This window comes from Phlebotomus papatasi, chromosome 1, assembly GCF_024763615.1.
Source record: "Phlebotomus papatasi isolate M1 chromosome 1, Ppap_2.1, whole genome shotgun sequence".
Classification (NCBI taxonomy): Eukaryota; Metazoa; Arthropoda; class Insecta; order Diptera; family Psychodidae; genus Phlebotomus; species Phlebotomus papatasi.
The window spans coordinates 70,618,296-70,762,474 of NC_077222.1; the positions used below are offsets into that span (position 1 = coordinate 70,618,296).

Consider the following 144,179-nt stretch of genomic DNA (forward strand, 5'->3'; position numbering starts at 1 on the left):
CTGAAATAATCCTATATCAATCTCTTATTTAAAAGTAATTTGTTCCGTATGCCACAAAAATTATCCAATCTTTCAGGAATTTTGGGTTGTGAACTAAGCAAAAACTGTGAACTCAGTAAAATATAAATTCGTCTCTTACATATATTCTGAGGGTACGAGTGATACTATAAAAGTAATGCAGGAGATGGCCTAGGGGAGGAAACACACCAAAAATTTTCTCATTTTTCAATACTCCACTGCCTCTCACTTTTTTTTTGTGTCTCCGCAAACTTTCGGATGTTTTAGTCAGTGCGGAAAGGTCATCCGCTTTGGTATAAACTTTATGACCCATTTGGGAGCTTTCTCACAATATATGGGGTTTGTTGTTTTTGTGCCTCAGCAAAAACCACTGAGTAAGCATAAAGCAGTCTGGAAACCCTTTCGATGGCTAAACTTTTTGATTTACTACTAATGGAAATCAATTTAATAAATTAAATCCGTCTCTAATAGACCACATCGTGGAAAAAATGTGACTCACCTCAGATCAGGTATTTTTCGATCAGATATACCTTCGACAACAGAGGGATAATTTCTAATTTGGCCGAAGAATTTTTCTTAAGGGTATGAGGAAGGAGCGAAATCAGCAAAAAGCATTTTTTGACCTTCATTTTCTTTCACTTTTTCTCCTTTCTTCCCCTCTTAAATCTGTTATCCTTACAAGGAACCATGAAAGGATATTACTCTCTGTCACGATATCGGATATTGGTTTTCATTAGATTTTCCACAAAATTAGGAATTGAGATAAATTTTTTCCCCAAATTGAATTATCATTTCGGAAAGACGTCGAATTTCTTTTTCTGGTTCTCGTTCTCTGTTTCTTTTTTGTTTGCATGACCACAAACCCTCATCAAAATACTTTGAATATTTTCACACTTTTTCTACCATCGCGGAAATTTTTTGTCATCCGTCACTTGATATGGTGCTTATGGTGTTGAAAGTCAGTGAAACCATTGGAAGGAGAGATTATGTTCATAGTGATATAAGTATTAAAAAAGTATTTTAGTCTTATCATTTTTCCATTTCTCGTTTTTTTCCCTAAATTTATTTACGCCTTTTTCACATCCAGAGCAGACTGGCTGAGAAAAGAGAAAATGGAAAATTGTGTAAATGGGCGAAATATCACGAATTCCCATTTGCCACCGTTAAGATTTATTTGAAAGTCGTGTTAGACTCGAAAAATATGGCTATGTTTCGAAAATCCTTTTATAATGGTTTTATTTGGTATAGGTACAAGCTGATTGAAAATTTTTAAGAGTGACTTTTATAAAAAAAAATGCTAGACTCATAAATTAGAGTTTGTTTGTGATTTGCGAAACTCTTAATTCAAAAGTATGTATCAAGCAATAAATGATTTGGCAAAAATTATTTTGGCGAAGACGAATAAAGTTCAGTTACCATTTGGCATTCCTCCATCACAGATTATTTAGAATTACTGTTCATTATCAAGCAAGGTTTCATTTATCATCATATCTTTGCACACGTGTTCTAGAAACATTTTCCCTTGCATGTTCATTTGATCTATCTACCCCTCTATAAGTTACCAGAGACTAAACTCTTAGAGATTGCGACTTGGAGTCTTCTGCGACCCCAGCAAATTTGTGTCATTTTATAATTTTTAATTCGTCTTCATTGCTTTTCTATAACTTTAAGGGCAGAATCACATTGACAGTAAAATGCTCGCCGTAGCCTCACCGTATTTCGTTAATTTACACATTTTCATTGCAATTCTTACGCAAATTTTCCATTACCGTATTACCTTATCTCATACTCGGTGGCACTAGGTGAAAATAATATAAGAAAATTGAAAAAAATAAAACGAAAATTCGATAAACAGTGAGCAAAAAAACTGTAAGAGAAATTAATCGTAGGGTCGAATGAACACCTCTTCGACAGGGAACCTTTTGTCAAAATGTTGAAATTTACGTTTTTAGATAAGGATAAGTGTTCAAATTTCGTATTCCAAATGGTACAGAGTGGGTTGTCAATAGGCCCTGACACGAGTTCTTAAAGTGTCAATAGGTGTTCCTTTCACCCTACAGTTTTTTTGATCACTGTTTATCGCATTTTCGTTTTATTTCTTCCATTTTCTTATATTATTTTAACCTAGTGCCACCGAGTATGAGATAAGGTAATACGGTAATAGATCATTTGCGTAAGAATTGGAATGAAAATGTATAAATTAACGAAATACGGTGAGAATTTTACTGTCAATGTGATTCTGCCCTAAAACTATGCTTTCTAAGAATATCACGAAAATACATCGTACCACAAAAAAAATTTTAGTAAGCGGATAAATGGATCTTGTTAAATTTTTGTCAAAAGGATGTTGTTTACCAATTTGACAAAACTTTTTTGTTGCATTTTGAATGGATAAACATTCCCTTAACAAACTTTGAACAAGATCCAGTTAGCTGCTAAGTTGATAAAAGTTTTTCTTACATTTTATGAAAGAAAATCCTTTTGACAAACTTTTCTTGTCAATTTGAGGAAAACTTTTTTCTTCGGCGTAGAATTTTTTTCTCAGAATAGAATAATGGAAAGGACAAGTAAAGCATTATTCTAAGGAGCTAGTGACATGACCACGAAAATTGAAATCAAATATTTTTCGTTGTTTCATTTACTTTTTCATTGTGCTTCAGTCTGTAAATGAAATTTCGTTGAAAGTTCTTCAGGTCAAATATTAAAGAATGACTACACTGAGAAGAAAACGGGGTGCGATTAACATTTTTTCCACATAACTTTAACACTTTTTAAGTGTAAAAATATATCAACATTTTTTAATGTTAATTTTACACCTTTTTAAGGCTAAAACTAACATCAAAATGGGTAGCTTTAACCCCTAATACACCTAAAAAGCATAATATTTACACCGATTTCGGTTCAATACTGCAGGGTAAAATTAACATTTCTGGAATGTTATTTTAACTTTTTCGGATTTCTCTCAGTGTAGAAATGTTCAGCAATAATGCGAAACTACTTTACACGTAAAATTGTTTGTAAATGTTTGTGAATTCCTAATGGGGACTTAAGAAATGTTCGTGAACCGTATAACCCACTTATGAGTTTGTAAAGCCTTAGTTTTTTTTTCACAAGAAATATTCGTAAAATGATCACCTGACGAGCATTTTTTGTTCTTTTACAATTTTTGTCGGTCTAGCAAAAGTTTACGAACACGTTTTGTGTGTATACGAACATTTACGAACACATGTTTGTAAAAGAATAAAATATGGTCGTAACGTTATCATATTGCGAACAATGTTTGTAAAAATAATTCAAACTTTTACGGACTTTTTTGTGTGTTATACGATCAACGAGCATTTCGTAAGTTTTCATTAGGAATTTACAAACGTTTTCGAACAATTTTATAAAATATTTTTGTTTTGTGTAAGAGAATTCCATAATACAAAAATCTTATAACGAAAGCATTTGTCATCCACTTTAGTTATGTCGAAATAGATAAATGATTTTGGCAAAACTTAGGGAAATACGTCAATCGAACTTACAAACTTCGCATTATTTACGTTATTTTACTTTTCGAAGTCACTTGTATTTTATGAAATTTTATTTAATCGTGTGTACTGTACATTCTTCTTCAAATTTTCTTTACAATATGTAAATAACATGAAAGTTAGAAAGTCTCTTAAACAATTTTCGTGATGAATAGGAACATTGTTTTAATCACGGAAAAAAAATTAATAAATCAAAATAATACAATTATTCATAAGGGAATTAAATCAGTGACATTAAAGAACTTTTTATTAAAGGAAATCTTATAACGAAAGCATTTGTCATCCACTTTTTCTTTCTCAGTCTTGAAATTTTTCAGTCAACCTGGTGTAGTTGAGGTGCTTGGGCTTACGGGAATCTATCGAAATCTGGAACGGCTGTTTTACAATGATAATAATAAACGCGAGGAAAAGTGTGAAGGAAATCATATTGCTTCTAAAGCATACGCAATTTTCGTTCTGGTCGACCCAAAAGATTATGTATAGTGGTACCAAAGTGAGTTTAGGGTGTTGAGAAAATGATGGTCTGAGAGGGAAATGTGCTAGAATCTAAATCGATTGTGTATTTATCCGAGTGTGGTAAGGCCTATAAAAAATACATAAAAATTTATTCAAGTTCCCATCTGTCGTCAATAGAGTCATATATCTTTTTTGGCTATTTATCTGAGTACTTGTGAGGTAAATGAGTAGAAGAGATTTTTTTTTCCTTTTTTCAAAAAAAAAAAAAAAGAAAAAGAAAAAAAAACAATCTTACGGATAATTTCTTCTATAGAGGTGCTAAGAATAAATTAGATTCTCTCGAATATTTGCTGGCGAGATCTAACATGCTTTCAACTAAATTGCATTAAAATTCACGTAATTCATTTCATTCCCTAACGTGTAATTTCACTAAATTCAAGTCAATTTCCCAACTTTTGTAGATTTCGTTCTGCTATTTGCACATCCTTCGAAGTCTTCCACTTTCTCACTTTTCCAGATAAAATGGCATAAAGTTTTCGAGTAAAATATATTATTTGTTGTACATTAAGTAGCCCAACTTTGCTGTGAAAATCTAAAATATTCAGGAAATCAGCACCTTAAAAAGAAAGAGAAGTCAATTCCTTAGTGTTTCAACTTCGAAATATAAGATTTTATTTCACATTGTCGTATATTTGAAATTCTGTCTGACGTCTGATGAATAAGGAATGTAAGAGAAAGATTTACAAATTTGGTGAATGCGTTAGAAATGATAATATTGCAAAGGAAAACTTTTTGACAGAATTTACCATGATATGAAAACTTTACTTAATGGCCTGATAAATTTGACAAAATTTCACTCAATGCATAAAGAAACTTTTACATTCCAGAAAATGTATATAGGTACTAGAAAGCTCCATAAGTAGTATCATAATTTTGAATTATATTTTCTTTTGCAAAGCACTGAGAAAATGCTTAAAAGATAGATAGATTTTTACAAAGAAAATATTACGAGAAAATGTTGAGTCGTTGTATAATATATCTGTACTTTTTTATACTAGAACTAGAGTGCCATTATATAATATGTACATTTTTACAGCTGACGAGTCATGTTTTGTCAGAATTCCGCAAAATTCAGATTTTGAAAAAAGAAACAAAAAATGGTTCGATGAAGTGAGATCAAACGGTGAGAGATAGCATCTAGTTGAATTATTTAGAAATCCTCTAACAAAGCAATTCTAATTGGCTTTGTCTACGTTTTCTTTTCCGTTTAGTATTTTAGTATATTTTTTGTTATTTTAAAAATGGCTCGACATTTGTTTTATTCTTCCTTTATTTTATGCTACGGTTTTGGAATGAGTTTTATTTAATAAAAAAATTACCCTCCATATTAATAAAATTAGATGAGAAGAGAATAGTGCTATGATTATTTACTATTTTTATTTATATTCAGATAACGACACCCCTGAATATTTCATATTTGTGGAGATGACTAGCGAACTAAACATGCTTGTGGGAAGTATTTTGTATTTTAATTGTCTCCTACAATATATTCAACCAGCTGTTCCCTAGTCATACTTTGGAATTCTTCCAAGTCTACGGAGCGCAAGATGGCTTTAGGAGTGGTAAGTATAGTAGTATTTTTTAAATAAGTATAAGTATAAGTCTGAGTATAAGTAAAGTAGTATTTTGTAAATGACTAGGCTCTCAGGTAATCAGTTTATTTACTGACAGGCCATAACATTGTACTTGATAATTTATTTTTCCATAAATCAAGACTAACTCTTCTCTCTTCTCCTAATGAATACCCTCTAGGGTAAGTGTGCCAAATTCCGGCCTGCTTGCAATTCCAGCCAGCTTGCAATTCCGGCCATATTTTTTGTTCCTCGAATTTTCATGAATTTTTGCTTTTTACATACTCTAGAGATTATACAGTGCAAAAGAATAACAAAAAATGAAGATTCCATAAACAAGATGATGTAAAAAGACATTTGAAGAATTCTCGATGTGCAAAGAATTATGAGAATGAAGGTGGCCGAAATAAGGCACCAAAGCTATGTCAACATTTTTTTTTATTTTAAAATGTATTAAGAATAATTTTAGAGTAAATAAAGACGATAAACTGTCTACAAAGTTCCAAGCAACACTCCTTAAAAAGAAGTAATAAAAATATTTTGTTTGTATTAATAATATTGCATTTAAAACTTGAGACCTTGGCGCTTGCATGCAACTATGCCGAAATTTGGCACACTTACCCTATATAGCCTTAATTTACCGAGGAAAAATCGCTCGGGACTTTTGTAATATCGCTATAATTTACATTTAAAAATTCATTAATACATTAAACATAACTAAAGTTCTTCATCCCTTTCAAATAACAAGACTGAAAAATTAAAATTATAAATTAATTTTTTAAGGGAAATATTTTTTCTGCATTAACGACTGGATCTAGTTTTGATTAATTTGTAAAGCCTTAATTTTTATACTAATTTTTAATACTTTCAAAATAGAATGAACTAGTTCTAGTAAGACGATATTTTATTCGAAATTCGAATGACTCAAAACTGCTATTAGATATACTACAAAATGATTTAAATCTTATTGAAAACTACGCTGTGATCAGTGGTTTGGTGTCTCTATCTGTTATACTTGTGCAATTATCGATGATTTTTTCTTATCCTCAAGTAAAATCACACATTTCAAGCTTCTAAACTTGCAAGGCCTTATAATAGTTTCAGAAACTCTAAATTGATTGAAGTCTCCAATGTTCAAATACCCAGCGAGCACAGTTAGCTGAAAAGAGCAGCGTTTTCAGCATATTTTTGTTGAGTATATCAGCGAAAAAATGCTGACCGGTCAGCAGTTCTACTTTAAAAAGTGCTAACCAAATATAATGAAATGGCACTGCCTCGCGAGTGTCACTTTAAAGATAGCAGAATTCAGCTAAAAATACATATGTTTTCTGCTAAATTGAAATAAGTTAGCGCATCCCAAACAGCACAAAATAACTTAACCAGAAATTATCGTTCTTCCAACGTTAAAATACGGTTATTTCAACCAATCAAGTTATAAAAACATTATCCAACGATTAAATAACCAAGATGTGCTGCTTGGGATGGTACTCACTGGGTATTTCCACTTGAACTTTAAAAAACAAATGAAACTGTCTGATTCAGATTATGGTTTAATAATTATAAGACAAAATTTGCATTTTTTTATGAAAGACCTTTAAGTTGATCACAGAGATGGGGAAAGTACTCTCCCTTAGAACGTTCATGCTTTCGAATAACGTTATTTTTTCCTTATTTTTCCTAAGAAACTTACATCTATTAAATATTAGCCAGCTTTATCAATTATTGATAATTATGTAATAATTTATGTAAGTCTCTTATAGGAAAAATAAAAGAAAATTCACATTATTCGAAGGCATGAACGTTCGAAGGGAGAGTACTTTCCCCTACATTTTCAATGAAAGTATCACACCTATCATAAGTTAACCCTTTAAGGGCGAGAGGGTCAAAAATCGGGGGTCAGAAAAAATCACTTTTTCTGACTTTTTAGAGCAATACACAACTTTAGATGACCGTAGGAAAAATTTCATTTTTGGGTCACCGGTGACCCAATCGTCCTTACAGGGTTAATATAGGCTTGCCATTGCCTTTTAAATATTATTTCAATATCAAGGTATAAGAGAAGTCCAGAGTGTTTACGAAAAATATTTTAATGATACCCTTGAAAGCAGTATACTTTATAATCCTACAACACGATGAATTTTCACCTTGCTCAATGTTATACACGTTTATTGTGTAATTTGAAATTGCTTCGGTAATTTGTGGTGACACCTACTCACAATGCGACGTCATCAGGTTAAACAACAATTAATGTCATAAAACGTAAGGAGTGAAGAACTATACGATAATATGTGCTAAAGGACCGTATTGACATTAGGAGTGTTTAATATGTGCCTTGTTTAATATTGCAGAATGCTCAAAAAGGGTGGCACCCAGGGAGTTGTTTGGGATATAGCCTGAAAGAAAGTTGGAATGGGAGGAAATCAAATACACTGTTATATACGTATATTGCCGTAATTACCATTGCTTTCCAGAAAGCAATTTTGCCATTTAAGATGATATGTCGTTCAAGTTTGGAAATTCTCTAAATGGGATGTGCTCTTTTGAAATGAACATACACAACATGAGATTGAAGTATTTTAATTTTCGATTGACAAACTTTCCCTCAAAGTCTTCAAGTGGAACTCCAACAAGATTGTTTCATCGCTTTGATTGGATTTCAATGCTTCAGTCACCATCAAATTGAGTGTTTCTTGTCATTCTTGCATCAACTTGGATATCCAATACAATATTGTATAGATATGGGTCCACCTACAATATGCCGAATCAACACATTCTATGAAATTGAAAGTGTTTTATCATTCATCTTTGATGTTGTGCAAGTGTTCTCATATTGCACATGCGATGTAAAGCTTTTTGGAAGCTCTCTTGTTCCTTTTCAGGCGAACATTTATTGTTTCGAATTAAAGCAAGATATCATGAAAGAGGAGACAGCAAAACTTTTCATTTGTTATCACTTTTCAGATTATATTGAAAAGGCATTCTTATTCTGAAATGTTTTGTGAAATTTGAGAGAAATTACGTTAAAAGTTGAGACAAAGTATTTACAAAGCCATATCGGACACCTTCTGCTTAACAATGACTGAATGCTATAATTTGCTTGGTAATTTGAAAACTTATTTGAAAGACCTTTCAAATAAGATAGAAGATATAGAAGACATAGGTTGACTCATATTTTAGTGAAATATTCATGACTTTGCCATTTTGAGTTATGTCGAAATAGATAAACGATTTTGGCAAAACTTAGGGAAATACGTCAATCGAACTTACAAACTTCGCATTATTTACGATATTTTTCTTTTCGAAGTCACTTGTATTTTATGAAATTTTATTTAATCCTATACATTCTTCTTCAAATTTTCTTTACAATATGTAAATAATATGAAAGTTAGGAAGTCTCTTAAACAATTTTCGTGATGAATAGGAACATTGTTTTATTCACGGAAAAAGGATTAATAAATCAAAATAATACAATTATTCATAAGGGAATTAAATCAGTGACATTGAAGGACTTTTTAGGTTCTGATAGAGTCGAGTGGTTGCACGTATAAATTACGAATTTAATTTTAAGGCCGTTTTACACAGGTGATAAAAAATGACCAAAGCTTAGTATATTCTATACCTATGTTACAGTTGAGTTTACGAGTAATAAAAGTAGTAGGGGGAAGTGGGGCATCTTTGAATTGGGTCTCCTTTAAAATCGGGCATTTTTGACCTATTTTTTAAATAGAACTGAGCTTTATCATGACGTAATTTAGCTTCATAATTGGTTTGTGGAGCTAAATTACATCATTGTAAGGCAACAGTTCCATTTAAAAATAGGAGAATAAAATCCTTCCCAGCGAGTACAGTTAGCTGAAAAAGCAGTGTTTTCAGCATACTTTTGCTGAATCGATGAGTAAATATATGCAAACCGGTCAGCAGTTCTCGAACACAAAGTGACAACCAAATATATGAACACGGCACTGCCTAGCGAGTATCGTTTTAAGGTTAGCAAATTTGAAAATGATTTCAAACGATTTCATGCAAAAAAGGATAATTCTCCAGAATTACATTTTTTTTTAAATTTTAAATGCTAAAATGGGTTTTAACTATAAAGGCTTTCACAAAATGAATGAGAGCAATTTTTGTCAGAAAGGGACAATATCAAATTGCGTCAAAAAGAAAATTTTTGATAAATTTTTTCTCAATTCTCAATGTGTAGTAGACACATTGAAGAATCTCATCTAACAGTACTTGCGAATCCATTAAATTATAGAGAATTTGTCCTTTTTGAACAATACTTTCAATATAAAATTTTAAAATTTAGAATAATGAAATACTGAATAAAATTCAAATTTACTTATAATACTCGAAATCTTTAAAAAATATATGAAGAGGACGTTACATATGAGTGGACAAGAAAATTATGAGAAAAGTCCTCTCAAGTGGGGTAAAGGCTCATAATTTTGGACAGTCTGCTTATAAGCATCGATGTTCCAAGTTTGAAGTGCGATATTTTCAATACTAATTAATTTTTTTTGTTACTCTCTTTTCAGAAGGGTTGTTTAGAAACTTGGCAAGCTATTTATCGTCTTATTTTTACTAAAATTAGTTTTAATACGTTTATAAATTAATTGATATATAGAGGTGAATTTGGCTCTTATTTTGGACAACTTGGCTGTAAATTTGGACAGTTAATCCACCTCAACAGGATGCCCATTGTTCTCCATTTCAAAAATCAATCTTACCAAGTCCTCTTCCTGTTCATGTAAGGGAAACGTAGAATGTCACAAGAAGCCTGGAAACTTTTCATATCATTCATTAAAGTGAGTTGACTTCGGTACTCCAAGTACGTGCGGATTCGCTCATTCCCTGGCCTTTACGGGAGCCTTTCAAGGCATTTCTCGCTACATCTTTTTCGTAGAGATGATGCTCCTTTGTTTCTTCAGGCATTTGTCCAACCTAGTCATCACAAAATCTAAAACTTCACGAAATTTCGTGAGAAAAACACCTGTCCAAAATAAGGAGTATCACCTCACTGGTAAATGCCTTAAAAAATTTCCCATTTTTCACACGAAAAATCTAATTCACAAGGCAAATCTCACTTCAGGTCAAATTTATAAATGACCACTAACGTGAATCAATACAATTTTCAATGAATATTCAATAATATCACTCAAAAAAAGCGAAAAAAACATTGTTAGTACTTCAGCACAGCTAAATAAGACTGAAGTAAGCCACGAAGTTCTGTTATATTTCTCGTAAGCAATTGCTCACACTAAATTTTCAACAAAGCAATTTTAACTCAAATCATATTCAAAATTTAACGTTTTTAGTGTTAAAATCTTCAAAAAGAACAAATATTTATATGGAATTCATTATTCATCAAATATTGGAATAAAAATCCATAATTTTAATCAATTTATTTTTAGTTTCCAATTTTATCCTCAAAGTGTCCAAAATAAGAAACTAGTCAAAATTATGAGCCTTTCCCCTACCTTAACTATTAGGCAATTTAGTGGGAAATATATCTGTGATTAAATAAGATAGAAATTAATATCTATCCAATATGAGCAACTCAGAAGATGAGAAAAATAACAGTAAAAACAAACCATATTGAAAATTAGCAAGATGTACGTTATCCCGGCAATATTTTTTATCGATATTCGATTAATCGATGTCAATTTTGAATTTAGTAATATTAAAGAATGAAGTGTTCTGAATTTGTATATTTTATATAATTATATTAATTTGAGAAAACTACCTCATGGATCTCCATTATAAGGTTACATTCAAGGATTGATCCATCTACATCTACAGTTTAAGTGGAAATTCCAATTTTATTTTGAGACTTGCTTTCTGAACCATAAAACATATCAACATTTTTGCTGCCGTTTTTTCTCTTTTTTATTGACCAATATCCGTTGAAATTATAAAATATAGTTCTTATTTACACAAATATTCCCAATAGTTATTCTATTTTTCACTGGTTTCAAATCGTAGAGTCGCTAATCTGCATTTTGAAATGCCAATATCATACTTTTGTTGCAATATTCAATTATAGAACATAGTATATAAGCTAAATATTGTAGAGCGGGTTGTGAAAAGCTTATTGTAGAATTCAACAATTGCTTTTATTTATATTTAATAAAAATGTATTTTTACTATTTTAATGAAGTCATAACATATGCAATATGTGTCGTATTTTTTATGAATATTCAATTGCTTTGAATGAAACTAATATATCGAACGAATAAGGAAAAGCAATTATAAGACTATTGCAAATATTTATTTATTTTGGACCTTTTAAATTATCCTAAATAGTGGACTGTATTACTTACCTTCAATACGTAGAGCGTGCGACTTATTTGCCATCTCTTAACCCAGGTTAACGGACATACTTATTTACTTTGGAGTATGTTATTCCAATCTATTGTGCCTGTTCTTAGTCGCAGTTTAATGAGACTTAAGATTTGTAACAACACTGGATATTATCCAGTAGCTTATCATTATATACGAAATACAATTACAGTATCAGTGATTGAGGTGGGTCACAACTGAAGAATTATTACCTGGATTGGTTGTTTGTTGAGAGGCAACAAATCTCAGCAGAAAACCAATAAATGGGTGAGAAAAGGGGAGAATATCAATATCAATTAGTATGAGAATGGATATACAATAGAAATTGCTTTATATAACCTAGGGGTCATTTTGTGCCTCAATTGGTCACCTCTGACATACATTGTATAGTAACGTTCCAATAAAAATAACATGGACATCCTCTCTGTGATGATGTTCACCTGTTAAGTGAATAAGGAAGGCAAATAGAATTCAATGGATAGACGTCACGGTGATATGATGAGGGTTTCTCACTCATCTTCCTCACACTCTTGCAGCTATTTCATCCATTCTTGCGTTATGGAGGCGATGGCATCAATAGAAATAAATTGCACAATAATTTCTTTGTTGCCTCGAGGGACAAATTTACACCGTGGTACGGTTATTGTTGTTGTCACGCACACTCAATGGGCAACCTTCAAATTTGACGTAACTTCCTGGGTCAATGGATGAAAAGCTTAGTCTATTGCGCAAATGGGCATGTGGGTGGTTTTGTGTAAACTGAGAATGTCACATGAGGATCACATGAGAAAAGCATATTTATGCTTTTAGCACCATACTCATTCTTTAGCTCCCTTGGCGCACCCAAAGAGGATAATTCCGGATACTTGATGAGAGAAACACATCTTAAGTACATATGCGAAAGTTTTCCACCAAATCCAGATTGAGTTTTCCACTCTGACAACGGATATTGTAGAGAGAGAATTCAAATGTGGGGAGTGGAAATAAACATTTGCCGCATAAGAGCTTGATGAAAAGAAAAAAAAAGAGATTCTCATCCGCATGAAATTAATACGATTTAAGCGCATTTATTGAGAATGTGAGGCTCAATGGATGTTTCAATTTTAACCAAATATATCGAATGTGTAAAGTCATCTCGAATTCTGGGATACGGAAGTAAATATGGATGAGAAAGGGAAAAAAAAACAACTAAAAGATTTTCTTTTACACAGATTTTCCCATACACATTTCATGTACCATAGAATATATATAGCAATTTCTGCTTCCGTCTACGTGTACAAAATAAATTTGATGATCAAGCTCTTGGTGTACTTTTCGTAGAAGACTTGTGTGTTTTTTTTGATGTCTTTATTTCACGTGTTAGAGGGAAAATTTGTGAATATCTGCAGTGAAGTTTTATCAGGACACCATCGAATGAAGAAGGGGATGCCACAAAGCTGGGAGAAGGATGTAAGATTGTGGCTTGCAAAGTGTGAGATATTTTCCGTGATGGTAAATTTACTTTCTGTCTAGTGCATACCGCGAGGAAAATGTGTGTTGAATTTTTAATTTCTTTCCCAGGGCTATTTTGTATCTGGTGGATAAAAATGGCAAAGGAGGACTTTGGGTATTGCAATATCATTCCTAAAATTCTACCTTCTCCACATGGACACTATGGATATCCATATAGTTGTGGGGGACTTTCTGGGCGTCCACTTAACTACTTGGAAAGCAACTTCCGTATGGAAAATACAGAACGACATCTTTTACCCTCTCTTTGGTTAGAGATTAAACAAGAAGTTGGCAGTCTCGCAAGTCCTTCCTCCAATTTCCTCGCTGTCTCTTTCCAGACAAATTAAACTAAAGTCGACCTAAGAGGAAATCAGAGAGCGCACAATCTAATCCCCATATAATCTCTTTTGTACTCATAAGAATATAAGAGGCTTTCCCTCTGCAATCATATCATTTAGACAAGGCGAACATTTACAGTCAATTCAATATTGGCACAAAGAAAAGTTATCTTTCTTTTCAACTCCTCCACATCTCTGCTTTGAATTTTAATTATTTCCTGAATTCTGGAAACTTTCTCTGTTTCTTTCTTTTTTTTTAATTCTTTGTGTAAACTCGTAAGACAATTAATTTCTTTTGACCTCTCACACTTTTCTTCCTATTGCTGAAATAGATTTGGCAAAATATTACAGAAAGAAAAATTAGCTTTTCTTTCTCCCATATTTGTGCAAGTATTTTTGCTATTACGAAATTTCCTCTTTTGAAAAATTTCATGTGAAATTGCTAGTTTGAGATTTGCCCAAGAGCGAGTTTTTAACTTTTACTCAAATGGCTTTATATAGCTTTTTTGATTATGTGTAAAATTGATAGCTTTTATTAGTAAAAACTGCTTTAATCTTGAAAGCTCGTATATAAATATCCTCTGGGCATCCCTTTCTATGATTCAAATTTCATACGAAATCCCAAAACGAGAAATCACGATAAAATATCACTAGCACGAAACAGTTCTTAGTTCCATATCACGACTTGCAATCAAGCGGAAATTTCATTTTATTTTTCAGATTGAAAGGAGGTATAGTACTGTCAATTCCACAAATTTTTTTAGAATTGTGTAGCCATTTCATTTTCGCAGTATAAAATCCAGTGAGTTAACTTGTTTCATTTTGTAGGATTTGAGATTGTTTTCTTGGAAACTCAGCGTTGATAAACAAAATTGAATTTTAGATAATGTTCCTATTAGTTTCAATAAAAGGTCCTGCAGATTTTCGGAATTAACAAAAAAAATATAATAACTGAAGTATCATATAGATCTTTTAGGAGAAGCAGGTACTTGGACCATATTAATGAATTGAAGTGATGTCGTAAAGATATGAAGTGATAAATTGAAAATCATGAATAATTCACTTCCTCTCTGGTTCAGTTGCCATTCTGAAATTCAATCTCCCACATAATGAATTACTTGACCCACTCATCGTCTTGACAAATACAAGTATCATCTGTTTTTCAAATACTTAAATTATATAAATAGGGTGCAGAAAAATTATGAAATTATTCTTATCAAAGGGTAAAATACTAAATTATGATCTATCAGCATTGTTTATTGCTTTTAATGGAATTTTCTAATCATCTTTTACCTGTTAACCACAGTAGATTTTTACTGACCAAACTGCTTATTTACCGACTGAAGATATTTGTTCCATTTATTGATTCAAAATTAGTATTAGTGCAATAGAGATATTCATTTAAAAAATAGCTGTTTCGAATGGTGTTTTTGGTTTTAGTAAAAATGATTAGTAAAAATGAAAATTGAGAGCACTGAACTATTATTGGTAAAAGGAAAATGTAATAGTCTACCATTTTTATTTTTTACTTACCAAAGTAGATCTTTTTATTGACCATTTTAAATTATTAACTGGCCAAAAATACTTCTCTCTTTTTGATTTCAAAAGAAGGACGAAAAAATGTAATGACTGTGATGATTGGGAAAACTGCGCTAAAGTATGAAAATCAAAAAGTATTATGTGTTGGATAGATCTACGGCTTAAGCCGGGAGGCGGTTTAACTTGAAGTCAAAATATTGTTTGGAATAGATTTTCATCAGTTTCACATTAATCCGGCTCTTAGCTTAAGCCATAAGTCTGTCTACGGCATAAGTTTGAGTGAGAGGATTTACGGAGAATAGGGAACTAAAGATACCATTCATCTTTAGTTTTCTTGAAAAGGGGATTCTGTAACAGTATGACAATGTCATATGAAAAATTTAATTTGCTTTGTGTGGCAAATTTGGAATAAATATTGGAAAATGCGACTCATATTAATTACGAAGAGCTTCATAAAACTGGCTACAATGACCATTCGGAACTCAACGGTGTATAATTCTTGTGTCGAATTTACAGAGAAAATTTGTCATATGACATTGTCATTGTATTGGAATGCAGTTTTGTCAGAGACTGATGTTTATTCACTGACGTAAGGGTATTAGATGCTATAAAATCAAGAGCACCATAAAAAACATCAGCAATTTAAGCGTGTCTTACGGCGTTATCACACTTGCACATTGAAATTTTAATATTTTTCTATTTATTGATAAAGAAATGGACTTGGCCTGCAAAAATAAGTTTAAATTTACCTAAAGCATAAATATTTTTCACATTAAAAAATTAAAGAGAAAATTGCATTAATTTTTCGTATTAATGCTATAAATCAATTTATATCAAATTTTGCGGGCCAAGTGTACCTTTTTATCAACAAATAGATCAAATTTTGAATATAAAATGATTCAAACACACAAATTACACATTTGGACTCACACCAGCGACAATTAATTTGAATCATATTAAAATTTTAATGTGCAAGTGTGATAACACAGTTAGGAAAAAAGAAGTACGATTGGTGTGTTTTGTCGTCGATTGTATCAACAGTTGTCGAATTGTTAACCCAATTGCCTTGTTAATCCTCTAAAAAAGTATATATATTAGACCACAGAGCTACAGAAGGTTCTGGATGGTAAACAAAGAACTTTGAACAGAAGACTGGAAAAATTGAAGATGAAATTATTTCTGACGCAAAGTTGATGATCCTACCAGCCAGAAACACAAAGAAATACTCCCTTTATTCCCCGTTAGCGTTCCACTGTGCCCCAGATCGGGGGTGTTGCAGGATATCAGGGGTGCAATTGCGAAGTATTTTCTAGGCATGACTATAATAGCTCTACTCTTACAACTATAGTTATAAAACTTCAAGAGAAATGGGAATAACATTTCTTCAAAGTTAATTTCTTAATTAAAATCGTATTTGATGTCCTGAGATTATTCAAATATTGCTTTTTCTCCTAAATATGTATAGCTACTATTCAGATAAGACATAGTCATAACTTAAAGCACTTAAGAATTGCACCCCTTATTGAATATTTAAAGAAAAAAGCCCGAATGGTGAAAAACAGGACACTATTCGTAATAATAATGAAGTTTTAGAATGTAATTTTCATAGAAAAAAATTGGGTTATCATAATTAAGATTATACTCAGAAATTCAATCATGCACTGAGAAAAAAACAGGGGTGCGATTAAAATTTTTTCCTTATAATTTTTACACTTTTTAGGTGTAAAAATATATCAACATTTTTTAATGTTAATTTTAAACCTTTTTAAGTGTAAAATTAACATGAAAAAGGGTAACTTTAACCCCTAATATACCTAAAAAGCATAATATTTACACCGATTTCGGATCAATACTGTAGGGTAAAATAAAAAATTTCCAGAATGTTATTTTAACTTTTTCGGATTTCTCTCAGTGTGGGCGACACCCATCAGCTGGTACAAGATATTTTTTTTAGCACGTACAACATACCAGTCAACACGCTTTTCGTCAGCAATAGGTCAAAATTTTATTTTATCATGCACCTGAATTTATAGCTCCAGTCGGCCGGCCTCTACACATTTTTGAACAGTTTTCGTCTTACTTACCAAAAGGCGTTTTTCGTGAAACTCTGAATATGTATACTGAATTGCATGATTACATAAGCTGTGATTCAAAAAGAATCACAGCTTATAGTTGAAATGCGGAGAAAGGCGATTTCATGAATATTTTGATAATGTAGTTAAGGTTCTGTGCACTAAAATGTTTGCCCATGGAAAAAGGTAGCAGTAATTTACTTTTGAAATCTCATTTGTGCTTTTCACAATAGGATTCCCATTTGGGATAGAATTTAGGTGTGTTTTGCACACCAAATGCTTTGTGCTATAAAATGTTTACTTTATTTGATCGCAATTCTCATGCAAATATTCTTCATGAGCCAGCATCTATCACTTGCAGTCCCTCTTTTCTCCTATTTTTGTTTTGTTCATGAAATAAATTTTGCGAAAAAGGGGTTTATATTTATGTGGGAAATTGTTGGAAAAAAAAAATTAGTGATTCCACCTGGGAAATGCAAATATTTAAAATCTGAAAAGCAAATATAGCAAAGTACAATACGTGAAGTATACTACATCATTTTTGTAGAAACATTTTTAAATTCCTTTTATTTCAGCAAATATAACTCTTTTTTTCATTCGTTTTTGCTCATATTGCGCCTCTCAATAGTTTAATATATGGTACATTACACAATTAAAAGTTCTTGCTCAAGTTTGATATTACAATTTTGATATGATACAGAGGGTGATATAAGCAAATCAATATTAGTACACGATAATTGCATTATTAAGGTTGTCACGCTTTTAGTTGTTGATTCATAATGCAATCAGCATAGACTTTGGTAAAATGTTCCAGAGGAAGATTGATGATGTCTGAGAAAAGGGAACATCCTATACAGCCTGAGGTGGTGGATCCTTAGCCAATTCTGAAATATCTAGAGCACCAGACAGTTCACCATTTGCCGGTATGTCCGTCACGGGTGGATCTTTTGATTCGCATCGTTCCGTAAATAGGTCTTCCTTGTATGACATCTTAATGAGTGTACCACTGTCTTCTAGTTCACTGTCTGTACCTCCGAGTCCATGGGCCTCATCATAATTCGGATTTGTGACGGAGAGTACACCATATCTGCCACCATCGCCATCACGAAGACTTCTATACTGTCCTTTGCGATTTCTATGACTACGCGGTGCGGTGTACAATTTCAAAACACGGCAATTGCACGTCACCAGGACGGAAGTCACAATTCCCTAGATATAAAATGATAATTTGATTTTAAGCATTCATTCAAAGTAACAAAGAGTGTATCTAATTTTAGCAGAGAATTTCTATTATGATATATGAAGCAATGCAGAGTCTCGTGTAAAAAAAAAAACGAAGGAAGATTAATTGAGCTTCTGGGTGCTTTTTACACGCACTTTCCATTTGAGTGTTTCACACCCCAATGTAAAAGAGAATCTCAAAAAATTGTTCCCAGAAGCAAAACTCTGTTTTGAAATCCCTCAAGAGACACGAAGGTATGTGATATTCCCGTGTGAAGCATACAATACTTTTCTCACCTGAGCACCTTGGGCAATGCTGTATAGAGTCCATAACTCTGGTATTGCCCAGAGGGAGGCAAGGGCACCCAAAATGATAACAAATGACAACAAAATCAGCAGCTTCAGAAACAGTCCAATCTGCAATCCACGGCGCTTTATCATTTTATTGCGTGCACGTGAGTCAATTTGTAGGCTAGCGGTCAGTTTAACCGTGCCACCACCTTGAATGGCCAGCCAAAAGCCACACAGGAGGAGAATTACGGCAGGTGCCAGGAAGCCCCACTTGTAGGCTGAGCCCTCCATGAGCCAGCAGTGTGAAGATGAATTATGCTCGTGCGATTGTCTCATTGATCCACCAGTTAGTCGAGCATCGCGCTCCTTGTACTTAAAGGCCGCTGCTACTGCCACCATTGCCAAGGGGAATCCCCATGCGAGTAAACTAAATATTATTAGTAGTAGAACAATAAGAACATAAATTAATAATAATGTCTGTGCTGATAAATCTTCATTTGGATTTAGGGTACAATGGGGTAATTTGGAATTGGACCTGAATTGGAATTTTGAGATTCCCTCGTTATTTCAGAACGGTAAAGAGAAAAAAGAACACCACGAAATGTACTCTTGAGTGTAGGGCTTGCACTTTTTTCAAGGCCTTCATTTTCCTTTCCCTTTGTATAAGACAGTGAAGAAGTCCCAAAAATTCAATTTAGATTTGATTCTAATTTACCCCGTTGTACCCTACATAAAATACAGTCACAGATTGGGAACGAGGAGGATTACTTGTGATTTAGGATGGTAATGGAAGAGTGAATTTGTAGCTTTTTGTATCAATTTGTATTTACCACAAGCAAACCCTATCTAGAGGAGATGTGAAGTAAAGATGGTTTGGTTTGAACCAAAAAAGATTATTTAACACTAAATCTACCAAGACGGGCAAAATTGATCAGTTTGAAAACTTTATAAAATTAACACATATTTAATCGGTACACTGTCGGTATCAGACTTTAAGAATTTCCTAAAATAAATATATGCATGTAAATATATTTTTCAACGTTTGATTCTACTTTTTTCCTCTTTTAAAGGAAAAAATTGTTGAGTATCCCACCTATCGCGGTCTGTTATTTGACCGAGCACGCTAGGAAAAACGACTAAAACGTTCGGTAGGTTTAGTGTTAACTCTTTCCGGACCGCAGCATATGCTGCAAGCCAATTTCAAAATTTTTAATCAAAAATATCTAAGCTCAAGAATTAATTGAAGTCCTACAAAAAATATCTTACATTTGGACATCCTTATAGTTTTTAATCATCGACAAGAATAGAATATTTATCAGTTCTGAATAATCAAAAACATTGTTTTTCACAGAATATTCATATGCTGCTTTGGGTACTCACTCAGAGTCCCAAAAGAGACGAAAGAGTTAATGGAAACATGAATGCAGTTTTTATTACGTAATCCAGAAACGATCCTAAATGCTCTGTATTAATGAAGAAGAACGTATCAAATTTGATACAGCGTGCACATGGGAATATAATTTAAATTCTATTGAATACGAAATGGCAAATTAGGAATTTTGGATTTTATTTTCTCTCTAACTGTGTGTAACAAATGCATATAATAGGGTGGAGACATCACTTATAGATTTTATACACTTACAAATAGCGTGCAAAAATTTTAAGTTTTTATCTAAGAAGGATTACAAAAATTCAGAAAATTATCAGCTTTATGACGTGATTAACGATTTTGTGAGGTTTCGAAATTTGTTTTAGGTAGGAACTTAACATTTTTTTCAAGTTGTCCATAACTGTGTTATCACACTTGCACATTAAAATTTTGATATGATTCACATTAATTGTCGCTGGTGAGAGTCCAAATGTGTAATTTGCGTGTTTGAATCACTTTATATTCAAAATTTGATCTATTTGTTGATAAAAAGGTAGACTTGGCCCGCAAAATTTGATATAAATTGATTTATAGCATTAATGCGAAAAAATAATGTGATTTTCTCTTTAATTTTTTAATGTGATAAATATTTATGCCATTTCCATATGACATTTCCACCGTTTAGTCCTGGAGGTTGGAATCAACGCTAAGACGGCGGTGTCCGCATGGGGGGTGGGAAAGATCAAGAATGAGATGAAATAAATTCAATTCAATTCAATTCAAATTTATGCTTTAGGTAAATTAAAACTTATTTTTGCAGGCCAAGTCCACTTCTTCATCAATATATAGAAAAACCGCAAATATGAAGTGACTCAAAGACACAAATAACATATTTGGACACTCACAAGCGACAATTAATGTAAATCACATTAAAATTTTAATGTGTGATAACGCCGTAAGTGTATACCGTTTATAAGTGATGACTCCACCCTAAATAGGAAATTCAATTAGTGTGGTTGTTAATCCAAGTGACGATTTGTCATACCGATTTAACCCTTTAAGGAAGACAGGATCAAAAATTGGGAGTTAGAATTTTTTCTGACTTTTTAAAGCAAAACATAATTTTAGATGACCGTAAGAAAAAAATTAGGTCACCGGTGGTAATCCAATCATTCCTAAAGGGTAATTTATGGTTTGTTTCATTTTAAATTATCATCATCATCATCATTTTCAACCACTTATCCCTAATAGGGTCGCGGGTTCATGACATCCAAATTAGTAGCCCACGCTTGTCGATTCTCCACCACTTCAGAAAAACGTTCAGGTTCGATCGCAAAGCGTTCCAAGGCAAGATTCTGAATTTGATTCAGTCACTTTGTCCTAGGTCTCTTTCGAGGTCGACGCCTCATCACAATATGGCTTGCATAGCTTTTCTGGAGAATCTTTTTCTAGTCCATTGTAAATATACATATAAATATTATAATAATAAATGTTTGAACCGGTGGCAGCCAAAATCCCGAAAGCCAAAATCGTGAAAACGAAAATCCCGAAAGACAAAATCCCAGATGTTCGAAATCCTGAAAGGGATGAAATTATGTGGAGGAAAATGTTCAAAATAATTTCCCAAAATACAGAAGATTTCCCTTTGTCTCCAGCAGGCGCGGATGCAATCGTGATGGGAGTAGCTATGATACTTTTAAGAATTCGGGATTTTGGCTTTCGGGATTTTGGCTTTCGGGATTTTGTTTTTCGGGATTTTGGCTTTCGGGATTTTGGTTTTCGGGATTTTGACCGGGACCCGTTTGAACATTATATACGTAAAGCTTTTCCTTAATTCAAAATTGTGTAAGAAACCATACGTATTTTACATATTCATATTTTATTTGTACTAGCAGCTAATTGAAAGGTTCTATGTACAAAATACATCAGATATATAGATTTTTTCTGGTGTACCAAGCTGTTGCGGACCCTTTGTTTCTTAAAATATCACGTCACAGACTTTTACACATCTAGTCATGTTAGTGAATCATTTTAACCTCTTCTTCCCTATTACACATGGAGCATACGAACAAGTTTTCTCGCGAAAAGCAATCTCCAGGCCAAAGCTCGTTTGAGCTCTAAATTGTTGAAATTACCTTAGTACATATATGTATACTATGAAGAGTGAAGAAAAATAATTGAAAAGCATAAGTAGAACATTGTATGTTAGGGTTGGTAACTTCTAACAAGTTTAGTATATTATGGCTTTGCTTGAACAATCAGAAAATTTGGTTAATTATTTCTCTCTACTCTGATTTATTTAAAGTTCGAGACGTCTTGAAATATATTACTGAATTAATTTATTCATACAGGATGTATTTCACATACGTTATGTTTAAAAAATTAAAATAAATTTGTGATTTTATTACTTATAGGAAGACTGCACTCAGGAATTCCCCTGGTATTCAATGAAGGGATGAATTCCAGTTATGTGAACTTCACAAATATAACAACTTTCACAAATCTCACTTATTTCTAAACAAGGAATTAGTGCAATGGAATTTAAGAGGCTTACAGGAACAATTGCACTAACTTTTCCGACTTTACTAATACATTTTAAAATATTGCAGCTGTTGTCATGAAATTGTGATGAGATTTTATCTCGTAGACATTTTTCGTTAATTGAATTTGACATATTTAACCCTTATAAAAATTATAAGTATCCAAGTTGAAATTAATGTTACATTATTATTATGAATATGACCTGTAATTTTAAAAGTTCCTATAGTTTCTATACAAGTTTTAATCCGTATTTTTATAATTTTGTAGTAATTAATTTAATTTAATTTTGTAATTGTCTCTAATTTAGAGAAAATTACTTTGATAATCGACATTGTAAATTAGTTAAATTTGCAATGAATTGAAGCTAATAAAAATTCTATTCGAGAAAAGTTCATGTGCATTGGCTTATACAGTTTATTTTAGATAAAAACAAAAAAATAATATTCTTTCGAAAACTGCATTGTATAATTTCAATAATTTAAATTTATTTTGCCTTTTTATTCTCATGTTAATCTTGCATGTAATTGAATATTATACCGATTTCATGAAATATTTTTATTTTGTTTCGTTATCTAATTGGATAATTGGAGCTCGAAAACAGTCAACAGTTTAGCCATTCAGTAATCACGCTGTGATTCAATATTTAGAGGATCAAATATTTTATTATATCAATTTTTTACTCATCTTTTTTTATTTAAAAAAAAATTGACACATCGTGTCTTTTGTTTCATATATATTGAAAATGTTATTATATTTATTAAAAAGGGTTGGCAAAGCGTTCTAGGCTTTGCAGAATGCTCGAACTCGTGACTTAGAGGCTATACCACTAAAGTACTTTCGCATCATTTACCATGTACCGGTTTTCAACCGATTTGAACTGATTCATAAATCACTCAAAAGAATCCCCAAAATTGTTTTAAATGTAATAGAATTGATTTTCAGATAAAAATTAGTTATCTATTATGAATTGGTTCATTACAGGTTCAAAACCGATTGGAACCAAATCAGTTTTGTCGGAAATTCCAAGACCTTTCCAACGAGTCAAAGCATGGCCACATTCGCTTGATATATGCGCTCTATAGGGACTTTTTAACCTTTGATCTTGAAAAACCGTTATTAGGAATGATTCAACGGTATTTTTGTATAAGGACGAAATATCCGCCTGTGTAATCTCTAAAACATATCCAAAAATGAAACAAAAATCGCACGACGCGTTTTCGAGCAATCCTAAAAAAAACATGGTTTTGGAGGGGAAGGGAATGGGTGGGGAGAAAATGAGGGGCATGTTAACGATCCTTGGGTCGACTTATGGGGGGGTCCTCCGAAGGTCCCAAGTCGCTATCTCTTACCGTTTGGCCTCAAGAGCTGGCGGCAGTCGGACAGACACACGGACAGACGGAGAAACAGCGTGACGACATTTCTCAGAAATCGTCTGAAAGACGATTTGTTGATAAAATTGGTCTTCGTGGGGGGAGGGAAGGTGGAAATTTTGGGGGGATGAAAAAACCGAGGGAATACTCTTCTCTCCGTGGAGTTCGAGCAGTAAAATAACTATTAATTTCACACACATATTCACACTCTTAGATAAATTTAGTCCCAACTACCTCATATACAGTTATGGAAACTATAAAATATAGTAAGCATAGGCCCATCCATATATTTAGCTCCAGTATCTTTTTCATTTAGTTATCATAACTAAATTAGATTAGTAACGGGTACTATAACATATTATTTTCAATAACGAAATAAATGTGGTTGATACCCATCTTATTGGCTGTAATAACTATATCATATTAGTTGTGGTTACTATATAGCTCGAAAAAGCTTCAACACATAAGTAAAAACCCACTCTTTACTATTGAAAAAGTTGTCAGAACTTTATGAAAATATAGGCACATTTATTTGCATTAGTTGTGAGACCTAAAAGGAATTAGTGACCAATATTAGTTGGGCTATCGTTTTCATTTAATTAACACAAGCAAATATAATTCTATGAAACCATTAAGAAATAATTGCCGCAACGTATCCACGTAAATATTGCCTTATGTTCTCACTACTATTAAATTTATTATGAGTAAAATGTTTTAAGATTATAAGAACTATTTTAAATAGATTTGATAATGATCACTCGATCAACTAATTTTGCAGTGGCATTTTAAAATAACGACGCTTTCATTTTGTGAATTGTGCTATTTCCCTAAGAATTATTCTATTATCAAAACGTAATGAATTAATTCAAACTAAGAATGGGGTCAAGGAAATGTTATTTCATGTTGAAGTTTAATTAAACTGTAGGGTGGAGATATAGAAGATGCACGTGACACATTTCCCATTGGCTAAATTTATTGCATATTCCACACGACTAATATATATGTATATATGTTTTTGGCCCACAAGATCAGAATATTTTTTAGTGGGAAAGGAAGTCTGGTGCTTGTTCTGAGATTTCTCATGGTACCAATTGTATAGGAAGATGTGAATGGTGCGGTGCGGAGGAAAAACATAAAATAAATCACCTAAGAATAAATAATACAGAGCTAGTAGATTATGGAGGAGTGTTCGTGTTATTACAATACAATAATCAAGATTGCGATAAACTTGCCTGTAATGTGCTAAAGCTTTTCCCATCTGGGGTTCCGGTCGTGGTATTAAATTCGCATTTTGGCGAAAAACGTTAAGTGCGTGATGACAACAGCAGCACAGCCAGCACAGGGAGGCCAGTTTCATATATAGCAGTGCCAGGGAGAGAGACAAGCACAGCTCAGCGTCCTGTTGAAAGAATAACGTATGCTCTTGATCCCATTTGGAGGAACAAAAAAAATAACTCTCACACAATTAATGCTAAAACGAGCATGCACAGAAAACGTGCCTTCTGCACTCAACTGTTTTATATGGATACTCATCCACAAATAGTGGATGATGAGTTCTCAGTTCTCATTGGAGATGAGATAGTATAAAAATTGATGTGTTACCATTGGGAGGGAAAATTGAATGTGAAGGAGCAACTGAAGAAAACATCATTATCATCCGTACAATTTCCAGGATATTCCCGGCCAATAAAAGATGAGAATCATGCAAGGAAATGAGTTCTTCAAATAGACTTGAGTGAACTTTTGCTCATTCACATTCTCTCTCTCTCTCTGAGGCATTTTATCACCCCCAGACACATCAATCACCACTGGGATTGTGGAAAAGAATTGTAAAAATCCAACCATCAGACAAAATCAATTCTTCGTAGAGGCGCTAGAAAAAAAATCACTGTGAAATTTTTCCGATAATTTGGTGAGATTGAAATTCTGCCCAAGCATGTCTTTCAATAGGGACATTAACCCCACGGTTGAAAACATGAATTGTATAGAAAAAAAAGTCCTCTCTAATACTGCTTGATTGATGACTTTTAAGTGTATTAGTACGACATTGATCTGAAAGAGGTGAAATAACTATAGAGGACGTTGGGGCAGATCTACAATATTTGGAAATGTGCAAGTTTGATTTGGTTTTCAAGAATTTCGACTCAGTTCTTTGAGTTTTTCGAGTCCAATTTGTGTCTATGTGATTTTTAAAAGTCGCCAAATATCTGGGAGAGATCCACATACTTCCTGGGGCAGATCTGTACACCTCTCGTTTACACGTTGAAAATAATGTTAGACGTTTTTAATTGTTCAATTTATATTTAAAGTGTGTACTTATACAAAACAATTTAATATTAGCAATAAATGATCATAAAAGAACAAATAAAATGAAAATATGCAAACCGAACATAATTTTTTAAAAATAATTGTAAAAGAAGTTAATTTGGAAAATCATCTGAACGATTCTTTTATTTCAATTCAAGTAAATTTATTTGCACACAAAACATGGGGTAGTTCCATCCAACAATTTTGTGGCATGATAAAAATAAAAAGTAAATGAAAAAAGAATAGTAAAACAAAGTAAGACGAAATAAAATTAAAGAACATTTCGCTCCCTGGAAATTACAAGGGGTCAACTCACTTTTTTGCAATTTTGAGATTCTGATGCACTTAGAAAAACAATTTAATATATTTGCAGATGATATGTCATTAAATTTCGTTATTAGAAAAGTTTTACAAAATTTTAATCTTTTTGATTACTTGCATAATTTTGTTTGAAGTAAAGGGGCACAAAATATATTCATCATACAAATTTTTGTGAAACAGGGTACTAACTCAAGCAAGTTGGTCCCTTGTCATTCTAATTTCAGCAAAATTTGCATATAATTTAGAACGACAAGGTAAAAATATAAAAGTTTCGATGTTTATATTAGTGTTCATACAAATAGAAAAGAAATAAATTGTTTTTGTTCAGTCATTAAATTGAGATACTTATTAGGTGAGATTCTTAACAATCTCACCTACTATAATCCTAACAAAATTTCATGTCGTCCGATCGACCTCAAATTTGGGCAAAATGTGTTTCAGCACTTCCTGATTCCGAATATATATGTGGCTAAGTTACGTTCCCGGCCGGCCGCTCTTTGGAGCTTAATAGCTCCTAAACTAAAAAAGATATCGACTTGCGGTTTTCGGCAAAGGTTATATATCGGGTGAAAATTGCAACTTGGTGCATAGACCCCCCACCCCCCACCCCTCCTTCCGCCATTTTGAAGACCACCCTTTTTTTGTTTTCTCAATAGCTCCGCCCCTATGGCATTCAGCGGACTCAAATTTTAGTATGTTATAGCTGGGCCTTAGAGATTTCCATCAATACCAAACTTAAGGTCCCCCGACCCCCCTGACCCGAGCTATAAGGGTCCAAAAAAAATTTCTTAAAATGGCCATAACTCCGGTTCTAATTGTCAGAATTTAAAAAGTGAGGGCTTTTTGGAAAGCTCTCGTAAAATGCCACTTCCTCTTCTAACATCGCAAGTTCATAAAACCACCGCTAGGGGCGCTTTTTATAAAAAGAAAATTTTTAAATCTTAAAAGTTAAATAACTCAAAAATTCCATTGTGCATCGGGCTGAAAATTTAGTATGTTGTAGCCGTTGATTATACCTATCAAACAAAAAAAACCTTAAGTCGATCCATAAACCCTGACCCGAGCTATAAGGGGTCAAAGTTCGAACATTGACCGGCCTCTATCTCCGGTTCTAATTAACATATTGACCTAAATTTTACCTTTTTGGTTTCGTCTCAATGAGCACTTTCAGATGGAAGTTCAAAAAGTCACCACAGGTGGCGCTGTGATAGCGTCAAAATTCATCGAAATTCAAAGTCACTTTTCTCAAAAACGGCATTGTGCAAGTTAATGAAATTTTAGTATGTTGTAGTCCAGTCTAGGACGTTTCCAAAATGGTGCGTATGTGCGCTGTGGTTAAAACAGAACCGGAGATATGAGGGGTCAAAGTTCACGAAATTCAAAAAATCATATCTCCGGTTCTATGTGACCGATTTTGATGAATGAGGGCTTAAACGAAAGATCTCACCAAATGCTACAACTTTCTAGAATATTTGAACTTCGTGGGACCAACACCAGGGGCGCCACAGTCGAAAAACCAATTTCAATATCACATAACCTCAATTATCTCGACTGTCGCTAAACCGATTTTGATGATTACTTCGACACAATTGTAGAACACATTTGTCTCTACATTTCGTCCATACATCATTTTCCGCTCAGACTACGCTATCACTCCGATTTTGCCGTTTAAGTGTGAAAAAAATGATTTTTCCCATAATAACGCTTTGAAATCACTCAGATGCCAATTTGACTGCCTCTACTCCACCAAGACACTTAAAATAGGGGTTTAAATGGAAAGTCCCACAAAATACAACAATTCTTTGAAATAGTTGAAGTTCAACAAATGACTACTTGGGGCACTCTGGATGAAAAAACGAGTTAAGAAACAAAAAACCTCGCTTATCTTGGCTTCTGAGTAATCGATGAGATCATGTTCTATGGGAAAATTATAGAGAACATTCTGGTCTACATTTCACCCATATATCACTTTTCTGCCAGTTCATCCAAATCCTTGATATTTTGGTTTAAATACAAAATTTGCATAATTTCACGAATTTGATTCAAGATAACTGAATGGCGTCTCCCAACTTCAGCTCTAAATCGAATTTGCATGCACTCCGAGCTAGCTCACGTTAAGAATCTCACCTACATAAGCCGGTTAGGATTATCTGTCCCTTTACACTAAGTTGAATCTTTCATGCTGTCTCCTGAAAAATGACCGAAACTTAATTGGCCCCTTGTAATTTCCAAGGAGCGATTTAAATTTATTAAAAAATATACAAAGTAATTGAAAAACAAGTTTGCTAGGCCCACTCTGGAAGTGTTTTTGGATAATATTTGGCGACCTCGACTTTGAGAAGTTTGTCTGTGTGGTATTGCGCCAAATTCTATTTTCTGATCAATTATGGAATCTTAAAAACTGTGAATCTTATTTCTGTAATAACTGAATTAATATTTTTTTGATTATTTAAAAAATGGAATAGGCAAATTGTTGGTAAATTTCGGATAACTTTAAATATCGTACACTTCTTGCGTTCCTTATTAAGTTCCATAATTTTTTAGTTTTTTATTCCATTTTTTTATAGGGTGTACCATGTCAAAAAAAGAAGAAAGTCACCTCTACAAACGAAATATTGTAGAAAAATCCTTGAAATCCTCCCGGAGAGGAAAGAAACTTTGGGAAACCTACTGTTCTATATAGCGCACAAAGCAAAATTGATCTTTATTAAATTTTAAATGCACTTAGAATAATTTTAAGGAAGACAAATATGATAATTTGCTTTTAAGATTACAAAGAACACTTCTAAAAAAGAGAAGTACCAAAAAATTGGAATTTGTATTAAAAATATTACATTTAAAACTTAGATCTTTGGGGTTTATATGCAAAATATGCTAAATTTAACATAAATTCCCATAATAACATTTAATGACCAATTTTATTTGGTAATACGCTTAATTTAAAGAAAAAAAATAATTTTCATTTATAAACTAATTGGTCTATGTTGACCAATTCTCATATTATTTGGGATCCTATATCCAATGAAAAAACCGCATTATTGTTCGAAATTGTTCATATGTGGGTGTTCCCGAGTTTCCCCTATTCAACCCCATGGTATTTCGGACACTCGTCAAAATTGGTTAGAAATTCTGTGGTTCTAAAATAGAACTAACAGCCAAAAAAGGTTAAATTTAGCCTGAAAAGTTTCTCATAAACAAAATTCTAAAATAAGATAATCCATTCGAATAGAATTGTTGGATGATTTAAAAGCTAACCATATTTTTGGGGGCGGATAGAGGACTTTTTGAGATCAATTAAATCCACTTTACATATATCATCGCATCCTGAAAGTGACATCAAAATCAATAAATTATTCATGACCAAAAATGATTTGCCATTGAAAATGGGGGGGTGTGTGAAATTTATAAAGGACAATATCAATCATCTTTTCCACCCAAAAGTTTTATAAACTATTTGGATAATTTTCGATGGAATTTTCATGAGAATTCGTGCAAATTTAGCCGTGAAAAGATGTCATAAGGACATGAATGTCTTACCTGAACACCACCTACACCAATTACGAACAAAAGTTGTCCCATAAATAGAGATGACAGAAAACTCAGTAGAGATGTTCCCGCCAGCGAACTGAGATCGGAGAATAGGCTGCAAATAAAATTTAATTAATTCACCAAAAGTCACTCTATAGTCATGCTATGGGTACTTTTTATTCCACCCTTATACTGCAAATTGGCCAAAGTTGGGTGTAATAAAAGTTGTGTATGTACAATGAGAAGTGTATTATATACATAGAGTTAGGACAGAAGGAATAAATTTGTTGATTTAGCTCTTTTTGGAGTGGGAAGTAAACACTGCGAAAATGATAGTTGTAAGTTGTATGTGTGCAAGAAGGTGAATATTTTAGGAGAGTTGTTCTGGGCTCCTTAGAAAAGGTACTAAATTCCCTTGAGACTCGAAATATATAACCCTTTAATACACATTCTCACATACACCAATTTTCCATCAGCAAAAGAGAATGAGAAATTTTGTCTATGTTGTTTGAGCTTTTACCCAGTAATGGAGAACTTTTATCCTGTTTTAAACCATCTCTTAAGCTCCTAGAAGCCGACAGGTGCTAAAACAGTTTGAACAGTGTGAGACCAATATATCGTCTGAAGGTGTCATATATACAATTTAATACGTGCTTTACCTTTGCTCACTCAGCACAAATTAACCAAAGGATCGGCCTCTGGAACCCCAATAAATGTACATAAATCCTACAAGGAATTCTAATTAATTTTTAAGTACTAATTTCAGGTCTGCCCCAATTACTCAAAACTTCTTTATGTTTCATTTATACCCATGTCCTTTATCTACATTGTAAAAATAGTAGATATTTGCAATTTGTGTAAAATGTCTGGAAAAACTTACAACTTGCGATTATATCAATAGTTTCGTTCTATATAGTGTACTACTTATATTCTTTCTAAATAACTTATCTGAAGAGTCATTTGAGGTTTGAAAAACCAGATGCAGTGTATGTATTTTTAATTGCAAATGTACTTATTTTTGCGCAGTAACATGTTCCACTTTGACTTTTTAATAAATAAGTTAAAATTAATCGAGTATCATTTAAAACCACGCTTGAGACACCAAATGGCTCATAAATTTTTAATTTCTACATTCAGAAGAATATTTCATCATTTAATTTTGATTTTGGTCAGAGGGAAAGAGAAAATTTCGTCAATATTTGAAATATTTGCAAGATGTGATATGAATGAAAATCGCCTACGAATTACTGAAATAGGGCAACGTGTGGTATTTTGGGACACTTTTTAGCACTTTTAAGTTTCAAACAGCTTAACGACTTCTCAAATTTTTTTTTCTTTGTTGATACAAATATTTATATTCCTTATGCTATGCAGAAAAAGATTCTTATCGAAAAATATTGAAAAATGCATAATTTTTATATAAAATAGCAAAAAATGAAATAAAGTAAAAGTGGTATATTTCGGGACAGTCGGGTATTTCGGGACAGAGAAAAGTCGCTAGTATGCAAATAAATTTCGCCGAGCCTGATTATTTACCTTAAAGCAGAAGTTCTAAACTTCACTCTTTCATAAAAATTTTGTTTAAATTTCACTTTTAAAGTGACTTAAATAAAAAAAAAACTAAGCACTGTTTGTGTTGACATCTGCAAAATCGACCACACTGAAGGTCTTGTAAAAAGTGAAATGTGGCACTCACAATTTACGTGTATTTCATGCTTTAAATTAAATAAAATTTCAGAAGTTTTATGTTTATCTGATACGTAAATAGCTTATTATTTCTTAATATATTTATAGGGTTTTTGATGTGTCCTAAAATACCCATATTATGTCCCGAAAAGCACCTTGTCCAGAAATACCACACGTTAACCTATATGGAAATAAATTGAGATTAAATGCTAATGTGCAGCCGGCTTTATTGAAAAAAGAAAAACTAAAAATTGATAAAAATGTTGCACTGTTGTTGTGTAATTTTTCAAATTTATTTGTTACGATAATCGAGTGGTATTTTTTTCAGGGTGTACGGAAAATTATTTTTTAATTGCTTTTTTTCGAAGAGGAACTGAAGTGTCTTGTGATCCTTGCCATATAATTCGTAAAAATCCCGGCTTTTTGGCGGTGAGATCCCTGTCTCGATACCCCAGATTGTGAGATTGAGTCCTTCCGGTGCGAAAGATCAGAGGTGTTGAAAAGAGGACTTTCTCATATGTACTAAAAATGCTTTGAGATAAATAAACACTTGCAAATCAGAAATGTGCAATTATAGTTAATATGGCTCAGTACATAAATAAAATACAGTATATTATAAAAGTGATATTCTCGTGTCTTTAAGGTGTTACGTAAGTCAAAAAGACTGGAAAACAGCATATCGATCGCTCAGAATAAGAAAAGATTAACTCACAGTAGGAAAATTTTACAGGAGAGCAATTTGAAGCTGAGATTTTACATGCTGAGTATAGGATTCTTGAGATTTAAAAATAATTATTTTTCAAGTATAATATTCACAGGGAAGGTATTGAGGGTATATAGAAGTATCCAAAAAGCGAATAAAACGACTTTTGTAAAAAATCGAGTTATTCGACTTATATTCTGAGTCGCCGATATTTTCTTCAATTTGTTTTTCACTATAACAAATTTTAATTTTAATTGAACTTCTTAAAGTACAACACTTAAACTATATTTCTGAAATTTTCAAGATCTCTCAGAGTATATATCTGAAATCAAAAAAAAAACTAAAGATTTCCTGTTAGCTGATAAGTTAAACTCGTACTTCAATGGTCCGTAAAAAAATTGTCAGTAAAATGAAAATTGGGGTATAGTGAAATATTATTGGTAAGGAGAAAATTAAGAAAATAATTTTAATTTTTTACTGGCGAAAATTATTTTTTTATCTTATTTCATTGGTTTATTTTCAACTGAAAGCAAAAATTTTCAACAATTATCGTTTGAAATTTTAACTAAATGAATACACTCAATTCAATTCAACTACGCCATATCCTCAACATATTTTTACTGTGTATTCTTCTTAAATTCCACATAATTTGTCTAAATATATTAATAAAATTGTTGAGCAGTCCCACTCGTGAGGAAAAATCTCTTGCTCACGATTTAAAAAAATTTACAAAGTTTTTCTTTGACTCATTTGTATGCTGTTTGCTTTCAAGAAGTATTTTAAAAGTTTTTATATTATTATAAATTTTAGGAAGAATGTTACCAGAATATATCATGTCACGTGTTTGATGAATTTTTCTAAAGATTTAGATCTCGGAAATGAAAATTAAAAAAAAAAATCTTCCATTTTTGTAGTTGGTATTTTAGATTAAAATTTTAATATACAGCTTGCCTCTGGAGGATAGTCAGCAACGCTAAGACGGCGGTGGATGCAAGAGAAAGAAAAACAATCACCGTTTCTGTAAATTATTGAGTCTTAAAATTTATTAAAATTATTATTTATGAAAGTTAAATCATTGAAAATTTCCTTAGTCTTTAAGGTTGACCTTAAAATGTTTTTTTTTGTGTTTTCAATTTGGAATATTTAACAACTGCATAGCAGTGTCGGACTTCTTATGGGTGAATAAATCACTGAGGAAGATGAAGCTTTCCCATTTAAACAGAAATCCCTAATATGGTCTGCAATCTTAGCTAAATTGAGTAATCAATCGTTTATGTCTTGTGTTTCGCTATGAGCGTGTTAATGTTAATTAATCAGTGAGTGAAACACATGGTGCAGATAGTGGATTAAGTTTATTATTATGTGCTCTTACGAGGGGAAAAGCCTCAATTTACGATTGATCTTGAGTTTCAAATCAACCCCAAGGGGTTTGGGTACATATACTTCTCACAGATAGAACATCAACAAAATTCCAATGGATTTCGTTTGTTATGCAATATCAGTCTTGTGAACCATTCGATAAGCGAATTATGTCTAAATCTGACATAATTGCCATATATACTTGCGTTCTGGGAAATATATGAGAGATGGAGAAGAGAAACTGCCATTGTATGAGAAATACGATGTTTTGAGAGACTTTTGTAGACGTGACAAGAGCCTTGATTCAAGAATGAGATTGAGCACGCTGATGAAGCTCTTGAATTTGATAGTATTCAAATATTTATACGGGACATTGAGAATTACAATCGAAGTTCAATATCGTTAGAGATTGTGATGCTCATTTCGCCACAATAGGATATATATTAAGGAAAAAAAAACAAAAATGAAGATTTTATGTTGTGCTACTACACATATTGCAGATGTTAATACCTCCACAAGAGCCTATATTCGCAACACTCTAACACACCATTGGAGCCCTAATAACCTTCATGACTTTCAATTTATGGAAATACTGCTATGCATGTGAACACATATGTGTACACATTACCTCTATAATTTTTTTCTACCTTGGAGGAGCTTTTACGGGCACTACCCCCTATACTACACGCATTTATAGCACTCAGTGAAGCTTTTACACGAATTTTTCCATAGTCTTCGAAGATGTTTGCAAAGAGGGTGAAGGGGAGAGTTCAGTAATATTTATGTGAGACACAGTATCACATTACAACCAACTCTGTGTTCTCAACATACTTTTTTTTTCTTCTAACTTAGTTCTTTATATTTATAACAAATCGATAGAATTTCCGTATAGCAAAACAAGGAGGAGGAGAATGCAAAGTAAAGCCAAACAATGTCGTGGATACATTGAGTGCTACATGAAATTTTGCCACAGAGCAAGTTCATATGATGAAAATTTTTTACCAAGAGTAAAAAAGTACATTAAAAGTTATACTTTGTAACTTTGAAAAATTTACAGGAAATTATTTAGGGAACATTAACAGCAGAGAAAGAAAGTCTCACTTTTCTCATTTCTAATTTTTTTTTTACTGGCGAGACTGATATCGAATAAGGTAAGGGTAGTATGTATCGGCCAGTTAAGAAAAATACTCCATAATTCGCTTAAAATAAATGATCTAAACCAGTTTTTGACATTCTAAAATATGCCAATTGGAACTTCAGTATTACATTTATCTATATATCAACATTTGATTTCTTACTATTTAGAGAAATTAGTTAAAAAAATGGTAAAATTGCAATCATGCACTGCGCATATTGCATCGGCCATATAAAAGCAGATGAGGAAGATATCGGCCAGGAGTGTAGCAGGCATCGGCCGGAAAATAAAACCCAAAAAAAATATCATAAATTTGAATATTTTTCTAATTGATTATGTTGTACTCGAAGAAACACTCTCTGACATCCACCTCTTACCAGAACCCAACCATCAGGACCACTTTTTAGCACTTTCCAGGGAGATTTTTAGTGAAGGTTGTCTGCATCTTCTCATTTTCACCATATTTTTGATCCAATCCTGGAGCTCGGACTTAAGGATAAGAAATCCAGTTTCGGCTTGATTCACGATCCTCCGGTTCATAAGTTTACGTAGTACAAGCTTACCAGTGATTTCCCTTTTGAATGCCTTGTGGAAAGTTTATCATTCAGGATCATTCTGGACACTCCATACTATGCAGTCATTTTCAAGAAGATTCTCTTGCCGTCATGACATCCAGCACATTTTTCAATCTTTTCTCTGATATTGCAGTTTCTAAAAGACCTCCTTGAAGATGTTTAACATTGATAAAATGCGAAATTCACACTGAGGAAATCCTTTTTCACAACAAAAACATTACCGATATAACCTCAACTGCTCGCGAACATGACATCGAAATGCGATGAAAAATGGCCGGTGAGCTCTGTACTTGGAACAAAACGTACTTCCTCTCAATTAACAAATTAATTCTAATTATGCGTAGCGAGACAATTAAAAAGTGTTCTGATACTAAAAGTAGAATAATTGAGTAGTATTTTTTTTATTCAGACATTTTCGTAAATAATTTAAATAAGGTATAATTCCTTATTTTGTGTCACTGAAATTCTAGTATAAAATCATAAGAATTTGAGAAATGGCTACTTTTTGATTAAGACTCTGACACAGTGATTCAATTAATTAGATGAATAATTATATTTTGTTAAAAAGTCGACGAAAAACTTAATTCAGAAGATCATATATGAACAAACGTAATATATTTTGTATTAGATAATTGGTAAAACGTAGTTAGTAATTTTTAAATATTCATTTTTAACGTGGTGGCCGATATCTTCTGCAAGCTGGCCGATACAAGGTACATGGCCGATATATACTTCTCTTACCTTACATGATACATGGATAAATGACAGTGAAGAAAGTTAAAACTTTTGTCATTTGAAATGTTCCGCGGTGATTTTCTCGTGGGCGCAATGCAGAAGTTTAGAAAAGAGGAAACCTTTTTTTTTTTAAAAAAAGATATTTTAGTCGTTCGATTTTCCTTCAGTGCACTTTTTTCGATTTACTTTTCAAGTTTCTGATAAATGTGTGACCCTTGAAAACTTTTAAATTTGTTGTACCAAAAGCATATCTAAAACTTGGAAAGTGTTAAGAGGTTACATGGGTTTCGAAGGCAGAAATGCATATATTCTCAGAGGTATAAAACTCGAGTGAAAAATTATGTCAAAATGATAATCGGATTGATCGTCGGATGGAGAGCAATCAGCCCCGAATAAAAGTCTTCCCTGCAAGTTTTCGATTGCCTGTGCATCTATCTCAGTGGTCAAAAACTCTGGGAAGGAAACACTTTGATTCCGATCTGAATAAAAATTATAAAACATAATATTTTTATAGAATAAAATAAATATTCGAGACGCAATATGTCTCCTTTCTAGGCCAGCGCCTCTGGTGATGGTGGAGACGACTTAAATGAGATTATGATGATTAAATGATTAAAAATGAGCAGTAAAATATATAATTATGGTCAGTAAAAAACTTAAATCTTTACAAAAATGGGCCTAATTTATATAATTAACATTTAAAATAGTTCTACATAGAGGGAAAAGCCCTTTATTTTCCCTTTGCCAAAATTTGGACGATAATATCACTGTTTCAAATTTTTTTGTTACTGATCAATTTTAACTTTTTACTGCTCATTTATTCAATGCCATAGTTTAGTCGATCGTACGATTTCATTAAGTACGGACGTGAGATCGTCATGAGTCGTACAAATGATAGGACATAGTGCAGAGAGCTCGCGACAGTCTGGAGCCCACACCAGTCGATTGCATAAGCAGGTCACCTCCTAAGTATATTAGATTTAAGAGTAGATATTGCTTGCCCCCTATAATATTAAATGTATAATCTTATGAGCTTAGGCATAAAATAATATAGCATAAAATATTTTTAGTATAACTGCGAATTTGTTTGTAAATTCGGAAATTTGCGAAAGAAAGCGATGTATTGAAAATAAGAGCTATGATTTGATGGTTATTGTGATTCTGCTTGTGTATAAAATTAAAAAAAAAACGAGAATTTGTACATGATTAAAAAAGGCAAAAAAGACCGGCTGCTAAGAAAAACATGTTGTGAATAAGTAAAAAGGTAAAGAAGTTGTGTATATTTGGGGCTCAAAAATCATTTAAGGGTAATGCATGAAGTGAAATAATTCCTGTAAATGTTTTTAAGCTTTTTCACTTGGCGAAAGCAATATTTTATTTACAAATTTGTGTTTTATAACTGGCGATTTTTAAATATTACCTACCAAAAAAGATTTTTTTCTTACGGAATTTTGATTTGTATTAAACAAAATTTAATCATTAGCTTAATAGAAGTTTACTTTATATTAATAATAATAATAATAATAATAATAATAATGCTGGCACAACAACATTCCATGAAGGAACAAGGCCTTCCCGCAAGGGGATTTCTAGACATGCATTATTATTTTTTCTTATACAGGGATGGGGTTGTCAGCCCCTTTCCCGTGGAATCAAGTGCAATGAAGCTCAGTGGATGCAATCCGAACACCTTTAACGCCAGAAAAATTTCTGCTGACCTAAAGGGGATTCGAACCCGGGACACTTGCATCACAGAGCGAGTGCTCTACCACTTGACCCATTGAGTGCCCAAAAGTGGAATTTTGATTTGTATTAAACCAAATCTAATCATCAGCTTATAGAAGTTTACTTTATATTAGAGTATTAAAATGGGTTGGTTCTTGTGCTACAACTTTCTTGGTGCAAAAAAAAACTATCTTTGCATTATGTTTTCAGGGAATTGGCCCAAGCAAGTATGAAAATTCATGCAAGACCTCTGGGTGCAATAAACATTATGTACTTATGCAGCAACAGCACTGTGACGCATAAAATTATAAATGAACAGAACGTATTCCAGTAATATACACAAAACTGTAATGTCCGCAATCATAAATCTTCACTAGACGGGACAGAGTGGTTTTCCCCGTTTTTGTCATTTTTTTTTCAACCGAGATAGTTGTTCAACCTAAGTGGTCTTCTAGCAAAAGTGGTGGAAAGTGCTGAGAAATTCTACATGGGAGCGGAGCAATTGAAGAATATGTTTTAATAATATTGCTTTCTTTGAATTCAGAATTTTTCCTATGAAAATAAATGTCTGCGTTAGAACTGGGAATACATTTTTATTAAAGTTAAAGTGAATATAATAACCAAAAGAAAATTAATGGGTATTTGGGAAATAGAAGACAAGCTTTCATGCAAAATATACATTAACGTTTCTCTCCTTCTGTTCTAGTAATTATATTTCAGAATATTTCTTCTACATCCCTGCGTATACTGTGACAGAAGCTTTATAGGTAAAATCATTCATTCTATAAATAAATCCTAGAACAAATTTACTCCGGTTAGAATGCTCAAATTCATCAATTTTCGTCTGTGCGTTCTTTCACTTTTGCTACATTGTAAAGGTCATTTTCTCCACACTGCTTACATCTTACAAGAATATACACTTTTTAGATTATTTTCATAAATTAGATTAAAAAACAGACACTCATTAGGATGTAATTTTTAGATTAAAATAAATTAGTTGATAAGAGTTTTATAGAGTAGTTCACGTTATAAATGACTCTATAAATGGGACTTCATATCCATTATTAGAGTATTTAATTTTTTACTGAATATACTTTCCTAAACATTTAAAATAATCCTTTTTTTCTGAAAATCGGATGCAGAAACTTTTTTAGATATTTAAGAAGAATAAATTATTCAACTATGGTACTCAAGGGCCAAGTACTCAATCTATAATGCAAGTGGCGGGGTTCGAAACCGTTTCAGGTCATTAGAAATTTTTCTGGCGTAAAAGGTGTCAAATGACATCCAGTGAGGTTCCATAAAGTTGATTCAACATGGCACGTGACTAACAACATTTTCCCACATAAGAAAACATAACGCTCGTCCATTCTGCTTTCAGGAAGGCATTCCACTATGGAATGTTGTATAAAAGAAATGAAGATTTTAAAGTCGTTAAATTTGAATTAAAGGAATAGGTACGTGAAGTTTCTGAAATAAAATAATAAATCATAAAACCGGGGGACAAGCGTCATAGGTTTTGCGAAATGCTCGAACTCGTGACTTAAATGTTATCTCAAAAATACTTTCGCATCATTTAGGGGAAAATGCTCTCCTTTCGAACGTTCATGCCTTCGAATAATGTGAATTTCTTTTGTTTTTCATGGAATTATGAATCAATTGATGATAAGTCAACTAATATTTAATAGAAATGTGTAAGTCTCTTTAGAAAAACTAAAAAAAAATTCACATTATTCAAAGGCATTAACGTTCGAAGGGGGAGTACTTTCTCCTACTGTTTACTGGTTCTCAGCCGATTTGAACCGATTCATAAATTACTCAAAAGATCCCCAAAAATAGTTTAATAAGTAATAGAATTGATTTTCGGACAAAAATCACTTAGGGGGAAGTGGGGCATATTTGAAAGTGAGGCATCTTTGAAATTGGGATTTTTCACCTATTTTTAAATAAACTTGAACCTTATCGTGCCATAATTTAGCTGCACAAACAGATTGAGAAACTAAATTACATTATGATATGGCTCAGTTCCACTTGACATAGAAGAAAAATCCCAATTTCAAAGGTGCTCCACTTTCAAAGCTGCCCCATTTCCTCCTATCAGTTCATTACCGGTTTATAACTGGTTAACAAGCGATTTGAATCGATTTACAAATCAGTTAAAAAATTGCCCAAAATAACTTAGGAGTAAAAAATTGGTTTTCGGTTATAAACAGAATCATTATCGGTTTATAGGGTTCATAACTGATTAGGATCGATTCAGGCTTGTCAGGAATTCCAGGACCGTTCCGAGTTAAAACATGATACCATTCGGTAAAGAAATGCGCTCTCTATAGTTTATTTAACATTTAACATTGAAAAACTGTTATTAGGATTTATTCAACGACATGTCCGCTTATGTAAGGAAGACTATGGCAAAATTAGTTAGCAAATGAAATTTTTCATTACGTATAATTTACAAAAAATAGTATCAGGCTAATAAGTATATTTTAAAGAATATGAAGGGAGGTGTTTTTTTCGCTAAAATTATGGTTTCCTCAATATTCCTTATAAGGCAAACTATAACATCACAATATCTAATAACATCTGTGACTAATTTTGCCCCAGTCTCGCCTAATCTCTAATATTACGGAGAAATCCCAAAAACATGGTTTTGGTGAGAAGAGAAGAAATGGGAAAAAATGGGGGGCATGTTAATAACCCTAGCGTCGACTTATGGAGTTTCAAGCCTCTATCTCGAAGCATTTGGACTCTAGACGAGGTAACGACCGGCCGAACAGACAGACGAACGGACAAACAGCCTGATAGGTGAGACTGGGGCACATGTAAACATTTTCGATAGATGCGAATTTGAGGTGATTTTCTAAGGACACAGTGACTTTTTGGAAAATCTTTCTTAGCTAATGTTTTACCCTTGGGTATAGGCAATACATCGAGGGTAATGCGAATGCAAGAAAACAATTGAGTTTTCCATAAAAATAAAATTTGTGTCACTGTGCATTTTTCTCTTTTCACAAAATATCTGGGGTAGAAGTAAACACTTTCTGGGGAGGATGTAAACACCCTTTTTTCCACCCTTGAAATTAACTTTGCACCACTTTCAATTATTTTAATTACTTAAGAGATATATAAAGACTGTATATTATTAAAAAAAATCACTAACGTTTTTACAAAGAATATTTAAAATAGCAAAAAAACTAAAAGCGTGCAAATCAAAGGGATTTTTCAATGGATTTTCCCCATATTTTGACATTATGTGACTTCTTATTGAACACAGCCAACGAAAAATTTCCCACCATGAGATGCAATACCAAAAAAAAATATTTTGCCATTCATTCTACACTCGCGACATCTACAATTACGGGGAAATTCCCTGTTTACATCTACCCCAAGTGCTGTTTTCTGACTAATTATTAATCCTTTTAAAATAATGAAAATCTCAATTTCTCTAGTAAATGCATTAATATACTCCTAAAAGATGAAGGAAAGAACTGGTATTGCTACATTTCGATTATTTTACACAGTTTTTAATTTCCAGGTGGAAATCCAAATGATCAAAATAATCGAAATATCAACATTTTCAGGAAAAATGATTTTTATTTTTAAAGTATAAGGATTTTATTGACCAATTCATTTGTGGACATACATCCCCATGGTATCTATGAATGCTTATGGGTTTTATCCTCTGGAGTCTTAAAACTAATGAAAAAAATAACAGTGTTTACAACTACCCCAGTTCCCCCTATATATATTTTTTTAAAGTCATCTGAAATGCGATGATGCATTATGTTGAGAAAAGTGGTTCCCTGGGTATGGAAGGTGGAATTTTTGGGGAGTGAAAAAATCGAGAAATTATTATCTGTGAAGTTCGAGCAATAAAAAACAAACACTATATAATTTATTCAAAAATATTTCAACGAATATATGTGACTTAATGATAATTTGCAAAATACCGAAGCTTACACAAAATTCGCTGTATTTCAAATGAAAATTTAATCATCGTTTTATACTGATTAATAGCCGATTTGTACTAATTCCGAGCTTTTGGAAATTTCAAAACATTTTGTGTCTTTTAATTTTCGGATGGATCTTGCGTGAGGATTACACCATCCGTAAAGCTTGAATACGTATACACTTCCATACACAGTGTATTTGCCCAGTCATGAGTGTAGGCTGGGATCTGAAAATTGAATACTTTAGAGTAATTTTCGAGATATTGAAAATGCATTTAATGAGGAAGAAGAAAATTGGTAGAAGAAAAGGAAATGACTAAATTATATTTCTCAATCAAATTTCCTCTAGTAGGGGTAAGCATACTGGAAAATTAAAATCCAATGTCTTAAATTTAAACTCTCTGGTCTCTGGGGTCTCTGGTTGAAAACGAACAAACATAGACGAAACTATAAATTTTTCTCAATGTATATAAACTCACATAGTTTGAAAAAATTTAAGGGATACAATGTGTGTGAATAATATTCGAATATCTACTACAAAGATGTATAAGTATGACTGTTTCACAAGTTCTAGTGCAATTGATTTTAATTACATTAGTCTAATGTTAATTATATGACCAAGATATGACTCATGTCTATCATAAAGCTATTAGAACTTCCGAAATTATCCTCCCAAGCCCATAAAATCTGTAAAGAAGGGATCAAATGTTGATGAATATATAGAATCCGCTCAACATAAAATGCATGAACCACCCCCAGGTAAACATAAAATGTAACGCTGCTGCTGCGTCTATTCGTATATTCACGACATTTACTACAAGTGATGTATGATGACTATATGTGACGATGTTGAGAAAGATTTAAATAATATATGCAAAATAGTGGTTGGAAATTGGGAGAAGCGCATGAAGAAGATTTGGCGCCACACGGTGATCTTGCATGTATTTCGTGCTCAGAATATTGAAGGTATTAATGGAAAAAATGTGCTGCCATCGCAATAAAAATGATTAAATTATTTTTCAGGCTTCGAAAAATTTAGACATAACATATAATTCTTTTTTCATTATATAGAGCCACTTGTTTGTACGTCCCTCGAATATGATTTAATGCATGAAATTCAGGGAAATTTTTTTCAATTGACCTTGCAAATGGCTAAAAATCACTACCTATTGCATGGTGGTATATATGCAAAGCTTTCTACATAAATTGGCCAGAGGGAAAGTGTAAAAAAAATGCATTTGCAAGTGTGATTTATGAAGGATACTTCTTACTTTATGCTGTGTACAGAGTGTGATATTTCCGTGACTTCTAGCAATTCTGCAGTATTTAGAAGGTTACGATATAATAGGCAGTCATTTCAGAACGAGGACATTTTCATCACTATTTTCCACTCGCATAGATACCTAAACACTAATCAATCTGTAATTAACAATTTTCGTTCTGTTTCTCTTGATTAGGGATTCCTTTATTAGACACTTTCTTTCTTAATTCTAAGAGAATGTTGAAGATATAAATCAATAACAACACACAGAATGTTTGAGAGCTTTTGTAAGGTCAGGGAGAAAAGAACTGAAAAGCATCAGTATATACTTGGGGAAATATTGAACTAATGATCTTTGCATGCTAAAATTAATTAATTCACAGCACTTTGTTATACGCAATAAAAAATTATTTAATTGGAATTTTAAACAATTTGTTGACTGGATTTATTTTGTGCCATACGTTTTAAATAGGTATCAATTTGTTTATTTTTGGTTGTCTAGAAAATTATTCAATCAATTTTATTCATGTTTTATGGATTAGTTCAAGTGAATATTTTGTCTTCTATATATATATAAATTACAAAATTAGTTATAGTTTTTTTTAAGTACAAAATTAATTCATCTCATTGATTTTACTTTTCAAATCGATTTGACATAGATTAGATTTAATTAAAATTTCTAAAAAATTTCAACCCAGCTACATTGGATCACAAATGGTAATTTTCATTTTTGAGATTAATTTCTTAACTGTATTCTAATTTATATTAATAAATGATATTAACTTAGAAAAATGGGAGCAAGGAAGGAACCTTCACGCGTATTTAGGGATTTAATCGGAACTAAATCGGTGCTCCTGGACAGTCCCCGGGGACTGACTGATCCTTCCACCACGAGGCTTAAATTGAGTATCAAAAGAACACGCGAATACCTCAACCAGAGTCCGCTTGCCATTGATGTGGCCCGTTTTTAGGCAAGATAAACTTAATTTTAGGCCTCGACACGATTAATAATAACTTAGAAAAATTTTATATTTTCGAAAATCATGCGTGAAACTGCTGAACAAAGCTGGGGAGCATTGATACACAATTTTTTTGTATTAAAACCGAAAAATATGTGATTTTGAATGGATTAACATTAAACATGGTATACATTACATAAATATTCAGTTTAATAAATCTTATTATTATTATCAAATATAGGTTTGGTAAAGCAAAATTATAAACACATAAATTGATAGTAAAACGGTATTAATTATTAATTTAATTTGGTATAGACAAATGCAAAGTAATTGAAATATGGAGGGCGAACTTTAAATGTACCTTCTATTCTAAAAAAGAAAGTTTGTCGCTTCTGTCTGAAAAAAAGAAAGTCTGTCACTTCTGTCGAAGAGGTAATCTTTCATAAAATGAACAACACGTTTTCTCAAATTTCGAACCTTTTGAAAAAATTTTAACAAGATCCGATTGGTAATCTTAAACATCTTCTTTAAGACTGACCATAAGTACAGATAAAAACTCTCAATATTACAATCGAGTATGTATTAAAATATTTAATGTTCTAATACAAAACTTGATAAAAACTCTCAATTATTCTTATTTTTATTTTAAAATTTCATTGTAATAAGACACATGCCAGAGTCAGAACAAATTGTCATTTGATAGTCATATATGCATGACTTGTTCAAGAGAATAAAATAAAAAAAAACATCTAAAAATATGTAATAAAATGGTAACACCAAGAGAAGGATATTATATTCTGAATAACAATAAAAATATTTGATCACACATTCATGTTTATCTTGTGCTTTTCGCCTCCCAGCTCAGTTTCTCTTTATAAAGAAAAAAAATTCCACATAGCAAATACTCTATTAAAATTCATATTTGAGTGCTACACACTCGTTTTTAAACAGCACATATTTATATAGCGAGTATAGATATTAATTTCTCAGAGGAGGATCAAATATGTTAAAGTAAAATGAAACTCTGAATATATGGTGACATATGGGTTTATTGAAAGGACAAAAAGTAATTGGATGATCCATAACCCATGGTATATGAATTAGTACGAGTATATTAGTGTATACAAAATAAATTGTTCAATGACATTTTTAAAGAAATTTAATCCTATTTCTAGGAAACGGAAAATGCCGGGGAAAAATATGTTAGGGAAGTAGAATTGATAAGTTTCCTTTCAAAACATACACCTCAGCAGGTCTATCAATTGAGTTTCCTGATGGAAAATCGCTCATAAAATTTGATTTACTTTTTATTACATCAGTTGAATTCCGTAAGGAGAAAGGTTGTATAAACACCTCGAGTTAAACAGTTTCAACGGGAAGGTGATACTGCAAGGGACAAATTGAATATTCTTTCACAAAACAGATAGCAACTGGTGAGAGGACTTTCCACTTAAACCTTTGTAAAGCAGAATTCTACATATGAAAGGAAAGAACGACGTAGTTCAAATATGCAAAATGTTGGATTTTTTTTTCTGAGAAAATCTATTCAAGAAAAAGAATTTAGCACAGCAAAACATTTTTATTTACAGCCGTAACTTTTAAAATTTGTCAGCAAAAAATAGATAGGTAAATAATCTATAATAAAAGTAGTTTTGTCAGCAAAATATATACCTAATAATATACAGTACGACTCCAATAATGTCAACGTGTTCGGGATTTTGACCGAGACCCCTTTTGGCTACAGAAGCAATAATAGCCTCGTAAACTTAGAAATTATTTTCAGATTAAAATGAATTGCTGTAGAGATACATTGAAACAATATCTAAAGAGAATAAAATATCATGATACAAGTTTTACTAAGAGAACTGGTGACCATAAAAATTAATAATTCAGAAAATTGAAGAAATGGGGTCCCGGTCAAAATCCCGAAAGCCAAAATCTCTAATTCTTAAAAGGGTCATAGCTACTCTCACGATTGCACGATTGCACCCTGCACTCGTGCTTTCTGGAGGCAAAGAGAAATTTTCTGTGTCTTGGGAAATTATTCTATACACATAATTTCATCCTTTTCAGGATTTTGAACATTCAGGATTTTAACGTTCGGGATTTTGGATTTCTGAATTTTGGCTTTCGGGATTTTGGCTGCCTCCGGCCAAAAGTACTTACTTTACCCTGCATATCCTGCATGTTCAGAAATCTCACTTAAAGAAAGGCCTAGTTCTTTTATGAAATTTTGTGCCAGCATTCTTAATTATTAATTCAACATGTAATTACTTTCTTCTTTCAAAGTCTCAAAAAAGTTCATAATTTTTAATTCTGGCATATTTTATATGTTAAATACCGTCGGCTCAAAAGAAGACTATTGTAAGTCTACTTACAGTAGCATAAAAAGAATGGTATCATTAAATGCAAATACAGTGGAACCTCGATAGAGTAAACTAATTATTTCCAGGCTTGTTCACTCCATTGAATTCGGTGACTCTATCGGAGTCCGAAAAAAAATCAATTAAAATGTGAAATTTTGATATAAAAAGGTATTATTTTATGTTTGCACTGGATAAGGATTTAAGATAAGGAAATGGTGTCTTAAAGATTTTTTTTTTCACTTTTTTTTAGAAGAGCTTTGGTAGATATTGAATTGTTGAAAATTTTGATGCAATTAACGTTATTAAATAGAATTTATTTCAATATTGAGTCAATATATTTCATTGTATGAAAGAACGGATTGATAGTTGTTCTTTTTGTTAAGTCATAAACTATGGCTCTAAACTTCAAAAAAAGAGCAATAAAAACCAATTTTTCTCATTTTCTTCTCGTTCGTAAAAATGGGCGCTAAATGGTTACAGATATCTACTTGGAGTCTTCAGATGACCCCTTAATAAGTCAACCTGGGGATTATTATTATGACTCTCATTTCCTCCCTACCACTTCCCTTCACCACCAAAATCGTTTTTTTTTGTGACTACAGGAAAACACGTCATACGGGATTATAGGGCTTAATAAAAAAAATCTTATGACAAGTGAGGAAAGGTAAGAGAACTTTCAATGGGTCAAAACGCTTAAAATCACTAAAAAAAATTATTTTGTCGAAATTTGATTACACAGTTAATATACGAATTTTATCATAATATTGCTTTTCTTGTGTTAAAAACACTACATTGGTATACCAAAACACTGCTTTAAATTTCGAAAAAGTCATACAATATTATTAGTTCAATAAATAAATGGAAAAGTTGACTATATCAGAGTCAATTTGGATTAAAGTTGACTCTATCGGAGTCCAGCTGTTGACTCTATTGGAGATTGACTCTATCAGGGGTTGACTCAATTGAGGTTCCACTGTACCTTAAATCTACATTTCCACAAAATTTTAGGTTGATTAAGTTATTCATCGAATATTTAGTTATTTTTATTATAAGAAAATCACCGTGCCCAATTATCGATTTTTTGGCCCACAATTTTACTGTAAATAGTTTAAAAATAGTGTTAACTGGAAGATATCCTATACCTAAGTATAATAAAATAATTTCAGAAGCTGAAAGTATACTAAATATTTGTAGTGAAATTAATAAAAATAAATATAAGCTGTAAAACTTTAAACCTCTCTTCTGAAAAATTTACATTTTAGACTTACAATAGTCTTCTTTGGAGCCGACGATATGTGTATTAATTGTTTATTTTGTATAAAATTTTATCTAAAAATCAAAAAATATCACTTTTTCCTAGTAACCCCAAGCATTACATTTTTTGTTACTGCCTAAAAAAATACTTCAATTTTCATGCAGTAAATATTAAAGATAAGATAATATGTTTAAATTCAAAACTATTATAAAATATCGTAAAAACTTTTAAAATCTGAATCGTTCGTTTCCTATTACAATGCAGATAGGGTTGTAAATTACCATCCTTTCGTCACTTTCAGCACATTCATCAATTGATATTATCATACATTCATTCATATATACCCTATTTATGTATTTATTATATACTGCATTGTATATAATGGCTTAAACCTCCGTATAGTTGCAGCTGCCACAAATCGGATTCTATAGTGTGACATGGCAGTGCAATTCACCGAGAAAAGAGAAACATTCTAAGCACATGATTGCCACAAATATGTGAGTTTTCTTTCGTCAATTGCTCTCGAGATGGGTTGTGATTGTGACAGTATGTGATGGGAGTTTATGCTGTGACATGTGAACTATAATACCCTGTCTTGAAAAGTGCAAGATTTTATACTACTCTGGTTCTGGTATATCGTGTTCCATTTCATCAAATCACAGTCACATGCCGTCGGTGTAAGTGGTAACAACATTTCTTTTCACTTCCATGACCTTTTCTGCCTTTTCTCGAAGGATGAAAATTTCAGGAAAATTCACACTACCAAATTTCAAAATTGTTTCTCGTATTTCTTCACACTTTTCGAATAAAAGCTTCCGAACTGAAACTTTAGAATAGTTAACAGCGCCATTCGTGGGAGAAGACAGTGCCCTCTTGCGACGAAAATGCTTGTTAGTATCAATGCAGTACTAGGTAATTTGCTCGATTTATTTTAGATATAATAATAAATAAAAATAGTGACAATTAAATAGGAAATATTGAAAATGTTTGAGGTAGACTGTTTCCCAATTATTTATTATTGCAAAAAAAAAACAGTAAAGGCAAGTGCTCATGCTTCATACATTCGCAAGCTTTTCTATGTTTCTTAATAAATGTGACTCATCGCACAACTACTTTAAAAACCATGAGAAAGTGCCCAGTTTTTAAAATATATTTCGGTGTCACATTTATTTAGAAGCATAGGAAAAATTTAGTAATTACCAAGCTTGGGATCGTACGAAGCATGGGCACTTTCACTATTTAAATTTGAGATCTATTAATGTTAGAATTTAATCTTCTAACACAAATAGATTATATGGTATACAATTTTGATTTATGTGTTTTTATTCTCAGGATCCAATTGCAAGTTCTAAGATTCTATTTGAGGTTAAGATTAAGATTGCGATTAAGATTAAGTACACAAGTCATAAAAAATTCAAGGCATTTTCTGAACACATTCAAACAAGTTCACAAGTATACTTCTTTAATTTTGTTAGGAATTCGTCATTCTAAAATCGTATATTAATAAATTAATTTTGAAAAATATATTAATTTCTCGTTTAACTGTTACGGGTCTGCAATAAAAACGGAAAAACATATCAAAGGTAAAAACTTTTTACTACATGAATTCCACCGAGAGACAATTACATAATTATTTATTTATTTATTTTGATGTACCGAGCGAGATAATTCCTACATTTTTGTTCAGCCAAAGAAATGTGTATCAAAGTTTACAGTCACACATTGTTTTTATTTAATTAAACTAAAAGTCTTTAAATAATTCAACCTCAATAGGATTTGAGACACATTTTACATCAAAATATTAATTGTATATTATTATACAATGGAAAAGTATCATAAATTTCTAAAATTTCTTTGAGCTTTAATATTCTTTGCTGTCTCATAAATTCAATGATAGAGGGCTTAGAAAGGGTGATACTTTTACCATTGACTGAGGCGTGGCACAAAGTGGATTACGCCATTAATAGTGTGAAGAAATATGGTTTTAATAGGATGAAATGGAGTAGTTGAGGTAGTGGGAAGTATTAAAGAAAAGATTTCGCAGTGACTTTTCAAGAGTTGAAAACATCTGAAGTGAAAAATGATCTGTCTAAGGTGAAAATGCTATTTCTATGTTATTAAGATGAAAGTGAAAATTGATGAAAGTGAAGTCAGTAAAGTCACCAGCAATGTGTAACATATATTGCTTACCTATATGTGATGAAGGCAAATGCCAGTCCAACAAGACTTATGGAACTTCCAAGAACAACACCAAGTGCCATCAAACCACCTTGGGCGCCCCATGAAGTTCCCATTGCTCCAACGGACAAATTCGTAGTTGTCGGTGGAAAGCCATGCATGTGACCCGTGAAAAGTGTTTCCACTGCAAGTGATAGCAAAGTGTTCCCTCATTAAACTTTCTCTTACTAAATCACACACTTTAATTGAACACTTCCAATTTCAATTTATGCCTCTTTCCTCAAAGATGTTATTGAATGAATTAATATTAAACGATAAAATTGTAAAATCGTTTATGCTTACGTTCAATTAATAAATGAAGAGAAATATAATTAAGATTATGCACTAAATGAAAATTAAATTTTAACTTTTCAGGCGGTCTTTATATGGCATCAACTCGTGAATCATTGAAGAATGTCACCACAAAGTAGCTCGTAAATGTAATTAATATTCGAGCGTGAAAAAGCTTCAGGCGATATTATCATTCGCTTGAAAAGTCTCTATTTATATGTATATTATGACACATCGAACAGAGAACAAAAAGATGGAAAAGATAAAAAGAACTCTTCTGGGCTGGAAATGATTTTTCCTTCACATGTCTTTCACAAAAGCATAGAACTCCTAGTAGTGTCAGTATATAAAATCGGAAATGTCACGAAGAATTCAACTTATTTGTTTTTCCATTGGAGTTGTTGTCAACTTTTCTAAAAAGAGAGTGAAAGAAGAATTCCTCGAGATATCTTCCTTATTTTCTAAACATAATATTCATCAGATTAATAATGTTAGTTATATTTAATAAACTTTTCTCGAAATTAATTTAAAGTCACACCTTATTCAGAAAATTAAACCAACTAACTTCGCTACATTTAAATTTTCAATGTATAATAAGTGAGTACTTAAAATAGTCTTAAACTTTCACTTAAAGAACTCCGCACTTTAATAAAGAAACCACTCTTCCCGTAACGCTTGTATTGAAAATGAATTTGATAAAATTTTTTAAAGTGTCTTATAGGAAAAAACTAGAAAAACAAAGTTTCTTTTAACAAACATAACAGATTTGACACATGGTCTTTCTATTTATTCGATTTGTTACCTCGAAAAGAGAGAGTAAAGTATCCCATATTTTGTAAAATGCTCGAATTCGTGGCTTAAATGCTATATTTCAAAAGTAATTTGGCATGATTTATCAGTTTACTACCGATTTGAACCAACTAAAACCTCAAAAAGTCGACGAAAAAGCTAAAGAGAAATACAATTGGATTTTGAATAAAAATTAGATATCGGTTCATAACCGATTGGAATTATTACTGATCTATTAGAATTTTAACAACCTTTCCAAAAAAAAACATGGCATAATTTGTTTGAAAAATATACGCTATATGGAGTCTTTTTATCCGTTGAACTTGAAAATCCATTATTAAAAATGATTCAATGGTATTTTCGTATATAGCCAAAATGTCCGCCTAGCTTTTAAACATATCCGAAAATGGAAAAAATCGTACAACGCGATTTTGAGGGAGATACGGGACTCCCGAAGGTTCAAAGTTCTTATCTCTATTGATTTACCTTGTAGAAGTGGTAACATACCGATGGACGGTTAAACAGCATGACATAATTTTTCAGAAATAATCTGAAACGCTAAGATATTACTCTGTCGAGTTCGAGCAGTAAAAGTCAGGAGTGATGCTCAACACTGATACTGCTTGAACTTGTAGTTTGTTTAAACATTAGAAGTCTTAGCTTAATAAGTCAATATATTAAATTTAGTTGGACATAACTCCTAAAGTATCTGAAATATCAAAAACAAAGTCTTTACAAAGAAAATATAAATAAAATAGAGAATAAATAAAAAATAAAAGAAAGTAAATAAAAGAAAATGTATAAAACAAGGAAAAATAGTTTTGGTAAATAATTCTAAATGGTCAATAAAAAATTTAAATGGTTCATACACTCAAAGAAATCCGAAAAAGTTAAAATAACATTCCGGAAATGTTAATTTTACCTTGCAGTATTGATCCGAAAACGGTGTAAATATTACCCTTTTTTGGTGTATTATGGGTTAAAGTTACCCTTCTTTCATGTTGATTTTACCCTTAAAAGGTGTAAAATTAACATTAAAAAATGTTGATATATTTTTACACACAAAAAGTGTTAAAGTTATGAGGAAAAAAAGTTAATCGCACCCTCTTTTTTTCTCAGTGTAACATCTTAATTTTCCTTCTGTCCAATTTTCTTTTCTACTGACCATTTTTAAGAAAATACTGCCCAATCTTCGGTATAAGGTAAAGTGCCCTCACTTAACCGGTTCTTCGACTTGGCCGTTAGACTTATTTATTCAATTTTTGTATTTTTGCTATAATATTTAACGTATGATCTAACATTAATAGGTCAATTATTCAGTCACAATCAGTGATTATTTAATAGAAATTGACAATCAAACATTCAAAAATTTCGGCCACCGGTCGAGTTGAGGAAACCGTTCGAGTGAAGTCATTTTTGCCTTAGATAAATTCTAGTAGATCTGACGTATTGACAAAAATCATGTAATGTACTACATGTAATATGATTAAAAGTGTGGAATCCTCGATGAAATATTATGTGTGTCTTTTTAACCGCGGACCTCTTCCATGGCTACCGATTCTGAGCAGAGTAATGGCAATATTAGAAATTGGTAATGTTGTGCTTGGCGTGACAAGTTAGTCAATTGTGAAAAAGATAATGTCAAATAGAGGGTCTAACTAAGAGAACAATGGTGTTATATCTCACATAAAATTTATTTTGAACGTTAATATTTTTTATATAAAATTATTTATAAATGTTCCAAAGCACACGTGTCTAATTTCAATGCAATTTAGTTTTAAGTATTTTATACTCGAATTGTTAGTCAATGCACGTAAAGTGTGGAAAAATACCGTATGTGATAAGGGTAACCATACAGGATTTAATCTGTTAAAGAAATACAGTTTTTCTTATGAATAAATAATTATTCTCTAACTTTATTACATGTATTGTAGTGGTATATCTAATGTACTGCACGGAATGACAATTGGTCTAGATATTCTCATATATATAGTGTGTGCAAAATCAATTATTCGCAGACGAGTTAATCACCCTCTGTGAGGTTCAATAAATTGATTACAGGGAATTTTTCCTAATTACCCTGTTATCCCATGTTACACAAGGCAGTTTCCAATTGAGTGACTTTTGCCTGGTTATCCTTCATCGTGGGTATAGTTGGTATCTAAATCCGGACACGGGGGAGCTTTGAAATGCCGGATGGAGCTTAATACGATCAACTGTGTCACCTATTTACTGATTTACCATCCCCACCCGCATTCATCGTGATGAAGGAACCCATTGAGATTGTTTGTCCACACAACTGACGTGGTTATTCGCCAGTGAGCTACATGTAATATAATCCCTGTCACGGTCTTTTGTGGATTTGGCCAGTATACCTCAAGTTCCCACTGTGAGTGTTTCATGGTGACAGACCTCGTCTGAAACACAATTTAGCGGAAGGGGGTGACGTATAAATTAAATTAAGGTACCACTCTTTGGGTTCCCTTACTGCATAAATGGTGATAATTATAAAAAAAAATCTAACACCCCGTCGCGGACAACCAGTAAAGGAACACCATCAGACCGTATGAAGGAGTGAATTTCAATGTAAATGAGTCGGGGAAAGTGGTGAGAAAAAGTCTTCCTATTCATTACATCCATTGAACCTTCTGCTCACTGAGAACTTTTCGTGCAATTTCCGAATTGATTTTCTATTCATATCAAAGAATATTCATTCATGCGTCTTTTAATTAAAAAACTTTACTTATACCACCATAGCCGGTGTTCCTTTCTCAAAAACTAAGAATTATAATAAAAGAATCTTGACAAACTGTGATTTAAATTTTTTTTTTGTTCAAAATACATTAATATGCCGTACCTACAGTATAGGTATAATATAAAGAGAATACTCAAAATATCATAGTCAAATTTAATTAAAAAATTATACATTTGAATAATATTTCAAATCATGTGTGTATGACGATGGTAATTTTTAGAAGTCTGTTTTTCTATTAAAATTACAACGGTTTTTATTTAAAAGTTGCCAATAATTTTCCCTCCGTGAGAACAGGACCGCAAAATTATATTGGTGGACAGTCAGTCTGGTCCGGTCGAGGAATCGGGAGCATGTAGTAGCTCCATGTTCTGGACCTTAACTCTTCAAGAACGAAAGGGTTAAAAATTAGGGGTCAGCAAAAATCACTTTTTTTAGTGTTCAGGGCAAAACATAACTAAGGCCGTAGGAAGAATGCTTTTGGGACATCGGTGTCTTTATCGTCCTTAAAGGGTTAAAGAGTGGATAATTGGTTGTCCCAGAGTCCAGGACAATAATACATGAAAATCAGCAAAATTTTTAAATTTTAAGCATAAATTTTAGTATATGGGTGTCTTGAATTAGAAGGTCAAGAACTAGATGTTTTTTCGCAATTTTTTTCTGAAGATAAAGAAACGACTAAGCTTTTTTTTTTAAATTTTGGAAAACTTACATATTTAAATTACTAATAAATTACTATTAATAAATTTGCAGCTCGTAATTCATGTATGATAAAAAAATTAAAAAAATGATTATTTTTAATATTTCATACACAGAAAAAAATGTTTTGTAAAAATGTTCGTAGAAGAAAGTGCCCATGTTTGATACCATTGGAAGCTTCGTAATGACTAAATTTTTCCTATGTTCTCGACAAACGTGACTTAGCAATTTATTTTAAAAACTGGCAACTTTTCATATTTTTTAAAATATGGTTGCGATGAGTCACATATATGTTATATACATAGAAAATTTAGTCATTACGAAGCTTCTAATGGTATCAAGCATGGGCAATTTCCCCTAAATGTTTGTGAATTCCTATGGGGGAGTTTCGAAATGCTCGTGAATCGTATAACCCACAAACAAGTTCGTAAAAGTTTGTACTTTTTTCACAAACATTGTTCGTAATATAATCACTTTATGAGCATTTTTTGTACTTTTACAAACATTTGTTCGTAAATGTTCGTAAACACACAAAAATGTTTGTAAAATTTTGTCATTTGTTCGTAAATGTTTGTTTTCCTGTCGAACATTTTACGAACATTTACGAACAAATGACAAAATTTTACGAACATTTAGGCGTGAAAGATAAATAAACTTATTGATCCAATCCTAATGAAACAATTTTATATTTATTCTTTCCACTATACTATCTTCTCCTTTGGTTAAACTAAAAAAATGTTGTGTTTAAAATCTGTTTTTTATATATATTTTTTAAATCATGTAAAAAATGCAACACGTTAAACCCGTTAAACTCTGAAAAAATTACAATTTAACGATTTTCTTTCAGTTCATTTTTTACATGCTTTAAAAAATATATATAAAAACAGGTTTTAAACACAACATTTTTTTAGTTTAACCAAAGGAGAAGATAGTATAGTGGAAAGAATAAAGATAAAATTGTTTCATTAGGATTGGATCAATAAGTTTATTTATCTTTCACGCCAATTCGACAAAATTGGAAAAATGAGAAGCGGAGAAAATGCACTTCAGAGTTTTTGATGTTCGTCCAAGCGCTTGAAAATCTGCTCTTCGCTCCTTTTGTTTTTATTTCTAGATATACATATACATATCTTTGGAAATACTTCAATAGGACTTTTGAAATTTTTGTGCTTGCATAATTTATCTATCGATTTTAGCAAAAATAAAGATGATCGATTTTTGTAATTTAAGAAACCGTTTTAAGCATAATTTTATTTAATTGCTCAAATTCAAAATTACTATTATTATTTATTTATTTTGATATAAGGTAAAGTGCCCTCAAGTCGACCGGTTCCTCAATTCGACCGGTAGAGTCATTTTATTCAATTTATTTATATTTGCACTAAAATTTGGCGTATGATCTAACATTAATAGGTCCATTATTCCATAAATAAATACAAATCAGTGACAATTTTATAGAAATTCACCATTAAAACACTCAAATACTGACTACCGGTCTAGTTGAGAAACCGGCCGACTCGAGAGAACTTTACCTTACCGGGCTGTTTTTGAATTTTGTACATAGTTCAGTATACAAAATTTTATTTGGTTTACAATATGTATGAGTAATATGTCCCTTCTGACGGCTCCTACCAATTGCACCACGGACTCTCTATGCATTCGAATTTTTTTTCAAATTTATTATGTTTTGGCATAATTTTGAACATTGATTAATTTGCTGGGAGTTATAAAGAAAAAATCTTTTCATGTTTTATTCCAGATTTTGTGAGCTTGCACCAGATCCAAAATTAAAACGATTAGAAATATTAATATTGGATTATAGGCAGTTGACCAACGCCCAATGAAAAATTCCGTAATCTTTAATCTAAAGAATAAATTATGTACTTTTTTAAACTGTCTTTGTTGAATTCCTTGAACACTGTGTATTTCAATCCAGTTCGTTCGCCAGATGCAATTCTAATATCTTCAATTGCACTTTTTTTGGTATCATAAAGAGGATTAGAACCCAGGACACTTGTATAATAGAGCGATGGCTATTTAATCTTAAAGAATTAAGCATATTTTGTTCACTCAAACGTATGAACCCTTAACAATTCTCGAGTAGAATTAAAACCTTTTAGAGGGATTATTCTGGGAAAGTCATTCATCGAACCAAAGGCTCAGTAAAGAGTCGATAATTGGATTTTACCGGAAATTTAAATGTTTGCTTGTTTTCCATTTTGGTCCAGTTTGTGGGAATTTATGTGCTATTTTCCACAATACACATTGAATGTTCTTCCAAAAAGCTAAGATTATAAATCATCAATACCAAATGCTCTTTTCTGAACATAAATATTCAAACTGCATTTATGCTATTTGGTAAATTAATGATTGTTCTATAAAGAAGATGGTATTTTTCGACAAGTTTATGTAACAGTAGTGATTATTTAAATGAATTTAAAAAAAAATGACTTTAATCTGCATAATAGAACAGTTTGAGTGTAGTTTATATTTATGGGCATAATAAAAAAAAACATATAAATAAAATCAAATAGAAAATTCATGATGATTTGCACATTATTCACATTGCTGCATATTACACACATCGTGGCACATTCAGATAATATGTATCATTTATTGAATATAAAAATACATCAATAATACCGATATATGTGTTTGAGAGGGCTGGTGACAAATATGATGTCAATAAAGGAAAGAAACATAGAATATAGGAATTATGCTGTTCATGTGATAAATGACCTCATAGAAATGACGAAAGCGTGAAAGATTTGAGTGTACAAATCGCTTCCACATGGTATGTGCTGAGCTTTTAATATTGAATTCCAAGTGGCATTGCGACACGTCTATGAGCTTACAGCCAGAATATATATTGAGAAGGCCTCTATAAAATTGTGCGTATAATATTTCTGGTGTGAAGTGAGGACATGATAAAAAGGCGAACATTAAGGAGCGACATCATGGAAGGAAATCAGAGAGTAGCGTATCATCATCGATTCTTCCATGATTGATGGGGCTATAATAAGTGAAATATAATGCGTACAGTAGTGGGGAAAATTGTATGTATGGGATCTATAAAAAGGATTAAATGCCTCACTGAGATATTTTCCTATGAAGAGGGAGAATATCAGAATACTTATCATAATTTCAGTCCTTTGCCGATTGAATGGACTGATAGTGTCCACTTGGGCAAAAAGCATTGTGAAATTTATGGAAAGTCATCATATCCGTTTACATCCATAAAAACTTATGTTGACTTCATCATGATTGTTCGCTGTGCCACGTGTAATTGATGATTTAATTTAGGAGCAGTAATCCCTCCGTGAATGTAGGAGGAAAAAAAAACAATGTTAAACTTCGAGATGATGAAAAATCTAAAGAAGTATTTTATGAGAACAAGCAAGAGATGGAGGCGCCTGGTGTGGGCTATATAACATTTTGCAAGAATATTTCTTCCAATCTTTCGCGAACCGCAAAAAGTCATGCCATTTTTCTCGCCAATAGTCGTGTGTGCGTGAACTTTTGCACTTTGTGTACTTGTTAATTATGATTCTCATAATGTTTCTCACCAAATAACATTTATCATCACACCCTCAGACTCTCCTTGCACCACACTCTGTCGAATATAAATAGCCCGGAAGTATTCTTCAGTCTACGGAAAAAAAAGATCTATTCACATCCTCTACGTTCTCTGTTGCTTTTCATCCTGTTATACAGAACATTTGGCCCAAATAGCTAGATGTTTGGATATATGGACGCATAAAAGTGTGACATTCATCCGAATAATCAAAGAAGAAGGAACGATATAAAGTTTGTGTTTGTGATAAAGTTGTGAGATGAATGAATACGATGAGGGATAACACAGGATATTAAATGCTAAAGAAACACCCCTTCTTAAGATTTCTATAAAACATCTTATATGGAGTAAAAAAAAGATGTATTATGCAAAGGGTGAATAATATACATTATTTACAATAAAATTTTATTTTTTCACGCATTTATGTCATAATTCCACATGTAATAAATTCTATATGCTTGACTGTTTTAAAATTGAATAAAGCTCAGGGCATTCAAGAAGTCACGAACTTTGAGAAACTTGGTTAATTTTAAGTGTTGAACTTTATGTGACTATTTTACTAACGTTATTCAGATAATGAGTTTACCAAACTCAGAAATAACCTACAGTATATTAATTCACTCAACTTCAATTTACTATTTTAGTGAGGTATAATAAATTAGTATCCTCGTGACATTCATGCTTTTCTAATGTGAATTTAATTTTACAGGAAATATCACGAAAAAAAATCCAAAAATTTTTCTTTTTTTCGTAAACTCAATAAATCTTGGAGCTTTACTTATTTTAGTTTCAGAAATCTCATAAATATTAATTACCCAGGAAAAAGTGTTATCATAAAGTATATTTAAAGATAATTTTGTAACTTACTAGAAAAAGGGAAAGTAAAGATGATTATAGTTTCATAAATCAAATTCAAACTCGATATACTTTTTTTTTAACTAGGTTCAATCGGGTACAAAGTGTTAATTAGTTAACTATTTACATCTTTCCAAAATACTTTAATAAAAAGAATTAATATTTTTTATTTCAAATTTTAATTGTTATTATTATGAAATAGATAATTTGAATTGATTTCTATATTGTATTTTTTGTGTAGTTTTTTTTAATTGACAAACAAATATAAATTAAATATTCAATAAGGTGGTAGGATGTAAGCTTACTTTTTTTTAAATATAAATATATCAATAGAAATTTCACAGAAGAACTCTTATACACATAATTCACTTATCCATTGCTCTTCAGAATGATAAATTTTGTTGTGTACCAAATGAAGAGACAAAGTTCAGGACAGGTGGTGTCCGCACAAATCATTTTTACATAAAAAATCCACCAAAGTCACTTAACACTTTCACATGTGCACTCGAAAATCTGGTCCTTTACTATATACTAGCGGAATGTCCAAGTCTGAGACCAGTACCGTGTGCCGGATGGGTTAGAACTGAACGGAAATCGTGCTGAACAACAAGTTTATACCACACATCCTTCAGGAATGTGCTTCAAGCAACCAGACCATGTGAGAGAGAATCGCGGCTAAGAGAAATGTCTCTCACGCATGCGAATTTGAATTCACTAACAACTTTCTACAGGGTGTACTGTAAATTGAAATGTTGATTATGCTGATAACTTTCATTCAATCAAATTTAAATCGTTCTTTTTTTGTAATTAATAATTCTCCACTTTATGTATTTATGATGATTAATTAAAACTGTAATACGATTTTGTGGTTTTATCACTGATTCTCCAGTTAGTATTTGGGAAACACAGAAATTCAATTAACTGACCGCATGATTAAAATGTATTAGTATTTACTTATTTGAGCCACAATATGTTTAAAAATATATGTGTGTATATTTCCACAAAATGTCAATGATTTACTATTTATTTCAATAGCTATTTTATTCAAAAAAAAGTCTCATATGGAACATTTCACACAGTGGCTCCAATTTTATTGCTTTCTATTGCGTTTAATTGGTTTGTCAGTAAATTTGATATACGAAATTGTATTTAGTAAATATTGACTGAGAAGTATTCTACTGGAACAAACATTACATAATGTATTAAAAACTTGGTTCTATGTATTCAAGTGACATCTATATTGTTAAGAAGTGTAATGAGCAAATAGACAAACAGGACTTGAATTTTTATTCACATAAACTTATTTACGTATATTTGCTTGTTCTTATCTCACCTCTATCGACCCTTTCCTTGCACGTGGTCTATATGTTCAAGAAGGTCATATTGCTCCAAGAATTGTACACATTTCCAAGTATAACATTAATATCTATCACAGAGATCCTTCCAATTTTCAATTTTACTAGGTTTTTGCCCTATTGCTAGGTGAAGCAACATTACATTTCTCTTTTTGTAAATGTAAGAGTATGTACGATGCTATATCACCGGAAAGGATGAACTATCTACTAATACCTTATATCCCCTTGAGCTTACCTCCAATCTTGCGAAGACTCAGAAGAAGAAATTTCTCATACTCTGCAGAAAAAAAACATTGTTAAATTCAGTCCTTAAGATATTTTCTTATCAAAGATTATTAAAGTCGAAAAATTTCAGAATATTGATACTTAAAGGAAAGCTTTGTATTTAGACTAACAAATTATAGTAAAATCATTTAAACAATGATTTTCGTCTCAATGACTTTTAACATGAACTTTGAACATAAATTTGTATGCGGTCCATTGAATGCAATTTTCAATCTTAAACTGAGCGTATTTGGATAATCGTTGGGGTACAAAGTGATTTAAAGTTTAGATACTCTATTTTGATTGCGGCCACAATACCAATTCACATTAACATTTATTTGATTTATCTATTTCAATAGATACCCTCTACAAATTCACCCCTTTCTTGCCACAAATTTCTCTCCATGTTGAATACTGTTTGATTTGGATTCTTGTAATTGCCTATTCGCAAGTAATCGAGAGGAAATTTGTGGGCTGGCATCCAATTGATGTCCACATTCTCCACAGGGGTTGGATTTCTAAAAAGAAAAAGATATCCAAAATTGAAAATATATATTCCATTAACAGAGGGTGAAACTTAGGTGGAATCTTACCCTGAAGTAGCGAAATTCACCCACAATTTCACCAATGTTTCCTGCATGAAAATATCCTCTTTACTTGGGGCAGCCCTAAAGACGGGTTTATCCAACAGAGGAAATAAATAGATGAGATCATCACCATGGGAAACACCTATAGAAAATGGGAACCGGCAAGGTATTTTTTTTCTTTTGAGAGTAAATAGAAGTATTATAATTAAATGCAACATTACCATAATCCATACTATCAGGTCCTGCTATTACATCACTGTAGCTTCCTTCGCCACGATGGGAAAAAAGGTAGACAAATGTATCGGCGGATTCTATACCTTCTTGGAATCGCCTCTCTAGAAACTTATTCAGTCCTTTGAGAATGATAAAATCTGTAAAAAGCTTTTCCAAGCGAATTAAATGATATTAAAGATAATCAGTATAGAAAGGAGTCTTACATTTGTAAAATTTTGTCTCATTTCAATCGCTGACCTTCCCTTTTTACCCTCAAAATAGAAATCATTTATTGCTGCTGTAATTTCCTCCTTTTTTGTATTGTTAAAAGTATCATAGAAAAGTAAATGTGAAAGGATTTGATCCCATCTTTCATGTAGTTCCTGCACAATTCGCGGTTTACCTAAAATAGCTGAAATAATACCCCACATTTACAACAGACATTTCCTAAATTAAAATTTAGGTTTAATAATTACGCGCTGATACGAAAGCACCCTCATCACTTGTTAATCCAATTAATAGAGGAATCTTTGAGCCATGATTCTCTCGTAAACTCTCAGAATGTTGTGTTAAGAAGGCTCCTTCGCGATCCTTCTCCACAGATGGTGGAAATACTACTAAGGGCATTCCCATCCATTTGGACAATGTTGAAGACACCTCTAAAATATTTTCAACTGTTTTGTGTCGTAAACATTCAACTAATCTACTCCAATTGTGATGACGGCCTCTTTCACACCTCAAGCCATGTGCTAGTCGCAAAGTTACCGCAAGAGATTCACTCGTATTTGCAAAAGCCCATGGTGCATATAGTGTTCCACTCTGGGCAATGGCTTTATGAAATAATCCTTTGGATGCAGGATATGACATCAGATATGTCACTGAAGCCGATCCAGCACTTTCTCCAAAAATCGTCACTTGATCTCGATTTCCACCAAAAACACCAATATTCTCTTGAACCCATTTAAGTATTTCTACTTGATCTTTCAAGCCAAAGTTCCCGGGACTGTCACTCGTGTTTGTAGATAAGAAGCCTAGAGCACCTAAGCGATAGTTTCCCACAAGCAATATGACATCGTGATCCAATAAAAAATCAGGAGAATAATAAAACGATGAGCCGTGCTTAAAAGCTCCGCCGTGGAAAAAAATCATCACTGGTAAAAGGTCGGTTCTGTTTGGAAACTGCGTGACGCAAAGGTTAGCATTTAATTAAACTAATTACGTCTCTAGCGTCTCTAGGCATACTTACTTGAGGAACATAGACGTTTAAATACAAACAGTCCTCTTTTCCAACATGTGCGTTGTGTCTCATGGTATCAAATTGAGGACACATTACTTCATTGGATACAGTCTCTAAATAGCCACTCCAGGGACTTTTGGGAACCGGATTGCTGAACCTCAAATTTCCAACTGGTGGTTCAGCATATGGAATTCCCATAAAGGCGCGAATTCCATGTCCCCGAAAGGATCTCAAATATCGTCCAATAATTCCTCCTCCATGAGGCAACGTTATTTTGAGTGAATCCGAAATTCTACCTTCACAAATACGATGGATGTAGAATATCAAAAGGAATAGAAGAACTTCACTACTGAAACTTTTCGTTTTGTAAAGGCGCATCTTTCCCTTTTGCAACTATTAGACAGACTGACTGCTTCTTATTAATGTAGCACAAGATTCATGGAAATGTGATTACATTTTCAGTTATCTTTGGAGGTCACTTGACGTCAGTTGAATTGAGACTATTACACTATTATACATTATATATGGAAAATCAAAACAATTTTCTGTTCCATAACTCTTTAGATTTATCAACAATTTTTCATTCAGTAAATTCACAAAAAAAGAACAGTTTTAAATAGATTGTCTAGGTTTAGTAAGTCAAATTTTAACATTTCTTTATCTCGAGAATACAACCCGTCTCAACTACAAAAACGCTATTACATAATCTTTATCATAATTTAAAGAAAAAAAGACAAATAAACATAAACATGCCAATCAATGAAATATTGTTATCAGAAAAACCTAATGATTGTTTTCAAATAGCTTTTTTAGAAAGTCACTTCTCTCTGGCCAAAAGTCTTTCTCCATAGCAAATAGCGGCTCATTGGGATTTCCATAATTTCCTATTCGTAAATAATCGAGCGGAAATTTATCAGCTGGGATCCAATCAACATCTGCATTCTCAACAGGGGTAGGATTTCTGGAAAATAAGAGCTATTGAATTTAAAAAAAAAAACACAACTTTAATTTTGTGCATAGCATTAATAAATATGGTTATGTGAATTAAATAAAAAGGAAAACACTCACCCAGATGTGGCAAAATTTACCCACAATTTTACCATAGTTTCACTCATTAAAATGTCTATTTTCCTTGGAGCAGATTTAAAGTTAGGCCTCTTAAGCGAAGGGAATAAATATTTAATATCATCAGAATGGCTGACACCTGCAAAAACATATACTATAGTAGGTTTTTTTTTAAATCCAGTATTAAGATATTCTACCAAAGTCTTCATTAGATAGTTCATTCAAAAGGTTTTTATATGTTCCCTCTCCGCTATGCGCAAATTTATAAACAAAAGTTGCTGCGGTATTTTCAAATAGCTCCAAGCGTTGTTGCAGATATTTCTTAAATCCCCTCAAAAATTGTAAATCTGTACACATCTGGAAAAATAGTTAGTTTAAAGGATTGTTAAAAAAAACACAATATGGTACTTAAAATGTTTGCAAATATTTCCTAATATCGTTTTGTTTTATAAATCACAATTTGAAAAATATTTGTAGTTTTCATGGACTTATAAAGGACAACTTTAAGCCCATGTCTCAGTACTTTGATTGTTTTCTAAACTGTAAATAATTACATTTGTAAAATTTTGGGTCATTTCAATTGCAGCTCGTCCTTTGTTTCCTTTGAAGTAGAAATCAGTAATTGCTTTCGTAACTTCCATTTTAGTTCGCTGCTCTAACCTGTTGTAGGATAGTATAATTGGGAGGAGCTCTTCCCATCTATTCTCCAGATCATCAATAAGACTTGGTGTGCTTTTAATAACTTGCAATAAAGAATGATTTTGTAATGGAGTTTTTCAAGTGGAAAAGTATCCTTACCAGCAGATACGGTTGCACCTTCATCACGTGTTAATCCAATTAACAAAGGAATTTTCAAGCCATGATTCTCTTTTAAGTTTCTCGGGTTTTCAAATATAACACCACCTTTTATATCATACTCAATTGTTGGTGGAAATTTTACAAGAGGTGATAGAAACCATTCACTTAGCTCATTTGTAAATTTCACTAAATCATCAACAGATTTTCCACGCAGACATACCACCAACTCATTCCAATTCTCATCTTTTAGTGTACATCCCAAAACATTTGCATATTTCTTAGTTCTCTCCAGGACAAGTGAATTATCCAAGAAAGCCCATGGGTCAAAATAATTTCCACTTTGGGCTATAGCTCTGTGAAACAATCCTTTGGTACACTGAGAAGCAAGTAAATATGTTACAGATACAGCTCCAGCACTTTGCCCAAATATTGTTACTTGATCTCGATTTCCACCAAAAACACCAATATTTTCCTGAACCCATTTGAGTATTTCTACTTGATCCTTAATTCCAAAATTTCCTGGGCTATCACTCGTATTGGTTGATAAGAAACCCAAAGCACCTAAGCGGTAATTTCCAATCACTAAGATGACATCATGATCCAAGAAAAAATCTGGCCTGTAGAGTGAACCAGAACCTATAGACCAGGCTCCTCCATGGAAGTACACCATTACGGGCAACGGTTCAGAAGTATTTGGAAACTATGGATATTTTGTTAGATACACAAAGAACAAAAAAATTAATATTTTTTATACCTGTGGTGCATAAACATTTAAATATAAACAATCTTCCTTTCCACTGATTCTTAATTCTTTCATCAAAAATCTGAGTTGAGGGCATATCACATCATTAGACACTGTTTCCATATAGCCACTCCAGGGACTTTTGGGAACCGGGTTGCTGAACCTCAAATTTCCAACTGGTGGCTCAGCATAGGGGATTCCCATAAAAGCCCGAATTCCATGTCCACGAAAGGATGTCAAATATCGTCCAATAATTCCTCCTCCATGAGGCAATGTAACTTTTAGTGATTCTGATATTTTAGCATCACTATCACATAAATTTAAAAAAAGGATTACTAAAGGAAAAATCACCTTCATTGTTAACGATTATATAGCGTTCCAAATCCGACTGAGTGTTCTATGATAATTTTTTAAAATTTATACCGTGTTTGGACACCAAATAAAAACATCTAATTTATTTCTTTGAAGCGAAAAATAACACAATTAATTTGGATAATTCACATGACAAAAAATCTGTACTTTTTCTCTTGATCATGATGGCTGATTATATAAAAATCTTCGCTTGCGGAAACCTCGAATCTTCAACCGTATTAGTATTGCTGTGTCCGATGGATCATACTTGAGTTCTATACTCAAGACTTCTTAACGAATTGGATTACTAAATGCCTCAAATCCTGATAGACACACACAACACAAACACCTTGCCAGTTTGTCCCACTATGTGGGGTTGGCACTCCCTGTACATCTTCGCCAGGTTGCGCGATCCTGGGTCGCTTCACTTTCGAGTCCTTTAGACCTCATGTCCTTTTTTACAGTGGAGAGCCAAGTGGTAGGGGGACGGCCAGGACCTCTTTTTTTGTGGGGTTCATCGAGAACTCTCTTTATTAGATGATCCTCCGGGCGACGCATCACATGACCGTACCATCTCAATCGCGCTTCAAATCCTGATAGTTTCTCCTTTTTCCTTGTTGGATTGGAAGTATAGAGGAGGATCAAATTGTTTGCTTTGTGCCGACTGTCCTTGCCAGTCACATATACAATCCTGTGTAATCAGCCTTTGCACTAAGCTCAAAGAGTTCCTTAACATTTTTTTTCTGAATCTCAACAACATCCGTACAAGTTCTTTCAACTAAGTCTAATTTTACTCAGCACTCTTCTGAAAAGTTTAAGTGCAGAACTCATGCTATTGCGTTAAAAATATTTATATGACCATATAGTTTTAGCTGTTGTAAGATAATGATTATCATTCTACGAGTACTGGTACTTGGTTTGATTATCTGCCACATTTTTTAGTTTAGTCGTTGAATTTCAGTGTGTGATGATTAACATTTTTCCTTTATTTTATCATTACAGCACAATGATCTTTCACTATTCAAAATCTGTCTAGCATTATAAAAGACCTTTTAGTCGCATATAAAAGTTATTCATTCTAGTATTGCAAATCGTAAATAAACATAAATTATGTAAATTTTTCTTTCTTCAAAATTGTTCTATTTTAATTATAAAGAATATTGAATTTTAGAGAATATTCTATTTAGATTTCACGCATATATCGTTTTCTGTCAGTTTTTTATATTCTCTAGATTTTAGTTAAAATACAAAATTTTCATTTAGTTCATAAATTTAATTCAAAATTACTGCATAATGACCCCCAACCCCCCCAACCCCAACCTCCGCACCAAATTATATTACATGGATTCTGAATTGGCTTACTTTAAGAATCTCATTTACAATCAGCTGGTCTAGGTTCACTAGCTTTTATTTAATAGATTAATAAAGAAAAACAGTTATAAATAGACTGCTAGTAAGAATAATTTAACTGTTCTTATCTCAATAATATAGCAATTTCATTGGAATATCATTTTGTTACATAATCTTTATCATAATGAAAAAAAAAACAAATATGCCATATTAAATGAATAAAAGCTTTAATCAGCAAAACCTAATGATTTTTTTCAAACAGATGTTTTAGAAAGTCACTTCTCTCAGGCCAAAAGTCTTTCTCCATAGCAAATAGCGGCTCATTGGGATTTCCATAATTTCCTATTCGTAAATAATCGAGCGGAAATTTATTAGCTGGGGTCCAATCAACATCCACATTCTCCACAGGAGTAGGATTCCTGTAAAAAAAATGTAATGAAAAATTCATTATTTACTAAAATAACTTTTTAATTTTGTGCATAGCATTAATATTATATGAGAATTAAATGAAAAAAAAAACAAACACTCACCCAGATGTGGCGAAATTAACCCACAACTTCACCATAGTTTCCTGCATAAAAATATCCGTTTTGCTTGGTGCAGATTGAAAGATAGGCTTGTGGAGCAATGGGAATAAATATAAAAGATCATCGACGTGGCTAACACCTGCATTCAAAGTAAATTTTAGTTTGTTTTTCTTCTTATGCTTCACAAAGAGATCTTACCAAAGTTTTCATCAGATGGTCCATACCATAAGTCTGTAAAGGTTCCTTCTCCGCTATGCGCAAATTTATAAACAAAAGTTGGTGCCGCATTTTCAAATAGTTCTAAGCGTTGTTGCAGATATTCGTTAAATCCCTTGAAGAACATAAAATCTGTGCACATCTGGAAGAATAATAATCTTACGATTGTTAAAAACACAGAAAGGTACTTATTCACTGATAAAAATTTTAAAACGCAGTTGTTCGTAACAACTTTAAGTGGATCTCTAAGTACTAATGATTGTCTTTTAATCAAATAATTACATTAGTAAAATTTTGGGTCATTTCAATTGCGGCTCGTCCTTTGTTTCCTTTGAAGTAGAAATCAGTAATTGCCTTTGTAAATTCCACTTGCTTTTGTTGATCTAATATATTGTACGATAGTATAATTGGAAGAATGTCTTCCCATCTCTTCTCCAGATCATCAGCAAGACGTGGTGTGCTTTTAATACCTGGTAATAAAGAATAATTTTTGTAAGGGAGTTTTTCAAGTGGAAAAGTATCCTTATATTACCAGCAGATCTGGCTAGACCTTCATCACGTGTTAATCCAATTAACAAAGGAATTTTCAAGCCATGATTCTCTTTAATGTTTTTCGGGTTTTCAAATATAACACCACCTTTTGTATCATACTCAATTGTTGGTGGAAATTTTACTACAGGCTCTGTATCCCATTCACTTAGCTCGTTTGAAAATTTCACTAAATCATCAACAGATTTTCCACGCAGACATACCACCAACTCATTCCAATTCTCATCTTTTAGTGTACATCCCAAAACATTTGCATATTTCTTAGTTCTCTCCAGGACAAGTGAATTATCCAAGAAAGCCCATGGGTCAAAATAATTTCCACTTTGAGCTATAGCTCTGTGAAACAATCCTTTGGTAGACGGAGAAGTAAGTAAATATGCCACAGATCCAGCTCCAGCACTTTCTCCAAATATTGTTACTTGATCTCGATTACCACCAAAAACACCAATATTTGCCTGAACCCATTTGAGTATTTCTACTTGATCCTTAATTCCAAAATTTCCTGGGCTATCACTCGTATTGGTTGATAAGAAACCCAAAGCACCTAAGCGGTAATTTCCAATCACTAAGATGACATCATGATCCAAGAAAAAATCTGGCCTGTAGAATGAGGCTGAATCCAGAGACCAGCCTCCTCCATGCATGTAAACCATTACGGGCAATGGTTCAGAAGTATTTGGAAACTATTGATATTTTGTGAGATATATACAAAGAAAAATAAATTTAATACACTCAGTACCTGTGGTGCATAAACATCTAAATATAGACAATCTTCTTTTCCACTGCTTCCTTGCCCTTCCATCAAAAAGTTAGGCTGGGGACATATCACATCATTAGACACTGTTTGCAAATAGTCACTCCAGGGACTTTTGGGAACCGGGTTGCTGAACCTTAAATTTCCAACTGGTGGTTCAGCATAGGGGATTCCCATAAAAGCCCGAATTCCATGTCCACGAAAGGATGTCAAATATCGTCCAGTAATTCCTCCTCCATGAGGCAATGTAACTTTTAGTGATTCTGATATTTTAGCATCACTATTACAGAAATTTAAAAATAAGATTACTAGAGGAAAAATCACTTTCATTGTTACCGATTATAGTGTCTTAAATGCAACTGAGCGTTCCATGATATATTTTTTCAATTTATACCAAATAATCTTATCTGCATACTGGTCACAAGGGGTCACAGAAAATTTCCCATTTCGAATAATCATAAAATGTTCTGCATGAATAATTAGCAGATATTTTATTTTGGTTGCTCATTTTCAAGGAAAGTTGAAATCTTTCCGATAATATTTACATTAATCCTTGAAATATTGACGATATTTGAAAAAGCTAGTTTGTCTCTATCTCTGATGCATTCATAATTGAGGTGATTTTCTTCCAAAGCTTCGCTCTTTCCTCATACAGTCCATGTTCCATTGCGAGTATTGGCTTATTTGTTGAGTTATAATTACCAATTCTCAAGTAATCATATGGGAATGATCCTGCTGCATTCCAGAGGGGTTGCGGATTTTTGTCTTGAAAAGGTGTAGGATTTCTATAAAATACAGCAATGTACGAAATATTAGTATTTTGATATGATTTTTTTAAATATATAATTTAATTTACCCAAATTCTGCAAAGTTAACCCATAGCGTTACTATGCTTTGTCTTATATTGTCGTCAATCTCTGTTGGAACACCTTTGAAGAAATTTTCTTTCATGACCGGAAACAGGTAGATCAAGTCATCCATATGGGAGACACCTAAAAAGACATAGGCAATTTTAATCAGAAAATCAGCATTTTGATTAGTAGACAGTAAAAAAATACTTTTCGAGCAATTAGAATTCTTAACTGCTCAGTAAATAAATCAGTTCTGCAAATCAATTATTTGTAGTTTAAACTTTTAATTTACGATATCTAATTAATTAAATTTGATTTTTACTGCCCGAGTTATAAAAAATGATTTCTAAATTGTTGTAGCTAAAATATTATAGGGGAAAAGCGCTACCTTCGGACGATTTATGCTTCGCACAAATCATTTTTTTCAATGTGTTATAAATGAATTTGAATAATTCTAATATTATAGTATTTTAATTGGTAGCCCAATACCTCAAATTTTCAGAAAAGAGCTATGCGTGAAATCCATTAGGAACACAGAGGAAAAATTGAATTGTCCGAAGCATGAGTCGTCCGAAGATAGCGCGCTTTCCCCTAAATATACACATATTTAATTGAAGTTAATATGTTAGGTTCTTCCAGATAACTTATCATACACTGACCAAAAAAAGAGGGTGCGATTAACTTTTTTTCCTCGTAACTTTAACACATTTTTAACACAATATATCAACATTTTTTAATGTTAATTTTACACCTTTTTAAGTGTAAAATTAACATGAAAAGGGTAACTTTAACCCATAATACACCTAAAAATCATAATATTTACATTGATTTCGGATCAATAATGCAGGGTAAAATTAACATTTCCGGAATGTTATTTTAACTTTTTCGGATTTTTCTCAGTGTATATATAAGTATATAAAATCGCTTTACCATGTTCAGATTCATGATCATTCAGGAATAGTTCTGAGAAACTACTTTCACCCTTATGATTGAATAAATAGAGATATGTGTTTGAAGATAGACTCTCCTGCAAACGCTGTTGTAGAAAATTCTCAACACCCGTTAAGAAAAATCCATCTGATAGTACCTTTGGGAAATATTAAAAGTGATTAAACAAATTCACGTTTATCGTTTTTAAAGCTTACATCTGTAAATCTATTAAACATTTCTGAATCTCTCATGTCTACTTCATTGTTATTAAAGTAGAATTCATTTATCAAAGTTGTTATATTATTTTTGGTAGCTGTGGAGTAGTCTTGCATGGAAAGGATATAAGGAATCAGACGATTCGATTGACTTTGGATGTCTTCTATAGATTTTTGACTTTTTAAAAGTGCTGAAAATTAAAATTATTGAAATTTTACACAATAGTAAATTGAAGCAAATAAAAATTATGTATTACAAACGCTAATCATAACTCCTTCATTTGTGGTTAATCCTATAATGACTGGAATATCATTTCCTCGGGTAACATTCCATGGGTCGTCATCGAGAAATCTGTATTGATTTGGGGGTTCAACTATAGGACCCCAGTATATAATTGGAAATATGTTCCATTCAAAGAAATCATAAAAATGAGAATTAATTTCTTTTGCCGATATACAACGAAGGCATTCAATCATTTCTTTCACATTTTCCTCTTCATCTGGACATTTGATAACACTGGCCAATTTTCTTGCGCGTTTCGCGGCAATTTTACCACTTTGTAGAGCCCATGGAGTGAAATGAGTTCCACTCTGTGAAATTACTCTATGAAACAATCCCTGGGAGAGTGGAGATATAGTGTGGAATGTTACACTAGCACCCCCTGCACTTTCTCCAAAAATAGTTACAGAGTTCTTATCACCACCAAAAGTTTCAATGTTATTTTGGACCCATTTGAGAATTTCCACTTGATCCTTAAGACCAAAGTTTCCCGGACAATCTGGTGTATTTGTACTGAAAAATCCAAAAACTCCAAGACGATAGTTTCCAGTAACTAAAATTACATCATGATCGAGTAGGTAATCTGGACCATAGAGAGTTTTTCCTCCATTTCCAGATTGAAATCCTCCACCATGGAAAAACACCATTACCGGTAGCGGACCTTTCTTCAATGGCCTCTGTAAAAATTCATTTTAAGACGTATAAATATTACAAAATTAAGATATATTTCTTTTAGTAAGTGTGAAAATTCTTACCAGTGGTACATAAACATTTAAATACAAACAATCTTCACTTCCAACAGATACATTGCCATCAAAAAGATAGTCATAAGAAAGGCATCCCAATGGTTCACGATTTACTTCAAGAGCACCCACCCACGGTGCTTTGGGTACAGGATTATTGAATCTCAATGACCTTATTGGAGGTTCAGCGTATGGAATTCCCATGAAAGCCCGTATTCCATTGCCTGAATGTGAACTGAGGTATTTCCCAATTAATTCTCCTCCATGTGAAAGGGTCACTTTCAATGCTTCCGATATGCGGGCATCGTTCGGCACAAAATTAAAAATTAGTGTTCCAAGGATGAGAAGAAACTTCATTGTACTATACGTTCAAGAGTTTAACACCGACTAAAGTTTACGGACAGAATGAAAAGGCTTTGAAAAATCTTTCTGTCATTTAGCATAGAAAAAATCTAAAGATAACATATAATCTTTTCTATGCATGCTATATTTAACATGTTATTCATTAGATTCAAAAAAAATCGTAAAAATGATAATATTTCTATTATACAATTTACAACATCATGTAGCTGATTAAAAAGAAACTTCAGTGGAAAATGAGTGACGAAATGTTTCAACTTTCGCAATATTTGGTTTTTCGATTTTTTATATGCAGATAATATGGTCTGACTAATGTACAAAGATGTTGAAGATTTTCCTTATTACGGAAGTACAATTGTCACAAGGAAGTGCTGTAAGGGAAACTGGGGCAGAACCGATCATGGGGTATAATCAAACAGTTATTTTTATTTCAAAACTACCCCATTTTCGGTTCTGCCCTATGTTCGATGGTGCTTCAGTTTGCCCTATATGTAGTAGGCGTAGTAGGTAATACTCTCTCCGTATCAAAAAAAGTCGCACCTGGGAGAAATTGAGGATGAAGGAATGGTTTCATGAAATGTTTTCATTATTGGTTAATAATCTTGTACGAACTACCCTGTATGTTCAGTGCTAATATTGATGTGCTGCCGCGATGGTAAGTTAAGGAACAAATGTGTTAAAGTTGTCTTTTTTCTACATTTTTGGGCGAGAAATGGGGAATGTTGATGGACCTAGAACTTACATATGGGGGCATCCTTTAATCATTACAAGTTGCTATCTTTCATCGTTAAGCACCTAAGTTGGATGGAAAATAAAACACGGAAAATGAAAAATTTATAAGACTTGTTCCTCAACTTACCATCGTAATTGGACCCCAATATTAGCATTAAATATTGAAAATAGTTCATACAAGACATATTTGTACACTGGTAAAAATAAAAGGGTCAAATTGACCCTTTTCCAAAGGATGGATCATATTTGACTCTTTGAAAGGGTCACCAGGTACCCTTCGAAAGGGTCACGGTTTTGACATCTATTTAATTCCGGAATAAACGAATAAAAAAACAATGAAAAAGTGATCTTTGGTGTTCGCTCAGATGAGAGAAATATGATATCAGTAATAAGTTTACAATAAAACATGATAATTCGTGATAAATGTGCATACTAAATTTCAAGAGATACAAAAGTGAACCTTTCAAAGGGTCAAATACGATCCATCCTTTTGAAAAGGGTCAATTTGACCCTTTTATTTTTACCAGTGTAGGACACAAGACATTTACCTTAAGATTGTTCCGAAATCTCAATTTTTTTTACAAAATGTATGACTTTTTTTGAGACAAAAGTTTTATTCAAAAGCGAGACTTATTTTGATACAGAGGGAGTATTAATTAATCGAATTTCATTTTAACGTTAACATTATACGTAAAATTATCAGAGTTAGTAGATGTATTGGAGAAAGTGGAGAAAGTAATTTCATTTGGCCGTACTTCATTCTACTCCGTAAATATTAAACTTTCCATATATGCAATTAAAAAGCTGTATTGATTTCATAATTAAAAAATATAAATAAATTAAAATTGAATGCATTTTTATTGAAATATAATGAATTTACGCCAAAAAAGCCTAAATTATAAATTTAACTGAAAGCAAAATATAAGAATTTGTAAAAAATACCATAAAAAGGATTTTCAAAGGCATTTTAATTTAATAAACATTGATCTCATTGATTTTGAACAATAAAATGTGCTAGCAATGAAAAAATAATTTGGATTATCATATCACACAGATAATAAGTTTTAACTTTATATTAAACGACTGCCTTTCATTTAAAATCGATGTAATTTAAATTGTGTATTTAATGGCACAGATCTTTTCTATAATTATACTGGATTGTAACAATCTGAAATGTGAATTGTAGAGTAAATACGATTTTTAGTGATTTTTTTTTATTCAATTAAAGAGGAATAAAAAAAAATTAGAAAGAATAAATACGTGTCAAACGGAATTCTTTGACCATTTTCATGTATGAAAGAACAACAGACAAATAAACATTGTGATTTTATTAAAAGCTATAAAAAGTAAACTTCCTCACAAATATGTACAATATTTCAGTCCGAACGAGGTGAAGTGAATGTTTGAACCCGTAATAAAAAAAATAAGTATTATGTGAAATTAAACGCAAATTGAAATTCACTTATACTCCAGATTTATTTATATTAGAAAATCACAAAAAAAGAAATTCAATTACCGGAACAAATTGGAAAATTATTTATCACTTTTTACTGTGGAAGTTTATAGAGATGAAGCAATTAGGTAAATGATAATAAAGCAATTTAACAATTTATTTCATCTGAAAAGTATCTTTTTATCAGGAGATAGAACACAAATTAGAAACTCATATGATATTTTCAATTATTCTGCTTTACCTGAATATACAATACAAAAAGGTCTCAAAAGGGACACTGAAACCCACCCAGAAATGTTTCTCTTTTAACTTTCTCATTACAACTATAAAGTTAAATTAACCCCAAAATAAGCATATTATGTACATATACTTTGTAGTCCTGTATACTTAGTCAAATATTGGATCAATATTCACAATCTCCACACTTTCATCTTCTATGGACACGATGTATAAATATAATATATATTTATATATTGTGAGGGCGAGGGAATAAAGTTGTGAAAATCATAATACAACGTCTCATATGAAGATTTGATCAGTTATTAAACCTTGAGGAAACTTGAGACTAAGAAGAGGGTCGAAGGATATAAATTTTGCTAAAGTGGTCACTTTTATTTAATGGTGCACTGGTAAAACTTTCACGATACTCTTGCTTTTTGAGCTTTTATCGCCCGTTAACTCTATTGTTTCGCCATGCTCATAAATTTTGTGAAAATTCGATGGGCTAAAGCTTTTTGTATCTTATGGCACGCAGCAAACAAGCCAAATTTTTATTGAATTTATGAATCTCGTAAAATTCTAATATAATTTGGAAATACTGTGTCGTAAAATTTTCCATTGCAAAAATCTTTATTAGAGGAAAATACTAATTTTAATTGTAATTTATTTAAACATTTTCTATATTAACTTTTCCATCATTTTAATTATTAAGAATTAAATACTAATTTTTTTTTCACTCAAATAGGGTAAGTGTGCCAAATTTCGGCATAGTTGCATGCAAATGCCAAAGTGTCAAGTGTGAAATGTAATATTTTTAATAGAAATTGAATTATTTTATTACTTCTTCTTAAGGAGTGTTCACTGGAACTTTGCAGACAGTTTAACATCTTTATTTTCTCTAAATCATTTTTAGTACATTTTAAAATGAATAAAAATGTAGACATAGCATTGGTGGCCTATACCGGCCACCTTCATTTTTATAGTTCCTTCTCCCTCCGAAATTCTACCAATATCTTCTTCAAGTCATCTTGTTCGTCGATGAGACATTTTTTGTTATTTGTTGCATAGTATAATCTGTAGGGAGTATGCAAAAACTGAAAATTCTTGGAAATTCGACGAACAAAAAAGGTGGCCGAAATTGCAAGCTGGCCGAAATTTGGCACACTTACCCTAACTCAATATATTATGAATATTCCATTGCAATGCTGCATAGCTAATATTTTTCTATTTTCATTTCGTGTCCTTTTATTGTAGATGCTTTATGTTCTTTTGCAGCTTAGGTTTGCGAGTTTTCTCACACAATGTTTCTTCGTGTTTATTGACTCTCTTCAAACAATAATGTCTGTCAAATAAGCTGAGTTACATTTTTTCACAATAAAATATTACTGTTTATCAATAATCGTGAAATAATTTTTATATATTTTTTCCTTCAAAGTTTTATTGGTGGATGTATGTTTCAGTATTATTTGCGGCATGTAAATTACTTCATAAGTTACACAACATGGATCAAACTCATTCAAGGACCCTTTTGAACTTTTTCCCATAACATTGTTCCTTACTTTTGTTCCATCTTGAAACCAACAAAGACACGATAAATTCTCATAGGGATGATGATATTACGCATACTGATGAAGACATAGTCAAGTGAAATCAAGAGAGAAGTCTTCTGTAAAATGTATTGCAACATTGCCAGCATACGCCACATTTTCTTTTCTATATATTTGAAGAAAATGACACGGTTGAAGGTTCGAATTTTTATGAAAATTTAATATAAAAAAAATTCTGACTTTCACCCACGCAATTTTCATAGAAACAATCCCAAGTGATAGAGAGTGTGGAAAAAAAGGAAACAGATGAAAAAGCACCATCCGACGTCAAGAGAGTCCAATGGGAAAGAAAGAATAAAATTTAAATTGGATATACCAAACCTTGAGGAAGTGCTCGATGAAACTTTCTGTTAGCTTACCTATATTTCTAAAACAACTATAAAGGGACAGATAATCATAACCGGCTTATGTAGGTGAGATTCTTAACGTGAGCTAGCTCGGAGTGCATGCAAATTCGATTTAGAGCTGAAGTTGGGAGACGCCATTCAGTTATCTTGAATCAAATTCGTGAAATTATGCAAATTTTGTATTTAAACCAAAATATCAAGGATTTGGATGAACTGGCAGAAAAGTGATATATGGGTGAAATGTAGACCAGAATGTTCTCTATAATTTTCCCATAGAACATGATCTCATCGATTACTCAGAAGCCAAGATAAGCGAGGTTTTTTGTTTCTTAACTCGTTTTTTCATCCAGAGTGCCCCAAGTAGTCATTTGTTGAGCTTCAACTATTTCAAAGAATTGTTGTATTTTGTGGGACTTTCCATTTAAAACCCTATTTTAAGTGTCTTGGTGGAGTAGAGGCAGTCAAATTGGCATCTGAGTGATTTCAAAGCGTTATTATGGGAAAAATCATTTTTTTCACACTTAAACGGCAAAATCGGAGTGATAGCGTAGTCTGAGCGGAAAATGATGTATGAACGAAATGTAGAGACAAATGTGTTCTACAATTGTGTCGAAGTAATCATCAAAATCGGTTTAGCGACAGTCGAGATAATTGAGGTTATGTGATATTGAAATTGGTTTTTCGACTGTGGCGCCCCTGGTGTTGGTCCCACGAAGTTCAAATATTCTAGAAAGTTGTAGCATTTGGTGAGATCTTTCGTTTAAGCCCTGATTCATCAAAATTGGTCACATAGAACCGGAGATATGATTTTTTGAATTTCGTGAACTTTGACCCCTCACATCTCCGGTTCTATTGAAACCACAGCGCGCATACGCACCATTTTGGAAACGTCCTAGACTGGACTACGACATACTAAAATTTCATTAACTTGCACAATGCCGTTTTTGAGAAAAGTGACTTTGAATTTCGATGAATTTTGACGCTATCACAGCGCCACCTGTGGTGACTTTTTGAACTTCCATCTGAAAGTGCTCATCGAGACGAAACCAAAAAGGTAAAATTTAGGTCGCTATGTTAATTAGAACCGGAGATAGAGGCCGGTCAATGTTCGAACTTTGACCCCTTATAGCTCGGGTCAGGGGTTATGGATCGACTTAAGGTTTTTTTTGTTTGATAGGTATAATCAACGGCTACAACATACTAAATTTTCAGCCCGATGCACAATGGAATTTTTGAGTTATTTAACTTTTAAGATTTAAAAATTTTCTTTTTAAAAAAGGCGCCCCTAGCGGTGGTTTTATGAACTTGCGATGTTAGAAGGGGAAGTGGCATTTCATGAGAGCTTTCCAAAACGCCCTCACTTTTTAAATTCTGACAATTAGAACCGGAGTTATGGCCATTTTAAGAAATTTTTTTTGGACCCTTATAGCTCGGGTCAGGGGGGTCGGGGGACCTTAAGTTTGGTATTGATGGAAAGCTCTACGGCCCAGCTATAACATACTAAAATTTGAGTCCGCTGAATGCCATAGGGGCGGAGCTATTGAGAAAACAAAAAAAGGGGGGTCTTCAAAATGGCGGAAGGAGGGGTGGGGGGTGGGGGGTCTATGCACCAAGTTGCAATTTTCACCCGATATATAACCTTTGCCGAAAACCGCAAGTCGATATCTTTTTTAGTTTAGGAGCTATTAAGCTCCAAAGAGCGGCCGGCCGGCCGGCCGGCCGGCCGGGAACGTAACTTAGCCACATATATATTCGGAATCAGGAAGTGCTGAAACACGTTTTGGCCAAATTTGAGGTCGATCTGACGACATGAAATTTTGTTAGGATTATAGTAGGTGAGATTGTTAAGAATCTCACCTAATATACAACATTCAAGTACGACCACAAAAGCGACGGCTAATAAAACAATACTCAATGTGAATAGGATCATAAAAAAAGAACGTAAATTTCACAATATAAAAATATCAAATACTGTATCATAGGAAATTTATATTAACTGCAATTTTTTTTATTGAGAGCTTTCAATGAGCTCAGTGCAGTAAAAATTGTGATGTTATAAAAATTCACATGAAATGTCCCATCAAAAGCATTTGAAACATTTTTTTTGTTGTCACAAAATAAAGACTGCATGTACAGATGGAAATTACTGAGGCGTGTAAATTAGATGGAAAAATATAATTTAATCTGTATAATTTAATAACACTTTTCTTATGCTAATGGCGATTTGATTAACTAGTGAGTAGATGGGGTGACTTCCTTGAAGTAAATCGTATGACTAAATTAGTTTGATTAAATCAGTTCTGGAGTTTCGTTAAATATCTGAGAATACCGAAAATGAAAAAAAAATTCTGTGGGGATACTTCCGGTAATCGCCAGTGGAAATTTATTTCACCTCAAGAAGAAAAACAAATTTTCTGTCTTGCCCAGAGCTTTCGGTCCGGATGTGAACCTTCTTCAGTGGTCGACTAGACTATGTTTTTTGATTTCCTCAAGTTCGTTATTTTTGGAAAATGGAGGATCATCACCAACAGTAATCACTTGGGAAGGTTTTTAGATAGAAAGAAAACTAATAGATAATTAGTTTTCTTGCCACTTTTCTAAATTTTCTTTTTGCAATTGTGGCTTTGACGTGATTTGATTAGGCGCTTTTTCTGACTGAAATACACAGAGAAACTATTAGCTATTTTTAATTCCAAAGAGGAACTGAGCCTTGCCACAAGAAGGTTTTCTAGACAATTATTACTATTTTTATTATATACAGAAATTAGGTTTTCAGTCCCATTCCCCATAAATTAGTGCAATGAAGTTCAATGAGTAAGATTTCAGCAAGGAGGCTACTTCACTGGTGCAACACATTAGAGAGGAGCAACACAGGTTCAATTTCGACAGCACAGATGTTCCAGACTGCACTAGGAGGGCACATCATCTCAATGTAATGGAGATGTACTATATCCAAAATATGAGAGAGAGTGTGTTAATAACAGAGCTGCACAGTAAAAAAAATTACCACTATTATAGTGTGTAATCTTTCACACCACTATTATAGTGTTAAATTTGAAAAAAATGTTTAATTAAAAATTGTTTAATTTAAAGTTGTTGAATTTCAAGTTGTTGAATTTCAAGTTGTTGAATTTGGAGTTGGTGAATTTAAAAATTGTTGAATTTTTGTGTGTAAACTCAAAAATTGTTGAATTCTACATATATGTTGAATTTTTGCTTTTTTAGACATATGGAATGTTTTTTGCTGTCTCAGGATCCCCCCTAATGTGAGATGCTTACATCTGATGCTCGAATCTTTACGATATATTTATTATACTTATAAATATTTGATGTTCTATATGACCTTTGCCATCGAAATGCATCTCGACTGAAGTATAAGTCTTAAATGGAAATTCAACAATTTTTACATAACTTGTTTAAAAATTCAACAACTTTTGTTTAAATATTCAACAACTTTGGTTGAAATACACACGGCTTCACACTATAATAGTGTGAAAAATTATACTATAATAGTGTTAATTTTTGATCATGTGACAAAAAATACCATAAAGTTGTGTATTTTTTCACACTATAATAGTGGTAATTTTTAGAATTTTTCAACACTTTTACTGCACAAAAAACATTGTTGAAAATTTTTTTACCACTATTATAGTAGTAAAATGTCAAAAATTACCACTATAATGGTGTCAAATTTTCAACATTTTCGAATTAAACAATATTGTTGAAAATTTGGAACTATAATAGTGGTAATTTTCAATCACGTGACAAAAAATTACCAAAATGTTGTGTATTTTTTAAACATTTTTAATTTAAACAACTAAAATCGTCGATTTTGCACTATAATAGTAGTAAAATTTTACACATTTTTTTACTGTGTGAGCGAAGTGCTATGAACTCCTGGAACTCCCCATTGATTTAGAATCAGTGAACTTCAGTTGATCTGCGACAAACTCTGAGATTTGTGATTTTTAGTTGTGCTGCGTCCTAATTATCTAGTCTAGTTCATTGTTTTTTTCTCATTCATGGTAAATAGTATATATATGTTTTCTTGACCAGGGCGCTACTTGCGAGTTAAATTTCTTTCATTTAAGGTTAAAAATGTTTGTCACTTCAAATTTTCTTAGCAATGTTTCGTTGTAATTTCTGTGTACAGAGCCTGAGAAAGTGATCAAATAAATCACGAAACGTCGTCGCTAGGATGCATAAAAACTAATATCCAGTTTTTATTTTTGGTTTCTCTACTAAATTTTCCTAAAACTTCATTCAATGCAATTCGATCATTTTTAATGCCGGCTTCAGACTAGAGATTTATTTCAGTTCCCGAAGGTCTCAAAAATGTAAATAACGTGCAATTTTATTGATTTTTTAAAATCTAATGGATCTTTTGCCCTTAATATGTAATCCTAAACAACAATTCAAGCCTTAGGTCTGAAGTCCGTATAACGCCAGAAGAAATCCTAGGGGAAATTTATTACTAAAGTGGCTTCGAACCCAAATTATAGAACAAATACTTTACTACTTGACACATTGAGTGTTCTATTATTATAATTTCATATTGACAGTGTAAAATTCGGGGGAAAATTATTTTATAAATGGGCCTGCAATAATAATAATAAAAAAAGTAATAATAGAAAGACTAAATAATAAGAAAAAGATTTCTGACTGGTTCTGAACAAGATTTCCATATTATATCATGAAATTAAATAAATTAGAATGAAGTACCTAATAGTTTTATCGAAATTATTTTGCAATATGAATTTAACAAAACACTTGTATGCTGTGTATAATTAGGTTTATAATATATAATCAATTTTAATTTATCGGGCTAAACCGTTTTTTTTATTTTTTAAAGGTTTAGAAAATTAATCGAATTAATATTATCCTATTCCTTACGGCCAATTCCACGCGGTGCGCTCTGGATTCCAGTCGAAATTTTCATTTAAGGAGTGACGGATGAGGGAACCTTTTATTGGCGATCTGAGCTATATTTTTCAGACTTCGGTGGACAAGAATTTGTGACGAAGCTTAGGTCGTCACAAAAGGGTGGTGTGCGAAAGAGCGAGCATTTTGCTTACCAATGGACAACCCCAAAGCCAATTCAGATAGTGTTGAGGGGAAACCAGGAAGTCCCGTTACGTTCTTATCAGTCCAGTCTGTGCAGTGAGTTCGAGAGTAGTCTACATTGAACAGTCGAGTAGGAAGTGTGTTAATAAGGTGTTGGGTTTAAATAAAAGTTGTTAAATAAAGTTTGTAAAAGTAAAGTGGAATTCTCTTTTATTATTTGTGTGGGTGCGTCGACAAGGATAGGATTATCTAAACTAATATATATTTTCCATATCTCAGGTACGCCCTATAACAGATAGTTACTGACTTAGCGTTAGACGGCAATCGGCTGTGAAACTTAAAGCGAAAAATTTTTATCTTTGTACATTACACCTGGCAATGATGTACAAGGATTGACCAACCCGATTAGTGGGAAAATAGTAAGGTGTTTGTATGGACTAAACCGATTTTTTTTAATACACACCAATGACCTTGAATCATTCCTGAATCAGTTTTCAAGGTAATTTCAACTTTAGAGATCGCCGTTCTCAACCGATTTAATCGGGTATAGATTCGTTGAAAGGATACACAAATTAAGCTCAAAATTTAAAAAAAAATCTAACCCAGTTTTGGGTCTTTTTTAAAAAAAAATACGGTGCCCATTTTATTATTCGGATTATTGGGGGACGAAATGACAGCTGTTTTTTCGCTATTCAAATGGGGACTTTTTGAATTTATTCAACATCTCGCAAATATTTATTATAATACAAGATTTTTCATTTTTTGTAGGATTAGTAAAAATTTTAAAGAAAGACTTATTCAAAAGACTTTATTACACAATTCTTTATCTAATGTATTTTAAACTTACTACTTTTGAAATATTTCAGATCTTCCCAAAGGTGCGTGGGAATAAATCGGTTTTGTTGCATGTCCCAATAAAAATTGATAATTTCTTTAAGAAATTGTTTTACTGAGACCTTTTCAGAAACTAAAATTCGTTGTTAGAATTTTTACAAGAATGTTGTATGAATCCTTTAAAAATGATTATTCATTTTTTAAAATCATTTTTAACTCATTTAGAAATAAATTAAATATTTATTTTTTGATTTAGACTGCGGACAATTTGAAAATGTAATATCTTTCACAGGGCACTCAATGGGTTAAGTGGTAGAACACTCGCTCTATGATGCAAGTGTCCCGGGTTCGAATCCCCTGTTAGGTCACCAGGAATTTTTCTGGCGTTAAAGGCGTTCGGATTGCATCCAGTGAGCTTCACTTCACTTGATTCCACGGGCATGGGACTGACAATTTCATCCCGTACAAGAAAAAATAATAATGCATGTCTAGAAATCTCCTTGCGGGAAGGCCTTGTTCCTTCATGGAATGTTGTGCCAGCATTATTATTATTTCCAGAAATGTTTTAATGTTTTAGTATTCCATGGTATTTCTATTTTTTATTAAAATTGTAATATAGATAGTATTAGAGCTTTTAGTTTAGAGAGTTATGTTAATACATAAAGTACAGAGTTAATGATTTCATAACTTCTATATCAAAAGCTCATGCAGGTACCTCTTTGTCAGTGTTCAAACATACCTTTAATTGCTGTGATTTTCAACTGAGGATTCCTATTACTAGTGCATTCTATATGAAATATAATACTACAACCACACCATGAGCCACAAGAACTGGTGTTGGTCATGTTTGTTTTTCAGAGAAGTTTATAGACACGCAAAGCAAAGGGCTTTATGCTGCTTGAAAGGGGGACACAATAGTGGGTGGTGTAAAGTGGTAGACAGCGCGAGAGTAATCAAACCAATTAAATGCGATGAGGCTTTACCAAATAACCGCATTACACCATATCGAGCTCTACACCAAGTGAATTGCAAACAATTTTCCCCGTAACATTTCCCTCAAATGGCAATGTTCATGACCAACATCATGTGCTCTCAATTTGTGCTAGATACTAATTCAGATAAATACACAGAGGCACCAGCTAGGGATTGACCAAACTGTTCTAATGCTATTTTCTGCCTCACACCACCTCACTAACCATCAGAGCTTAGGGGTGAATTAGGTGTAAGGTTATAGAATACCAAGAAAATACTTATAAATCCCCCGTGAAAACGTGCCAAAAATATGCAATATTCTTATGGCGATATTTTGATGGTGAGGGTATACGAAAAGAGATTTCAATCAGAAGCAATTTAGGTGAAAATTTCGCTCATTTCATGCTAAATTTTTAATCGGAATTTCCCTTTCATGGCATATATACAAAAGAGCTACAAGTATGAAGAATATTGAATTTTGTAAGAGAGCCATTTAGCTGAAGATGAATTGTAAGAGCACAGGAAAAGTCAATTACACTCGTTTTGAGAAAATCAATTTTCCTTTCACAGACACTTCATTTATCTTATAAATAATAAATGTTTCTGAAATTCATAATAGCTGACATAGATAGCAAATATATATACTAAAGGAATGAATAAAAAAAAAGAGAAAATAAAGAATGAAAAAAATAAGAAGCTTGAGAAGAAAGAAGGTATACATGATGAAAATTCATTCAATTGCAAAATTCAGAAAAAGTTTTCTATAGAAGTATTTATTAAATAAAAAATGAAACTTTTTAGCTTTCTCTTTTGTAAACCAGAAATAGCTTGTTGGCTAGAAATGTTTAATATGTGCAAAAGAAGCGATGAAGGAACTTCTTAACTTTAGAAAATTTGCTAGAATTGTTTTTAATACCCTCTTCAGCCCCATATATATACTTTCCTTCTTATTTTTGTACAATCACCTCTATTAAAATGTGCACATTAAAGGGAATTTATGGCATTATTCTTAATTACACAAGGGAACAGAAAATGGAGTTTTCAGAGAAATTTCAAGAAAAAATTCTCCACCTGTTTATTGGGCTTGTCATGCACATTCACTTTGCTACAGCAAAGAACCTTTCATTTTTATGTCCATGCCACACTCCCAACAGCGTGATAAAATTTTAATTAAAGCTTGATTCAGGCCACTAGGGAGGATATAAATTTCTATTGGAAACATTTGCAATTAATCCAGTCTAAATGACATTGGAGGAAGTGTAATGGTTCCTACTGAATGGTTTTTATGGGGTGGTTCGAGTGTGTTACGAATAACAATCGGTTTAAGTTAAAGCTCATTTGAATAACGATTTACCACCTTTGTCCTAAATCACCTGTAAATTCCTCAGCGAGATACGACTTGTGGGAAATTCAATAAAGCCTTTCTTGATCTCCTGGCCATTTGAGGAGTCACAAGGCATTTTCACCAACAATATAGAAACAAGAACAAGAGTAAATAAGGTCATGGAGCATACCATTTGTGTTTAACAGGTGCTCTTTTGGTACCTAAGCGGCCTACACACTGGGTATTATGTCAAGTGATGTTATAAAAATAAATTCTAATTTTGGCACAAACATTATTCCACAGTGTTTTCCACCTGTTGTTCAAGAATTCTAATTATTTTAACAAAAAAAAAAAAACAGTTGTCACAGGGAATTCTATGTTAAAAACATTTTTTTAAAAGATTTATTTTAGACACAAAAAAAACATTTTATAATGGTAAAAGAGATTTAAACGTTCGTTTAAATTAAAACGAAAAACAAGTTAAAAGGGACAGATAATCCTAACCGGCTTATGTAGGTGAGATTCTTAACGTGAGCTAACTCGGAGTGCATGCAAATTCGATTTGGAGCTGAAGTTGGGAGACGCCATTCAGTTATCTTGAATCAAATTCGTGCATGCAAATTTTGTATTTAAACCAAAATATCAAAAAATATCTTCAAAATGGCGGAAGGAGGGGTGGGGGGTGGGGGGTCTATGCACCAAGTTGCAATTTTCACCCGATATATAACCTTTGCCGAAAACCGCAAGTCGATATCTTTTTTAGTTTAGGAGCTATTAAGCTCCAAAGAGCGGCCGGCCAGCCGGCCGGCCGGGAACGTAAATTAGCCACATATATATTCGTGATCAGGAAGTGCTGAAACACATTTTGGCCAAGTTTGAGGTCGATCGGACGACATGAAATTTTGTTAGGATTATAGTAGGTGAGATTGTTAAGAATCTCACCTAATATACCTCATACCGGGTAATCTTTGTGGTTTTGTTTTTAACAAGAAAAAAATCTTCATAAGGAAAGAATAACAAGGATTGACATGTTAAGAAAAATGAGAAAAATTCTCCACAATTAGTTGAAAATATATTTTTAATTTTAGGGTTTCTCGAAATCATTTTGTGACATTGTAGTACTTTTTGCGAGGGCGTCATAAATAAAGACAAAGGCCACAAGTAATGCCGCTACCCTAAATACTTATTAATATAACTTACTTGTTTTGCAATGCTCTTTAAACATTATAAGAAATTTTTGTCAAAATGGAGCATTTTGAAGAAGAGTATTTTGTAGAAATTTTTCACAAAATGTGGAGTCCTTGAGTAAGCTTTAAAATGTCTTTTCTACCAACAAAATTGCTGGCCATAATGATGCAATATTGCTTCAAATAATATGGTTCATTGATTTTTTTTGCTATATGAGGCAGCATAATGTATCGAGAATGAGATGAAAATTTCTCTTACCATTTCAATCGATTGCAATTTGGAATATATGGGTTAAAGAAGGTTAAAGAAGAAAAAGGTATATGTATCTGTGCGAATTAAATTGATTTTCAGGATTATATACACACTTTCTAGGATGTTAATTAACGGTGAAAAGTAGTGCTGTTTGACCACTCTGGCAAAATTCTACATCTTAAATGCAATATTTTTCTACAGTAAAGAAAAACATCAAATAAAGAGTGTGAGGAAATAAATAAAACACCTGCTGTATGTAAATCGTAAACTTAAATCAAATAGCTTAACGTGAAAGATCGAAATCAATCTTGAAAATCCCTTTAATCCTGAATTTAATGTTTATAGAAAGCAGTTTCCCGCTTTCTTTCGTCAGGGGAGTTTAATCGTCATCTTGTTGCTCGCATAGTATACCTTTGGATGTAGCATTAAATCGATATAGAGTATTAAAAACAGCGAAGATTTATTTCCCTAGAGGTTTGCGAATTAGAGCAAGTCCTGCTGAAGGTTTATATTGCATATTGTATTGGAAATCATTAACCCTTTTAAGATGGATTGGGTCACCCATAATGACCCATATAGAAATGACCTTTCTAATATACTAGATTAACTGAAAATATAAGGAAGTAACTTTGCGGGTACATTTGTCAATTGAACCATTGCAATCTTCTTAGTGAATTGCATCCGAAAAGAGTTTTATGTGTTTTACTGTGTTATCACACTTGCACATTAAAATTTTAATATGATTCACATTAATTGTCGCTGGTGAGTGTCCAAATGTGTAATTTGAGTGTTTGAATCATTTTATATTCAAAATTTGATCTATTTGTTGATAAAAAGGTGGACTTGGCCCGCAAAATTTGATATAAATTGATTTATAGCATTAATGCGAAAAATTAATGCGATTTTCTCTTTAATTTTTTAATGTGAAAAATATTTATGCTTTAGGTAAATTTAAACTTATTTTTGCAGGCCAAGTCCATTTATCTTTATCAATAAATAGAAAAACCCCAAATATTAAGTGACTCAAAGACACAAATAACATATTTGGACGCTCACAAGCGACAATTAATGTGAATCACATTAAAATTTTAATGTGCAAGTGTGATAATGCCGTTATGATAAGTAAAACTTTTCAAACGTTTATTGAAACTTCTTTCTAAAAAGAATTTCAGTTTCTCTTAGATTATAATGAGGAGCCCTACAAAATGCTGTTTTTCAGACTTGTTTTTGACATGATCAACAAAATTATCTTGAAAAATATTTTATCAATCCTTTACTTTTGAATTAGAGAAAGCTTAAAGCTTGCAGTTATATTTAGTAACAAAATTGAAGATTTGCAACTCTGAGTTGAAAGCTCAGACGACATTTCGTCTATTCCAATTTTCTCTCAAAACGTTTTGTATTTAAATGTTTAAAAAAAAATGGTCTCGACGACAAACTTTAAAATTAAAGGAATCTTAAAAGATTCTGATATTTGCATATCAGCTTTGTTTTCATAAAGTTTATTACATTTTAGATTAAAAGATCTAATAAATTCGATAATCTAAAATTAAAAGGGATGGCAGAGCGTTCTAGGCTTTACGAAGTGCTCGAACTCGTGACTTAAATGCTATATCTCAAAAGTGCTTTCGCATGATTTACCGTTTAGCGGCTCCCAACCGATTTGAACCGATACATAAATCACTCAAAACATAACACAAAATAAAATTAATAAATAAAAATTATTTATTAACTGATTGGAGATAGTTCAGGCTTGTCAAGAATTCCAAGACCTTCCTATAATGAGGCCAAAAATAATACCATTCAGTTGATAATACGCTCTCTAGCTAGAGTCTTTTAACCTTTGACTTTAAAAAAAATACATTATTAATAATTCAGCAGTATTTTCGTATATGAACGAATGTCCGTCTAGATAAACTCCTAAACATCCCAAAAAAAGATGGTTTTTAAAAAAAAGAAAATGAGGGGAATGTTAATGGTTGCAGGGTCAACTTATAGGGGGGGTCCCCCAATGATCCCAAGCCTTTGTCTCTAACCGCTTGGGCTCTAGACGTGGTAACGGGCGAACAGACGGACAAACAGCATTACGTTTTTTCTCAGGAATCGTCTGAAACGGGAAGATATATTGGGAAATAAAGAATCTCAGCTAAAGTGGTCCTTGGGGGTTGTAAGGTGGAAATTTGGGGGGGGGGGTGAAAAAATAAAGGGATTATAAACTGTGTTCTCTGTGGACTTCGAGCAGTAAATTACTCATTTTATCAATTAAATAAGTTTAATTTAAATATTTGGAACTTAAAGAGTTAAGTGAGCTTTTTTACTGCATCAAGAAAATCGCACGATATGGAACTTGATCCTGCTGATTAAATTATACTTACAAATTGTTGAGAAAAATTATACTTTTACAACCGTGGAAAAATTGCTGTGTCGAACACACAGGTGTTTTCGGAGGCAACAACTCTGTCCATCTGATGCAGAAACTGGACATGAGGCAGTTTTTGATCTGGGATTTGAAACTCCACATATTGGGTTGACGTATCCGTATCCGTAGTATACAAAGTTAAGGGAATTTTAACACAGTTGTTGTAAAAATAGTTTTTCTCTACAATTTGTTTCACTATCTTCTTTGTCGTCCTTAGAGAGTTAAAGAAAAAACAATATTGCGTTTTTTCCGTAGACTTAGATACCCCTGTCTTCAGGCTACCATAAGGCGAAGTTCACTTTCCTTAATTTAAGTCTTCCTTAGCTTTAAGAAATGATATACATGAAGGTAGATGAAGAAGTTTTATGTAACTTTAAAAGAGATAGATTTTTATGCTATTTACTTTGGTGGCATCAATTTGCTTCACAGGAAACGTGCATCATTTTCACACGCTTTTCATTTCAAATTGGAGTAGTACTGAAAATAAGTACGATGGTAACATTGCGCATTCTGCATTTTAAAACGTATAACACGAGCATCGAATGCACCATAAATATCTGTCTGTCGCTTCTTGTATACTGTTGTGAAGAAATGTCTATAGAATGTAACCTGGAATTAGATTAACAAATGACTTTCGCCAGGAAATAATGACCCATGTTGATGGAGAAAATTAAATGAAACAATCCAAACGTATAGTGTTATCATATAAATATTCTGAATAACATCTTAGCGAGTTGTGTGATTTAGAGGATAAAATGCAAACTGCAAATGAGCAAAGCAAACAGATATTTTAGTAAATTACTAGAAAGTTTGTAGAGAAATAAATTATCCTTGATCCTTAGTATTTGAATAAATAGTAAATTAAAACAAATGTCATGTTTTTCTGTATATCTAACTTTCAGTGGTTTCACTCTTACATATAGTAATTAATCAGCCTGCCAGAGAAGAAGTTAATATTCAATTAGGACAATTACATGAACAGTGGAACTGTGCATAAGATTGTGGTAATGAAAGATGGACAGGACCAGATGGGAGAGATTTGTACCAAGCTTCCGTGTCTTACTTCATTAATTAATTTTCTTTATTTTTCCGCATAATTCTTCCATTTGGCACGAATATTCTCCCAATGTACTCACCAACAACGTACCTCGATTTATAATTTATGAAAATTAAATTCATTTTTCAAATCTTGGCGTCAGTTCCTTATGTTTTTCACTTTCCATCTTGTGTTTTTCTTTCTCCATCAACTTCTTTTTAGCTTTGCTGCATGAGATGGGGTTTCCATCTGCTCACCATCGTTTCCTTAACAATTTCTCAACAACATCACTCTGCCGTACCCAGACTGATGAGAAATTTAAGATTTTCCCAAACAATATAATCATCAATCCATCTTATTCCTTGAAGATTCGATGTGCTATTTATTAAAGTTAAAAATTGAGATTTTGTACATGAAATTCTCACTAACATGCAGAGTGATAAATTCGGTTGTAGTGATGTGAAAAAAAAAATCCAGCACAAATTTACTAACAAATTGAATATTCAACATTCATATCGTACTGTTAATATTATAGTGGCATATTTAGGATTTGGGTGTTTTGAGATAGAAGCATTAAAAAAATTTAATTTTAGTTTTTCTTAAGTAATATTTCATGTCGAACTTTTTAATATTAACTAAGTATATTGAAGCAAGCTTGAAATGCTGAAGTATACCTAATAATAATTTATTTTGTCTTTTAAAATACTTAGCTTTTTGCTTCTAAATCTATAAAGTGTAACTATAATTAACTTATGTTTTGGTCAAATATATTAATAAAAAATAATTTTCGTTTTGTGTGAACACATTTTTTTAACGTTTTACATTTTTTTAGACTTATTAAAATATTCTGTTCTATACAATTTTATAAAACAAAATGAAAAATTAATTGTACACTGAGAAAAAAAGAGGCTGCGATTAACTTTTTTTCGTCATAACTTTAACACTTTTTGAGTGTAAAAATATATCAACATTTTTTAATGTTAATTTTACACCTTTTTAGGGTAAAATCAACATGAAAGAACGGTAACTTTAACCCCTAATACACCTAAAAAGGGTAACATTTACACCGTTTTCATATCAATACTTCAGGGTAAAATAAACATTTTCGGAATGTTATTTTAACTTTTTCGGATTTCTCTCAGTGTAGGTTAAGAAAAACTTTAAAGCTTTGATACTAAAAATACTCTCTTAGCGCAATATTATTTTACAGTTTGATTTGACTAAAATATTTCCAAAAAGCAACAAGCTTTGTAGGTAAACTCAAAAATACTTTTATATTAAATTATTGAGAAAATACTTTCTTTATTACTATTAAAATTACTCAATGTACTTTTTGACCAATATTTTCAGGAAGATTTTTAAAAATGTCAATTCAAATAATAATTTAAAAAATTCTAAAAAAAAATTAAATAATTTAATAAAAATTTAAAAGTACCCTAGAAATCTACAAAAAAAAAATCTAAAAAAACTCAAAACGCCACTGTAATATCCACGGTGCGATATAGAATTTGTATACGTCAAAGTCACAAACAATTTCCGTTTCAAAAGGATATTTCATATTCAATTTGCTCTCATCATTTTCTCACTCCAACAAACTTGCCTGTCACCCTCAGCTAAATTATTCTTTTTTGTTTTTCTTTTACTTCTCTTAAACTTTTTTTTATATATAAAAAGCAATTACATTCCGATATTCTATGATATTTCATAGGAATTATTTGAAAGAATGATCTGAGTAAAAAAATTGTAGAACCGAAGTGTAATTGAGGGGGAAGTCTGAATTACAAGGCCAAAAGTGGTCTATATTTTTTATTGTTTAACTTAATACAATTATTATTTAATTAATAATTTGTTTATCATTTTGATATTTCCGAATTAGCGGGAAAGATTAAGAAAAAAGTTATGGGCCGATTTAAATGAATAAAGACTTATTCTCCTCAGTACTAAATTGTCTTCTAGTTGAACCTAAATGATATCTGAAAAATATATTTTTTAAATATCTTTTACAAAGTGTTAAAGTCTCAAAATATGCCCTTTTTGAAAAACCCTTTAGAAAAGTTTTTATTTCACAATTTCTCTAGTTTTTCTTTTTTTTAACAAAACAAAAATACAAAATATCAAATTCATAAGTATCAAAATACACTTATGAAAATTAAAAATCTTTTCAGATTTTTTTTCTCAGAGAAAAATTACGAGTTGTAAATTTCTAGTCAGTGCATTAGTGAACGTCTGATTAGTCCTCAATTTTGTAGTTGTTTGCGAAAAAAGATAATTTAAGCCCTTGTAAAATGTAAATATAAATGCCGAAAATTTCGTGAAGCTTAGTCTTTTCCTTCTCCTTCGGAAAAAATAGTGAAAAAATAGTGTTTTGGCTTTCTAATTCAAGCTTTCCCTTTAACGAACTAATTTTGAAATTTCATCCTAATCAAAACTTTATCCCATTGGAATTAGATATATAACTTCGAAAATTAAAAAATGTTGTCTTTGATACTAGATACTACTTTTAGGATTGATTTTATAAACTTACAATGTTTCTAAGGAATGTCACACTTTACAATTATTTTATTAATTTAAGAATATTCAGATATTTTCTTACCACCTTGTTCAGGGCAGACCAGTGCGGAGCTTAATCTATTTATCGGATTCTCTAGCTCAGCAATGCATAACATATTTAATTTTTCTTTTAATTTTGAGCTTGATTCATGCAATTTGGCTTCTGCATTTTGCTAGAAATTTTCATCAAAATGAAACATTTTACCTCGTTTTAATGAAACGTAGACGATTTACATCAAAATGATCTGTTTTGAGGAAAATCTCTAACAGTGTTTAAAGCAGGGACAAACACATTGAGAAAACAAACAGTGGCTCTCAAAGTGGTGAAAAGGGGACGATAAAGTGGAACATTGGACCAAGTTCAATTTTCACCTGATAGACGAAATATCATCTTTAGTTTTGAAATTATTAAATTTTTCGTGATCACGAACTTGCGAGACGACGACATGATATTTTGTGAGGATTTTAGTAGGTACTTCATGTAATCAATATAATATCACAGAAATTTCTTTCAATTTCAATATCAAATTGTGGGAGTTGGAGATGACTGAATTACATGCTTGCCAGACCGACAAAAGGAAATGAAAAGCTTGTTGTTGCCACACTATTTGAATCTTGTATTGGTATAGTATCTTCAACAATAATTCCCAAATGATCCAATTGAAAGAGCAATTGAAAGAAAATTCTCAATGGAAAATCTTGGCATCTAATATGAAAAATGATACCTCAACTTTTCCAATTTAACTGAAAATATGATGTACATGGAAGAGATACATTTTGAGTGTGAAAAGGCGGGCTATGGGTAAGATGAAATAGGGGATTGTATGTGACACGAGTGTTAAGGATGCTGTGCAGACATAAAAATGAAATTAACTCCTCAAGGATGGTGTGTTGCTTTTGCTTCTCTATGACTCCACAAGAAGCCCAATAAAACACATGAGACTCTTCATCTTTTATTAAATCCCACGACAGTTTTAGAGATTCTATCGTTATGCACGTCCCAGTAATCCCTATAAATCCACCATTGCACGAAATGGTATATATGGGGAAAGAGAAAAATCTAAGTGTGAAAAGCGTTGGGAAAATGCGAAGGATACTACCAAGAGGTGGTGGTTAAAGCTCCTCCAAGCTGTGCGCGCAAATGTGAGTTGATGGAGATGAACTCACAATTTTCACACATGGAGGAAACAGGATGATGATGGCAAAGAACCCAAGTGCTCCTCAATGCTTATGTCACCCTCAAGATGAAAAATTATTCGTGAATCAAACAGTGTATGGCGACAGATTTGATTTGCATAAATGAATTTAGACACAAAATCTTGCGCCACCCGCGAAAGACACCATACCCCAAAAACACTTTAGTGCCACCTTCAATTTCACCTGAAGCACATAACATAGTGGTACATTTGAGGAGTGTTATTTTGTGTTCCTGCGACGTCAAATGGTTTCCAGAATATTTCGTCAAAAGATTTGAAATTCTCAGCCACATCCAACAATTATTCTCCTTCCATCATAACTTATACCTTTGCATCCCTGCTGAGTTTATATTAAGGTATATACATGAAACTTGTACTTTATACCACCATCATCTCACTTTCCATGGCGTTATGCCTGAATAAGGACTACAGAGAGTGCTTTCAAATTGGACATAAAAAGACGAACGCAAGTTTGTCACACAGAGTGGAAAACGTGGCTTTCACCATCTCCATGGAAAGGAATTCATTGCGAAGTCAGGACAAAGAATCGTGTGAACAAATTAAATTCGTCAGGTAACCTTACTAGAGAGGGGTATATACGCTATACAAAAGGTGCGAACCTTTCAGAATATATTATTACAGTAATAGAAGAAATTACGCCCTATTAGACAAAGACGAACACTCCACTGAAGGACAAGAGACTGTCTCCAATATCACACCCTTACTTGTCACTTAATATAATTGTTCAATAAATTGAATAGCATTTATCTGTGCCATCGTTTTTCAATTCCTTTTCAATATGCCATTAACTCCTCCTGCCATCCTTCAGGTACCTCCCCTCAATGACTTGGACATACAAAAGAAGCAAGAACTATAAGCAGAGAGCCATTAATCAATCTGGCAAGATATAGAGCTTACAAATTACCATCACATCTTGAGCATCTCGAGGAGATTTTCATCACTTTTCACTCTACATAGCAACTTCCTTTTTGGGGTAATTACTTAAAATTTTAATCACCGTAGAATTTACGAAACCACTCACACCACACCAACGTATATTTAACCACTAATAACCACACTTGCTAGAATTCACTCCTTTTTCTCCACAACAAAACATACGTGGTCTCATCTACACGATTTGCATATGAAAGAAGGTATAAGTGAATGTCCTTAGGAAGAAATGGGATTGGTATGGGGTGAAATTTCATCAGCGTCAAACACGGCAAATTGCCTCTGTTCAAGTGTGATTCTGAGGTATCAGGGGAAGGAAAGGAGATTTGATAGACCTCAAATGGGAACCACCTTCAGCAATTTCCTGTCCCCAGTGTACATGATGAGCAACAATTTCACATAATCACCAGACACTCCATTATTAGACATTCATAAATGCCACAAAGTTATCATTGTTCCTCACTCAGTCAGTTGAATTTGCTCCTGAAATACTCCATGTTAAACTTAAAATTTATATCACCGGAATATCCTCACATTTCAGGATATGGATTTGCTCCAAATGATAATTTACTGAGGTAAATTAATAAGTAATAGCAATTCATCTTCGAGAAGTCTCACACATTATCACTTGTACCCATAAATTTCTCCATGGATTATTTCCTTTCACATACAACAGACTTACACGGTGGATTGTCCTTCCAGAGATGTTAATTTACAAAATGATAGATAAAGTAAAATATATATATCAGCTTATAACCCACAAAGAATTCATACAAATCAAGAACAGTGTGACATCACTTTTTGAAAATTATGCAATTCGCAAATGTCTGATAAAAGACACATCCGCAAGTCGTATAAAGCTTAATTAAGGGCCGAAGAAACACCTACTGACACCTTAAGAAATCGTATCAAGACCTATTGGCTCACTCTTTTGTACCATTAGAGATATGAAATTTGAATACCTATCTTTATAAAATAAAGCTAGGTTAATGAAAAAACGTTAGATACATTAAATAAATTTTAACATTTTGACGAAATCGTCAATAATTGTTCCCTGCCGAACAGGTGTTTTTACGACCCAATAATAACAATGCTTGAAATTTCAAAATTTGGTATCATCTAAAATAAAAGTGATAGAGACTTTAAATTTTTGGAAGCTATGAGCCTCTTCTCTTATACGTCCAAAATCTTAAGTTTTTCAAACAAAAAATATGGAAAATAAAAATATTGCGTGAAGTGGCGGAGGATCAACAAGCGTGGGCTGCTAAATTGGATGTCATGGGCTCGAGATCCCAATAGGGATAAGCGGTTGAAAACGATGATGATAATGAAAAATATTGCGCAGTTGGACACTTTAAGTAAAGCGCGCTACCAAACGCGCTACCTTCGGATTCGGAATGATTGAAGCGTCGGACAACTCATTTTTTCTCTATATGTTTAATGAATTCGACTCAGGAGTTTTTCAGGGAATTTGAGGCATTGGACCAGCTATTAAAATATAATGTTATCATTGATGAAATTCATTAAAAAAAACTTAAAAAAAAAAACAATTTGTTCGAAGCTTATATAACTCATCTGAAGGTAGCACACTTTCTTCTGTTCTTCAACTTGTTTTCCAAAATCTGTGCGCTAAACCTACATAAGGAGCAATTTTCATCACAAAGTGATTTTGCAAAAGAAATCGTCTGTTTAGTAGAGTGAAATGTCACAAAACAAGTCCGTAAAAATGGCAATTTTTGACCTCTGATATGTGAAGGTATTTTTTAAGGGTTTCGGAATGATATAGGGGAAACTGGCGCACCACCAAATACGGGGTAGCACTAAACACTAATTTTTATTTCTAAACTACTTGGATTATCTCTACCTTTTTTTTTAGTAGACAAGTATCCCTATAATGCCTAAAAATTCCTTTAGGTCTTGTCCTTAGAAGTCAAATATCTGATTAAATAATCACAGTGTTTGGTGCTACCCCGTGTTTGGTTGTGCCCGTTTCCCCTACGTTCAAAAAAGGCGAGTGGCCTTCAAAGTTGAAGCCAATTTCTTATACTTTCCCATACAAATGCGTATGGGAATTTTTCTGCACTCGTGACCGTTACACGATATATGTCAAAATTGAGGTGAGCCTTGTGTACAAGACTCTGAGCCTTGTAAAGAGGGATAAATACAATATATACACCGAGAAAAATGGAATTTATTTAAATTGAATATTTTGTATTTAATGTTAAAAATTCTGGGTAAATATTCGAATCAATTGACTTTTCTTTCAATACAAACGAAATAATTTTGATTTTGAAAGTAATCACAATAATTTCAAATATTTGTGCATTCATACGGAGAATAAATAATTTTTCTTTTAGCGTGAATGTTTAAATATTTGAAATAAATACCTCAGCTTTTGAATCAAAGATAATATATGTTAAAAATAACAATTATACATTGAAAATGAAAAACTACACATTTATATTAAATGTGCAACGTTGTGTTGTCAAAAATAAAATTTTACTTTTGATTTAAAAGTACTGTTTTATGAAATCAAATGCAACAAGCATTTATTTAATGGGTAAAATTTAATATTGACATTTTTGTTTACGTCTTAATATTATCTGTATTTATTTCAAATGAAAAAGACTTTTTAAACAATTGTTTCAAAATTTTATTTCAAATGATTTTTTTTTCTATCTAAACATTAAATGACCAGGTATTAAATTGAATTGTGAGAAACTTTTCTGTATAAAATATGCATTTCATTTAAATGTAAAAATGAAATAACTTTGAGTAAATATTTGATACGAATGGTTTTTGTCGTTAAATATAAATAACAGTGGTTTTTACATTTACTGCAGTCGTCATAATTTGAAAAATTATTCATTTAAATTAGGGTGAAAATTAAATTCCTTTCATCATAAATATCAATACGTTTTAAGTGAATAACTACTTATTCTAATCGAATACAATATGTAAAAATAATTACATTTTATTATTTAAACTTAAACTTTAGCCAAATGAAACAACATGTCATTTGCAACTAATTTCACATTTTCGTAAAAACCCTCTTTTTCTCATAAGTTCGTAAAACTACAGCTAGGGGTGCTATAATTAAAAAGAAAACTTTCCAATTTTCTAAGTTAATTAGCTCCGGCTCTATAGCACGGATCGGGCTGAAATTTTGGTAGAGGGAGCGGATTGAGCTAAAAATTCTTCATGAATCTCTCTTAAACATGCCTAAGAAACTTACTTATGTTATAAAGAATAAGGTAAATACCAATTATTAAAGCATTCTTATTGATTAGGTTTTTTAAATTTTCATTTTAAAAAAATTGAATGAATTTCGCTCTAAATCATCCAAAAATTTAATATTTGGCTGGCGTACACGCACGAACGCAAATGCACGAGGGTCAGTGTATTGTGTTCTTCAAATGACGTGATTTGCATAAAATAAATAATATTACTTTCTATATGCATTGATTATAACAATTAATAATTTGAATGAAATTTATATTTATTTAGAATGAAAAACCAATCAAATCTAATACTATTTTTTGAATCAATAGCATAAGTATTTGAAAAAAAGGAAACTACATTCAGATCTATGACTGATTCCATCAGTACGGAAAACATTAAAACGAGTCAGTCTTGAAGAAGCCGCTGAGTTGAAAAGTTGTCACACAAATTATTTCCAATCTATTTGAAAATGAAAAAAAAACTAAAAAATGGTTACAGTGGATAAGTAAACTTATAAAGTTGCAAAAATCATCAAGTGATCGACAAAGAAATTTGATAAAGTGTTGGAAATCGTTAGATTGGGTAAGTAAAAAAATGTTTGCCAGAAAAGTATTAACCATATTCGGTAAATTAAATTAAATTTATTTCTTCTTTTAAGCTAAAATGGAATGTCAAACTTTTTATTATTTTATTTAAATTTAAAATTCGTCGTAAGAATTTTTTATTATTTAATATTTTACTAACGATTTGTAATTTTCGATATTGTTCAAGTTCAATCGATCATCCTGATTGCAAGTCATTGTTGATTGGAAACGTCCGTGAGCAGAAGCTGGAAAATTATCACCATATCTGTTTTATCGAACTACTTTTCTTCAAAAATTCCATCTAGGAGAGACCTAAATAGTATCAAGGTAAGAAAATTGATTTTTTTTGTAATGCAATAAGAATTACATAATTTGTGAAAGTTAGCATTGATCTTTACAAAGAAATATTGGACCTCGCATAATTTTTTTATTATAAAAATGTTAATTATATCAACTTATTTATGTTGAATATGTATTTTCAATTATCGCTTTGGAAAATATCATACTGGAAAAGTTTTTAATTTCATTTTTATTTTTATTCTTTCTTTTATCAATCGTGGTAACCGTTGAACCGTTCACTGGGAAAAGGACAATCATTGTCTTTTCCATGGAATTGGAAAAGTGATTCGCAGATAGCAGCAGAACTCAGAGCAAACAGTAAAGGACGTAAATCTGCAAAACACAACTTAGAAAAGTGAGCGCTGTAATAAAAGTAGACGAGGAGCACTACCACTGATCAAGTAAGTTACATTGAATTATTGAAAATTATTAACCGCCATTGGTGAAAAATAAATACTGTAGCCCTACAATTATTACCTGGAATTATAATTATCACCAGAATAAAAAACGAAATTCTACTAAAGTTTTGAGAAAACAAGATTCTATAATCAAAATTAATTTTTTATGATTAACATAAAGGACATCATATTATACGTATAAGTTTTTTCGAGACTTATTGTTGGGTTCTTTTAAAGATTATGGGATAGGACAATAATTATTTCCACCACTCTATTTTCAATAGTTATTTCCGCTATTTCAATAGATACCATATAGATTCAGATTTTTAATTCCATTTAATTTTATTTTCTGTCTTTCAGATTTCATTATGTCATCGTTTATCTTTACGGGGCAAAAGACAATCAGTCTTTTGAAGTATCTTATTTCTTCTGAAACTGGTAAACACTATTGGGAGAAAGCAGAAGAGCATACATCCAAAAGCTGAGAAGAAGACTTCACGAAACTACTAGAAAGTCGTGCAACACCCCATAGAAATTAATGTAATACAATTTTATTGTGAATACACATTATTTATGTCAAATAAATTTATTTTTGAAATCATAGCAAGAGTTTTTTAAATATACCCTGGTACTGTTATATCTACCCGAGGATATTATTTGAATTAATGTGGACGAATATCAAAGCAAACATATTTGCCATTGAATCTATGGTAAAGAACATTTAAATATACCAAGGAAATTTTTAATTTTACCCATTGTGTATTTAAATTAATGGTAACTCGTAGTTAAAACAAATATTTCTACTATTGAAACTATGGTAGTGTTACCCAGAAATTTTTGATTCTACCCATGAAAGTGTTTAAAATCCACTTTAGAAATAAAGTGCAAATGTATTTGATTTAAAAGACATGTTTTCTTTTCAAATACAGTGCCATTCAAAATAAATACAAATATATTTGTTGTGGCTATGATTACTGCCTTTCAGATCAAATGTAAAAATATTTGAAGTAAAAGTCGTCTGTATTCAAATCAAATAAAACATTAGAAACAAATGTATTCTACCATTGGGGCCAAAATACCCATAATTTCATTTGATTTTACCCAGAAAAACATTAATACTACCCATAAAATTTTTCTCGGTGTATCTTTTTTAAAAAACTCAGTGAGATAACCTCCTTCCGGGTGCGTCAGTGTTTTTCCTCCTTTCAGGGACAAGAAAAACACACTGGATTTTTTGCCAAAGCTTTCGGCGGTGCAGTGCGTCTTCCTCAGTGGTCAAACTGTGATATTGTCTATGAAAATTGTCTTAAATATCTCCACTACTCCTAATGAGGGTACACAGGGAATTTTGGGATTTCTCTGCAGGAGCACTTCACTGGACATTGGTCAGAGGCCAACTGATAACAGTTCAACAGAAAACTGTTAATTATTAGCACTAACATTTTTATAAAAACTTTCACAACATAATTTTAGAAAATGGAACAAATAGCATATTTCTGATAATTTGCTTAATATTAATTAAGCTTCTATAATAATAACTTATAAATTTATCCAAAAATCTGAAAAATGTTAAATTTATAGCTTTGTAAAAATTCAAAGAAAATGTCTAAAAAGAACGATATTTGAATTTCTAAAACATAAACTATAGGTTCTTTGACTCTGTTGTGAAGTAATATACAATGTCATGAGATGAAAAAGAACACGAAGGGTATAGCAATTGAAGCCTTAATATTATTAAATATGTTCAGGGATTTAAGGTGAAATCCTCTTTTCTCATAATTCATAATTGTTCCCGAGCTCGGTGAACATCCAATAATATTATAGATTATGAATGGTAACTTGGGAAATTTTGTGAAGCAACTCTTTAATCAAAGGATATGAGAGGGAGAAAAAGATGAATACCAATTTCGAAGTTGCCGCAGAGACTTTGTGGAATCCCCGTGTTTCTGTCTGAGAAATGATACATTGCAATGTTATATATCCAAAGTAGAAAATCCTTGTGACCTTGTGTCCTTTTGCAATGGTAACCAACTATTTCCTTAAGTTCTTCAACTCTCTACTTCGATTCGCTCTTAAGGAGAATACATCCACTTGCAATTTGAATTCCCCATCCATTCTGTATACCGTATATACCCAACTCAGTGTGATATTGTCTGTCAGAATGAATCTGCTGGGAAGCTGATATGAATATTCTCTATACCGCATTGAAAATCTGTGGGTTTTACAATCTTCACTCTTTGTAACTCATGCAACCACTATCGCAAAATAGCTCTCAACATTACATCTCAAAATGCTTCAATTGGAAAGAAGAGAAACTTAATAAACCCTATTTTAATCTGCAAAACTCACAAATGACTATTCAACCCAAAAGACCTTCATTGTTCACGCCGCTAACGAGAAGAGACTGCACCCAGGGAGATCCATAGAGAATACCACGAGAAAAAATTGAGGATCAAAGGAGTGGAAAATACTCGGAAACTCCAGAGATAAGCCTATATCGGCATATTGTAAGATGCGATTCTTAATATGAACAAACACAAACTGCACAAACTATATGATATCCGATTTACGGTTGAAATTGGCGATGCAATTGGAAAGTACATGTTTCATGTTGATGAAATATATTCCATTAGGGGAAGTGCTCATAATTTTGGACAGTCTGCTTATAAGCATCGAAGTTCCAAGTTTGAAGTGCGATATTTTCTATACTAATTGACATTTCTTGTTACTCTCTTTTCAGAAGGGTTGTTTAGAAACTTAGCAAGCTATTTATCGTCTTATTTTTATTAAAATTAGTTTTAATACGTTTAAAAATGAATTGATATGTAGAGGTGAATTTGACTCTTAATTTGGACAACTTGGTTATTAATTTTTACAACTTGTCTGTAAATTTGGACAGATAATCCGCCTCAACAGGATGCCCATTGTTCTTCATTTCATGAACCAATCTTACCAAGTCCTCTTCCTGTTCTTGCAAGGGAAACGTAGAATGTCACAGAAGCCCGGAAACTTTCCATATCATTCATTAAAGTGAGTTGACTTCGATACTCCAAGTACGTGCGGATTCGCTCATTCCCTGACCTTTCCGGGAGCCTTTCAAGGCATTTCTCGCTACATCTCTTTCGTAGAGATCATGCTCCTTTGTTTCTCCAGGCATTTGTCCAACCTAGTCATCACAAAAGCTAAAACTTCACGAAATTTCGAGAGAAAAACACCTGTCCAAAATAAGAATCATCACCTCACTGGTAAATGTCTTAAAACATTTCCCATTTTTCACACGAAAAATATAATTCACAAGGCAAATCTCACTTCAGGTCAAATGTACAAATCATCAGTAACGTGAATCAACACAATATTCAATGAATATTCAATAATATCACTCAAAAACAGCGAACAAACTTTGTTAGTACTTCACCAAAACTAAATAAGACTGAAGTAAGCCACGAAGTTCTGTCATATTTCTCGTAAGCAATTGCTCACACTGAATTTTCAACAAAGCAATTTCAACTCAAATCATATTCAAATTTTAACGTATTTAGTGTTAAAATCTTCCAAAAAGAACAAATATTTAGATAGAATTCATTATTCATCAAATATTGGAATAAAAATCCATCATTTTAATCAATTTATTTTTAGTGTCCAATGTTATCCTCAAAGTGTCCAAAATAAGAAACTGGACAAAATTATAAGCATTTCCCGTATTTTCTTTAAATATTTGCCAAAAAAAGTGAAAATCGGTTTTGCTATTAAAGCGTCACTAGGATTCATCTTAGGAAGTTTATGTGTCTTATAAAGTTGTCGTGTTTTGTAGAACGTTTCATTTACTCCCTATTGGTAAACAAACAGAACTGGATGTACTGTGTTCTGAGATTCGCGAATTTTTACCTATTTTAATTTTATTAACACTAAACCTACCGACCGTTTTTGGTCGTTTTTCACTCAAAAGACAAACCGCGGTAGGGTAGGATACTCACCAAATATGTCTCAGAAAAGAGCAAAAATTAAAATTTAAATACTGAAAAATATATTACATGCATATTTTTAGAAATTCATAAAGTTTAATAGCGACATTGTACCGTTTAAAAACGTGTTAATTTTAAATCGGTCAATTTGACCGGGGCTTGGTAGGTTTAGTGTTAAACCTACACGAGACAACTAATTTTGCCAATATTTTATCCTAAGCTTATAACACTGAAAACTAGGGCAACTAGTAAGTACTAAGAACTAGGGCAGTTGTAAACACGGGGTGGTTGTAATAATTCAGATTTTTTAATTAGATTAATAAGGGTAATTATATGAATTCGTGCTATGCAATCCATTGTGAGAAGGCGTTGACCTCGAGGCAGACCTAGGACAAGGTGGCTGAATCAAATTCAGAATCTTGCTTTGGAACGCCTTGGGATCGAACCCGAATATCTTCCTGAAGTGGCGGAGGATCGACAACCGTGGGCTGCTAATTTGGATGTCATAGGCCCGCGACCCCAATACGAATAAGCGGTTGAAAATGAATTAATATGAATTCGTAGATAATAGAGGGATCTTTGATTCCTTAAAACTTTTCGTTATGAATTCGTTAAAAATGTAAGGAATTTCGCAAATACCATTAGTAAAGCGATGAATAATTTTCAAATAATATCATTTTGTACTAGGATGACGATCCAACTTTCATAGTCGATATTATGCTTCATTTACCTTACTAAGATGCAAAATTAGAGTTTAGGAGAAACAAAACAATATTTCGAACAGGTTGCATATAAGCACCAATAACCCTAACTTCGAAATGCAATATTTTTAAAACAAACTAAAATTCGTTGTTATAATTTTCACAGGAATGTTGTATGAATCCTTTAAAAAAGATTTTTCATTTTTTTTTAAATCATTTTTAACTCATTTAAAAATTAATTAAAATATTAATTTTTTGATTTAGACTGCGGACAATTTGAAAATGTAATATCTGTCACCGGGCACTCAATGGGTGAAGTGGTAGAGCACTCGCTCTATGATGCAAGTGTCCTGGGTTCGAATCCCCATTAGGTCTCCAGGAATTTTTCTGGCATTAAAGGTGTTCGAATTGCATTCAGTGAGCTTCACTGCACTTGATTTCACAGGGCATGGGACTGACAACCTCATCCCTGTATAAGAAAAAGTAATAATGGATGTCCCGAACTCCCCTTGTGGGAAGGCCTAGTTCATCTATGAAACGTTGTGCCAGCATTATTATTATTAATATAAGCTTTGGAGGATTTACAATATTTTTGAGCAGGTGGATGCAGAAAACACTTAAGTAAAGTCTCAGCCCGATTGGAGAATATAAAATTTTATAAGGATTACAGAGATTGTTAATATTCTTACGATAACAATTGAAAGCATGAGAAAAAAACAGTGAAGCTCAAGGGCTAATCTAGTTAATTAAATATTTCATTATAAAGCCGAATTAAAATTTTTAATTATATTCTCTTAACGGACACACTGCGCATTTTTTACCCTAGAAAACAAAACACCTTCCACAACGATTCCATCCAATACCATTTTATGTAAAAATGAAAAAAAAATTAAAAGAAAACCATTTGATATTAGAAAATTTGAAGCTATTATGCATATAACTTACTTTTTCAAAACTTTAATAATTCGATACAAAAATATTTGATTACCATAAATAAATTTAGAACAGTTATAGGGCTGATATAACATATCCCTTGATGTAAAAATATTACAAATTGACTTAGAATACTATAAAATGGAGCCATCGTTATATATATGCTGTGGATTGAGTGGCTGGCAGCAATTAAATGAATAAACATCCTCGACAGGTAAATATTTTGTTGTTCACACAATACAGCAAAAAAAATGTAGAACAAAAAAAGGGGATACAAACACACAGCCTAAATAAAATGTAGATGCTTCGAATAAATTTTGTTGTGAGGGTAGAATTCTTTAAAATCTTCCCTGCCTATATTTAAATTAGATGGTATCTGTGGAAAAGCAGATGAAATTGAGATTTTTCGAGAGAAAAAGCGATATCTTGCGTGCAAAAATTCTCTAGAGAAATTGTTGGCGTATTTCTCTGCGATTCACATTTTCTTCTTAATGGAATGTGCAGTGAAATATGATATAAAAGTTATTATTTATTATATGTACATGTTAAAGTGATATATGCAGGATCACATTCCCAATAAAAGACTCTATCAGAAAATATAAAACAAGTTTGTTTAAACTATCAGCATAGTAAATATACTTTTACTAAATTTAGTCTTTGGATAAAGTCACAAGTTGGATTTGGAAATAAATTTAGGACATACCAAAAAAGTCTCGAATTTCCATTTTAGGTGTGATTCCTTCTAATCACACCTATTGTAATCGTCGGATTTTCTCAAAGTGCTCCGATCGAGCTGAAATTCACAGGGTTGAACATCCCTCATGCCGAAAATCATAAGCCGGCAATTTCGGGTCCGGCTGCCGTCCGGCCGTCCGTATTATGCAATATCTCTGGTTTGGAAAGAGATATCTTCATATTTTTTTTTAACTATATCTACGCGCGCGTACGACGATTTCTGTGCTATTAGTTTTTTGAAAAACCGGTTCTAAACCGGTTAAAAATAACGTTTTGTAGTTTATCGCGAAATCTAGGTATGCGATTTTGAAATTTTTATGTTTATGTTGTAGTCCAGAAAATTTAGACCAATTTAAAAAAAAATTTTAAGACATTCGTCGAACACTTCTCGAGATATTTCACTTTAAACATAATAGAACCGGAGATATCAGGGGTCAAAGTTCACGAAATTCAAAAAATAATATCTGCAGTTCTATTTGACCGATTTTGACGTCTGAGGGCGCAAATGAAAGATCTCGCAAAATTCTACAACTTTTTAGAACACTTGATCTTCGTGGGACCAACACTAGAGGCGCTACAGTCGAAAACCCAATTTCAATATGACATAACCTCAATTATCTCGGCACCTGCTTAACCAATCTTGATGATAACTTCGGCAGGATTGTAGAGGACATATTTGTATCCATATTTCGTCCATATAACATTTTTTGCTCAAAGAATGTCTTCTAACCGATTTTGTCGTTTTAGTGTGAAAAATTTGATTTTTTCCATAATAAAGCTTTGAAACCACTCAAGATGCCAATTTAACTGCTTCTACTAGACCAAGCCACTTAAAATAGGGTATTAAATGAAAAGTCTCACGAAATACAACAATTCTTTGATATTGTCGAAGTTCATCAAAGGTCGAAAAAAACGAGTTCAGAAACGAACAACGTCGATTATCTCGGCTTCTGAGTAATCGATGAGATCATGTTCTACGGAAAAATTATAGAGAACATTCTGGTCTACATTTCTCCCATATATCACTTTTCTGTCACTCCACCCAAATCTTTGATATTTTGGTTTAAATACAAAATTTGTATAATTTCACGAATTTGATTAAAAAAAACTGAATGGCGTCCCCCAACTTCAGCTCTAAATCGAATTTGCGTACATTTCGAAATAGCTCACATTAAGAATCTCACCTATATAAGCCGGTTAGGATTATCTGTCCCTTTTAAATTATGAGGTGATGACACCATAAGGATATCGTTTTCAAAATATTTTAATTACATTTCGTTTTTTCTCATCGGATATTATTTCAACCAGAAATATTATACCAAATTTAAAATGACACTGTTCAAATTTTATAAATAAAAAATTAAATGTGATCAGCAAAAAAAAAATCAAATATGATCAGTATAGAGGTTTTCCTTTTTACTAAAACCATCTTAGATGTGAATTATATCTTATTTGGACTCATTTTTGCAAAGATTAGGTGATTCACTTTTTATTGTTCAGTTTTAACACTAAACCTACCCAACGTTTTTGCTCGTTTTTCGGTCAAAAGACAAACCGCAGTAGGGTAGGATACTCACCAAATTTGTCTCGGAAAAGAGCAAAAAATTAAAATTTTTAACACTGAAAAATATATTTCAAATGGATATTTCAAGAAATTTATAAAGTTTGATAGCGACATTGTGCTGTTTAAATATGTGTTGTTAATTTGAAACCAGTCAATTTAACCGGGGTTTGGTAGGTTTAGTGTTAATTGTGTGGGTAATGTCTTAGTTCAGTTTTTACCCACAAATACATCTTATTTTGAAAAAAATACTATAGATGTTTCAAGTCTCAATAATTTTTTTTTTAAACATTCTCTATGCTAAAGAAATGGGCCTCTATCTGAAATGGAAACCGATATGAGGTGAATTGAATTTTATCACAAGAATTTCAGCATAGAAAGAGTGCCGTATAAAAAAGCTTTCAACCAATCAACCATCTACTGTACTTACAAAAAACTTTTCATGAGATTCACAAAATGTTCAGTCAGTCTTTTACCCTTTCCTCGAGGAAACTCGTAAAATTTCTCGTCTAGGGAATGACTTGGTTCGAACAATTGGCATCCCCATAGCAATTGTAGAGAAAAGTTCAACTGATGCGGTCAATAGAATTTCTACGATTTCAGTCTTTGTGTATAAGATGGTTAAGTAAAATGACAAAGACTTTGCGAAATGCTCGAACCTATAGATCTGATACTCAGGTATTTGCCCCTTCAGATTTGAGGCTTATCCACATAGTATAATTCTTTTGATTTTGTAACCTTCGGAATTATTCATTATTCATTCATTTATTTTCAAGCATATCCACTTAATAAGGTCGCTGGCTTAGGACATTTAGGTTACCACTACATTGAGATTTCACTTACATTTATCTTTGCATCCTTTCTCAATTATATAGAATCGATTGCATAGTAATAAATTAACTAAAACAGTGTGACATACAGTGGCGGCCAAAATAATAGAATCACTTTGCAAAGCTTATATTTTCTTTAACATTTGGATTTTTCCCAATTTGTTGATACAATTCTGAAGTAGAAATCTTCAAATTATTAGAATCGTAGAATAAGGGTTGTTTTGGTCGCTAATGGTCTCTATTTTACACAGAATACGTCAATAGTGAAATTCAGTTTGGCCAAAAAAATTGAAAAACTGTCATTTATGGTTTCTAAATATGGCTTTATTTACACTTATTCGATTTATAGAGCACATTCTTTAAATTAAATGAAAGTGGTCCTATCGTGTTGTTCAAACCAAATGTCACTATTGATGTATTCTGTGAGAAATAGAGATCCCTACCAGCCAAAACAATACTTATTTGACGTAAGGTAATTATTTGAACATTTCTATATCATAATTATTTCAACGAATTGGAATAAATAAAAATGCTAAAGGCAAAATAGTGGTCTTTGCTGTTTCTATTATTTTGGCCGCCACTGTATGTCAGGGGGCTCTTAAAGACAGCAAATCATTATCTCTAACAGTTTGGTCTTTAGTATCTCCAGCGCTAGTAGGGGGTGTCACCACTTCTCGCCAGTGACCCACTTCTCGCCACCCATAGGTAAATCGAAGAAAACTAATATAATATGAGTAATAAAAAGGATATCAGGAAGAAAAACCAACGCTGAATATATTTTTTTAATAATATTCTCCAAAATAATTGAGTTTGGGCCTTTTCAAGTAGGTGGCGAGAAGTGGTTATTTTTGAATTTTTAATAAAAATTTATTTTTTTAATATTCCACCGTTAAATTGAGGGACTATTAGTTTGATATATCTATAGACAACCTTTCTAAGTAACTTTATGTCAAATTTAAGTTACTTTACAATAAGGGTTTAAAAATTATAATTAAATTAATTTCAGTTTTTCCTAAAAGTGGCGATAAATGGTTACTCCACCCTAACAGCCTAAAAGACGAACAAACGTTCTGAAGGCAAAAAAATATAAATTCTTTGTTGGATCAAATGACTCAAATTTTCATAAGTTTTGAAAAGAAGAACAATATACTGCTCTCTTTGAAGAGTTCGAGCAATAATAGTTAATGTTGGATGATTTTTAAAAACGTGGTATGAATAGAGTAGCAAAATCAAACTTTAAGAAATTAATATTTAAATATGAGGAGCTCTGCCATTTGTTAATAATAATTTGTTTCCAAAATTTTAACACCTACGAAAATGGTGAATTTACATGTAATTATGTGATATATAGGCGATATTTTGGTTTCTTCTTTATATTATAATAATACAAGAATTCGAGCAGGAAAATGAAAGATGAACTTTATGGCTTTGAAAGTCAATTCGCTACCTTCCATCCATTTATATTTTGTGGACCAGTATTACCATACATATAATCTGGGAAAACGAAGAAATCCTTCATTTCATTCGTTGTGGATCTGCATATTTTTGAGAGGGTGTATACGAACTAAACGTAACAGTAACAGAATGAGAGTGAGGAAAAAAACGTGCACAGAATTACTGACTTCGATTATCATCTTACAAGTGGAATTTATTGAGTAAGTTGTGCTGTTTGAATTTGCAAAAGCCAAAATTAGATTTTTACCATCAACCCCTCATGGCGAATTTTCTTCTTTGCTATTCCATCCACCCACCTCGTAAGGCACTTTGTTCATTTATCATTGCCATTTATTTGCTCTATACTCCGCTGCTTTCCGCACAAACCACACCGCCCAAAGAACTCTACCCAATTCGTCTCATCAATTCAAATATTCGTCATTAGGCAGATGTTACACCTTCTGCTGGACGAATTACAAGTTTTCATTTCATTTTTCCCCATAATTGCCCAATTTTTCCAGTGCCCAACATTTAGTTGGCACCCAGAAAAGACTGATGTACAACATTAAAATTATTTGCCATGCCATTTTCACGTTGAAATGTAATTAATTTAAGATTAAAGTAATTTACTTATGGATTTCCTTAAAGAATTTAATTGAAATTCCTCACTCGTAACCCCAAATGAAGAAATCCTCTTTGGCTTACTTTCATTAGCACTAATGTTCCTTGATCTCCCAAGCAAATTTGCGGATATGCTGAAGGAAGCTTCTGGTATTTCTGCGAAAAACGATTTACTGCCTCTCAAAGTATATTATATAGAGGAGACGAAAAGTCTTAGTAAGGAATTTTATACGCAGAGAAATTTTGGCAAATCGAAGAAATGTACGAGTGGTTAATCAATGTCTGAGAGACAGTGCAGACAATGGTTGAAGAAGTTCTCAATCAGCGACGCCCCAGAGTGCTATCCAGATGACCATAAATTACTCTCTATACTCTCCTTGGGAATTTCATTCTTCAGCTTATGGCCACCAGGCCACCCCATTCATCAGACTTGGTTCAATTATGGCCAAGTACACAGAAATGTGGCACTCCACGACAATTCACATCCACCGCAGATATATTTCCCATCACCTCTAACCCTCGTGCTTTCCACTCGATCAATTGGAAGCTCTCTGCAAGTGCATCAAATAGCACGCCCCATTGATAGCTGAAGAATGTCATGAATGGTCACCTCATCGTTAACGCCACGTCGAAAATTCCATTAGGTCAAATATGAGCCTACAATCTGAAATATTTCCATCCCATGTTGCTTCCATTCACGCGCCACTTTAACCTTCAGCCTATATGTGTAGCACATAATTAAAGTGTTTTAATAGCTAAGGCTGTTTTGATGTTTCACATTGAATTAACGATCACTCTGAACCATGTCGGCACAAACACGCACCAATTTTGACTAACAACTTTCACAAATAGGGATTTATCGTGCTTTCTTTCCTGTTACCAATTTACAATTTAATAGCTTCTTAATATTTTTAGCATTTGGCGTAATGACTAAAGTGGCTCATCTAGTATACACAACTAATTATTATTTACTACTTTTTCATATATGCAAGAAATAAAAATTTATAGGTGCAGGATGTGATACTTACAACAGCTAAGTTACTCAAATCTTATGACGACCATAGATGAGAGCTTTGAAAACCGATAATTTAACCGAACCACGCTTCTGCCAGGCTCCTTCATTACTGCAGAAGTCTAACCGATGCGCGACAGGAGTTCAGTGTCCATCCTAAATATCATCACTCATGAATAGCACCCCGAGATACTTGAACTTCTTCATCTGTTTCAATGGGACTCTACTAACATGTGTAACGTGCAGTGCTCTAAGAATGAGACGCTTTTCACTGCTCGAAAATCATCAATAAATATTAAATCGATATACAAAATCAAAAAATTGTCTAATTTAAAACCATGGAAAATCCAACAGAAAAGCAGGATTTCGCGTTTTTTTTTCGCTATAGATAGAGAATTTGCTAAAATAACGATATTGACAGGGGATGGGATAAGCGGTTGAAATTGAGGATGATGAATTCCTAGATTCCTAACTCTTCTATTTTGTATTTATGTATAAGCTTTAGAAATTCAGGAAAAAATATATTCTCTATATGGGACAACAGTGTTTCAATCGTCCTTATAGGGTTAAGGTCGCTCAAAATTTTCTGTAATTTTTAATAGGTCCTCACGACCAGCTTTAAAATCAGATAATACCCTAATATGTTTGACATTTCTATTTAAGTCTCGGTATTGTATAATTTGTTACAACAAATTACAAAATTATTTTTTTTTAATTAAATCTATTTCTCCACAGCTTTCAAATTTTTGGGACTATGAGTTCTCAAAGCAAAAATTTGGATATTCTGGAAAAAATCTTTAGATTATTTGAATTTGGATTACAAACTATAAAAATGTCCAAATCAATGATGTTTTTTGCAGGAGACTAATTAATTCTTGAGCTAAAATATTTTTGTTACAAAAAATCGTAAAATTGGCTCACTGTTTCGATCCAAAAGAGTTGAATTTTGATTTAAGAATTTATTTCAGTATTGAGGAAATTGCTAAAGTCCAAGCAAACGGGACTTAGTTAGATTTGAATGTTATTCATTTTTAACAAACAAATCTCGAATTATAGTTAATCTACATGAAAGTGCCATACCGTATCCTTTAATAATCTCTTAAGTCCGGGAAAAATAAAAAGAACGCTTTTTAATGTCAATATGCTAACTCTCAATCTAGTCTATTCACATTTATAAAAAAAATATTTGCGAAATTATTAGTTTTCATAAAACGGTTTTGCAGAGTATGTAAATTTTACCATTTATGTGAAAATCGCGTGGAATAATCATTTTTTTTATTTTCAGAACATAAAAATCCTGCTCTTTTATTGTGCATTTAAAATTATATGACGATTCACATTGATTGCCGGTAATATGCGTGTAACTGTTGTTTTTGAGGTTTCAGTTATGTGAAACTCAATGATAAGTTTTTTGTTTATTCATTTTTAGGTATGTATTTTCTAAATTAGAGACAAATTATTATTTAAGTCTAGCTAAAAATAGTTTATGTAAGTGAAATCCGGATTTTCCTCCTTAATTAATGAAAGTTTAAGAACGCCATTGGAAGTTCAAAATAAACATATCTGAACGTAGGGTAAGAGCCTGGGTGAAAGATTATCTTTTTTGTAAATGATTTTAATAATCTACACGTTAATGTCTGAACAATAAACTTTTTATTTCGTTTCCTAATTCATAGCACTTAATTATCGTAATTTTAATTAATTTATAATTCTAAACATAAGGCCTATTATTCTGCAATAAGAATTGTAAGGAAATATCTCTAATTATACCCCTTTGCATAAGAAAAGTAATATAAATTTCATAGTATATGAAAAATCGGTTGTCTTCGATTATCTAAAAAATTCTAAAATCCTTTTCCTAAGAACATCAAAGATCAAAATGTCAAAATCGAAAATAAAGTGAGTTATTTTCCTATAAATTCGAATAAACTATATGATACCTAACACAGTAAGAAGAAAAATCCCATGTTAACCCTCTAAACCTGTTTTTTAATGCAAAAAATATAGAGATATTTCTTTCTAGGACAATCATATTTAGTTAATAAACCGTTCCTCATCAATTCTCCTTATTAAGCACCGGAAGAAAAATAGGAAAATCTTCTTACTGTTTTTTTTCGCTTTTTAAACTGACACTTTCAATTTATATCAAATTTATTAAACAAAATATTAGATGAGCACATATATTCTGTCAGTAGAAGAAGTCTAAAGTTTGGAGTGGTATATCTCAGCTCCTGATGAACATAATTGGATGAGTGAACTATTGTTAGAAAGCTTGGTTCATTAGCTTTTAGAATCTGGTATACTTAATCTGCTATGGATAAAGCATGGTCATCCAGAACCATTAATGTCGAAGAAAACACATTTTTGAAAGTGGGCCACATTTGAAATTGGGATTTTTCTCCTATGTCTAAGTGGAAATGAGCCATATCAAAATGCACTTTAGCTTCTCAATGTGTTTGTACAGCTAAGTTAGATGCAAAGGTTCAATTTTATTTAAAAATAGGTGAAAAATCCCTATTTAAAAGATACCCCACTTTCAAAGGTGCCCCGCTTCCCCCTAAGACTACACTGGTAAAAATAAAAGGGTCAAATTGACCCTTTTCAAAAGGATGGATCGTATTTGACCCTTTGAAAGGTTCACTTTTGTATCTCTTGAAATTTAGTATGCACATTTATCACGTATAATCATGTTTTATTGTAAACTTATTACTGATATCATATTTCTCTCATCTGAGCGAACACCAAAGATCACTTTTTCATTGTTTTTTTATTCGTTTATTCCGGAATTAAATAGATGTCAAAACCGTGACCCTTTCGAAAGGTACCTGGTGACCCTTTCAAAGAGTCAAATATGACCCATCCTTTGGAAAAGGGTCAATTTGACCCTTTTATTTTTACCAGTGTACATGGAAAATTAGATATGATTTAATTATTTAGCTGAATGAACTTTTCATCGGTATAATTTATGGGAGAAAACCGGTTTCATAGGTTTCTTCATTTCTGCAAGTTTTAGCTATTATATGTCACTATTCTTTTACGTTTACAGGTTTCTTGAGTATAACAGTACTGATTTAGATTTGTGCGGGATACAGAGACTAAAATTAATACTAAATGTTGCTATATATAAAAGCTTTAGAGTTTTTTTTTGACGAGTCTTTAAATTAGTTATTTCGCAAAACACAATATTACCTTATAAAATAGTCATTGATATAAAATTCGTAACAAACTTTCCAAGCATATAGTCGAGCACAAAAGTGTTTATTTTATTTTTTATTTTTTTTTTTAGAACGGGAATATAAAATCTACGTTTGGGAAATCGTGAAATTTTAAATCGGCGATAGAATTGGTACACCACCGCTGTGACTAAAGCAGCGGACCTCGCAAATCCTATTGAACTCCATACCAATTCGGTGGGGTGAAAAAACTAACATGAAAAAAATTGCAAAAGTAAATTAAATTGCACAAAGCACAGTATAAAAGCTCTATCTGAATTTAATCAAATTCAGTTTGTCAAATTTCCTACGGATTTTGTTGTGGTTTCAAACATACCTGTTTGGGAATAATGTGATATAAAGGAAATTGATAGTCCACATGGTTGGGATACAAAAATTGTGAGTTTGATATAGTTGGTGACACTCAAAGCTTTCTCTCTCTACTAATTTTCTTGTATATTCACTATAAAGCGCTTCCTGAAGAGCATAATAACTACATCGAGTTAATTATCGAACGAGTACGGGTTGTTATAGAGGAAATTTGAGCTTTTCGTGTGAGAGTAAAACTTGTGTTATTCACCTACAGTTTTCCACTCTATGCCCATAGAGTCTTCTCGAAGGAGTGAAAACGAGGGAGGTAAATTGGAAAATGAAGCCAGTGATGTAATAATTAAGAAGTGCACTCAATTGAATCAACCTTCCAATTGCATCCCACCATCCTTTTCTCTTAATTAAATTAAATCGACAGGAAAATTTTCTATATTGAATGCATTTTCTTCAATTTAGTGTTGTCATGAACTTAAAGAGTAGAGTTATAACCATCTATATAACTATTTCGTTGTTAGATTTTCATTGTTCAACTTTAAAAAGTGAGTTAATTTCTGAAAACATGAACTATATACTCCTTGAAATTAAACAATACGAAACAAACTTTTAATTCACAAACATAATTTCACGGGGTTAAATGTTTCCAAAGTTTTATTCACTTAGTCATCTACTTTAGACAACATTCTATTAAAATTTGTCAGAAATTAAAATTAATTTATTAAAAGAAAAAGAATCCCAAACAAGTAACTTTTTTTGCTTAAAAAAGCATAATCCTTCGATTTTTCAAAATTATAAATTTTAACAAAATTTTGAGAAAATATTTCAATTTTGTGGTTTTAAGGAGATAGAACGATAGCAAGTTAGTGCATGCTGACTTATTTTAGTATTATCATTATTTTATAAATTTTCTTTAATATTTTTGATAATTTTTTTTATATTATGTTTCTGAATGAAACAGTGAATAATTCTATGGATTTAGAAGAAGTAAAAAAGAATTTCATCAGTCCAAAAACAAGCCTTTAAATCAGAGTTGTGCAAGAACCGTTTGAAACCGAATAAACGTCAAAATAAGTTTGTTTTGGGCAGCGTTTTGACCATTGACGTACCAGTTTCATTTGACATTTGTTCGGTTTCAAACGGTTCTTGCACACCTCTGATTTAAATAGCACTCTTCGGAAAACGATCCAGTTACTCTTGAGTAAAAAATAATTTTTTTTAGTCATATTACTTTAAACAGTATTTTTCTCTATAATTGTCTCTGTAAATGCATTTTTTATTATACTACTCTGGAGTGACTCTTAATCGTTTGACTTAAGTTAAACGTGATGTACGTTAAACGTACATCAATTGATTTAAATATTAAGAATGATCGCGAGACAAACCTGTGAGTATGAAAATGGTGTAAATGGTGTAAATGGATTGCAATGATTGTACCAGACTCTGGCTGTTGGACCCTTACGCACCTGTGAGTGAATAAACGAATGAAGAATTATTTATCCGGCGAAAAAGAAAATTTTCTCTTTGCCAGATAAACAAGCTTTAATCGTCTTTTGACGCCCAAGATCCTTATGAATGTTGCGCAATGTCGAATGGAATGAAAACGCGTGTGATTGATATAACAAACTTGGATTTATTTCACTACAAGTAACAAATGGCGTGTGTTCGCGACCGGTGATGATGATGCAAGAGAGTTTGTAAGGTTAGGATGAAAGTGACATTTTGTTTTGTAAAGAATTGACATTTCAGATTTAGGAAAAGAAAACATTAAATGACTAAATTCAGGATATAAAGTGAAATTTAAAGCTTAACGCTTTCCTCATGGAACTCGACTCCGAAGAAAAAAAATAAAATTTTCATTGAAAAAATGGTTATGGTTTTATAATTCATTCTTCTTTGTCAATACTGGTTTTGAGTAACCGGACGATCCTTAAAATAGAACACAACCCCATTTTTTTGGCGCTTTAAAAGCGATTTAAATTTGTCCAAGGTGCATGGTTCTATAAGATTACCATAATTAAGAAGTTTTTTTTAAAATGCCCTCTTTAATCTTTTTCAGGAGACGTGCTTGCAATTTGAGACAGCTTGTAATCTTGCACACTTTGTGGATAAAGTTGGACAGTTATCTGATGTATTCCAGCTAAATATTTACTCTTTCTAGAAGACATTAACAGTAAATTAGGAATTATCTTGTATATTTTTAGATAATCAATACTAATATCAACTGATATAGACTATAATAAAAGTTCTATTACGAAATATCAACTGTCCAAAATTGCAATCAAAGTGTTCTGAATTACAAGCAAAGTGTCCAAAATTATATAAAAAAAACAAATACAATAGACTACTTTAGAAAGTTTCAAACAAAACTCATGAAAAAGAAGTTACAAAAAACTTCAAATGGTATTGAAAATATCGAACTTAAAATACTTTGTAAAGTGGTGCTTAGGGTGCTTATATGCACCCTGTTTTAAATTACAAGCACTTCTCCTAAAGCTTTTAAACTATCAAATGGCCAGAAGAAAAAAACTTTAAAGCTGTTTCAATTCTTATTTTTTTTAGAATCAAATAAATCACTTCGGAAGGCTCATTCATTTAATTTGAAAGGTTTTGAAAGTCTTGAAGTTTCTAATTATTGCATGATCCCAACCGGTAATGAATAGAAAAATTTATTGATAATATAACTTCTAGTGATAGTTGATACGAAAATCATTTATTTTTCCCTCCTTCTAAGTCCGATTACATCCTACGTTCCTATCTCTCAATTCCTCTCCCTATTCCCAATCCTTCCTTCCTTCCATGGTCCTTCCGTCGGGGGCAGGGACTATGTCCCACGCTCCCCTGTGCCCTCCGGTGAGGGCACTCCATCGGTGGTTGGGTGCATGGGATTGGGGGAGGCTTCCAAGTTTGAAGGATGACCCAGGCAGCTCTGGTGTATCGGGAGACCCCTGGGTGGCTCAAATGGGTGGCTGTGGTGCTGGCGGTGGAGTAGCCCACAGACGGAGATGTTTTCTCCTCGAAGGTCCGTGGTGGAAGAGATGGAGCTGGGCAAATTTTTCTCTTAGCACTCCGCAAGCCCTCCAATTCTCTCCGCTTTAGGCGACCTCGTCGCCTCGTCATAAAATCACCACCAATACACTCCGAGAAAATGTTGCACACGCAACACACACCCCGGAGTTACCAAAAAAAAAGAAAAAAAAAAAAAGATTTTCAAACCCCTAAGGGGACCTTGTCCATATACAAATAACTCAAGTTTCTTGGTTAACAATTTTAAAGATTTTACAATTAAAGATCTTGATAGATAAAGAAGAAGGAAAAGAAAACAAAGGGAGTAGCATTGGTGAGCAATTTGTTCCAGAGAAAACGAGTAAAAACAAATAAACTAGCGACTTAGCGATCTCAATCTTAAATAGCCGACTAGGCAATAAGGAATCTCGCGATTAATGGCCGACCTAAAACTTTAGCGCCCGCGAAAGAATTCCATTATTCCAATCGTCCAATTTCAGACAGAACAGGCGCATTCAACCAGACTTAATATTTAATTAAGGGAAAGAAAGGGAAAACAGACTCCTGATTCCAAGTAAGTGACTAGAAGACATCAAGGATTTCGCCTTAAGTGGCCGTCCTAATAATTTAGCGCCAGCGATAAAACCTGCATGTTCCAATCGTATCACCCAAAACAGAAAATCCATTTTAAAGGAGAAAAATTAAAGAACTTGAAGATAAATATGCTATTTTGTGTGCTAAGATAATAAAGATTTCGAACATAAAGGCCGTCCTAAAATTTTAGCGCCATCGAAATTTCCTAATTATCTCAACAATTATTTTTAAAGTGAAAGAATTCATTAAGAAATTAATTTAAAGATGGATCACCTCAAAATCCGATCACCAAGGATCCAATACGATCTACAAGAAAATTAATAGGACAAATAGTCGCGGCCTAATTCCCCAGTCATCCCGTCTCGGCACCATTATAATTAGAACAGGTACTCGGCTATTTCACTGAGAAACACACCGCGTACCGACTTCGAAGCGGAAAGGGGAATCTCAGCCGAATTACAGTGTTGGGGAAAAAGAAAGCCTGAAGGGCAAAGAAAAAACCCCTCTTTCCACCGACACTGCCCTAACTGCCTCGAACAATAAATAAAAACGTTCTATTCGAGATTTACAACCTGCTCCAAGGAATGTGGCTGCCTGCAACTGCGGAGACGTGGGTAAAAATTCGCGACCATTAAATCCATTCTAGTCAAAGAATTAAAAATTGATAATCGTTTCGAGGTGTCCAAAATATACGTGACGTCAAATGACGTAGGAGGAGAAGAATAAGGTGTTGGTCAGAAAAAAAAACTGATTGGTATGGCTCTAATGGCAGATACCTAATCAAATCTGCATGTAACAAAAAAAAATGTCACTACAAATTAATTCCCCATAAGAGACACTAGCGCTTAGGTGTCCTAAGAGGGATAAAAGAAGGTTGGACAATCGAAATGAACGAACTAAGTTCGGTTCAGCTTAAAACTGAATCCATTTAGGTCGATTATCAACGATCAAAATGAACACCCTAAAGGTGGAGGACTTTATTTTAATTAAAGTCTTTCCAAATTGATCGGTGGCCTACCTAACTAATCCTCCGTTCACGAACAAGAAAGTGATGACAAAAAATTAAAAAAAAAACAAAAATTAAATTTTCTCTGTTCTTTGCTCGCCCATGCTCTCTTACAAATTGCAAACTACGTTAATTACAAAATACTATGAAAATTATTTTTGGAAAAAGAGTTGAAAAATTAAATTATTGACCATTACTTTATAATAAGTGCAAGTATTTCTTCTGGATTTAGAATTATAATATTTATAGAATTTAAAAAATTGAAAAGTACCCTCTATACACGATTTAACACCAAAGACGAATTTCTCCCCGTTTCCGACGACTAGGCCCTTGCATTAAGAACGCATTATAAGACATGCACACCCCCCCCCCCAGCTCATACCACCAAGACGAGAAATCTCTCCCTCCTCCCGCCTACGAAACGACCAGAATTGATCTAGGCTAGATAGAGGACGACATCCCCCCATATTTCCCAACCTGCTTGATCTTGATAGCAGATCCTGGCCAATGGTTAATGCATTAATGGGGAAATAAGCTACGAATACTTACATTTGGGGGTTAAAATTTGCTAAGCCACAGCAGAACCAAGCTCACCGGAAAACGAGAAAATCTCAGCCCTTCCACCGAGTCCCAAATATACCCTTGATTTTCCTAAAAAATTTTGTTTTGGGCACTCTGGACTGTACGATTATTTAATTAAACACTCAACCGTAAACTATTCTTGATATATACTTTATAAAAATCATTTTTAGAGGTAATGCGAAAAAAAAATTGAACTTTAATCAAAAGAAAAAAAATTAGAAATTAAGAACTACTATACCCCAATCAAACAAAAATGCATTAGCATGTGTACCCCCCAACTTGTACCGACGAGGTAAGGAGTCTCTCCCCCCACCCACTCTCGAAACGCCAGGACCAATCTAAGTAGAGGATGATGTCCCCCCACTTTCTCCATTTTACTCTGAGGCCTAGGTAATAGATCCTAGTTAAAAATTAATGGAAAACGAGAGCTTTTTTTTTTGTAAAACTTGGGGGTAAAAATTGGCCAAGCCATTTTAGAAGAGGAAAAGGAAGTTTCAGCCGATTTCCCAAGTCCTAAATACACCCAAGTTTTCTTAAAATGTCCCATATTCTACTCTGAGTTCACCTGACTTTGGACTACAAACTGCTTAACCGTAACGAACAATGGCTTACATCAGCCTAGGCACTATAAATCCAATATTTGGAATGCCAAAAATATTCTTACGATCGGGCAAAAAAAAATCCTAAGACGGTGAATCAGTTTCTTATTGAAACTAATAATTCAATTCCAACGGAAAAATTGGGTATGAATTTTTGATGAATTTGTTTCTCTGCATTGAACATAAAAATTCAAAAACAGGAAATTCTTTCGACCCTTAGGTCGCTAAATTGTTTTTCCAACTAAAATAGGTAGGGAAAGGCTATCCTTCAACTTTAAGTCTCCCTCAATGGAGTAAAAGAAAACGAAAAAAAGATCTCAAAAAAAAAATTAAGAAGAAAAAATAAAAATTACTCATATTCGAAAGAAAAAAAAAGAAAATTTAGAGAAAATCCAGAAAAACTACTTGTAATAGAAAACTTTACGGAAAAAATCTAACTGAAAAATTGTATGAATATTTTACGCTAATTAATTACGCAGAAGGCGTAATAAATACAACGCTTTTCACCACGGACGGGCTTATCAATGACCACCGTTAATCCCTCAAAAAGTTGCGCACCAAATTGCCCAAAAATGCACTATTAAGAGCCAACAAATATTCCATGGGATAAACAGAAATACTCACATATTTCATTTGCTCGGGCGCCAAAATGATACGAAAATCATTTATTTTTCCCTCCTTCTAAGTCCGATTACATCCTACGTTCCTATCTCTCAATTCCTCTCCCTATTCCCAATCCTTCCTTCCTTCCATGGTCCTTCCGTCGGGGGCAGGGACTATGTCCCACGCTCCCCTGTGCCCTCCGGTGAGGGCACTCCATCGGTGGTTGGGTGCATGGGATTGGGGGAGGCTTCCAAGTTTGAAGGATGACCCAGGCAGCTCTGGTGTATCGGGAGACCCCTGGGTGGCTCAAATGGGTGGCTGTGGTGCTGGCGGTGGAGTAGCCCACAGACGGAGATGTTTTCTCCTCGAAGGTCCGTGGTGGAAGAGATGGAGCTGGGCAAATTTTTCTCTTAGCACTCCGCAAGCCCTCCAATTCTCTCCGCTTTAGGCGACCTCGTCGCCTCGTCATAAAATCACCACCAATACACTCCGAGAAAATGTTGCACACGCAACATAGTTTTAGCTTAAACGAGACTTAGAAATAACTTTAACTCTCAATCACAATCTACTTCGGAAATATGAGCAAATTACATATCCCAATCCTTATTTGAACTTAATTTCCGAACAAGGAGAAGCATGATTTATCGCGAACTTGTATACCGTAAACTCCTGCACAAGTCCTGAACTATTTGGCTCTATTATGGGGGAATTGTTTACACTTTAGCCTCTGGGGAGAACATTTGTTCTCTTTGACCATGTATACCGATATAACAGCCAGAGGAGTTTAATATTTTTGCTTGAATATTTCTTTTTATTTGTCCGTACAATTCTTGGCAAATTAAAGGACTAACGGTTAGAGAAACGGTTTTCAGTGCTTCATCCATAAGCCGATATTTCGTAGAAACATTTTTTTCCCTTTTACCCCATTATCGTAAAATTTCCTTCAATCTCCCCCCCCCCCCTATGATATATTAATATATTTTTGATATTTATGTCAGCCATCTCTTTGAACCAATATGATGTCAAAGAAATTGTATATATTTTTTTCAAATATACATATCTAAATCCGTACGTTCCATTTTAAGTATACAACTTTTTAATTCTTAAAAAAAGTAATTTGCAAAAGGAAATCACAACAAAGACTGTCATGGCAAAATATTCTTGCCCTCTTGATGATCTCAATTTGAAGTTTCTCCCGAACGATTAGACCAAATTATTGTTCCATTTAGAATTTCATTAAACTTTTTGCATTAGATTTGGTGTATATATATATATTGATATGCGTGTATGTATTTTTCTTGGAAAAAGCATCAAACTCAAAAGTTTTGTTACCCTTGTTTTCCACTCAAATTGTAATTTTCACTGTTTGTTACTGCTCTGTTGTGTTTTTCTTTTTTTTTGCAATTTCTACCCACCCAGTGATTACTATCCAGTCTTTTCACCACGACATTCAGACCCACTTTTAAACTAAAACCACCCATCTACAGCAGGGAATCAAAATACTCTGATGATCATTGATAATGGTGATTTTTATGTTTGTTATTTACAAGCACAAAAGGAATCCCAAAGTATAGATTATATAAAATTCACGAAATCATAGCGTGAAAATTTCTTGAATTTCTTCCAAATTCACCTCCCAAATCCCATAAAAGAGTTTAATTGTGCGAATAAATGCCTCTCTTTATCAGTTAAGTTGAAACAACTTTGCTGCTTAATGCATAAAATTACAATGTAATGTGGAGTTGAGAAAGAATGGAAAACTGTTTCATCACTTCCCATAAATCACATCTTTATCTTTGCCAAAGACACTGCATTCGTCTGAAGGCTTTTTTTCTACTTGAAATGCAATTACCGAAATGCTAAAAATGCATTCTGTTTGTGAATTTAAAGAAGAAAAAAAAGAGTTTACGATGAACTTTTCGTAGCAGAAACTTTTCAGCATAATGGTTTCAAAATGCAATAAAAGTCAACAAATTTGCTCATCTTTTTTATGTTTCACCATTTGATTTATGAAGTGACATAAAAAATGCTAGGAAAAAAGCTCTCAAATAACCGCGAGTAAAGAATTTTTGGTGCTTGAAAGAAAAGCATAAAATGGAAATGACTGTGAAATATCATAATTTAGAGGTGAGTGCAAATTTTAATACATACATACTGCAGATAACTGGGAAACATGCGAACAAGAAATCATATTTTCAGGAAGATGATTTTGAATTACATTATTCGCAGATGTAGAGTTAGATGTACTGTAAAATGTATTTGATAATTATTAATCCTGATTTTAGTAGAAAAAATACTATATAACAAAATATATAATAAAAGTTTTAAATAAGATTTCTGTATTCTTCTTTGCATAAATTTAGAATTTTTTTAAAGAAAGTTTCAAGGTATTATATAATTTGAAAATTAAGTAATAACTAATTATAATAAATAGTTTGGAGTATTAACTCTTTCCGGACTGCAGCATACGCTGCAAGACAATTTCACCATTTTTTAATCAAAAATATCTAAGCTCAGGAATTAATTGAGGTCTTACAAAAAATATCTTACATTTGGACATCCTTATAGTTTGTAATCATCCACAAGAATAGGATTTTTATCAATTCTGAATAATTAAAAAACATTGTTTTTCACATAACATTTATATTCTGCTTTGGGTACTCAGAGTCCCAAAAGAGACGTAAGAGTTAAAAAAAAAATAAAAATTAATACTTTTTTAAACATGTAATTATAAAATGATCTAAAATACATGAATCAAGTTTCGGACAATTAATTTTTTTCTATATGTTCCTTATGGATTTCACCACAAATTTTACTACAAATTACAAGAAAAGGAAAATCAGAAATACAGATAGAATTCAAAAGTCTACTGGACTTCTTTCACTGAGAAAAAAAAGAGGCTACGATTAACATTTTTTCCTCATAAATTTAACAATTTTAGGTGTAAAAATATATCAACATTTTTTAATGTTAATTTTACACCTTTTGAGGGTAAAATCAACATGAAAAAGGGGTAACTTTAACCCATAATACACCTAAAAAAGGTGATATTTACACCGATTTCGGATCAATACTGTGTGGTGACCCCAATTGAGGTCACCTTGTTGCCTCTGGATCCAGTTGATGTTGTTTCACAAATACACTATTTTTTTGAGTTTCTATACTTTTTATTAAGGAAGATTATTACACTGCCCAATGGCATGGGCCACGTTTACACAGTGACTGAACCAACCTCTTGAATCTAGCTACTCTTTTTATACTGAAATCCTCCACTCGCACCCTAATTCTATTCGACATTATTTCCCGTGGGAAGGTGTCCAATTAGTGATTCAGGACGAACCTCTAGATAACGATCGTCTGGAGACGATCGTTAAGTGCCTATAAAAATATCCAACTATCCACTTTCGCTATCTCTAGAGTTTTCTCCTACACTTTCTATATCCTTAAGAAAGGGGATGCTTAATTGAGATGACCGAGGACCACACACCTTTTTGATCTTTGTTATCTATGTCCCTATTTCTTTTCAGGATTTTATGGCTTTCTTGGCGCGAGGTCTTATTTTACGACCCTCTCGAAGAGAAAGTAATCTTAAAAGCTTGTCACCATAGATCACCCACTTTACGAGTTTTCCAGGAATAGAGGATGCCTTTGTTTGCTTAATTAAGCCAACAAATGCATCCCCTTTTTGGTCACTCATATCTCGCCCATCGTGATCTTACGAACACCTGCCTAATGGCTTAAGATGTTACTTTGTCTCTGGGCTATAAATTTCGTAAGGATAATTGGATAGAAAACTCTCGCGGCGCTAGACATGATCTATCATGTCTCTTCTTGATATTTCACGAAAGAACCAGCGCGATCATGAATATTTGAAAACCGAGTTGTGATGCACAAAATGCGTCACAACAACTGTAGGGTAAAATTAACATTTTTGGAATGTTATTTTAACTTTTTCGGATTTCTCTCTCTCAGTGTTAGTTTTTAAAACAGTATTAAATGGGTGGTTAAATGGAAAGAGTTTCACAGGGCACTATAGAGATCATGAGTTAAATACTTACCATAAAAATCGGGTTGACATTACTGACTATTATACAAGATTAAGTTGTCACTAATGAAATTACATACACGGTAAAAACTTTTGTACACTGACCAAATTTTGGAACAAGTTTTCCTTGGAAAAAATTTTTTTTGGAATCGATTTGTACCTAGAGAAGATATTTGTTTGTTCCAAAAAGTTTTTTTGCAGTTTTGTTACGAAATATAGTTACAATTTTGTTAGAGTTTCTTTTAGAACCGTTTTGATACGGTGGAATATCTACAAATTTGAGTTGATTTCGTTTTATACAAATTTGTTCCTGAAAATTGTATTAGAATTTATTGCACTCGGCTATTTTGTTCCCACTGTTCCCACAAATTGGTACAGTTTTTTTATAAGAATATTATTCCTACATCTGTAACATATTTGTTCCACAAATTTTCGGTGTCCGTGGACGAGGTAATTTTTGGAACGAAATTGTTACTCATATGGGGAATCTTTTTGTTCCTATTGTCGGGAACAAATTCGTGTAAAAGATTTCGTCTTACAGTTAAGGCCTATACTTCAGTCGAGATGGATTTCGGTGGCGAAAGTTCATAAGGAACATCATATAAGAATCAACTTAAGAGTGTTTTATATAGACGCGTGCATGACGAAATCATATGCGAGTGCTGGCAGCAGGAGGGGAAGAGAATCTTGAATTAAATAAGTAAAACCATGTAGCACGAAAATTGCCATAGATTTGGCGTACTCCTCGCTTCGGTGACGGGTGACTGAGTGTGAAAGGAGGGATACGATTTTATACTAGACGAGCTAATTTTTGGAACAAATATATGCCGACATTTTTACCGTGTAATTAAAGACATTTTTCGTGCTTTTCAATAAAAATTCCACGGAAGTTCCGTGAAAACTCCGCTGAACTTTCGTGGCAGTTCCGTGGAAATTCCATAGAAGTTCCGTAAAAGTTCCGTAGCAATTTCATGGAAGTTCCTTCCTAGACTCATAAATTAGTGTTCAGCTAATCTAAATTTACAATTTTTTTTAGGTATTGTGTTTTAATCTATCTTGTTTCAGAGACGTCTGTAATTTCTGTAGATGTATTTTAGAAGCTCGTTTGGCCCCAAAAAAGGCACCAATGATTTTTATGGGAAATAAAACAAGTATGATGAACTAAAAAAGTGTTAATAAATCGTAAGAGTAGCTTCTTAAAGTGATTAGTTAAATATCCTTAATTAAGTACTTAATAAAAATACTTTTTAAATGTTTAATACAAACTGCTTGATTAATAACTTTTACAAAAGCCTTAATTAAGTACTTAGCGTTAAGAAGGCTGAGTCATGCCACATTATCTTAGCTATTCGCTGTACAAAAAGCGCTGATGTTTGTTTCATTTTTATATATACTTTTTAATAGTTGGATATTCTACATATTTTTAAAAATAAGTCGTTGATTTAAGAACTTACACAGAACTCTCCGATTCAGGCTACAGCCATACAACACACAAGAAAGTTTTAAAAAAATATCCCTTCTGACATGGGTTTTTTTTTTATAGGTCATTTTCGGTCTCATTCAGTCGAATAGCGGAGAGCCTTGCGGAGAGCTCATTCTATTTAACAACTTAATAAGAACTTAACCCTTTAAGGATGAGAGGGCCAAAAATTGGGGGTCAGAAAAAACGTTTTTTCTCGCTTTTTAGGACAAAAAACAACTTTAGATGGCCGCAGGAAAAGTTTCATTTTTGGGTCACCGGTGATCCAATCGTCCTTAAAGGGTTAATGAGGCTATTTACACCGCCGCATTAGATTGAGATTAAACTGTCCTAAAATCGGATTTTGGGACAAGTAAGTCTCAATCTAATACGGGGGTGTTACTTGGCCTCAATGAAAGAGTTTATATTGCCGTCTCTGATTGAGTCTAAATTGTCCCAAAACCAGATTTTAGGACAATTCAATTTCAATCCAATGCGGCGGTGTAAATGGTTTCAATGTGTTAGTTAGGTAATTTAATTACCGGAATAGAGGGGGGTGTATTTTCTTGTAGACGGATCGTGCATCGTGCAATCGGACTCGTAGTCTGTTTTACTTCTTATCACATTTGGTGCATTGCGTTTTATAAAAAAAAAAGAAGAGTAAAGTTTATCTAAATTATGTATTTTAATGGAGGGTTATTAAACACCGGAACACGATATTTCTTACCGTTTTACCGATAGTTTGGTAACATTGAAAAGGCAAATTGCAATAGCTTCGAACAGTGAAAAAGAAAGGGAAACAACTCATGCTCTTAAATACAATTTGAGTGTGAGTGACATATTTTTAAAATGTAGCATTTTGAATTGAATTATTACATGTTTGAGTGACTAAGAAATGGCAAATGCAAACATGCTGAAGACAACGTGTGGCAAAGACGGTTGAAAATTATTGGCGTTTTGGGCCACAGGATGTGACTTGAATTGAAATCTGTGTCGCAACTTCCCTAGAGGTTTACCCCTTTTGTCCCTTTGGTGCCTTTCCCTTTCAAATCATCCCTAAATCCGGCGAATTCTCCACAAGAGTACGAATAGAGACCAATTGAATCAAAGATTCTACTTTTGGTATACCAAATCACAGAACATTATTCTGTCAGCGAATTAAGTCTTTCAGGAAGAAAACAACCATCGTGTTAAGAATGACAATGAGAAGTGGGAGAAAAAGTAGTTTATCGGTATGAAATTTGAGATGATCTCGAGGGTTTTTCTTTAATGGTTGATTTAATGGAAGATGATATCTGGTGGAAGAGTCAGCACATTCTCATCAATAGTAATGAGAATTTGATATAAGGAAGGAAATGAATGATGAATTAGTGATGGGATTTTGGGCACTAATTCCAAGTAAAAAGACAGAAAATCATCTTATATGCCCAAATTCATTAAATGCCTGTGGCCATGTAGATGTCTCACTGGGAAAAATCAGAGTCAAACATCACAAAATTAATTTTTCATTCATTCAGTAATATGCAAATTAAAGTCACCCAGAAAACATTTCAGATTGTTCTCCCAGTTTAGTGAATTTTTAAAGCGACATTTTCTTAGGAATTCTCTGTTTTGTTTGCATTGTTTTTAAGTGGTTCCATTTAAAAAGGATTCATTAATGTGTGTAGTAAATGCATAATTATGTATATAGTGTAAGTTCTACACCCAAGAGATAATCGTTTTTCAACGCTAAAAGGATTGGGATCTCACTCAAAACAACCATACTTTTTTAAGGTAAGATTTTTCATGTTCTTATTTTAATGCAATTTGCAGAGCTGAAATACAACTACAACAAAATTTCAATCGTATACTCAGTATTCCCAAATATCTCATTTTAAAAGAAAATCACATCATAAATCCCGAAAATCAATTGAAAGTTGTCATAAAATAAGCCCAGATAAGCTTATGGTAGCTGAGATTCTTTACAGTCGCCCTCAAAATGCTTGCAACTCGGAATACGTGAAAATTCGATTGTAAGTTGAATTTTAGAGGTAAAGAATAGCGTCGAGTGAACTGTTCTCGGCGGTCCAAATGGATAAAATTAGCTCTTATGACACTTCTTATAGATATAGTTAGCTCGTACTTAATCTGAGTGTTTCTAGAAATATTGATTTTGACAGGTTTTATAGTATAAAAACATATTAAAAGGTGACTGAAAATTGTCACTTTTTAAAAAAAAAGTTGTGCCAAAATATCGAAAAAAAAAATTTAAAAATCCTTTTGTTAAGCACGAGCCACATTCATATCCTAAAAAATACTAGTTTAAGTTTTATAGATTTAATTAGATATAAGGCTGCTAGAAAAAAAACGTGACACAGAAAAATGAGGATGTGATCATTTGAAAATTTTCCGAAAATTTTCCGGTGAAATTATCTGCACAAGGTCTACTGTATTAGACGAAAATCTGAATTTACGAAATTTTATAGTTCAAAAATAAAAAATAGACAAAATTAAAATTTTTTCCCAAGTCAAACCCACTTACTTTTCGGCCCCGAAAATGTGCATAATTCCGGGACAAAGTGTAAGAGGAACTACAGCGAATTTGAGCAAATTTGCTTCAAAATCAAACTTGAAAATTGCCAACAAAATTTTTCGCCCAACTGAGAGAGTCCACTGTACTTTTATTCCGTGATCTATTCGTTCTAGGGTGGAGTAACCACTTATCGACACTTTCAGGAAAAAGTGAAATTAAATTTAATATAACTTTTGACCCCTTATTATCAGATAACTTAAATTTGACACAAAGTTACTTAGATATACATATTTGCTCTTCTAGATTCGTCAAAACTATAGTCCTACAATTTAACGTGGGAGTACTTAAAAAAAAGTGATTTTTACTAACAATGCAAAAATAACAACTTCGTTGCCACTTTTTGGAAAGGTAACTCGAAAGGTAACTTGGAAAGGTAACTCGATTATTTACAGCAATATTATGCAAAGAATACATTCAGCATTTCGTTTTCCTCATGATCACCTTATTATTACTCACATTAAATGATTTTTCTTCACTTTAATTTGAGAAATCAAATTACAGTGCCCGCTTTCTAATCCGGATCGCCGTAATCCGGACGAATTATCGACGGTTACATTCAAAATCATTTTGAGGTCATGTATGCATGTGTTTTCAGCAATGAAAATGAATTATCTTGTGATGTTTTTGTTTAATAAATGAGGTATAATAGCATAGAATTCATTAATTATGTCTTTTTAATCTTCTTTAAAACTTTTATACTAATTCTACAAAAGAATCTTGTATTATATTTTCGAGACGTTGAATAAATTCAAAAAACAAAGCAGATTTGACAACTGAGAATCTATGAAGTTAAGTTAGCGTCGCCTATTGAGAAGCTATGGCGACAGGTGGTGAATCAATTTTAGAATATACCACTTCCCGCCAAGACTTATATTTACATAAAAATACAGTAGACTCTCGCTAATTCGGCTCTTTTAAGATCGGGCTACTTTTTAATTCGGGCAGCGGTTACATTTGAAAAAAGTTTGTTGACATTTTTCAAGTTTAATTATGATTATCAAATGAATCAAATATGCTCAAATTTGATATGGTTTGTCTTACAAGGGGAGGAATCCAACTGTCTCCCTCGGATCGCGATGAAACTTGGCATGTAAGTAGGGTCCATATAGAAAGTTAACCAGCCACTGGCTTTTTACTGTGCGGCCATTAGAAGTAGTCATTGTGCCTATTGGTAGTCACGAATTTCTTATATATGAAAGTTTCTTTTAACATTTGTTACTATTTTTCTTTGACCTGAAAATGCATTTTAATGATGTTCAAGCTTGGTTAGTGAGTTACTGATAAACGTCAGAACCCTTTCATGGGATACACCTTCATGGTAATATCATAGGTCATCCGAATAGACATATTATACTTCTTCAAGGAAAATAATATTTTTAATATCAGCGAATTTTTCTTTTTGATTGTTTAAAAATAGCAAATGGGAAAAATTTCCTTTTCTTCTGTTCCTTCTTTTCCTCTTTAAATTTTACTGCTGCCTTTACTTTTTTCTATAAAATTTTTTGTTTTTGTTCATATCTGTGCCATTTTTTATTCGATTGTGATGAATAAGTAGTCGTTGGAAAGGTCTCAACGAGCTCTATAACATACCCAGAAATGATAAAAAACGGCAAATTATAACTGTCAAAATTTCAAGGTCAAAACTTTCAAAGCGACTTTAGCGCCACTAGCGGAGGTTTGACGAAATTTTTAATATTCTACAAAATTTTGGAGCGGATCGAGACGTTTCATTTTCATATATTAATGTTTATATTTGGTTTAGTAGTTTTGAAGTTACAGACCAAAAACCAAATGCAACTTTGGAAGGTCATATCTTCTGTCCTATGGCATCAATCACCTAAAGTAGCATATCGTTGGTCCTCTATAACATGTGAAAAAATGAATAAAACGCATAAGGGATTCTAGGAGTTATGCGACTTTTTCTTATATTTTCAATAAATTGTGTTCTTCCTCAAATTTTACCAAAATTTGGAAATTACATGTTGATGATAATGATTTTACCTATGATAAAAAATCTAATCTTTTTCTTTATTGTATAAAAAATATTTATTTTTGAAAATTTGAGCCTGACTTTTTTTTACCCTCTATCTAGGGTAAAGTACCTACTATTATTGTTTTTACAAACTTTTAATTTTGTTATATATATATATATATATATAAAATATTTTTCCAAACATTTCAAAGTAAAATTTTAAAAAGTAAATTAAAATTCATATTGACAAACTGATCATGTGTTTCAATATAATACGCCGTTATTGTAGTCAAACGTTACTTCAGCCGAAGAAGTATTTTTTTTCAGAAAATTTTCACTGATGTGCATGTTTGTAAAATATGTCGAAATCAAAATTGAAAATCTTAAAGAAAGCTTACAGTTTTTTATAGAAGGAATATCAATAAATTTTTATCACAAGATATTATACTTCCACGAATTTTCATGAATGGTATTGTAATCCACAAAAAATTCTCCAATTAGTATTTTTAAACCAGGAAGAGGAAAAATGTTTTTTTTTTAATTCTTTTAAATCAAATTCTTGATTGGCATTTTTAAATTTTTCTTTCTTTCTTTTTCTTTCTTTTTCAGAAAGAAAAATTCGCTGATATTAAAAATATTATTTTCCTTGAAGAAGTATAATATATCTATTCGGATGACCTACGACATTACCATGAAGGTGTATCCCATGAAAGGGTTCTGACGTTTATCAGTAACTCACTAACCAAGCTTGAACATCATTAAAATGCATTTTCAGGTCAAAGAAAAATAGTAACAAATGTTAAAAGAAACTTTCATATATAAGAAATTCATGACTACCAATAGGCACAATGACTACTTCTAATAGCCGCACAGTAAAAAGCCAGTGGCTGGTTAACTTTCTATATGGACCCTACTTACATGACAAGTTTCATCCCGATCCGAGGGAGACAGTTGAGTACCTCCCCTTGTTAGTTTTGATGTGATTTTGCATTATTGAGGGATTTCCATGCAATTTACGATATATATCAGTGTGTAAACTCAATATCTATATGCACATGAATAAAAAATCGTTGCATTTCAAAAAGTTTGTCGCCCGAATTTCTGTCTAATTCGGCTGACATTTCAGTCCCATGTGCCCGAATTTGAGAGTCTACTGTAATTTAAAATGAAACATTAACTAACTAAATACGAATTATTTAACTAAAGACAAATATATTTATTCAAAATCGTAAATTTTGTTTGATAAAAGTTTCATGACACTTACTATATTTAGTAAGAAATATTGGATTCGATGCACTTGCTTAAAATATCCCTCTAAAAAATGCTTAAACATTTAAATTCAAAACAAAAAATTAGTGTTTTTCGACTCTATAAGTAACAGTAGAGATACAAATTTTTTTACATCTAATTTATTTCACAAATAGGGGGAACTGGGGTAGTAGTAAACAGGGGTAGTTGTAAAGACTGTGATTTTTTTCATTAATTTTAAGACTCCAGAGGATAAAACCCATAAGCATTTATAGATACCATGGGAATATATGCCCACAGATGAATTGCTCAATAAAATCCTAATACTTTAAAAATAAAAGTCATTTTTCCCGAAAATGTTGATATTTCAATTATTTTGGTAATTTGGATTTCCACCTGGAAATTAAAAACTGTGTAAAATAATCGAAATAGCAATACCAATTCTTTTCTACATCTTTTAGGATTATATTAATGCATTTACTAGAGAAATTGAGATTCTCATTATTTTAAAAGAATTAATAATTGATCAGAAAACAGCATTTGGGGTAGATGTAAACAGACAATTTCCCTGTAATTGTAGATGTCGCGAGAGTAGAATGAATGGCAAAATATTTTGTCTTCTTCTTCTTCAATTCATTCATTTAACAGCTGCATCTCACTGGAAATTTTTCGTTGTCCCGCGCAAAACTTTTTAGGAAGAAAACGCAGAAAATACTCTTAATTTCTTTCCTATTTCTAGATAAAATGAGAAACTATAAGAAGTAGAATATTTACGTTAGTAGAAAAAATACGCTAACATTTTCTTTTCAATTTCACAAAATGAGTTGGTAAAAGAGCAGGAAATTGACCTTCATACGAAATGTCTACTAACGAAAAAAATTGGTGGCGCTGTGTTCGATAAGAAGTCACATGACGTCAAAATATGGGGAAAATCGGGAAAATCTATTGAAAAATGTCTTTGATTTGCATGCTTTTAGTTTTTTTGCTATTATTCTTTGTAAAAAGTGTAGTGATTTTTTAAAAAATATACAGTCTTTATATATCTCTTAAGTAAATAAAATAATTGAAAGGTGTAAAGTAATATTTTAAGGGTGGAAAAAAGGGTGTTTACATCCTCCCCAGAAAGTGTTTACTTCTACCCCAGGTATTTTGTGAAAAGAGAAAAATGCATAGTGACACAAATTTTATTTTTATGGAAAACTCAATTGTTTTCCAGCATCCGCATTACCCTCGATGTATTGCCTATACCCAAAGGTAAAGCATGAGCTAAGAAAGATTGTCCAAAAAATCACAGTGTGCTTGGAAAATCACCTCAAATTCGCATCTATCGAAAATGTTTACATGTGCTTCGGTCTCCCCTAATGGAAAAATTGCGATTTCAATGCAAATGGCGAAAAGTGAGGCACTGGCGAGAAGTGGTAATTCCACCCTATGGACGATTTATTCAAAAGAACGTTCCTACGGGTATGTTAATTTTCTCGATGCATAATGCCTAACACACTATAACTTTTGTTTTGTAAACATGTTTCTGACATTTAAATGAGAGTGAGTGAAATCTAGACCTAGTCATCTCGCTCACTCTCATAGGAAATATTGAAAACATATTTACAAGCAAGGGGGTCCGTGGTACAATTAGTAAGAGCGGTAAGTGTTCGGCTCTTGGGCGGTGTGACTCGAGGCTCGACTGTCACAGTTGTGAGTTCGAGTCCCGCTTGCTGCAAATGATTGAAGCGTCTGAATGGACATATTTCTCATACACAATGTAATCTGAATAAAACATTGTAAAAATGAAAAATGTACAAAATGGCAAAATGCGCCCGGTAGGGTAATGTTCTAATTAAAAACCATTTCCAGACGTTTTAACTTTGACAGAAGATTCAACGGATTAAGTTAATATTTTTTCTGAAGAGAATCACATAAATTTGCTCCTTAACTCTTCTAGAATGTTACTGTTTAGTGAAAATTCTTTAGATATAATTTGAAAACTTCTTAAATACAAGAAAAATTTGCGAGCGTAAAATGCTTCTATTGGAAACATATTAATCTAAATGGAGGCAAGAGAAAGTTTCTAATTGGAGACAAACAGTGTAAGTGAAACCGCGGCGAAAAACTTCCAAAACCTTGTTGAATTGCTCCTGAGTACAGGATTTGTTCTTATTCCTGGTCTTTTCTCCTTTCCCAAAACAATAAGAAAATCTGTCGAAAAAAATCATATTTCCAGGGTTTCCTATTGAAGCTATTGCAGACGCTTCAGAAAAACTCTTTTTGTTCACGAAATAGGTAATTATTTCATTTGAAAACTTCACGTACCGTTAACAACAATAAAGATTAGCACTTAAGTTAACTAAAATTAGTCAGAAATGTGACATAAATGTTAAACAAAACGAATAAACAACAGTCACCTCATTGTGTTTTTCATTGGAAAACATGGTCGAAAAATTCGATTTCCGATTTCACTTTTAATTTTTCTAAGAAATTAACAAATTAAAATTTGTGAATATGAATGGGTTTTCGCTTTATTTGGAGCAAAATTAACTAAATAATGAATCTGTGGTATAGAAAATATATAAATATAATAATTTAGTACCGTATTTAATCGTGAAAACAATGACGTTTCCATTTGGAGTAGCGAAAAATTTCCATTTGGAGCAGGTTTTGAATTAGCTTAATTTACCCTATTTATCTTGTCGCCACTGTATGGAAATTTTCTTGATGCATTGCATAATGCCTAACGCACAATAACTTTTATTTTGTAAACATGTTTTTGACATTTAAATGAGAGTGAGTGAAATCTAGATCTAGTCATCTCGCTCACTCTCATAAGAAATATTGAAAACATATTTACAAACAAGTTATTGTGCGCTGGGCATAATGACTAGCGCACAATAACTTTGGTTTGTAAACACATTTTCAAAATTTCCTATGAGAATGAGCGAGATGACTAGATCTAGATCTCACTAACTCTTGTTGAAATGTCAAAAACATGTTTACTAAACAGAAGTTAATGTGCGTTGGGCATAATGCGATAATGGCATTTCGCGCGTTTTTTTTTCGTGCCCGAAAATGTGCATAATCCAGGGACCTCCTGTATTCAGAAATATTCAGCAAAATTCCTCGTCAGCGCTAAATTGCTAATCTTCGTAATTCAATGGAAACAGACTCCGTGTTGTGTTTGGGATGAAAAGGTCGGGGAAGAGAAAAGACAAATCTATTCAAGAGTTACATATCTTATTATTCATGTATATTTAAATCAAGAAAAAAAACTTAAAATTTCAGTAATGTGTGAAATTGTGGACAATTCTTATTCGCGAGCAGCTCAAATTTTATTTTAAAAATCTTTTATTCAATTTGCTGATCAAATCTTATTCCCAATTTTGCAGGGAGAAGGATGCGTTAGTTTTTTTTCACGCATATCTTTTCTACATCATGAGTGGAATTCATTATTTCAATTGAGAAAGAAAAAGTCATACAAAAAAAAAAAACTGAGAAAATCAGAATTTTTTTTTTAAAAATCATATTTTTACCATCTTCACTTGGCAGAGATGCAATTCTAATTTTCTTCAATTGATGGTGTGTGCCAGGTGAGACGTTCCTCGTAGAATTGGATGACAATATGAGGACACCTCACATTTGCTTGCTTCGATGGAACTAAATCTGCTTCATCCGTATCCTTCCATTTCATCAAAAACATCAATTCGCCCGAAGTGTCCGTGGCTCCTGCAGGGGAAAAAATAATAAGGTAATTTTTTAGTGGCTTTCTTGGTGGGATGCGGGATGATTAGAAAATGCAGGGAGGGGGATGGTGCTTACCCAGAATTCTATCTGGCTCCAATCCCTTATCAAATCCTTGGAGATTTGAGCCTTTCTTGACATCCTTCTTTTTAGCGGCTGGCACTTTAGTTTCAGTCGCTGGTGGAGTTGAGGTTTTCCTCTTTTTGCTCTCAGACTCTTTCCGGCCTGCTAGAGAAGAAACTAGAGAGAGCGTTTGTAGAAGAAGAAAAAAAAACTAAAATACGAAGGAGACTCGGGAGTAAATAAAATCAATAACCGCTTGTGGCGCCATCTCGACAAACACACTCCCTTGATGGCAAAATATTTCACAAATATTTTCCCATTTTCCCGCTTTACCGTCCCAAAATCTCTCCCATTGCACCCAAATAGAGTTCACAGGGATGACCTTGAGCCTCCATATGCCAGTGATTGTTGAAAATTGGCCCAAAAAATGTGCGGTAGAATGTTTTTAAAAACTGTGAGCTTACCTTCCTTCTCCTTTTTCTGTCTTTGTTCCTCAAATGCTTGAATGAGGTCCGGACAATCGAGGTTTTCCTCCGGTTCCCACGTATTGTCTTCCGAAGAGTAACCTTTCCACTTCAGATAGTACTCCACCTGCATTTACAGCCATCATACAAGAAATAATCAAACAAATAAACAGCATTAGCCGGAAAGTTTTTTGGATTGAATGGCCGATGTGTGCAACCCAAGCTGTCAACTCACCTTTCCACCCCGAACTCGGCGATCCAATACCTTCTCCACCGAGTATTCCTCTGTTTCCTGTGGTTCCGGAGAGTCACCTTTCTTGCTCATTGTATCGCTATTGGTGCCTGCAAGTGCGCAAAAAAGTTCTCCTTTCAACACTAACAATGAAGGCGCCTCCACAAATGTTTGGTTATGTAGAACATTCACAATTTACCACAAATATCCTGTGAATTTTCTCACCTTGATCAAATCAATGCAATAATGGAATATTGCGCGATGCGTTAAGAGTGATTTTTCGTGAAAATATCCTCTTTTACACACGGAAAAACACTTTATTTTTGATCCGGTCTAGCGTCTCTTTGCGTCGTCGAAGGAAATATAGCGAATGTCGAATGACAATTCTAGCAGAAATCCATTAGATATTTCTGATTTCTAGCAGAAATCAATTGGACAATTCCTCACTGCTCCTCCAACATAACTATTATCCAAGAAAAATTATCCAAATATCACTTCATTCCATATTAGCGCCATCTTATGGTGAAGAGTTCAAAATTAAATGAAAAATCGTTTTTCTCGTGCATTTCTATTTCTTTTCATTTTTTTTCTAATTTTAATTTTTTGCAAAAATTTAAATAAAAAAATAGCTTTGTCTTCAATTTACAGTAAATTCCTTTAGTGTAGGTCAATTTCTCTTCTCTCCTCAAACAATGCAATTTAATCAAGGGGGAGATATTAGGGTCAGAAGTGGTGTACAGCTAAAAAAGAAGTGCTTGGAAGTGTTTGGAAATGGATAGTGCCCGAAAATAAAGTCTTCTCTGTCTAATGCCGAATTTTGCAGGCTAATACACGGTACATTTGTCTCAAACTTTTCTTCGAGCTCTTCGAGTCTTCATACTTAATTCGAGAGGCAATATTAATTTGAAAAAAAGTTTGTTGACATTAGCCGTACTCACTATGGCGCTGTTATCTTGTAATATCGTTATCTCGTTATCTCGTTATGTTCTCGTAATGTATTTTATAAAGGAAAAATTATAACAAGATAACAGATTACGGAGATTACGAGATAACAACGCCATAGTGAGTACGGCTTTTATAAATGAAAAATTATAACAAGATAACAGATTACGGAGATTACGAGATAACAACGCCATAGTGAGTACGGCTATTATTTTACAAGTTTTCGGTTGCATTAACACTTGGAAGGACCCTGTGGCAGCCGCTGCCAATTTAGTTTTCAATGTTATTTTTTATAGTGAAGAATATATCATTTCGCCTGGACGCCTGATTGAATGCGTGCAGAATTTATCTAGCTATTTTTTCGTTATAAAATTTTTAATAAAAATTAAATATTAATGTAAATATATTGCAAAAACAAAAAACTGCACTCGGAAGGACCAAGAGGCAGTTGCTGCCATTTGCATTTTATATGGGAGTTTGACGTTCTGCAGATGTAATTTTCTTGATTGTTAGTGTATAAAAGCCCTAAAAGAACAGTTTGAAAGTGTTTTTGCTAATTATTGAGATGAAATATAGGGAAAAGTGACATACCTTTAAATGCGCAAAAATCAGAATGCTTCAATTTTTCTCTTATTTTCCAAAGCTAAAAATCCATTTTGTTAAACGAAGTTAATAGAAAATAGTTAATAGTATTAACTATTGTTCATAAAGTAGAATTTTTCTTTGAAAAATAAGAGAAAATTTAAAAATTCAAAGGCTGCTGTATTAAAAGGCACACCACTTTCCCTGACTCCATGATTCTGATAAAGATGAAAACATCGAATGGTTAAAAATCTTTAGATACAGTACCCAAAGAAATGAAATTTCTGGTTCAGACACCAGAAAAGAACTGACTAAAGCTCCGAATGTTAAAATGTAATTAAAAATATCAAAATATTATGTAAAATTCGATAAGTGGCAGCGGCTGCCACTTGGTCCTTCCGTGACACTTTTAGTTAGGGTTCTACGAAGTGTTAATAAAATGACTGGGAAACCTAGACAGATATTATAGTGAGACTACTGCGATGCTGGACTACGGGCTTGAACCTTCGGAGACTGTAGAGCAGAAGTGTGCAAAAACCGTTGAAACCGAATAAACGTCAAAATGTTTGTTCAGCTAGCGTTTTGATCATTTGACGTTCAAGTTTCATTTGACGTTGGTTCGGTTTTAAACGGTTCTTGCACACCTCTGCTGTAGAGAGATGTAGGGAAGCATGAAAGAGCTTGTCTTGGGGTTATCGGCCTCTAGGACAGGTTCAAAGTACACCCTGACCTGTGGCCAGTCCAGGTTAACTCTTTCGTCTCCTTTGGGACTCTGGGTACCCATGGAAACAACAATTTTTTTAGACTATCTAGAATCGAAAAAAATCCGATTCTTCTGGATAATTACAAACTATAAGGATGTCCAAATCTAGGATATTTTTTGCAGGATCCTAATTAACTCCTGAGCTTAGATATTTTTGGTCAAAAATCGTGAATTTTCGATTTTCTGCTTCCTTGCAGATATCCTGATTTTTTTTTATATTTTTAGACCAGAATAAGAAAAAACCTCTCGGGGCCAATAAGTATGATAACTAACAATTACAGATTACATAAATTCGAAAAACAATTTTTTCTTAAATTTTCAAAAAACTTGTTCAAACTTTATGGGTACTCTCATCCCCAAAAATCTAGAGGTCAAATGTAAGGTTATTCCGCCAATGCCCGAAATTTGCTTTTTGACACCAACCTTGTAACAAAATTTCAAGCGGGAGCGACATTTTTGCCAACGTGTCCGATAATTTTGAGATTTGGCAACTCGGGACATTTGCTTTCAGCGAAGTTTTTCCTATTCTTCCTGATTTTGGTGAATTCTGAGGGCCAATTTTTGAAATTCTCACTCGCACTCGCGAGCTCTTTAGTGGCCGAGAAAAGTTGACTAGCACACCCCGGAAATTCTTGAGTACGTGCAACGAGTACTTTATGTTATACAGAAGTCGTTACAGAAGGATTTGAATCTACGGGGCGTGCGAGTGGATTTCTCTCAGCCACTAAAGAGCTCGCGGGTGCGAGTGAGAGTTTCAAAAATTGGGCCTCTGATTGTCCAGGAAGTGTCTTTTATGCTTTTGAGAAAGCTTAATGTGTCTACAATAACATCGTGTTGAGAGAAATGTGTTTAAAGTGTTTTTGTATGAAATATTTTGAGGAATCTTTTGGCAAGCAGGAATTTGGTGTCTTCTTGACCACTTCCTGGACATATCAGAAGATACTGGTCAATAATTCTTCTTGTTTTAGTAATCAACCTTGTAAAGGAGTCATTTGACACGCAAAAATTATTCACAAAATTGTTATTATTGGCTTTTGGAAAATTCAAGTCTGTCTCCTTTTCGTTCTTTTGGGGACGAGAGTACCCATGAGTTTTCCAATTTCCCAGAGGCGGAGAAAATTCTTTCTCTACAAAGGTATCATATTTGACCACTAAAACTTACAATAAAGTGAGTTTAACTGAAATTCGTTCGCTGGATATGTTGTGGTCCGGAAAGAGTTAAAACAAGTGGCCAAAAGTGCTTACAAAGTGGCCAAAAGTACTGAAACATGCATAGTTGCATAAAATGATTTTTTCACTAGAATATCCAAAAAAATTTGGGAATTCTCTTGGATTAATAGGAAGAAACGGCTTTAAGGTATCTTTGTACAAAATTTTATTTTATTTAAATAATGATTATAAAAATTACAAGCACAAGAAACCTTAAAGTGCCAAAAGTACTTACTCCGCCCTAATATTAAAATATCGTTTTCCTAATTAAATTTTTCATAATTATTAAATAAATTATTGATTCCTAAGTATGAGAAGTGCATGGGAGTGCAAGAAGTGCTGGAAGTATTGCAGCATTTTCGGGAGTCTTCCGAAATGCTGGAAGTGCGAAGAGGTCTTCTACACTAATTTTGGAAGTGTCTGCAAGTGGTGTACACATTTTCACCTAAATATCTCCCCCTTGAATTTAATAATTAGAAGCCAAGGAGAGATCAAGACAAGACTGGTCAAAAATAAATCAAAAAAACATTTATTTTTATTTAATTCTCTGGAACTACATAATTACGAGCCTCGAAACTGTAAAAAAAGAAAGAGATTTATCATGAGAGGTTTACATTATTCCATTTATTTGGCGACAGGTTGAGCCAATGCACTTTGTGAGATTCTTCAGGATCAGGGAGTAGATGGCACGTTCAGAGGGTAGCATCTCAAAGGCTAGATTTTCCATTTGATATGGATCGGTGGTCAGATCATAAGCTTCGGCAAAATTTTCTCTATCCCGAAATTCGCAATAAAGGAAATCTTTATCGGCATCCATTTGTCGGATGCAGCTGTAGGTGTTATTCCTGGCATCCTGACAATGGCAGGCAGCATCTTCTGTGCAGAGCTGAAAATGGGAAGGATATTAATTAAAAAAGACAGACAGTTAGAAAGGAAATCTCCATACATAGAGAGAAGAGCTATCAGCAGACTGGCAAGAGGCAGAATGGGAATTTGCATTTGCCTCACCCCAATATTCAACGAGGAACTGCCTATTGAAGCTGGATCTTGGTTCTTCCAAATCCATCCGGAAAGATCTACCATCGAGATTGGTGGGAATTGAGAGTTGGGCCCATTCCAGCATTGTTGGCATGAGGTCAATAAGAAGAGTTGGTTGTTGGACAATGGATTTCCTATCAACTCCTGGACCACGAACAATCATGGGAATCCGGATATCTGTTTCATAGGGCTGCCTCTTGTCATAAGCTTGAGCAAATTGTCCCACATGATAACCATTGTCCGAGGTAAAGACAATGAAGGTATTCTCAAGAACTTGACCATCATCTAAATTCTGAACAATTCCCTTGACCAGTTCATCCACAGCCAGAAGAGATTGCCATCGTTTTCTGGTAATTTCATCCAATTCTGGAAGAATCTCTTCAGGCAATTCAGCTGGAGGCATTGTGAGGAGCCAGTGTTTGTCTAAACTCCCAGAAGGATGATTAAAATTGGGAGTCCTTTTGGCGCGAACATTAGGAAATTGCCGTTCATGGCGAGGAGCACAAGTTGATGGTGCATGAGGAGCCGGTGTTGATACCATGAGGAAGAATGGTTTCTCTTGGGATCGTTGTTCTTTAAGAAACTGGACAGATTTCTGTGCAAGAACATCCGTGAGATACTCATCGGTGTACTCAACGGCTTTTCCATTCTCCGTCAGGGTATAATTGTAATAGACGGAATTTCCATGAAGACCGTACCTGTTAAAAATTCCCATTCTATAGATTTTTATTCAAGAATAAAAGACAGTCGAAGTGTTCAAGAATTCTTGGTCAATTTTAGGATTTGGCTAGGAAGTTCTTTGAAAATTCACCAAAATAATAGCACAGCTATCCGTGATTTTTTCATAATCACAGCTATTGTAATTCTGCGGCTCAGTCAAGCACCTAAGATTGATCTCGTTTTCACAGGGTAGGGTAACATTTTCAGATTCAATTCAGAACATCCCTGAATTTGAAAATGTGCAACAGACAAAATTATACGAAGTCAGCCGTCCGATTATACTAGATTATTGATAAATTCAACACAGTAGTATAGAATATTTTATTAAATTAATCCATAAATTCTATATAGAATATTTTTATTATTAGTAAATACACTCAGTCCCGGGATTATGCACATTTTCGGGACCGAAAAAAAACGCGCGAAATGGCATTATGCATCAAGAAATTTTCATACCCACAGGCGATTTCTTTTTAATGCATTTGTTTAAAAATATTAATTTTCTATTGCTTCTTTTTGTTTTTGATCCAAATTGTCTTTTGAGATACTGATTTTTTTAAAATTACAAATGTAATTTAAAATAAATTTACACGTTTTCTTATGAAGCATAATTTTTATGACTGTTTATGTACACTTTTTAAAGAAGTAAGGTCTTTAAAAAATTCAAATAAATTTAGAAAAGTTTCTTCACTATGTAAAATCTAGCATCCTGTACGTTTTTTTTTTTGTAATTCAAGTTCATGCGAGTTTTTTCCATAATTATTATTCACTTACAAATTAATGATGGCTCAAAATTCCTTACATTGTGATCATAGACCTAATCAAAAAGTCTTAAGACAAGAGAACTTTTAATCGGTCAAAAAGCTTAAAGTCACGTAAAGAAAATTATTTTGTTGGGAAATGATTACACGGTTAATATACTTACGAATTTTGTCACAAAATTACTATGTCCTTACATAAATATTTTTTATTGTATTCAAATTGTTACGTTGATACACTATAAGATTGGTTTTTATTTCGAAAAGATCATAAGATCATATAATATTATTAGTTTAACTCTTTCCGGACCACAACATATCCAGCGAACGAATTTCAGTAAAACTCACTTTATTGAACTCTTAGTGGTCAAATATGATACTTTTACAGAGAAAGAATTTTTTCCTCCTTTGGGAAATTGGAATCTACTCTACGTAAATTTGTAGCTAGCCAATACAGTATCTGATGGAATTAAAAAAATTGGTGGTTCAAATGATTTCGTTGTGGTAAAATGAACAACAAAGGTTAGGCACGCTCTGATAAGCCAATAATCGAAAATGTCGATAAAATTATGGATTTCGTCCAGTTAGTCCGACACAGGAGACAGGAGCTCTTATTCTATTGCTCAAGAACTGAAGATTAGCCAGAAAACACTTTAGGACCATTTGCATAAGGGCCTTGACAGACCTGAGGATTAACCGAGAGACGGCTTAATGTAATTATTATATTAGAATTAGAAATAATGGTTAAACTACATTTTCATCATCTTCCACTAAGTCGTATCTCGGCTTAAGTCGCAAGTGTGTCTAGGCAGGGCATAAGATTGGTCTCACGAAGAAGCTACAGTAGAGTCCGGTAGAGTCTCTCAAATCTAAATCACAGATTAATGCCCAAAAAGGCTTTACTTTACTATGTGTTTGAATTTGAGAGGATTAGAAGAGAATCATTCCTTATGAGTTTAAGTTGTCATTTTCTCTGTTTCTTATGGAAGTTGCTAGGAAAATATCAAAGTGTTTTGTTTGATTTTCCGGCATAATTTGTGAAATATTATTAAGTCCGCAGTGAAAATCGAAGGACATACATCCATTTTTAAAAGGTGAATAAAAAATATTTGTGAAATACCTATTATACATTTAAAAGGGATAGAAAAGTGATTTAATTTCGTGTTGCTTTCAAAACAAGTTTTATGAAATCTTGGACAAGTTGATTTTGTGAATGAATTTGGTGGTTTTGTGCAGTGAAATCATGTTAACAAGAACGACAAAAATCCTTAAGTATCCGAAAAAATAGTTACAACAGCAGTTAGTAGCAGCTGATAAGGAGAAAATCTCCTGGAAAAGGCTGC

At 32.7% G+C, this 144,179-nt stretch overlaps 7 protein-coding genes and 1 long non-coding RNA gene across 10 annotated transcripts in view; 1 reads left to right on the plus strand and 7 right to left on the minus strand.

The window, feature by feature from the left end:
* Positions 1 to 17,952: 17,952 nt before the first annotated feature.
* On the minus strand, positions 17,953 to 60,241 carry LOC129799911 (latrophilin-like protein LAT-2). 2 transcript variants are annotated; one of them, XM_055844207.1, is made up of 6 exons: positions 59,554 to 60,241; positions 50,262 to 50,433; positions 30,372 to 30,477; positions 25,439 to 25,605; positions 18,933 to 19,353; positions 17,953 to 18,623 (listed from the first exon to the last, which is right to left on the minus strand). In XM_055844207.1, coding segments are annotated over exons 1-6 (1,227 nt in total). In that variant the 5' UTR covers positions 59,555 to 60,241; the 3' UTR covers positions 17,953 to 18,263. The 2 variants fall into 2 exon arrangements, with proteins under 2 accessions (XP_055700182.1, XP_055700190.1); XM_055844215.1 differs by lacking the exon at positions 59,554 to 60,241 and adding an exon at positions 50,592 to 50,621.
* A 721-nt stretch (positions 60,242 to 60,962) lies between these two features.
* Positions 60,963 to 63,325, minus strand: LOC129799902 (juvenile hormone esterase-like). Its single transcript, XM_055844196.1, has 6 exons — positions 62,914 to 63,325; positions 62,144 to 62,846; positions 61,892 to 62,079; positions 61,676 to 61,835; positions 61,461 to 61,596; positions 60,963 to 61,385 (listed from the first exon to the last, which is right to left on the minus strand). The coding sequence occupies exons 1-6, from the start codon at positions 63,280 to 63,282 to the stop codon at positions 61,220 to 61,222; spliced, it is 1,722 nt and encodes a 573-aa protein (XP_055700171.1). The 5' UTR covers positions 63,283 to 63,325; the 3' UTR covers positions 60,963 to 61,219.
* Positions 63,326 to 64,624: 1,299 nt separating this feature from the next.
* Positions 64,625 to 66,759, minus strand: LOC129804511 (esterase FE4-like). The gene is made up of 3 exons (XM_055851899.1): positions 65,612 to 66,759; positions 64,768 to 65,467; positions 64,625 to 64,668 (listed from the first exon to the last, which is right to left on the minus strand). The coding sequence occupies exons 1-3, from the start codon at positions 65,864 to 65,866 to the stop codon at positions 64,625 to 64,627; spliced, it is 999 nt and encodes a 332-aa protein (XP_055707874.1). The 5' UTR covers positions 65,867 to 66,759.
* Positions 66,760 to 67,420: 661 nt separating this feature from the next.
* LOC129799935 (juvenile hormone esterase-like) lies at positions 67,421 to 69,652 on the minus strand. Its single transcript, XM_055844237.1, has 6 exons — positions 69,242 to 69,652; positions 68,486 to 69,185; positions 68,236 to 68,423; positions 67,936 to 68,095; positions 67,741 to 67,876; positions 67,421 to 67,629 (listed from the first exon to the last, which is right to left on the minus strand). Exons 1-6 carry the CDS (start codon positions 69,584 to 69,586, stop codon positions 67,452 to 67,454), a joined length of 1,707 nt encoding a protein of 568 aa, XP_055700212.1. The 5' UTR covers positions 69,587 to 69,652; the 3' UTR covers positions 67,421 to 67,451.
* A 72-nt stretch (positions 69,653 to 69,724) lies between these two features.
* LOC129799926 (juvenile hormone esterase-like) lies at positions 69,725 to 72,664 on the minus strand. The gene is made up of 6 exons (XM_055844226.1): positions 72,288 to 72,664; positions 71,510 to 72,209; positions 71,253 to 71,443; positions 71,038 to 71,194; positions 70,113 to 70,248; positions 69,725 to 70,041 (listed from the first exon to the last, which is right to left on the minus strand). The coding sequence occupies exons 1-6, from the start codon at positions 72,630 to 72,632 to the stop codon at positions 69,837 to 69,839; spliced, it is 1,734 nt and encodes a 577-aa protein (XP_055700201.1). The 5' UTR covers positions 72,633 to 72,664; the 3' UTR covers positions 69,725 to 69,836.
* A 24,395-nt stretch (positions 72,665 to 97,059) lies between these two features.
* LOC129799943 (uncharacterized) lies at positions 97,060 to 100,461 on the plus strand. 2 transcript variants are annotated; one of them, XR_008751562.1, is made up of 3 exons: positions 97,060 to 98,912; positions 99,174 to 99,325; positions 99,683 to 100,461. It is a non-coding gene; the product is annotated as an uncharacterized LOC129799943 (long non-coding RNA). The 2 variants fall into 2 exon arrangements; XR_008751563.1 differs by having other exon boundaries at positions 97,060 to 98,583; positions 98,773 to 99,325.
* A 35,083-nt stretch (positions 100,462 to 135,544) lies between these two features.
* Positions 135,545 to 137,208, minus strand: LOC129799948 (chromobox protein homolog 1-like). The gene is made up of 5 exons (XM_055844261.1): positions 137,050 to 137,208; positions 136,828 to 136,934; positions 136,593 to 136,719; positions 136,144 to 136,305; positions 135,545 to 136,050 (listed from the first exon to the last, which is right to left on the minus strand). Exons 2-5 carry the CDS (start codon positions 136,915 to 136,917, stop codon positions 135,884 to 135,886), a joined length of 546 nt encoding a protein of 181 aa, XP_055700236.1. The 5' UTR covers positions 136,918 to 136,934; positions 137,050 to 137,208; the 3' UTR covers positions 135,545 to 135,883.
* A 3,625-nt stretch (positions 137,209 to 140,833) lies between these two features.
* Positions 140,834 to 144,179, minus strand: part of LOC129799956 (N-acetylglucosamine-6-sulfatase-like) — a 6,096-nt gene continuing 2,750 nt past the window's right edge. The window contains exons 3-4 of the mRNA XM_055844274.1: positions 141,267 to 142,056; positions 140,834 to 141,206 (exon numbers count right to left, since the gene is read on the minus strand). Coding sequence (XP_055700249.1) covers positions 140,931 to 141,206; positions 141,267 to 142,056 — 1,066 coding nt within the window. The 3' untranslated portion in view covers positions 140,834 to 140,930. The remainder of the gene's footprint in view (positions 141,207 to 141,266; positions 142,057 to 144,179) is intronic.

Bases quoted from the DNA above. Each gene is read 5' to 3' on its own strand.
- LOC129799911 (XM_055844207.1), bottom strand. The intron at 30,478-50,261 runs GTAAGCAATATA...TTTTATTTGCAG, and splicing joins TTTGCCTTCATCACATATAG to CCTATTCTCCGATCTCAGTT. The intron at 25,606-30,371 runs GTAAGACATTCA...TTCTTTCAACAG, and splicing joins TTGGTGTAGGTGGTGTTCAG to GACGCTGAGCTGTGCTTGTC.
- LOC129799948 (XM_055844261.1), bottom strand. From the start codon at position 136,917: ATGAGCAAGAAAGGTGACTCTCCGGAACCACAGGAAACAGAGGAATAC. The intron at 136,306-136,592 runs GTAAGCTCACAG...CGCTCTCTCTAG, and splicing joins ACAGAAAAAGGAGAAGGAAG to TTTCTTCTCTAGCAGGCCGG. The intron at 136,051-136,143 runs GTAAGCACCATC...TTTCCCCTGCAG, and splicing joins GGAGCCAGATAGAATTCTGG to GAGCCACGGACACTTCGGGC.
- LOC129799926 (XM_055844226.1), bottom strand. From the start codon at position 72,632: ATGAAGTTTCTTCTCATCCTTGGAACACTAATTTTTAATTTTGTGCCG. The intron at 71,195-71,252 runs GTAAGCTTTAAA...TATTTCCCAAAG, and splicing joins TGTTTAATAGATTTACAGAT to GTACTATCAGATGGATTTTT. The intron at 70,249-71,037 runs GTAAAGCGATTT...ATGTCTTTTTAG, and splicing joins TGATCATGAATCTGAACATG to GTGTCTCCCATATGGATGAC.
- LOC129804511 (XM_055851899.1), bottom strand. From the start codon at position 65,866: ATGAAGGTGATTTTTCCTTTAGTAATCCTTTTTTTAAATTTATGTGAT. The intron at 65,468-65,611 runs GTGATATGCCCT...AAATATCCATAG, and splicing joins TGGAAACAGTGTCTAATGAT to TTTCCAAATACTTCTGAACC. The intron at 64,669-64,767 runs GTAAGGATACTT...TCTGGAGAATAG, and splicing joins AGGTGCAACCGTATCTGCTG to ATGGGAAGAGCTCCTCCCAA.
- LOC129799935 (XM_055844237.1), bottom strand. From the start codon at position 69,586: ATGAAAGTGATTTTTCCTCTAGTAATCTTATTTTTAAATTTCTGTAAT. The intron at 69,186-69,241 runs GTACTGAGTGTA...AAATATCAATAG, and splicing joins TAGATGTTTATGCACCACAG to TTTCCAAATACTTCTGAACC. The intron at 67,630-67,740 runs GTGAGTGTTTGT...TTTTTTTTACAG, and splicing joins GTTAATTTCGCCACATCTGG to GAATCCTACTCCTGTGGAGA.
- LOC129799902 (XM_055844196.1), bottom strand. From the start codon at position 63,282: ATGCGCCTTTACAAAACGAAAAGTTTCAGTAGTGAAGTTCTTCTATTC. The intron at 62,080-62,143 runs GTAATTATTAAA...GTATTATTTCAG, and splicing joins GGGTGCTTTCGTATCAGCGC to CTATTTTAGGTAAACCGCGA. The intron at 61,836-61,891 runs GTAAGACTCCTT...CGCTTGGAAAAG, and splicing joins TGAGACAAAATTTTACAAAT to CTTTTTACAGATTTTATCAT.